We start from the raw sequence: 144,179 nt of genomic DNA on the forward strand, positions 1-144,179 counted from the left end.
GCTTTTGTCTGATTAGAATTCAGCGTGCGAAGAATGTCTTTAAGGACGAGTTTTCGTAAAAAATATCTTGAAATGAAAAGACTCTGAGAAATGCCAGGACCTTCATCCGAGGGAAACAAAGGTCGGAATTTGACGCAAAACAAGAAAAGTAACAAAGGCGAAAAAGTACAGAGTTCATCCTCTGTGACTGAAATGGACTCTAAAAAAATCAGAATAAAAATCAGAGGTGGTGAATGCGGCGAATGCAACAAGAGCGCTTTGGCGATATTTTCAGTCACTCGAAGCACAAGCACAGTCGGAAGTTGACAAGGTGCACCGCCTCTGGTTGCAAGATCTATTTCGCCTCAGATCAAAAGAGAAGCCAACACGAGCAGAGGGTCCATCAAGTTTGGAAGAAATTCCGCTGCCAGCATTGTTCTCACTCGACAGATCATGAGGGTAATTTGAAAATACATGTTCTACGGAGACATTCGGAGAAGAATTTCAAATGTGGAGAGCTGAACTGTGGCAGCATGTTTGCTTTTGAGGCAGATATGAAAATTCATGTAAACGAATACCACAAAATGGAAAAATGTCCCACATGCGGAAAAGAAATGACCGTTGGTTCACTTAGAAAGCACAACCTTTATAAAAGATGTCCTGCAGTGGCAGTGTGATGCGTTCATAATGACCCACAATTCAACTTTTTTCCAACATGTTCAGAAAGTAAATGAAGAAAATTTAGTTTTTTAGGTCAATCTCCAGAGACACGTGTGTACATGTTTTGACAAATATAGATTTCAATATGTTATTTCAATTTTGGTTAGCTAGAATCGCACTCGACTGTAGTAATAACATTAGCGTTTAGTTTTTTTCTGTAAATTGCTGAATAAGAGAAATGCCATGCTATACTTAGCTGTAGCAACAATGGTAGAAACCATTTTTGACGATTAAGGAGAAGTATTTTCATGTACAAATATAAAAAATGGAAGCGAAAATATCTTTCGAAATATTTTATTTTATTTATTCCCAAATGCAATCTAACAATCAAGGCAAATCGAAGAAAAGCTTTCTAATTCAAGAGGATGCACTGAGCTTGGGTGCAGATCTGATTTACAATTATAATTTAATTGCAATTTGAAGAACAAAATAACTTTCTTATTTTTGTATCTTTTTTGAGAATTTTATGGAAATAATACCTTAGCTAATTCGACTCTCCAAAATCAATTGGTGTGCTCAGAAACTTCGTTAAAGACGGTCTTTGCGTGGCTCCCGATTTTCCATTTCAATTCTAAAAAAATTCTAAAATCGGAAATTTATTAATTTATAAGCAGAATAAATATCTCAATTCAAGCTTAATAATTTGTAGATATATTTATTTGTAATTAAATAATTTGCTTCTGAAAACATTTATTTCCAGCATTTTAATTTTGTAAACACATTATAATATAAATTAGCGAAATGAATGTTTGAATTTCAGTGTAAAATATCAAAGTTAATTAAAAATTAATAATGAGAAGGGGTCCAGCAGGAATACAGAATTAAAAACGCAGGTCGGAAGAACATTGGAATACAAAATCAATAAATTTTCTTTTGTCTGGTCTCTAACATTTTGTGCTGAGATATATTTGAAATGAGGAAAAATTGTTCGACAGTTTGAAAAGCCATGAATTGTTCTCCTTTCGGTCGTTCCCCTCTCAGCCCTTCAGTTGGATTCCTTCCCTCGAGTGTTGCGCTTGACTTGGAACTTTCCATCCCTTATCAGAAATGCCTCGCGTAAAAGGAATCCCGAGAAAAGCGTTTGTTCCGCTTGCACAAGAAGAAAGCAGGTAATATAATTGCGATGGTTTCGAATGATTTTGAAATAAAAATAATTATACTTTTTCGCATTTCTGGGTCCTGGGATCAAGAGAGTGAACGAAACGATGATGCTCTGCTTGAACCAATCCAGGAATTGCAGCAAGATTCTGCAACTCAGAGAATTGGTGGCGAGAATGATGCCAATAATCCTGGACCTTCATCGCAGGCGAACAATGATTGGGATTCGATGGAAAACAACGATCGTCGAATGGAGGAATTCCAAGAGGTGGAATCAACGAGAAAATCTTCTGCTTCTCCCAAAACTGGATCAAAAGTCATTAAAAAAGGAGACTGTACAGGCAAATGCTGCGAATGCAACGAGGTGTATCTCGCTATTTCCCATCACTCCAGTTACAAGCACAATGGAAAGCTGGAAAAGTGCACCGCCTCTGATCGTGTTTGCAAAGATTATTTTGCCTCAGTTGAAAAGAGAATCGAGCACGAGCAGAGGGAGCATCAGGAACGAAAGGAATTCCAGTGCCAATTCTGCCATTACTCGGCAGAGCAGAATCGCAACTTGAAAAGACATGTTCTTATAATGCATTCGGAGAAGAAAATCAGATGTGGACAGCAGAAGTGTGGCAAGATGTTTGCTTCAAAGGCAGATTTGAAACGGCATGTCAAGATGTGTCACACAATGGAAAAATGTCCCAAATGCGGCAGAGACATGAGCCGCTATGCACTTGTTCAGCACAAACGGCGAATTGTTGAGTGTGCTTAATACTTTACGTGGACTGACTGAATGTTTAGTGACGCGGCTTGATGCTTGAATTTTAGCGTGTATTTTAAGATTAATTTTACTCGACTTCTAATTCAAAATTAAAATGAATTTTAGCTTTACAGACGCAATACAGTGTGAAAACAAATATCAAAATTCAAGCAGAGTTTTGTACAAAATAAACTCAAACCAAGTAGATAGAAAATTTAGCAAATAAAAGAGCTATTAACCAAGGTCAAAGTGAACTTTTATTTCTAAAGCAACAGACGTGTTTGAAAATAAATAAAAATTAAAAATTATGACTGATGTTCTCCCAACCCTTTTCAGACGGCGAATTATATACGTGTTAAATTCTACATGACAAAAATATTGGAAATCATTATAAAATGGCTTCGTGAAAGCGCATGGAATGTCTTGGTTCAGGTACCTGCTCATCTTTCCATTTTGTCCCTTTTCCAGCAATTTCTGCTGACGTCACATAAACGCAAGCGATGCCAGCGCCATTTGATTGAGAGTCCGATTCTCATAAACAAATGTGGCACTAAGTTCGTGCTGCGGAAAATTGTCTGACTAATTTTGAGGCCCATGAGCAGCAATGGAAATAGCTTCAAGATCAAGAAAATTGGTTAGCAATTCACTTTATGAAAATTCGGATGATATGACGAAGAATTTAAAAATTCCAGCAGTTTGGAATTTTACTGTGCGCGAATTTTCTAATGCTCTGCGTCCAAGTGAAGCCACAGCTCGTACGCATTCGGAAATATTTTGCCGCAATAGCCGCATTTGTATCCACCGTTATTTTGAGCGTCTGTGTCAGTTCGATTCAGTTCAAATTGCGGCTCTGAAATGTTGTTTTCGACATTCGATTTGTCGCTTTGATCTTCAACATTTTGAGCAGGATCCAAACCTAGATTGAAAGGAAATAAATTATTCTCTGGCTCTTCAAAGTGAGATTTGACTAACTTTGCTTGCTAAGCAGATTTTCTTCGCACTGGCTGATTAATTCTTCTTCGTTTGAACTGGAGGAAAGTCCCAGGCTCACCATATCCTCAAAATCCGACGAGAAATAATCTTCAGGATCAATCCTGATGTTCTCTGATTGGGACAGTTAAACAACGAAACTGAAATTAACTTTATTCCAAATACCTGGAGACTGGACACTCAAAGAGGAACTCTCCTCATCGCTGCTCGAGTTTTCAATCTTGTGCTCGACGTGTCTCGGCTGGTCCGAAATAACTGACTCCATTGTGTCCTCAGGCTGTCTAGTTCTGTTCAAAAAGTCTGTAAGAATTATAACAACTCTGGTCAATCGCAAAGACACCATCATCAAAAACTAAGGCAAAACGTTTTCTCTGGAATCCGGAATCGGGACTGAACCTTCTCTGAATGAATGGAGATGGAGAGGGACCCACTCTTCATATTTGTACTTTGGTCTTTCATTCATTTTTGTTTACAAATATTCAAATATAAATAAACATTGCATTTTGTTTAGCTTTTAAAATATTTACATGATACGTAAATGTTTGTGTTCTGAATTAAAAAAAACCAGTAAAAGTCATACAGATTTAGGAAATTAAATTAAATCATTTTTTACCTTTCATGAAATTATGGTTTCACCTTGAAAGTTTATGCAACCTGCAGTTCTCTCAAGCCGCACAGGTTGCCTACCTTTCACTTTTTGTGGAATTTGGTAGAATTTAATTTCTCTCTCGAGATACTCTGTACCTGAAGTTGATAATTCGGTGAATCTTAATTGAGTGTCTGAGTACATAAATAGGAGAACTCAGAAAGTCTTCAGCATGCAGAAGATGCGGTTTTTAACCATCCGCGGACACGCAAGCCAAATTTATGCAATTTTTGAGTGTCGCGAGGGTTGTCAGAGAAAAACTGAAGGAGCTGAGAGCGATGTGCGGCCGGAACGTGAAAAATTATTCATAGCATTTCAAACTCTTCCACAATTATCCCTCATTTAAAACATTCCTTTCACAAACATTTCTTTTGTATGTATATTTTGTTGCGCATGCGTCGGTGCCAACTCGATTTAAAATAATTTGATATTATTTGCCCACATCGAATAATTTGTACTCTGAAAAAAATGGGACAATTATTTGTCTCTTTCAGGCTAATTAAAAAATTGATCACAAACAAAATCATACTAGATGAACATTGGCAACAACGCAAAGCACGATTTTCATCGTTTAATGCGTTTGCGCAACTGCCCCATGCACAAACCCTCAATCTATCACTGCCATTGCTGCCAAATCGGCTCAAAGCTAGATCGAAAGGGTAGCGTCGCATCCAATAAGAATAACCCACTCGATTAGCTGATTGGTCGCTGGCGTTCTCGTGGCACTTTTTGATTGGTTCAGATCAAAAAACCTCCTTGAATTTACAAACCTCCTAGCACATGCTCCACAACTTAAGATTGGTTGTTCTCAGTCTGTAATTTATTTTAATTCAACTATATTGTTTTAATCCTTATTTCCTTTTGCATTTTACATCTAAACTCTTATTTACGTTTGTCCAGAGCCCATAAGAGAATTTCTGAAAAGCACCAAATTGCGACATTAACTGCACCACACTCAAAATTAATTAATCTTGAAATTTTCGAGGGGCATCCAAGGAGCTTTTGAGTTGGCAGAACTGCAATTTCGTCGTTAATCGCGCTTGCGCAACTGCGGAAGCTTTATCGCGTATCCAACGAATCATATGACTTTCAGCATTGAACACTCTCGGAGGAAAACACACGTTACCCGGTTTCATAATTAGAGCAAAAGCCAAAAACATCATGGACCAGCAAGGTAATAATTTAGAAATGTGATTTTATTGATTCGCACTTTAAAAAATAATTTGAAATTACAGGGGACAATAATCCGCAGCAGTTCCCTAATCAAAACTATCAGTTGCAGTCAGATGATCAAATTTACGGCAATTACCAACTCTGGGAGTGCGATGAGAGTGAGAACGAAATATTTAGAATCTTCTGGAATTTTCTAGAAATATCAGACAATAGAAACTCGCAATCATTCGAAAACATCAAAGAAAATTTGAACTTCAGCTATCAAAACATCAATTTTCAGCTTAGAATTTTGCTTTGAATAATGTTTAATCTTCCTTTAATTGTTAAATATTAATAATCATTTTTTTAAATTTGACTGTTCTCGGCCAAATTAAATAACGCGTTTCGAGATCAGAATAATTGTCAAGCAAACAATCCTGAACAATATCTTTCTCATTTGCAGCAATGAACCAACAGAATCAGGTTGAAGAATGGCAGCCTCAACAAAACCTTGGAGACGGATATCAGCATTATCATGACGCTCATCAAGTTTCCAATATGCCTTACGATAATTATGTACAGTCTTATTATCCAGGTAAATCATTCCGTTTGTTTTAATCTTTATTAAAATTTGCATATTCTAAAAATTGAATCAAATGTTCCAATTAAGAGAACGGTGCAAGCTGTTATAAGATCAAACTGTTTTTAATGTTAAAATTATTCATTTTTTCAGATTTTACTAAACAGACCAACGACTTCGCGGGTCCTTTTCCCGCCGGAACTGAGCAGTGGTCGAACTCACAGCCTAACGCTCAAAATTACCAGGAAACACCAGAAAACGAAGGTTCTTTTACAGAAAATTTTGATTTAAATCCCAAAATTATTACTTTAATTAATTGTTGTTGCAATAATTTTCTTTTAAGTGGAATATTTAATATTACCAGCGGGGGCCAGATTCGCGCATTCATACTATATTTTTTCAGGTGCAACAAGCATGAATTATTTCCTGCCAACTCAGTACCTTCCGAGCCATCAAGGTGCCCTTCACCAGCCACTCCAGCATGTCCACAATGATTATGCATCAGCGCCATCAGCCTCTCCTCTTTCGGTCTCCCAAGTTTCGGCTGAACCGCGTGCAATGAATGGTATGGATATACTTTTTGCTAATCGCAATATTTGAAAAATTAGAGGAATTAATTGCAGCATTAAAAAATTATTTCTCGAGTCCAGCAAGCCAACCTGTGCAAACTTCCGGGTTTGCAGCCACCAATCAGGATCAGGGATCAGCATTGCAGCCCCAACTAATGCACACAGCTTCAAATCCTAATATATTTAACGCCGATAATTCATTTTTAAATCCAGGTAAACCATTTCAATGTATAACCATTTTTTATATAAATAAAAATTTCCTCACATTTTCCTAGCAAATGAAAATTGCTACTGGATTACCACAGGTAACTTGATCAATAGGCCACAAATGTATTAAAATTGAATTCTTTTTACACCAGCAAATGCTGCTCAATCTTGCGGCGTCGCCGGGCAACCCAATATGTTTCCAATTGCTGGCCAGTTATTGTCGAACACTCCGCACTCTGCACAAAATTACGTAGCACCACCACAAGGCCAAGGTTCTCTTGATAAAATTTGTTTGTTAATCATAGAATTTTCTATATCACTAATTACACTCGTATAATTTTGTTCATATTATATTAATCAACTCATTAAAGTTTATCAAAATGAATGGCAATTAATTTTATTATTCAATTCCAGGCGTCGGAAGTTTTCGTGTCGAACAAAGCCAGTTTCCAGTTTCCAGCCAAATTGCCAATCCGCAGTCACTCCAGAATGTTCAGTACTACGCTCCAGTGCAGCAACCATACCAGATCTTCCAAAACGTGTCAGAAATGGATGTCAATCACGGTATATTTAAATATATTTTCATTCCCTAGACCTTTATTTAAATTTAAAGTTAAATTTCCATTCGTAAAGACAATTAGTTGTGCTTCTTATTGTACGAAATCTTAAAATAGATAATAAATGTTTAATTAAAATAGTTTCAAACGTCGTGCCTGAGGAGCGTGAACAAAATGAAGTTCCTCTGCAAGAACCTGTGCAGGAATCTGAATCTCAGCAGAGCTCGGATTCCGGGATGACTGATGCTGAGAAAAATCCGCTTCCAGGACCTTCATCAGAGGGGAGCAAAGGTCGGAATTTGAAGAGAAAAAATGACCGCACCAAGAAGGAAACCCATGGATCTATACCAAAGAAAAAATCTACTTCTACAAAGACAGACTCGGACAAAATCAAATATACGAGTTCCGTGAGTGGTAATTGCGGCGAATGCCCCGAAAGGGACTATCATTGTGATATTTACTATCACTTTGATGTGAATCACAAAGGACTACATCGGAAAAAGTGCACTGCATCTGGTTGCAAGATCCATTTCGGCTCACATCAAAAGAGAAAAGATCACGAGACAAACGACCCACATGTTAGGAAGAAATTCCGCTGCAGACAATGTTCTCACTCGACAGGTCAAAAGTCTGATTTGAGAAATCATGTTCTAGCGAGACATTCGGAGAAGACTGTCAAATGTGAAGATCTGAAATGTAGCAGCATGTTTGCTTCAGAGGCAGCTATGAAACGCCATGTCAACGACTTCCACAAAATGGAAAAATGTCTCAAATGCGGACAAGAAATGACCGTAGCTGGACTAAGGAAGCACAACTTTTATGGAAGATGTCCTGGAGCGGCAAGAGCGATGCGTTTATAAAGACCCACAATTCAACTTCATTCCAAGATATTTGGAAAGTCAATGAAGAAAATTTAGTTTTTAGATCAATATCCAGAGATACGTGTGTTCTTTTTTGTATTGACAAATTTTGCATTTCAATATGTTTATTTCATTTTGGTTAGCTAGAATCTCACATGACTCTAGTAGTAACATTAGCGTGTAGTGTAGCATTTAATTTTGGTTCGTAAAATGCTGCGTAGAAAAATCCAAACAGAATGAGACTGTAGAAAAAATATTACAAGCCATTTTTTCGACTTGGGGGAGATATAGATAAATTCATGTCGGAAGTTGAATAAAAAATAGTTTGTGCTACAGATGGAAAAAAGAATTTATTCTGATTACCGCTACCTAATTGTCAGACGATGCAAGAGCTGTTGTGCAGATTAGTTAAAAACATTTTATCAGAATTTTATTAATGCATTTTTATTATTTGTTGATCTATTTGAGATAATAATATTGTTTTAACCCTAAATCTTGAACTGCGCATCACTTATCCGATTAAAAAAAATTGGAAGGTCATGGTAAGAGACCTGCGCGGTTGCGGTTTTGGAAAAAAATACCGCAAACCGCACTCCAAAACCGCGGTTATGGAGTTCTTTTCCAGTTGCGGTGCGGTATTGGTGCGGTTGCGGTTTTATTTTTGCGGTTTTGGTCATCCAAAAATAACCGCAATACCTACGATACGACCCCTTCCCTGGCCGATGACTGACAATGAGTCATATCACGAGTTCATGTTCACCTATTTTGAAAAGTCGGAACTTTCCGAACAAATTCTGAAAATTTTAAAAAAATTCCACAACTTTTTTAAACATGCTCCAATTTTAGAAAACCTTTATGACGAGTCTAAAAATATGCAAATTTATTGTTTTTGGATACAAACATTCGAATTTATCGGGTTTTCCAGGCGGACACTTGGGATATTGCATTCAACCCGATAACGGCGTTCACGAATGTTTTTACTTTTCATGAGATGTTGATGAAGATCCCCAGCAAAATTTTAGTCACCTGCTTGAACAATTTTTCTCGAATTTTTCTTTTTTCTATAAGTTAAGTGAACATTTCAGTAATTTACCAGAAAATTTGATGGTGCTGGAAAATCTATTTCCACTTATATAAGATTGAAAATTTCATCAGCTTTCACAGAATCTGTTCTTATTTTTTCTTTGGACCCAATGTAGAGGTTCCGAGCTGCAAAGCCAAACTTAGACCCCTTATGAAATGGACAATTTTGGTATAATTTTCAAAGACCAAAATTTTTCAGGATTAACTTACCATTTTCTAGCCTTATATAGAATTTCAAATTTTTATGAACAAGATTATTTGTTCCCCACAGTTTCCCCTCGAGCTGAACTTCCCGACACAGTTTTCAAATTTTCACCGATTTTCATGAAAAATCATTTTTTTCCGATTGGTTTTTAACACCATTGGCTTCGCCGGAAATTTTCACCCAGATTCCATATATATGGTCTATCGCACCACGTTTGCTGAGAAAATTTGAAAAAGCCTTAATTTTGGCTGAATTTGGATTCTCTTTCCCCACATCCAAAGTGTATGCCACGGTAGGAATTTTTCGAATCGGGCTCCGGGGCCCCGAGCTAGAGCCCCGGAAACAGTGAATTGAATAAACAATAATAAATATTAATATAATATTATATAAAGTCCAGTCCACGATTATGATATATATTTTTTTAATATGTATATACAGTATAATTTAAATATACAACCAAAATGAACCGCATTTATCTCAAATCTGAGCCTAAATTTCGAGGAATCAATTTGTATTTCGACCGCTATACGTTATTTATTAGGTACAAAAAAATTTAAAAAAAAAGGAAAAATACCATAACCATATTTCACTCAAAAAAACGGAATTTTTTTATTAGTATATTTTCGTTGCGGTTTTTGCGGTATTATTGCGGTTAACCGCAACCGCGGTTATGTCATTGGAGTTGCGGTTTTGGTGCGGTTGTGGTTAATATTTTGATGGTATTGGTAACAACGGTTGTTAAAAAATAAAACCGCGCAGGTCTCTATGGTAGACTCGGAGTTGAGGGAAGTCTTATTTCTAAAATTCGATCTTACAAAAATAGCAATATTTTAATTTTTAATTCAACACGCCACATCAGTTTAAAAGACTTAAAACCACACACTTACATTTCTGCTTAAATTTATATTACAAATGAAGTTTTGTTACTTGCAAATTGCAAAGTCCCTTTTTCTCCAGATACAAATTCCCGTTTAACAAATTACGCGTGTCTATTCTCCCCACAAACTCTTTCCCTTAAAGCTGATTGTGTTTTGCTTGCTCGACCTTATTCCCTCTTTATACGTATTTATTCACGCCTAGCTTACAGGTTTTTATAAATTTAAAGCCAAAATTACATTTCCAAGCAGGAAATCCGAATAAATCTGAGGGTATTCCATGGAACTGATGGAACATCCCTGATCTCGTCTAGTAAATGTGAAAAAAATCACACAAATGGCACACATAATAAGCCCAGTCAGCGAGCATTGAAATGACGTCATTAAATATTTTTTTCTAAAAATCCATCTAGCGCCCACTCAATTATAACTAATTAATTTAACAAGCGAGATTAAAACCGTGGCGGGAAATTTTTATCCATACTCTGTTCAATTTTTTAAATGCCAATGTATATAAAAGGATTGTCATGATTTTGGATAATACGGTTCTTTCAATTTTTTAATTAAACCAACATTTCAAACGATCGTCGGAAGTCAGAACCGAAAAACCAGCTGAAAATTTAATTCATTTCGCAAAAATAGGATTCGGATGAATTTCGGCGGGAAATAAACGAGTTTAAATTATAATCGGGAAGGATCGTGGTAAAAAGTGAAAGGGATATTCCACAAATTGCAGCTTTTGTATAAATATGGCAATGATTTATGAATGTGGCAATATTCAATGGAATTGACCAGTTGCATAAACCTTTAATTATTGAAGCCGCCAACAGATGGCGCAACCACACAACCACAGCCTTTTTTAAAAATTTTGTTTTAAGCGGTTTTAAGGCATTTCCGCTGCGATTTCAGACTCAATCTAGCTATTTTGCTTTTTTTAATTAATTTTCTAATTTTTGACGTGCTGGAAACCAAAATCGGTTCAGCCATTCGCCGTAGAAACGTTGGAAAATATTATTTTATTTCAAAAAATAGTTTTTCACGATTCTACGGCGATTGCCTGAACCAATTTTGGTTTTCAGCACGTCAAAAAATAGCAAATTAATTGAAGAATGCAAAATAGCAAGATTGAGTCTGAAATCGCAGCGGAAGTACCTTAAAATCGAAAGTCTACGGTGGCGCCATCTGTTGGCGGCTTCGAACACTTAGGGTTTATGCAACTTGTGAATTGGAAAGAAAAATATTCGCATTTCGTAAAAAAGTCAACAAAAATAGAGTGTACAAATTTAAAATGCAAAAGGCCATCAAAATGAAATCAAGATTAGAATAAAATAAAATTGAAACAAAACGGATAGAAACAAATATCCCCTAAGTTCCGGAAAACTGGCTAGGAGGTTTGTTAGTTCAAGGAGGTTTTTGATCTGAACCAATCAAAAAGTGCCACGAGATCGCTGGCCACCAATCAGAGAAGCAAGTGGATTCTTAATGGCTGTCTCACGTACTTTGTGTGGAATGATTAACTGTCTAACAAACCAAGATAAATTGAACTGGTTTAAAAAAATATCGGAAAGTTATTTATAATAAATAAAATACTGGAACATTTCAAGGATCGTGAGAGTAAAATTTATTTGATTCAATCCAATTAGATCTGGAATTGTTCAAGGTATGTTTTTAGTTCATTTTCCCCATGCGGGACATAGTGCCAGGCTAAACGGCCAAGGTTATCGCGAACCTTCGGGTTGGCGCCGTTCTCGACGAGCCACTGGCAAAACTCGACGGTGGAAAACTGTGCTGCGGTGTGAAGAGTTGTCCTGCCGCCGAAACACAATCCCTTGATCAACTCCGGGTTCCTTTCGTGCAAGAGCTTGGCTGCGTCGAGTTTGTTTCTTGTGGCGCAAAAGTGCATCAGGTTCGATTGGTCGATGTACAAGTTTATGTTGGCGTCGAGGTTTAGCAAATAGTACGCAACTTTCAGGTTTTCACATTCGAGGGCAACGTGCAGCGGCGACAAGCAAAATTTGTTCCGTTCGTTGAGTGCAATTCCAAAATCATGGAAAAATTTAGTCAGCGCTACTCCGTGAGTAAAATTCAGTGCGGCGAAGTGAAGGACGTTATTTTCCGCGTCTCCGCTCAGGGTAGAAACACTGGCACCCTGACTGACCAACCAACGGCACATTTCCTTGTCTGCAAACTCTGCTGCAATGTGAAGAACGGTCCTTCCCCCACTTTGGCATACCATTTTGATTAACTCTTCGTCCTTTTCGTGAATGAATTTGGCACTTTCCAAGTAATTGTGCCTCACGCAGTAGTGGAGAAAGTTCAGACTGTTTGACTTCACCCTTAAATTGGCTCCAAGCTTGACCATATCCGAAGCAACCTTCAGATTTCCAGCCCTCAAAGCGTAGTGGAGGGGAGTGAGGTCTTCCTTATCTCGTTTTTCAAGGCTGAAGCCCAGGGTTTTGAAGAAGTTGGTCAGCTCTTCCTCACTTCCATATTTCACATTAAGCCCAACGCGGTGCAGGGCGCTGGACCTTTTCTCGTGGCACAAAGCCGTGACGTCGGCGCCCTTCTCGACCAACCATTTACACATGGACAAATCCGCATTCTCAGCCGCAACGTGAATCACTTTTCTGCCCGTGGAGTCGCGTTCTTGGATCTGCTTGTCGCTCCGTTTGTGCACGAGTTGGGCACTGCTGAGCATGTTCTTCTCAACGCAGAGGTGCAGCACATTCTTTCCGTTCACCTTCAAATCGACGTTGGCGCCGGACTTCAACAGATTCTCAGCCGCATCGATTCTTCCCGAGAGCAGAGCCATCTGGAGAGGCGTCTCTTCTGACTCGTTCTTTGCCGCTTCGAAGGCGTCCGCGTCACTTTCCAACTCCTTGAGGCAGCTTTCCGGGTCGTCGCTCTTGGCCGCCAGCATCAGTGGAGTCGCGACTTCATTTCTCATCTTGCTTAAGATACGCTGGGCTTCAAGTGGCTCCATATTTCTTCTAAAAAAGGAATTTAAATCAAGATACTTGTCATTCACAAATTTAAATAAAATATGTTTCAATATTTAACAAAGTTTAGGAAATGCACTAAGATTCTCACGCTAAAGATTCAGAAAACCACGGAGTGCTCAATAATAAATAATTCGCGTTTGGATACCATCTTGAAATTGACCGTTTGTTAATTAAATTTAAATCGCACCTGTTTTTGGCCCCCTGATGATTAAACATAATGATACAAATAAAAATGGATGGACTGTGGTGAAAACTAATTTGCATTTTATGCTGCACCTTTAGGCGTAAATTTAGGAATAAAAGGCTAAAAACTAAATTTTACTCACAAGATTCAGGATTTAGGACAGTCTCCGTTGGCTTTGTGACGTAAATTAAGCTAAAAAAAAGTCCTAGCTTTATTTAAGGGAAACATGCTAAGTGGTTTTTGTTCTGAACCAATCAAAAGGTGCCACGAGAGCGCTGCCGGCCAATGAGAAAAGAGATGAGCGGCTCCCTGATTGGCTTACTAATCAGCTCCAAGCCAGATCGAAAGGGAACGAAGCAGCCAATAAAAGAGAGCCACTCGATTTGCTGATTGGTCGCCGGTGCTCTCGTGGCGCCTTTTGATAGGTTCAGATCAAAAAACTTCCTTGAATTTACAAACCTCCTAGCTCATGCTCAACAACTTAAGATTTGTTGTTCTCAGATTGTAGTTTTATTTTATTCAACTATAATGTTTTAATCCTTATTTCGTTTTGCATTTTATTTCTACACTCTTCTCTACGAGCCCATAAGAGAATTTCTTAAAAACACCAAATTGTGACAGTAACTGCACCGCACTCAAAATTAATTTATTCTTGAAATTTTCGAGGGGCATCCAAGGAGCTTTTGAGTTGGCAGCACTGCAATTTCGTCGTTATTCGCGCTTGCGCAACTGCAGAAACTCTATCGCGTATCCAACGAATCATATGACTTTCAGCATTGAACACTCTCGGAGGAAAACACACGTTACCCGGTTACATAATTAGAGCAAAAGCCCAAAACATCATGGACCAGCGAGGTAATAATTTAGAAATGTGATTTTATTGTTTTGCAGTTTTAAAATTAATTTGAAATTACAGGGGACAATAATCCGCAGCAGTTCCCTGATCAAAACTATCAGTTGCAGTCAGATGATCAAATTTACGGCAATTACCAACTCTGGGAGTGCGATGAGAGTGAGAACAAAATATTTAGAATATCATGGAATTTTCTAGAAATGACAGATCAAATAAAGTTATATAGCAATCATTCGAAAACACCAAACAAAAGTTGAACTAGGTCTATGAAAATATCAAATTTCAGCTTATAATTTTGCTTTGAATAATTTTTAATCTTCCTTTAATTGTTAAATATTAATAATCATTTTTTTTATTTTGACTTCGTTCTCGGTCAAATTAAATAAAGCTTTTCGAGATCAGAAAAAGTGTCCAGTAAGCATATACCTGAGCAACCTTTCATATTTTGCAGCATTTAGCCAGCAGGGTCAGGTTGAAGAACGGCAGCCTCGACAAAACCTTGGAGACGTATACCAGTATTATCATGACGCTCATCAAAGTTCCCAATATGCCTTACGATAATTCTGTGCAGTCATATTATCAAGGTAAATCATTCCGTTTGTTTTAATCTTTATCAAAATTTGCATATTCTAAAAATTGAACCAAATGTTCGAATAAGAGAACGGCGCAAGCTGTTGTTAGATCAATCTGTTTTAAATGTTAAAATTAATTCGTTTCTTCAGATTTTACTGAACAGACCAACGACTTCGCAGGTCTTTTTCCCGCCGGAACTGAGCAGTCGTCGAACTCACAGTCTAACGCTCATAATTACCTGGAAACACCAGCAGACCAAGGTTCGTTTACAGAAAATTTTGATTTAAATCCCTAAATTATTACTTTAATTAAATTTTTTTGCAATAATTTACTTTTTTGTGGAATATTTAATACTACCAGCGGGAGCCAGATTCGTGCGACGCGCAGATATGGCGTCCGGTGGAGAGTATGGGCCGAAAAAAAGGGTCACGTGAAAATGCGCGAACAGAACCAAGTTTTAGTCAATATTGTGACGCATAATTTGCATTACGTACCAATTGGGTTTTTATCGTAAAAACAAACTCTTTTGACACTCGTACGGCAGTCTAAAGAGAGCTTTTCGTTTCCAAAATTCTGACGCCATCTTGGATCTGCGCATTGCGAACCAATTTTATCGCACATGTGACCTGCGCTGAATATTAATAGACCAGTAATGCCTCTTTCGCACATTCATACTATATTTTTTCAGGTGCAACAAGCATGAATTATTTCCTGCCAACTCAGTCCCTTCCGAGCCATCAAGGTGCCCCTCACCAGCCACTCCAGCATGTCCACAATGATTATGCATCAGCGCCATCAGCCTCTCCTCATTCGGTCTCCCAAGTTTCGGCAGAACCGCGTGCAATGAATGGTATGGATAAACTTTTTGCTAATCGCAATATTTGAAAAATTAGATGAACTAATTGCAGCATTAAAAAATTATTTCTTGAGTCCAGCAAGCCAACCTGTGCCAACTTCCGGGTTTGCAGCCACCAATCAGGATCAGGGATCAGCATTGCAGCCCCAATCAATCCTCACAGCTGCAAATCCTAGTATATTTAACGCCGATAACTCATTTTTAAATCCAGGTAAACGCTTTAAATGTATAAAAATTCATTTTTATAAATACAAATTTCCTCAAATTTTTCCTAGCAAATGAAAATGGCTACTGGTTTACCACAGGTAACTTGATCAATAGGCCACAAATGTATTAAAATTGAATTCTTTTTACACCAGCAAATGCTGCTCAATCTTACGGCGTCGCCGGGCAACCCAATATGTTTCCAATTGCTGGCCAGTTGTCGAACACTCCGCACTCTGCACAAAATTACGTAGCACCACCACAAGGCCAAGGTTCTCTTGATAAAATTTGTTTGTTAATTAGAGGATTTTTTATATCACTAATTACACTCGTATACTTTTGTTCATATTATATTAATCAACTCATAAAAGTTTATCAAAATGAATGGCAATTAATTTTATTATTCAATTCCAGGTGTCGGAAGTATGCATGTCCAACAAAGCCAGTTCCTTCCAGTTTCCAGCCAACTTGCCAATCCGCAGCCTGCTCAGTACGACGCTCCAGCGCAGCAACCATACAAGATCTTCCAAAACGTGTCAGAAATGGATGCCAATCACGGTATATTTAAATATTTTCATTCCCTAGACTTTTGTTTAAATTAAAAGTTTAATTTCCATTCGCAAAGAAGAGTTTTGCTTCTTATTGTACGAAATATTTGAATCTTAAAATAGATAATTTATGTTTAATTAAAATAGCTTCAAATGTCGTGCCTGAGGAGCGTCAACAAAATGAAGTTGCTTTGCAAGAACCTTCCCAGGAATCTGAATCTCAGCAGATCTCGGAACCCGGGATGACTGGTGCTGAGAAAAATCCTCTTCCAGGACCTTCATCAGAGGAAAGCAAAGGTCGGAATTTGAAGAGAAAAAACGACCGCGCCAAGAAGGAAACCCAGGGAGCCAAACATAAGAAAAAATCTACTTCTACAGAGTCGGACTCGGACAAAATCAAATATAAGAGTTCCGCGAGTGGTAACTGCGGCGAATGCCCCAAGAGGGACTATCATGCTAATATTTACATTCACTTTGATGAGAATCACAAAGAACTACAGCGGCAAAAGTGCACTGCACCTGGTTGCAAGATTCATTTCGGCTCAGACCAAAAGAGAAAAGATCACGAGACAAACGAACAACATGTTTGGAAGATTTTCCACTGCCCACATTGTTCTCAGTGGACAGGTCAAAAGTCTGATTTGAAAACACATATTCTAGTGAGACATTCGGAGAAGACAGTCAAATGTGAAGAGCTGAACTGTAGCAGAATGTTTGCTTTTGATGCAGATATGAAACAGCATTATTTCAAAGACCACCACAAAATGGTAAAATGTCCCACATGCGGAAAAGAAATGACCGTATCTGGATTTATAAAGCACAACTTTGATGGAAGATGTCCTGGAGCGGCTGAGTGATGACTTTATAATGACCAACAATTCGACTTTATTCCAAGATATTTGGAAAGTAAAAGAGGAAAATTTAGTTTTTTAGATCAATCTCTATAGAGACACGTGTGTACATGTTTTTTGTCTTGACAAATATAGATTTCTATATGTTCATTTCATTTTGGTTAGCTGGAATCGCACTCGACTGTAGCAATAACATTAGCGTGTAGTGTAGCTTTTAATTTTAGTTCGTAAATTGCTGAGTAGAAAAATCGAAAACAGAAGAAAAGAAAACTTAGGAGAGTTATAGATACATTCATGTCGGAAGTTGAATAAAAAATATATGTGCTACAGTTGGAAAAAAGAATAATGTATTCTTATTACCGCTACCTAATTGTCAGACGATGCAAGAGGTTTTTTGCAGATTAGTTTTAACAACTTTCTATCTGAATTTTAGGAATGTTTTTTATTATTTGTTGATCTAATTGAGAAGTAATATTGCTTTAACTCTAAAGCTTGAACTGTGCATAACTTATCCGATTAACAAAAAATTAGAAAGTCATGGTAAACGCGGAATTGAAGGGTCGTCTTTTTCCTAAAATTTTAAAATTCTTTCTAACGAGAAAACGATTTTTTTAATCATAATCCTAAAATCTATAGTAAATATTTAGAGCCGCACTCTCAAATTTCTACTTCAATATATTACAAATGAAGTTCTATGTTACTTGCAAGGCCCCTTTTTCTCCAGATAAAAATTCCCGTTTTAATAACTACGCGTGTCTTCTCCTCGCAAATGCTTTCCCTTAAATAAGCTGATTGTCGTTTTGCTTGCTCAACCTTTTATCCTCTTTTATAGTTATTTACGCATCACTTCATGGTTTTTATAAATTTAGAGCCAAAATTAAATTGACAAGCACGGGAATCCGAAAAAATCTGAGGATATTCCATGGACCGCCCATTATCTTGTGTGCTAAATGGGAAATAAATCGCACAATTTGCACAGATGATCAGCCCAGTCAGCGAGCATGCAAATGACGTCTTTAATTATTTTTCTATAAAGCCGTGGACCGTCCACTCGATATAATTAATTAATTTAACCAGCCATATTTTCTTTAGTTGTACAAAGATACATTTTGTTGCATTTTTGCTTAGTCAATGTAGATATATTTATAATTTTAAAATAATCCTTAAAGGAAGTTCATGTTGTCCAGCAGCAGTTCAAATAGGTCCTACTTTAAAACGCATCAGGTCCATGCACGCCTTCGCGTCCTCTGCGCTGTCGTGTCCGTGGCCACTTCCTGCAAATTGGAAAATTAATATAATTACAAACGTGCCAACTTTTTCATTACCGTGATTTCGGATTTTCCGTCCCATTACATAATCAGCCAGCCACCGCAACGAGTGCCTGCTGTTCTTGTTTTGGTGCGGAAACACGATGGCGGTGTCCACTAACTGGTCATGGTGAAGCTGAAAGTTAGTTGAGTTAATTATAGGAACAGAATATATGAAAAATACGGATCTATTTCACGTGGCGGAGGACTACGCGGACGTTCTGGTTGTCATAAACCACCGCCGGCCAATCTGAACGTCAGCGATCATCCACCGCATCAAATAGATCGTTTTTAGACGCTTTCTTACAGCGGCAAATCCAATTAAAGCATAATGAAATTATTAGGTGGGCACGTCCTTTTTTCGATTCTTTTGATTGGCCACTTGGTAATTTAAAAATCTTTAAACCCAGATTGAGGTTACGCAGAAGGTGTCAGTTCAATGTTTTTCAACATCTCAGTAGTATAAATATGGCGTCCAAAGGGAAATTGTTGAATTTTATGAAATAAAACTATCTCGTTTTTGACGCGTCTGTTTTGCCTGATGAATCAAAACAGCGATCACAACCCGGTGAAAAAAGCGGAAACATCTTACCTTGAGGGCCTTCAAGTCGTGGTCGATGCTGTGTCCAATCAAAATGGAGTCCTTCTTGATAAACCTCAACAAATCCTCCTGCACTTCTTTCAAAGTCTTCGTTGGACCTTTCTCGAGCAAATCTCTGGTGATTCCGCTGAACTGCGTGACGTAGTCAAGGATCTTGGTTTCAGGCTTGACCAGAGCATCGTAAACAACGACCCGATTCTCGTCCACGATGGACACGCGGGCGCATTCGAAACCGTTCTTGGTGATGCACATTTCGCAGTCGAGGGCGAAAACCGCCCGATTTGATCCGCAGCCGTCTGCGGTCGACACGTACTCGCTCTTGTCGTCAAAAAGCGGATCTTCCGAGACGTGGTACTCGTGCTTCGAGCAGCCGGGGCTTGCGTCTTTGCTCCAGGAGCAGCACAGGTAGTAACAATCAAAAGTGCATGTAACAAGCTTGCCAGGATGGAATCTACACAAATTTCCCGGGTCCAGCGGCTTGGGATCTCCGTTTGCGTCCAATTCCAATGCGTAGAATTGTTCGCATCGCTCGCAGAGACGCTTGTCTTTCGGCACGTTGATGGAATTGCGTTTGCCACAAGATGAGGCGGATAGTCTGTCCACTGTCTCTTTGTCCTGGACATATTCTTGGAGCTTGCTGTACATTGTTTCTGGAACAGGGAATTTTTCTGCGTTTCATACGAGAAAAATTGTTGGAAATTCCCTTGCTTATTATTTAAATTAAATTATTTCAATTACCTTTTGCTGCAGAATCGCTTTGGTTTTTAATGTAGCAGGCCATGCCTTTTTAAAAATTGTGTTACGACTTGAAGAGAAGAGCGAAAAATATTTTTAAATCATAAATGTAATAAATTATTATGAAAAAGGTCTGGCTCTTTGAATGGCTCACGAACAACTGATTTATTTCACAGTCTGCCACTTTGCGTGCTCAACATACACGGAATACCACAAACAAATTTCTCTGATAACTTTTGAAATGCTTGGATTTCCAGCGCTCGCAATCACATGTGCCAAAAACTCACCGTCGAATTTTTAATGATGATTGATTTTTGCGGCACCGCATACGTTTTTGCGAAGAACTCAATTTAGTTTGTGCGACATATGCGGTGTTTTAATTTTCCAATAATTCAACGTGTTCATAGATTTCAAGTAACGATGTCTCAAACTAATCATCTTGACAAGCCATGCAAACCCCCATATCAACACTGACGACCTTTATCAGGATATCTTGACCTGAGATCCTGTCCTCAGATTGTCATATCTTTCTGTTACTAAATTGATTTATGCGCAGCGTCTGTATGTACATAAGATATTTAATGAACTGCAAGCGGTGATGATTAAATCGCAGACGTAAAAGCTTTTAATTCTCTTATTATTTAACATGATTTTCTTTAAATTATTCAAACAAAAATGTTTAATACCTTTATTTTATTGGTTTATTTGTTTTACAGGCCAACAACCATTGTCAAACTCTATATTTATTTGAAATTTTTTTCCTCGTACAAACTCTAGGGACGGGAGTATATTATCCATACAAATTACGATTTATTTTACGAAATGTTACACACAAAAGTAACACTAGTCAGAAGTAGCGTATTAATATATGTGTCCAAGTATGAACTAAAATCTAGAAACTGTTATACTTCAAGTCAATCACTCTGCTACCGTTCCACGACATCTTCCAAACCGTTTGTACTCATACATTGAAGCAAGACTCATTTCTCTACCACAAGTGAGACATTTTGCCATTTTGTGACACATCTTGGTATGATCTCTCAAATCTGCCTCTGAAGCAAACATCTTGCCACACTTCTGCTGTCCGCATTTGATTTCCTTCTCCGAATGCTTCAGTCGAACGTGTCTTTTCAAGTTACTCTTCCACTCTGTCGAGTAATTGCACATTTGGCAGCAGAGTTTCTTTCGTTCCGAATGCTCCTTTTGCTCGTGCTCGGTTCTCTTTTGAACTGAGGCGAAATATTCTTTGCAATCACGAGAGGCGGTGCACTTTTCCATCTTTCCATTGTGCTTTTTCTTGGAGTGACAGGAAATTTGGAGATATATCTTGTTGCATTCGCCGCATTTGCCTCTAAAGTCTCGCTTTTTAATGCCGTTTGATCCAGTTTTAGAAGGAGCAGAAGTTTTTCTCTCTTCTTCCGCCTCTTGGATTTCCTCCTTTCCACGATCTTTGTTTTCCTTCCAATCCAAGTCTTTATTTTCTCCTGATGATGGTCCTGGCGTGGGATCTTGCTCACTGTTCATAGTTTCAGTGCATGGAATTTGGAATATTTCCTCCAGATCCAAGAATTGGTTAATTTCCTGGAAGAGTTCATTTTGTTCAATCTCCTCGAACATCAGCAATCCATCGTCCGTTTCGGTCACAGAGCTAGGTCCAATTATATAATTAGCAAATGTTTCCAATGTTAAAAAAAATAAATAAAAAATTATTCGCGCACCCATCTTTTTCTAGTGGAATAGGATCAAGCACGCTGCTTGTTAAATCAACTTCCGCGCACGGAATTTCGATTCCTTGCTCGTATTCCAGGAACTCAATCATTTCCTGCGAGAGAAATCCATTTTGATCTTCTTCTTCTTGATCAAACACTTCTGTTCCGGCCTCAGGGCTACAAATAAAATAGAAAATTAACCAAATTCAAAATTTATGCATACAAACTAGCAATTTCTTACTTGTTTTCTTCTAGTGGAACCGGAAAGAGGTATTGGCCAGGCGTTTCTTTTTCGAGAGACATATCAGCAGAAAGGATTCGATCTCCAAACTAACGCAAACTCGAACAATCAAGAGATGGGAATAAAGCGTATTCAACCGAAGAAATGGAATGTGAAATATTTACGACGTGTTTGATTTTAATACGTTGAAAAATAAATAAGAATTTACTATTCTCTAGAAAGAATTCCCGAGAGATATTTAAAAAATTTAGTATCATTCATGGGGAAATAGATGAAATTACATCCATATTATCTACACAAACTCTTTCCCTTACAATTAATTTTTCATTTTGCTAATCTCACGAGCTTCTCCGCCTATTTGACAAGGTCACGGGTGTGGGAAAGACAAAAGAATCAAAAGCGAATGCAGAAGAGGCAAATATAGGCAACCTACGCAACTCATAACTTCTGCCAGCCTGCATATTCTTCCGCTAATTAAATTAAATTTGAGTCAGAAAAAAGGCAAATAATAATTGTTAGAGAATGTAAAAGGGCATGATAAGGAAATCTGCGAGTAATTTAAGGCAGGTGTAAAATTAATAATTTTTTTAAATTTATATTCGCTCTTCTATTGAAGAAGTTTTTTCTCGGAGGCTGCGGCTGAAGATCAAATTAAAAAAAATGTTCCAAAAGAACTATCATTCATTTAGATAGAGATGAAATAAATTTTCCATGCCTTTAAGTTGAATTGGATATAATTAATTTTGAAATTTAATTTAACCCGGAGAAAATATAATCACAATCAGAATTGATCAACACCTCAATTAAATATTTGTAAGATTAAGCATGCATTTGATTATTGATAAAGCAATGGGATCCTGGTTGCGATCTGTGTTTGGTTCCCGCCGGTCAGAAGTAAAGATGGCGTCGGAATAATGAACGCTTTCAAGGTGCTTAAATTAAATTTCTTATAGTTATTTCAATGTACGCCTATTTTGAAGCTGCGCAGTAAACTTGTGCGCATCTTAAGCATGCGCAGTATGTTCAGATCGCTTCTTCATCTCACAGGGAGGCTGAAACTCACCACTGCGCATGCGTGACACAAATTAAAAACTTCTGCGCAGTCGAAATTCCCACCGGGGGCCCGGGTTGCTATTTGTGTTGGTTTCCCGCCAGTCAGGAGTCAATATGGCGTCGAAATAATAGACGCAAATCAGGAGACAGTCAAGCAGCTAATCAGAAGCGTCAAAAAGGGGCGTGCCGACCTAATAATTTCATTCCCGCGTATTTTAATAAATTTCCATTGGTCTGGTGTGCCATCTAACGGTCGATTCGCCAATTACCGGGCCGGTTACTAAAGAAATGACAACAAGCTAGAAGCTAACGGTATTTTCTTGATATAATTTCGAAGCCAATTTTATTTTACGTTTGAAACTTTCCCGCCATAATCTATCACACTCCGGATCTGCGCGTCGCGTGAATCTGACCCCGGTGTCCTAACATTAAAAGACCCTTTTGGTGTTCATCATATAATTAAATTTAACTAAACAGTTTTCCTTTGTAAATACATTTATTGTATTTGTGCTGTAGTAAATTTACAAATCTAGATGATATCACCCCTCCCATTACTTTAGCAGCAGCAGAACAAGATGCTGATGATGAGGCTGATCACCAAAATAACTAGAAGGGCGATTACGACCCACAGATAATAAGTCGACAATTCTGGATGCGAGAATTCACGAATTTCCTTGACAAGTTCTTCGTCGACGATTGGCTGGAACATATCGTCCATTTTCTCGAGAGTGACGACGCTGCGGTCGGCCATTTTCATGGAAGTGGAGCACAGCTGGCTGAGGGTTGTGGCATTAATGGAATTTCCCGCATCAGCAGTTCCATCGGCGTGGATTACGACGACCAAGGGTGTGGTGCTGTCGATTTCTTCGGCCAACGCGAATCCCTTGACCAGCGTCACGCCTTGCTTCAAAGTGCCCCAATTAATGTTTTTCGCGGTTGCTTCCCACGTTTTCTCGAGCCACATTGTGTCTGATTTGTGTATATGGAAATATTTATAACTGCCGATGAGGTCGATGCTCAGGTTCATCGGAATTTGAAAATTCCAGTTTGCGTTTGCTGACGCGAGACTTGCGCATTTTTCGTCAAAGGGATCGGATGAATTGGTACTGCCAACAAACTTATTGCTTTTCAGCGAGATCGAAAGCAAGGTGATGATCCAAAAGTGCCGCATTTTTCTAAAAAAATGTTTATGTTATTATTATTATGTCTTATATATTTTTTCAATACAATTTCTAAAGGTTAAAATGACAATGGTGTTTTCAGCTTTTAATATTTTTCCAATAGTCTAATAATCTGTAAATTTTAAATCTAAATCGTTCCTGCTTCCTGGTTTTGTAAAAAACCTCTTTAATTTTCTGAACAAGAACAGTTAAGAATGTCAGGAGTAATGTTCAGACCCGCAGGCGCACTTAAATTAATTCTGTGGATGATTAAAATCTTAAACACTTGATTAAGCCCAAATCAAGAGATTCGCTCTATGTATTCATTATATAAGCTTCCAAGTTAGAAGATTTTTAGGAAAACTATACATAAATAAACATGCCAAATACATACCTGCTTTCTTATAAATTTGATTGCTAGCGTCCTGGTTTCTGAGTTGGCTCGTAGCTTTTAGTTGTCTGTTTGTTCTTTCAACTTTATTATCATTTTGGTGACCGACACGATGATTCATCACTTTCATAATATTAAAAGTAAAAACAGCTCTTGTTATTTTGTCGTGGGTTTGATGACGCAATAAGGATTGCGTGATTATATCCTGGCTATTAAAGACCGTCTTTGACGAAGTTTCTGAGCACACCAATCGATTCTTGAGGTCAAATTAGGTCAATTGGATGTTTTTTCCGTTAAAAAAGTGCAGCGCTACGTGCGAACTTTTTTCCCGCCAAAATAATATGATTGCGAGAAATGCGCATGCGTCAGAGCTTGAAAAATAAGTACAGGCGGTTTCTCTGCAAGTGCTCAAACCAGCTTTGACGCATGCGCACTTTTCGCAGCATATTGTTTTGGCGGGAAAAAAAGTTCCAACGTTGCACTGCACTTTTTGGTCAGAAAAAATGATGTGCTCAGACTCTTCGTCAAAGAAGGTCTTTAAAAACAATTTATATGTCACAATTTTGACCAAAACTTGGTTCACGTGACCGTTTTTTCGCGCCATACTCCACAGGACGCCATATTTGTGCGTTGCACAAATCTGGCCCCCGCTGGAGTTAGGGGAAAATACATATATTCGAAAGACACAATAATCTCTGTTACGAAAAGTTCTTGTTATTAATGAACAAAATCAATTATTTATCAGAAGTAATTTCCAAACTGAAAGTTATAAACAAAGTATAACCGCACATAACATAAGTAGTTATTATTTTCTGTAGGGAGTAAATACTACTCCAAAACGAACCAAAAAGAAACTAACTGTGTGAATTAGCTTTTGAAACTTTTATCTTCATAGGTATAGGTGTGCCTGAAGCCTTTTAATTAAGTAATATTTTAGTTTTGTTTATTTCTCAGGAAAAATGAGTCACATTTGGGTCATCATCTTGTTTTTGATCGCGTTGAGCAGCAAAATCAATGCCAGGAGTGTGCAATTCGCGTCAGTCGACCCCTTCGACGAAAAGTGTGCCAGTCTGGCGTCAACTAACTACAACTGGAACTTCCAGATTCCAGGGAACTCGAGTTACTTGCCAAGCGACTATGACAGGATCGAGTCCGATGTAGTCAAAGAAGAAGACGCAGAGTGGCTCAAGGAAACGTGGGAAGCGACCAAGAGCAACGCCAGTTGGGGCACTTTGCAACCGGGAATAACGCTTTTCAAGGGATTCGCCCTCTCGACGGAGAGTGACTACTCCTGGGTCCTCTTGATGCAGGAAGACGGCGATGTTCGGTCAATCCGACTTCCAGATACCCCTCTGACGGAGCTCTGCTCCATGTCCATGGAAATGGCGGACAAGTGCATCGTCAGTCTCGATTCGTTCGACGCCATGTTCAAGCCAATCGACCAAATTCTTGCCCAAGAAATTCGAGCACGTGCCTGGGATGGTTATTCTCTGTTCTTGAGAGTTTCATTATGGATGGGCGTAGCCATCGCCATTAGTCTGATAATCTTTATCGTCGGCTGCATCTTTTGCTACCGCTTCAGATAGAGGCAATCCTCATATGTGATATGTCAGCAAAATTTATAGAAGAGACTCCTCAATTAACTCTGTAAAGAACAAATGTTATTAAATAAATACTTTTTTACTTTCCTTAATGTTAACTAATTACACATAAATTAATAATTCATTTGAAATATTGAACTTCAAAACACTGAGATGATCATCATAATTGGAGAAAACATTTAGCTTAAGTGAACCAATTAAATATTCGCTGTTCGCATATATATTCCTAAACTGCATTAATCTTACTCAAACTAAATTGGCACGAAATCAATTCACTTTTGTGGAAAAAGTGCTTGAACAAAATTGAGAAACTAAAGTACGATTATTTAATAAAAATCAACGCAGTATAATCATGCATAGGTGAGCGTGGCTAACCAATTGATTTCGCGTCATAATTAAAACTTTTGAAAATTTAAATATGTCTTTTAAGTGATAATTTAATTGATGACGAAAGTTAAAGATTCGCCTTAATCCCTAATGCAAGCCAAGCGTCCCGAAAAAAGGGGAAGAATTTTCCCGCTATAGCTCACTCTAAGGAAAACAAATAAAAACTACCCTCGCAATCCAATCATCTGCTAGGCTTGCCAATGTGAAAATTATCGCAAGGATTTATCATAATTGTTAAGGTAAGAAATCGTGTTGGGACTAAAAATCTGCTAAATATAATTTAATTTCCACGAACAAAACACTTGGAAAATTCATATTTGAAACTAAAAACAACTGGACCTGGAAGCTCATCAGCGCCTAATTGTGTATTGTAAAGAGCAATATATTAACTAAAAGTGTTATTATCCTATAGCTATCGAAGTCGAAGAGTCGTGCGAGTGTTCTCTGCTTTGTCTTCAAATATCTCGAGTCCAACCAAGGTGAGCTTGTACTATTTAAATTAGGTAAAATTAACTCTTCTCTACTTAAGAGTCTAACACCCTGACTACGTCCTGCAGGCCCTGATATCTCATAATTAATAGTTTTAAAACAGCAAGGTTGTGTTAACGAATTCCATTTGATCTAAAAATAACGTCATCCACGTAGCGATATTGATATTTTAATTTGATTCGTTAATGTTATACATATGCAAAAGTAGCGAAGAGGTAGTCACCGCACTTTGTGGAGGTGTCAGGAGAATAAAGACGGAGCAGTGTACATTTAGTACAGAGAGTGATAGAATAAAGAATTAATTGATCTCCCAAGTGCAACTATTTATTAGCCATGCGTTCGGCTTAGCTAGTGAAAATTATACAGATACTTAGGTAATTCATTACTGAACAGTTATATAATAAAAGTTACTTTTTCGGAACAATATAATCTATTAATCATTATGTTCTCATGAAAATGACTTTTTAATATCTCTGTTTTTATAAATAACATTAGACAATGTTTGTGTCGTGACACACAACCAAAATTAAGAACGAATTTTGATATTAATATAATTTTTTTGAAAGAAATGCAAATATTTTTGTGGGGGTGAAATAATATATGGGCTAAAATCAGTATAGATATTATTAGTTCTACAAGATTGCAAAATTCTTATACGTTGTCTCGTAAAATACAAGGATTTATATAAAATAAGGAAAAGGAAAACGGAATGGAAATTAAAATTATTCATTTATCATAGTTATATTCTTTAGGGGCGAAGAGTGCGAGAGTCCACTTCAAAGATCACAAAACGACGGCAAATCGAAATTCATCATTTTGTGCTAAAACAAGAAGCAGGAAAATATCTACTGAAATTATAAAAATTTATGCTGTAACATATAAACTGACCCAGTTTTCTAACGAAAATTTCATTCATATTACCAGATGAGTGGTAACGACCAAGAAAATTGAGCAGAGAGATAACTTTGGTTTGGATACCTTGTGTCACATCATCGAGTTTTTAACGAATGACAATGCGTTGCGGTAACGCATTACGTCGTAAAATGATGAGAAAAAGAGTGCCAGCAGTGAGCAGGCAACACAATGGTCTTATTTCCTTGCAAAATTCGGCAATCAACACAATTGTCAAAAATATTGGAGGCTACAGAGACCTCATTAAGAAGAAAATTTGTATTATAAAAGCATTTATTATTTGAGCTTTTGGTATTATTAATTTGTATTTTTAGCTCCTCCAATGCGCAAAATTGTGTTTGATAAAGCAATGGAAAGGAAAAAAGAAATTGAAGAAGACCAACTCTGGGCTGCCCTTCCCTATCTTGACCAGCACAGGACGACTAAACGTTTCTCAACCAAGGATTTTGCTAGCGTTTTCTACTTGAAGGGAAAAAAAGGAAAGATTTCTAAGGGTCGTGTATCGATGGAAGAGGTAAAAGTCATACCTATGTTGCTAAAATCTAATTTTATATATAACTTTTCTGTTTTAGTTCCTCCAATACCTGGTTGAATTTGTTCCAAACCTGCGAGTGCTCAAAATTCATGACCCAAAGAGGTCATACCCATACCCATACTTCGAAAGGAAAATGTTCAAAAAAATACGGCTACAACCGATCGCCACTGATCTGCTCTTGAAAATGGAAAATTTAACGAAAGTCAGCATAACCAATGTTTACATCAATTTTTCTGGATTTGTGCGTGTCTGTAGAGAAAGCAGAAAGTTGCAGTCAATTGAGGCATGGCACATTTTGATCGACATTGAACCAATAAATTCCATGAAGGATATTCTGGAGACGCTCGGTTCCAAGTTTGACCATCAAGAGTATGACGAATGGAGATTTCCAAGAAAAATGCAAATAATTTTGAAGAAGACAAACGCTATTAAACCATATGGAGAAGCAACTAAAGTCACTCTTTCGAATGACTTCCTTGACCTAGTCCCGCCAGGTTTGACAAAACTAGAAGTAATCAATTTTTTGGCCAGTTGTGGAACTGTATTAATTATAATTGTTTTATTATTATAGATTGCCGCCCAGAGACCTATAGACATACTGAGCGTGAGAAATCGTTTGCTGCGAAATCTGCGTAGAGTAGGAGGAACCTTAAATATGCTTATCCTCAAAAATATTAGGCCAGAATTGAGTATCACGTTGCAACAGATATTTGAACACTGCCACGAGTTGGAAACCCTTCATATAATCGACTCCTGTATGAGACATGGTGGACCGATAGCTTCTTTTGGCAAATTGAAGAATTTTAAGTGGACTGGCCCGTAAAATTATATTTAAAAACAAATAAATTCTTAACTAAACTGGATTATTTTAGTTACACTGCAAATGGTGGCACCGTAAGACTGGACAAAATATTTTCCGCGCCACTTCTTGAATACGTTCATCTCGCCACCTTCAAATTGGATCTGGGTTACAAAGAGTCACTTTTTAACTGGATTAGAAATCATAGGATTTTGACCAAATTCAATTCCATAATGCTTGTGCGTTACAACGATCGCAAACGAGTTTATTCCTATCGAAGAGAATGGCGTGAATTGGCTCGTAAACTACGCTCGATAGGCGTTTCAGTATCCTTATCAACACAGTTTAGATATCCAATTTGAAGATTTCAATTAATTTGATTCGAAAATAAAATAGTTGAAATAATTAGTTGTCTTTATTTCACTTTTTGAAATGTATAGAGATATTTGCATAAAAGTTGTGAAGTGTATAGTTTAGTGTTTCAGAATTTTCCGAGAATAAAATGAAAACTAATGCGTAAAAATGGCTCCATTCGGGGCTTAATCAAGAAATCAGCAGAGAGCGACACAGCAGTGGATTTTGGCACGTCAGGGAGCAGCCTCAGTTCTGCTTTCTGCTTAATTCGATTGAATGGAAGTCAAAAATAGAAACTTTAAGGTTTGAGGTGGAGGGTAAACACCCCGAAACCCTTCAGTTGGTTAGGGAAGGTGAAGATGAGTTCATCTTCATAATCGGTACATGAAAACCTTCAGAGCGGCATTTTTGCAATGGTGGTCGCAATTTTTAAAATAAAACTGGCGGCTGCGCTGGCTCAAAATTTGAGTAAAAGCGGCTCGCTCAGACCTCTACCTGCTAGGGATGCCACATGTGACAATTGACGCAATAGCTTTTCATTTTCACTAAAGCTAGGGTTGTGTTGGGCAAAAATATCTGCGAAATGTAATTCAATTACCCTGATTTAACAGTAAAATGCCCGCATCAAGAACAAAACACTCGGGAAATTCATAATTTAAAGAAAAATCAGCTGGCAACCCTAGCTCCCATGCTCACAAGCGCCACCATGCTGAACAAGCCGTAACTAGAAGGTGTATTTGTTTACATCTCCTCTCGCTTTCGAAGAGTCGTGTGTGTGTTCGATACCCTGTCATCAAATTGTCCGAATTCGACAAAATTAAAGGTGAGACTGTCAATTTAACTTGGTAAAATTAACTCAATTAAGCCTCAGTGATTAATATAAACGAGTATCCGGGTTCCTGTGGCGTCAAATATCGGCAGATGGAATCAAAATCTTCGCAATTCTAAACACCACGTGCTTTTGCATACGAGATAAAATACAAATAGTCCGCACAGCCCCAGACTTTTATTTTCCCATGTTAAAATTTTCGTTAGCGGCTCTTTGTTTGAATTAATGCAGCCATCTGGGCCTAAATTGGTAAATGAAGGCGCTAGTGTTAATCGAAATCATGAGCGCAGGAGTTAAAACAAGCCATAAATTCAAGTCCGAAAAGAGTCCCTTTTTGCCTGACCAGAAAGATTCAAGGTGAGCAGTCACGTGACTCAATCCCTCCATCTCATTGGCTAAGAGTCTCTTGTCTCGTTGCTAACTCCTTTCCATACTCCCGTGCCTGCTCTTGGCCAATGAAGAGGCGGGATTGAGTCACGTGACTGCTCAGCTTCACTGCTCTCTCGCTGGGTGTGTGCTGATGTCTCTACTGTCGCCTGTTGCAGCTGTTGTGTTAACATATGTCATTATTTGTTGTTATTTTTTACAAACAGCTGATTACGCCTGTGTTTGGCGAATCAACCATTACTGAATATTTCCACGCTTAGGCACGCAGGGAACACAAATTAAAGAGGAGAGCAGTGCTGGCCGTTGGCGTGCTCTCATTTTCATTCGACAGCTCCTTTCTCTTTTATTATAAATATTTTTATTTAATTGGCTATCGCAAATTTTGATATTTGTAAATTTTTTGAATACACCGAATTCCATATCAAAACTTGAATTTTTGTTTTGTGTTTTCGGTTGAAATGATCGTGTACAATTAAAAGGCATTTAATGAATTCGAGTGATTTTTTTTAGAAATTAACCTCTCCAGCAAAACTTTATGTCAAAAATGCAATTTTTGGTGTCGAGGACACGTAATTAAATTACAAACTGAAATTGGTACGGTATACACGACAAGAAGCTTAACTAAGAGAATATTTATCATAAAATTACCTTTAGTGAAATTGCATTCCAATTGCAAGTAAACTACTACTTAATGGGCTAAAAACGAGGAATTTTACAAAGAAATCAGAAGCAGAGGGGCTTGGCACGTCAGAGAACCGCCCCCATTCTGCTTGGCTCGTTGTAAAAGTCAAAAGGATGCTGTTAATCTGCGGCACCCTGGAAACTGCAAACAAAGGAATCTGATAGGTGGCAGTGTTTGAAGTAAAATAATTTTATTGTGTTTAGTAAGAAGTAAAGTTATAAATTTACCCGCCCCATCTATCGGGAAAACCATTAATGAAAACCACCCAGGCAATCACATCATCTGCTAGGGATGCCAGATGTGACAGTTCGCAAAAAAAATATTATCATTAAGGTTAGAATCGTGTTGGTCCCGAAAACCTGATTAATATAATTGAATTCCTGGAGTTTGAAAGAAGAATGCCTGTTTCCGGAATAAAATGCATAGAAAACGCCAACTCTACATACCAATCAGTTGGCAACCATAGCTCCAATGCTCGCCAGCGCCACCGAGTCGTAACTAGAAGGTTTGTTTGTTTACATCTCCTCTCGCTCTCGAAAGAGTCGTGTGTGTGCGTTCGCTGCCCTGTCTTCAAATTACCCGAATTCGACAAAATTCAAGGTAAGATTGTAGTTTAACTTGATAAAATTAATTCAGCGAAGCCTTAGAGATTAATATAAACGAGTATCCGGGTTCCTGTGGCGTCAAATATCGGCAGATGGAATCAAAATCTTCGCGATTCTAAACACCACGTGCTCTTGCCAACGAAATAAATACTAAAATTTTGATTATTCTGGTTAATTTACGACTTCAATCGCGGTTTGCCTTTGTTCTTTAAACAATATAATAGAAAAATAACGTAAATCTCGAGAGCCAAATGCAAAAATTAGCACGGAACACAGAAATATTTGAGAAAAATCTGAGTACGCACCGCCCCAGACATTTATTTTCCCTTGTTAAAATTTTCGTTAGCGGCTCTTTGTTTGAATTAATGGAGCAATCTGGACCTAAATTGGTAAATAAAGGCGCTAGTGTTAAGTTGAAATCATGAGCGCAGGAGTTAAAACAAGCCATAAATTCACGTCCAAAAAGTGTCCCTTTATGCCTGACCAGAAAGATTGAAGCTAAGCAGTCACGTGATTCAATCCCTCAATCTCATTGGCTAAGAGTCTCTTGTCTCATTGCTAACTCCTTTCCATACTCCCGTGCCTGCTCTTGGCTAATGAGAAGGCGGGATTGAGTCACGTGACTGATCAGCTACACTTCTCTCTCGCTGGCTATGTGCAGATGTCTCCACAGTCGCCTGCTCCAGCTGTTGTGACAACATGCTTTTAGTTGTTATTTTCATACAAACAGCTGATTACGCCTGTAGCCTGTATTTGGCGAATCAACCATTACTAAATATTACACGTTTAAAGTACGTAGGCAACTAAAACTAGAGAGGAGAGCAGTGCAATTTTTTTCGATAAAATAAGCATAAATTGTTGGATGGAATTCAATATTTTTGTGAGGAAACATCATGCCTTAAAATCAGTGTTAGGTTCTTGAAGATTTACCTTAACAAACATTTGTTATACAATTCCTATAAAATAAGAAGCACTAAATAGATATTGAGATTTTGTCATTACGGGTAAAATTTGAATGACAGTTCAAATAGTTCAAAAAAGGTAGCACAACGAATTTGAGAGAAGCAAAAATCATATAACTATAACAAAAATTTAGGTTTATTTATTCATTGAATCTACTGAAATTGGAAGTTAATCAAAATGCAATTTAATATTCCAGATGAGCGGTAACGACTCCCTGAGATTCATCCCTGCTTTTCTTTCCTTTGAAGAGTCAGCAATCGACGCAATCGTCAAAAATATTGGAAGCTACACAGACCTAATTCAGAATAAAATTCGTATTAAAAATTAATTTATTGTTTGAGAGTTATTCTAATAATTATCAAATTTTAGTTCCTCCCGTGCGCAAACTAGTGTTTGATAGAGCAATGGAAAGGATAAAAGATATTGGAGAAGACCAAGTCTGGGCTGCACTTCCCTATCTTGACCAGCACAGGACGACTGAAAGTTTCTCAACCAGAGATTTTGCAAGCATTTTCACCTTGAAGGGGAAAACAGGAGAGATATCTGAGGGTCGTGTATCGATGGAAGAGGCAAAATTCATAGCTACGGTGCAAAAATTCAATTTTAAATATTACTTTTATGATTTAGTTCCTCGAATACCTGGTTGAATTTGTTCCAAACCTGCAACAGCTCGAAATTGATGACCCAAGGGCGCCGGAGGAAAGGGACATTTACACAAAAATACAACTGCAACCACTCGCTACTGACCTGCTCTTGAAAATGGAAAATTTAACTCAACTCTACATCAACGGTGTCCACATCCAATTTTTGGGATTTTTGAGCATGTGTAGAGAAGGTCGAAATTTGCAGTATATTCAGGCGAAGAATATTTTGGTCGATATACCAATATGTTCCATGAAAAAGGTTCTGGAGACGCTCGATCCCAAGTTTGATCACCAAGAGTATACTGCATGGAAATTTCCTCGCGAAATTTGGATAACCTTGAACAGGACTATCACACCTTATCGAAAAGCTCGTGTCATTCTTTCGAATGACTTCCTTGATCTGGTCCCGTCAACTTTGACAGAACTACACGTAATTATTATTTTGTCCACCTGTAGACCTTTTTTTCATTCCCGTGTTTTATTTTTATAGATTTCCTCCTGGAAACCTGCAGACATACAGAGCGAAAGAGACTGTTTTCTGCGCAACCTGTGCAGAGTAGGGGGATCTTTGAAACTTCTTTTCCTCGAAATAGCGCCAGAAATGAATATCACGTTCAAACAGATCTTTGAACACTGCCGTGAATTGGAATCCCTTCACATACAAAACTCCTATGTGAATCATGATGAACCGATCGCTTCTTTTGGCAAATTGACACATTTTAGGTGGTATGACCGGTAAGATATATATTTTTAAACAAAGGAATATGGAACTGATTTTATTATTTGATTTACAGAGATTCGGTTGGCACCGCTCATCTTGACAGAATTTTTCTTGCGCCGCTTCTTGTACACATTGATATCTTTTCCTCAAAATTAGATTTGGGTGACAGCGAGTCACTTTTAAAGCAGATAAGAAATCGTACGATATTGACCGAATTGACTTACATTCGGATTCATTATTTCGCCCATCAAGTACAAGGCAAATTCAATGTAGAAGAATTGCACGAATTGGGTGATGAACTGCAATCTAGTGGCGTTGAAACAGTTGAGATACAGGAATAAGGTTCAGTTCAACTTAAAAACAGTAATGGCTAAATGGTTATACTACGTAGTACTGTATGCATAATAAACAGATAAGCTTCACTCGATTAATTTGGAATTATGAATAACAGGTAAAAAAGAAGAATGAAATAAATGTATTATTGTGTATTGTTCAGCTTATCACTTGGCCTATGGGTATGGTCCCAGAAGGCCTTTTGCTCTGTCGTGGCCATCTTTTTGCCTTCCATTACGGATACGGACATATTTTCCCTGGAGAGGTGTGAACAGCTTCTTGGACAAGCCGAGCCATTAAAGCTGATCTGCATTTCTCTGTCATTGGGAAGTATGTATATTTGTAATTCACCTTTAAATATTGAATATAATTTGGAAATAAATTAAAATTGAAAAAATATTCAAGATGATACACATTTGCTTATTTTATTATTTGAACTCCATACATTTAAATGAGTTTTATGATTTCCATAATCGATTAAAATAGTTGGTTTAAATTTTACTTAAAATTTTAACTGCTATGATTTTTTGCTTAAAAAAAATTAGTTTTGTTTAATAATTTACGAATAAAATGGGAAAATTACACTACGACATATGAGGATAATTAAATAAAATTATGTCAAGAGATTATACTATTCATTTTGCTAAATAATTGAATTTTCCCACGTTACGTTTACAATGTATCTTGAAGCACATAGATTAATTATATGCATAATGAGATTAAAAAGAGTTCAGCATCAGAGACCACGGGGGTGTGAAACTATTAACGTCATCACTCTGCCGTTCCAAAGTTTCATTTAGGGTGGTAAAAAGCAGTAAACAACTTGCCGCCAGAATTGAAGGACTGCACGGTGGAAAATAATTCCCAAAGCTCTGCAAAGGCTACCTGTGGCGAGTGCATTACGATAATAATTAGCGTGTGATTAACAATGTGATTTGTGGCTCAATGCGGTGCGAGATAACTTTTGTTTTCAAGCGTTTTTGCAGTTTTCTGCTAGCAATTGTTTGCCCATTCTTGCCATGTCTTAATTTGACGTATTTAAATTTTGTAGTAAGAATAAACAATAATTATAATAACACCGATTTTAAATTTCTCGCAGAGATTACCCTGTAACATTCTTTAACAATTTTGATTTGCCTTTGTTCTAATTCGAATTTAACATAGGCGATCGGTGGATTTCAATACACCTCAAGTGGCAGTGGCCAATATCGTGGAAAAAACCGGAAAAAACCATATATATATATATATATATATATATATATATATATATACACACTCACAGAAAAAAATTTTCACTATGAGTATCAAAATGCGGCTCTCAAATTGATAATGCAACTTTGAGTCTCACAGTGAGTATTAAAGGCGTCCGGACGCTTCTCGTACTCACTGTGATGACCAAACACTCGTTCTCAGTTGATAATGAAGCGAGCGAGCATTTTGGTCATCACAGTGAGTACGAGAAGCCGCCGACCGCTTTTGATACTCACTGTGATGACCAAATCGCTCGCTCGCTTCAGTATCAACTATATATATATATATATGTATATAGCAAACAAAGGGAAATTTGGACAGGAAAATTGAAATTTAGGAATTTTTCCTTCCTGCCTCCTTTGGACACCTCAAGTGACCCTTGACCCACTTACATGCACCGATCGCCTATGGAATTTAATATTATTAGTCAAAGTATGCAGCTGGCTAGCACTCAAGGATTAGTGGCGCAGGTTGCCAATCTGAAACTTCTGGGGGCGTTTGTGCATCTATTGTCTTTCCCACACCCCGTGACCATATCAAAAGGGCGGAGAAGCAGGCTACATTTAGCAAAATGACAACCAAATCTAAGGGAATGAAGCGTTGGTGAGGAGAAGATAGATGTATTTTGTACAACGGGAACTGTCGTTTTTCAGAAATGAGAACCATTTAAAATAAAATGACTTGAACTTTTGATTACTCCTCGGTGTATTTTCATCCAGGCAAAAGTGAAAGTTTATATTAATTAATTCATTTATGGAAATTGCTAACTTTTTTCATCTTTTTCCCCATGAATGCTAAAATGTTTTTTAAATAACTCTACAATTCTTTCTTGAGAACGAATAAGAGAATAGTGAAGAGTTCTTATTATTTATTTGCAATTTGAAAAAAATGAAAAATGTCGTAAATATATCGCATTCCATTTCTTTGGTTGAATACGCTTTATTCCCATCTCTAGATTATTCGAGTTTGTCGCCTTACACGCAAAGAAGCTATGCATTTAATTTCTTTTAACATAGAGAGAAATATTTGAGTTGCAACATTTATAGGATTTGAACAGGAGTTAAAAGGAAGGCGCCTCATTGTTGCCTCATTGTCTTAAATTAAATTCCAATAAAAATAACCTAAATAATAACAGGTAAGTTGAATCTTGCTGAGATATAATAGACGTCTGAGAGTGAGATACAAAGAAACGATGCTGGCTGTTTTTTGCCTACTGCCAAGATTCGTTGATGGCATATAGGAATATATCTGCAATTCCCTGGAATATGATTTTCTTTGTGTAGTGACGTCAGGTGTGCTGATTTCCAAAAGTTGTGACACACTATAGTTTAAGGAGTAAATTAATGGTTATTTCCATAAAATTTCTCAAAAAAGATACAGCAATAAGAAAATTACACTCTTCAAATTGTAATTAAATTATAATTCTAAATCTGATTTGCACCCAAGCTCTCAAGTGCATCCTCTTGAATTAGGTAGTTTTTCTTCGATTTGCCTTGATTGTTAGATTGCATTTGGGAATAAATAAAATAAAATATTTCGAAAGATATTTTCGCTTGCATTTTTTATATTTGTACATGAAAATACTTCTCCTTAATCGTCAAAAATGGTTTGTACCATTGTTGCTACAGCTATAAGTATAGCATGGCATTTATCTTATTCAGCAATTTACAGAAAAAACTACACGCTAATTTTATTACTGAACCAAAATTGAAATGAACATATGAAATCTATATTTGTTATTACAAAAAACATGTGCACATGTGTCTCTATATAGAGATTGACCTAAAAACTAAATTTTCTTCATTTACTTTCCGAACATGTTGGAATAAAGTTGAATTGTGGGTTATTATGAAGTCATCACTCTGCCGCTCCACGACATCTTCCATAAAAGTTGTGCTGTTTAAGTCCAGCTACGGTCATTTCTTTACCACATGTGAGACATTTTTCAGTTTTGTGGTGGTCTTTGACATGAATTTTCATAAGTGCCTCTGAAGAAACATTCTGCTACATTTCAGGTCTTCACATTTGACAGTCTTCTTCGTATGTCTCCGTAGAACATGTGAATTCAAATGATCGTCTTTTTCTGTCGAGTAAGAACAATGTTCGCAGTGGATTTTCTTCGAAAGATGTGGGTCGTTTTTCTCGTGATCTTTTCTCCTTTGATCTGAGCCGAAATGGATCTTGCAACCAATGACAGTGCACTTTTTCCGCTGTAGTCCAATGTGATTCACATTAAAGTGACGGTAAATATTACCATGATAGTCCCTCTCGGGGCATTCGCCGCAATTACCAGGACAATAAGATTTTTTCTTTGGATTGGCTCCCTGGGTTTCCTTGGCGCGGTCGTCGCTCCTCTTCAAATTCCGACCTTTGCTTCTCTCTGATGAAGGTCCTGGAATAGGATTTTCCTCAGCAGAAGTTTTTACTAATTCAGAGCTCTGCTGGGATCCAGATTCCTCGGCAGTTTCCTGCGGAGTATCTTCATTGTGTTCACGCTCTCCTTGCCCCAATCCAACTGTTTCTTCATCTGCAGACGAGCTGATTAAATAAAACGAAGAAATTTAATTCCGTTTCTGATAAAAGTTATATAAATTCTGTACCTGCTGTTTTCCGGTGAATTTTGAATAATTCTTCGCTTCGGCTGCCCTTTAACGCGTGGCATGACAGCGGCAGTGAAAATTTGAAGGATCCACAACTCAAGCGATCCAGTCGAGTAAAGGAGAAGAACTGATAAAAGGAGAAGAGTGGCAGCAACGAGAATAATTCTTGGTATTTCCCACCAATTTCTTTTTATTTCAAGAATATTTTACGAAAATTCGTCAATTCTGACATTCTCTCCGCACGCTGAATTCCAATCAGACAAAAGCGGTCGATATTCGAACAATCCTTTTCTTTAATGACGCTGAATTACACGGCGAGTCTATTTAACTCTGGTTTTTGGAGTACAATAAATTGGAGCTGAGATGTTAACTTTTTAAATGCAAAATGCGATTTGTGACACAGCTCACTTTTTTCGGGGCCATATATTGGCCGCAGTTTGCGCCGATTCGGTGAGGCACACGTTTTACTGTATGTGATTTTCCAAAACTTTTGAAATTTTTTGGACTCACATTTTTTAAAAATCAAAATTGTCAATTACTTTTGCCTTGCACATCTCCGATTCTCCAGTCTAGGACAAAACATCGGCACTTTTCATTGACCGCGGTTCTACGATGTCCCGCTTTTAAGGACACCATAATGGATTTTTTTAGATGACGTTGAGACTTTTTTTATTTAAAACAATGGCAGTAAAAAACTTATCACTAAAAGTTCTTCATTTTATTTGGAATATTTATTTGCCGACGGGCCCTCCGTCCCTACACGCCCTCGGATCTTAAGTCTCATGCTGGCGCCTCTCCGTCTAGAGTTGAGACGCCTTTTTGCTCTGCTTCTTTTTCATTTTTCGTGAATCAACCAGCCCGTTGGCTCGCATTGTTAAGGCACTCTCAGGAGTGTCAAAGCAATGAGAGGTATTTGAGAAGTTCGGAGATCTAATACTGGCTTCCCAAATCAGAGATGGCAAAAGGTGGTTAGTTTAGTGACTCGAAATGCTCAAATTGCTCAACGGGCTTCTTTGCACCTTTCCAGCATGCGTGATTGGGCTTCACGGGACGAATGTCTAGCGTTTCAATACAGTCCTCGGTGCGGAGGCAAGTGGCCCTTGAGTGGGCTGGGTCCCTGTGCGGCCTGTAGCGCCCATGTTATCCGTTCGATCGCGGTGTTATTGGCACTCGGAATTCAGCATTCGTGCTAGAGTGCAGTGCGCGCCCTTCCCGGTCCTCCGGTCTTTGGACACCCTGCCAAAAATCTTCATTAGCAAATATTACCAATGATATTTGAATCATACGCTTCATTGGAGTTAATATTAATAAATGATGAATGAAAAATGATAGCAACACAATAATGCAGCAACATTAAAAAATATTAAAAACAAATATAAATACTATTATTTTCTTAATCTTGTTTTAATATTACACCAATGTTAATCCAATGATATCAGTGCGCATGCGTGAATGCGTGCGCATCCACGAGTCGCACACTCTGCCACTGTCCGCTGTCCGCCAACACCGCATCAAGAAACAAACACACCGAACGGATATTATAACGGCTACGCGGAATTTTCATGTTGTTCTTCGTTCTGCGAGTCGTTCGTCGCCTTCTGAGTTTAAAATACACCCATGTAAGGACCCTTGAAGTTATCAACACACAGCAGATATTACAGGTAAAGAGAATTATTCGTTTTTTACTTTTGTTTTCATTCCAATTCGCGGTTACAAATTTTTACTGTTGCACGCAGTGAGAAAACGAGCCATAACTTTGATAAATCATCGAATTTTGATGCAATTTTTCGTTGACAGGCCGGGCGAGGATGGCTTTGACCCTGTGGAGCAGACCATGAACGAGCTGAAGAGGGACATTGAGCGGCTGCGCAAGAAGATGGCGAAGATCGTCAGCTTTGAGCCGGGCCGCTTTTCACGTCGCCGCCCAAGGACATCCACGACCCACGCCCGTTTATCTTGTGGACTTTTTCCCGCTTTTTCCCTTTATGTTTGCTGCCCTAATCGTCTTTTCTGATCAAGAACTACCCTAGCTTCCACGAAAGGGCCCCACATACCGCCACACCACACATTACTATATATATGATGGAACTCTTAATTAATTTTATGTCCTTGTCATGCATCCTTGCAGAATTGCATTTGTTTTCACCGGTATTTTTCTCTCCACTTATTTATTTTTAAATATTTTAGCAACACAACTTTTACCAATTTCTTGCGCATGAAATGAACTGTTGTTATTTCCTCCTAGGAATTAATATATAAAATTAGAGTTCGGATTAGTCAAAATTTTCATGCAGATATTTCCTGTTGAATTTTCATTTGTTGCCTCAATTTCTCAATAGATTTATCTCGGGCAATGTTTCTAGTCACATGAGCAATTAATTAGAAAAATATTGAAAACTTAAGAGCAAACATGGCCTGCAAGAAACTTGTAAAAATGGAAAAATAGGTTGTTACCACTTAATTGCATAATTTTAATTTGGATGTTTTGGAACCTTTTGTCCTTGACTTTAAAAAAATATTAATGACTTATGAGCACTGGCACGAAAAAGGGCGGCCAGAAATTAATGAGGGACGTGATTCATGTGCTAATGGCCTGAACTTTATATTATACAGAGCCGCCATTATTGTTTCCCATTTTTGTCAATGTCAATGCGACCCGTCGGGCCGAACGATTCGACAAAGTCAAAAGTGGCACACTAATTAAAATTAATTTTGCATTTAAAATTTTTCAAAATTCGTTAATAACAAAGCTAGAACTGACAATATTATTATTAGAATGCAAAATTAATTTTAATTAGTGTGCCACTTTTGACTTTGTCGAATCGTTCGGCCCGATGGGTCGCATTGACACTTACAAAAATGGGAAACAATAATGACGGCTCTGTATAAAATAAAGTTCAGGCCATTAGAACATGACACACGTCCCTCATCAATTTCTGACCGCCCTTTTTCGTGCCAGTGTTGCTCTGGCTCGCCGGGACGACCATTCGACAAAGTGGTCAACATGTTGCATTATCTAGTGCTGACTATATATAAGTATTTCCCAACTTAAACCCAACTTTGTCTCAATACCTGCTGCACGCTGAATGTATACACAAGCAACTGAATGCTGTGACTATGTAATACATAAGCCCAACAACTGCTTATATATTGTAAATAATTTTTTATAAGTTAAATTACTCTTGTGACTCAGGTTGTACAAAAATATGTCTTGATATAATAAATAAAATTTTAAAAATCAATGAAACTTATGTTTCTAATTAAAAAACCCTAAATTACCAAAATTCTACGGAAATTAGGAGATCATTTGATTTTCATTGGAAATTAATAATAACGCAATGATAGCGGTCAATATTTGTGGCCAATATTAGCACAATGTTAAAAAGCGTCACATTTTCACATTGATGCAATATTAAATACCAATATTAAAACAATAATGATCATTGGGAAATAATAATGGCCTAATATTAAAACAATGAAGATTTTTGGCAGGGCAGGGATAAAAAAAGGCAAAAAAAAGTTGAAAAATCCGAAACAGATGCATTCTTAATGTGTCAAAATGATCGGTGGCCATGGAAAAATCTCTAAAAGTTGCTCTGGGACCGATCTCAAGGTGGGTTGAATTATTAGACAATTAAATCCGTGCGTTGCACCCTCTGCTTTCTTGGCCGAGAGGTAAATTTGCGTGAATTCACTCAGAAAAATATGGTTCTGAAAATGAAATAACCACGAAAAATAGAAAAAGTTGCTTTTACTTTTTCTTGACTTTTCAACTTAATAAATAGTGTATCACCTGGCTTAAGAGCGATTACAGAGGCGGATCTTGTGACCATTCGAGGCCATCATTTTGCTTTCCATTAGGAAACATTTTCATCTGATAAGGGGCGACAACTTGTATTTTCAGCTTTTTCGAAAGGCAGAGCCTAAAAGCTGACCGGCGCCTAAACTATCAAATCCTCTGATATTTGGGCGCTTTTCGATTTTCGATGCTTCGATTGAATTGAATTAGGATTTAATAAAACTGCTTCAAAATATACGTTGCAGGCTGTGCACTAGCTAGTTTTATTTATTTAATTGAATACATGAAATGAGAGATATGATTTTCCTTCTTAAGCAATAGAAAGTTTAAATAAATTTCGGAGAGTCGGCACATTTTTTCCAAAAAGTTACTATTTTGGGTTAGTACCTGAAAAATCGAATTAATTAAATTCCCGCATCGGAAATCGATTTTCTCTCTTCAGTTGGTCCAATTAATTATCTTAGACACGTTTCCGTCGAGAAAATCGTGTAAACTAGTTCCCGCGATTTTTAATTTTGACCCTGAGTACCAGTAATTTACAAAATAAAATGGAAAAATTAGACAGCGCTGATGTAAAACCTGCAATCAAGTGAAATTCTGTCCATTCACAAATTAAAAGGGATTTATCCAATAATATTTTGAAGTATGAAGATCACGAACGCGTGCGCGTGTTTTGAGTTTGAACTTTTTTTTAATATATACTAGAAATTTGAAATTTTTCCACATTTGTTTTTGAAAAATCATTAATAATGAGTTTGCAGCGGAAAACTGCGCACGCGTTTAACCAATTAAGTCATCATTCTGCTACCGTTCCAGGACTTGTTCCATTCCGGTTGTGATAATTCATTGCATGTCGATTCATTTCTTTGCCGCAAGTAGGACATTTTTCCATTTTGTGATACAAAACATGACATGAACTTTTAAAATATTCTAAGAAGCAAACATCTCGTCACAATTCTTCTGAGCGCTTTTGATTTTTTTTTTCAAAATATGTATCTGGCGAACATGTATTCTCAATTGATACTCTTTATCTGTCGAGTGAAAACAATGTCGGCAGCGGAATTTCTTCCAAACGTGTTGCTCCCTCTGAATGTGTTCGCTTCTCTTTTGATCTGAAGAGAAATACATCTGGCAACCAGTGGCGGTGCACTTTTTCAACTCTCCATTTGGCGTATGTGTCTGACAATGGCTGGATAGTAATCGTCGCTCTCGCATTCGCCACATTTACCACGGGTTGTTCTTCCTTTGCTTTTTTAAGAGTTGTAATATCACTCAAAGTGGATTTTTTGGCTCCCTAGTTCCCTATTTTGCGTGGTCGTTGTTTCTCTGGGATGAAGGTCCTGGAATAGGATTTTTCTATCCGCACGCCTGAAATCAAATCAGACGAAAGTAGTTGATATTCGAACAATCTTCTACCTTTTCTAAATATTTTAAATTTCTAATATTTTGCAATTTAATGCGAATGTTTTCACGGCAGTGGTAGCAAAAGTTGGAGGTTCTCCAAATACTCAAGGAAGTATTAGATCAATTTTTTCCAATAAAAAGAATTCATATTTTATTCTTTCAATGAATTAACTGAAAACTTACACATTTTGCTTTTGTAAAAATATTTATTAGTTCAATGTTCAAGTTTGGTGAATAAACATATTTTCTATCGGCGGGAGCACTTGCTTTCCACTATATATAACCGTAAACCAAATAACCCTTGAATTAATTGGGTGTTAATTTTCCCGTTGGTTGTAAAAAAATGTTTAAATTGCATTTGTCGCTGTGAGAAAGCAAACAAAAAAAAACGATCTATTTTATGCGGTTGACGATCGGTCGATCGCTGACGTTCAGATTGGCTGGCGGTGGTTTATGACAACCAGAACGTCCGCGTAGTCCTCCGCCACGTGAAATAGATCCGTATTTTTCATATATTCTGTTCCTAATTAACTCAACTAACTTTCAGCTTCACCATGACCAGTTAGTGGACACCGCCATCGTGTTTCCGCACAAAAACAAGAACAGCAGGCACTCGTTGCGGTGGCTGGCTGATAATGTAATGGGACGGAAAATCCGAAATCACGGTAATGAAAAAGTTGGCCCGTTTTTAATTATATTAATTTTGAAATTTACATAGGAAGTGGCCACGGACACGACAGCGCAGAGGACGTGAAGGCGTGCATGGACCTGATGCGTTTTAAAGTAGGACCATTTTGAACTGCTGCTGCTGCTAGACAACGTATTAACTTCCATTCAGGATAATTTTAAAATTATACAGATATCTACATTGACTAGGCAAAAATGCAATAATGTATTTTTGTACAACTAAATAAAATATGGCTGGTTAATTCAATTCAATTCAAATTTTTATTTATTCATTAAGTCGGAATATTTACAATAACTTTTGAATAGTTGTCAAGATCAAATTAAAAAAAATACATCATAACATATACGATATACACATTTACAAACACAAGTCTTTCCAGTCACACGTCAAATACTCATTAAAGTCATAAAAATTGTAATTACGCAGTATTTTTTTCACCACTTTCACGAATAGTTTATAATCTGTGATATCTTTCACTTCCTGCGGGAGATGATTGTATATTCTTGGAATGCTAACTGTTGGGCTTTGCTTTTAAATTAATTCATTATAATGAGTGGACGCTTCACGGCTTTTTTGAAAAAAATTAATGACGTCATTTTCATGCTCGCCGACTGGGCTGATCATCTGTGCAAATTGTGCGATTTATTTCAAATTTAGCACACAAGATAAATGGCGGTCCGTGGAATATCCTCAGATTTTTTCAGATTCCCGTGCTTGTCAAAGTAATTTTTGCTTTAAATTTATAAAAACCAAGTGTGATACGTAAACACCTATAAAAAGGAATAAGGTTGAGCAAGCAAAACAACAATCAGCTTATTTAAGGGAAATCATTTGCGAGGAGAAGACACGCGTAATTTTTAAAAAGGGAATTTGTATCTGGAGAAAAAGGGGCGTAGCAAGTAACATAGAACTTCATTTGTAATATATTGAAGTAGAAATGTGGGTGTGCGGCTCTAAATTTTTACGATAGATTTTAGGATTAGAAATAAAACAATCACTATTTTTGCGTAAGAAAGAATTTTAAAATTTTAGAAAAAAAGACTATCCGTCAATTCCACGTCTACCATGACTTTCAAATTTTTGTTAATCAGATAAATGATGCAAAGTTCAAGCTTTAGGGTTAAAGCAATATATAACTTTTTAATTGGATAAACAAATAAGAAAAAAAACATTCCTAAAATTCAGATTGAAAGTTTTTAAAACTAATCTGCACAAAAGCTCTTGCATCGTCTGACAATTAGGTAGCGGCAATAAGAATAAATTCTTTTTTCCAACTGTAGCACATACTATTTTTTATTCAACTTCCGACATGAATTTATCTATAACTCTCCTAAATTTTCTTTTCTTCTGTTTTGATTTTTCTACTCAGCAATTTACGAACTAAAATTAAAAGCTACACTACACATTGCTAGAGTCATGTGAGATTCTAGCACTAAAATTGAAATGAACACATTGAAATCTATATTTGTCAATACAAAAACCATGCACACACGTGTCTCCATATAGAGATTGATCTAAAAACTAAATTTTCGTCTTTTACTTTCCAAATTACTTGGAATATAGAGGTGAAATGTGGGTTATTATAAAGTCATCACTCTGCCGCTCCAGGACATCTTCCAAGCCGGTTGTGCCTTCTAAGTTTACTCACGGTCGTTTCTTCTCCACATTCGGGACATTTTTCCATTTTGTGGTAGTCGTTGACATGAATCTTCATAAGTGCCTCTGAAGCAAACATGCTGCCACAGTTCAGCTCTTCACATTTGACAGTCTTCTTCGTATGTCTCCGTAGAACATGTGAATTCAAATGTAACTCGTTTTCTGTCGAGTAAGAACATTGTCCGCATTGCAATTTCTTCCAATTATGTGGGTCGTTTTTCTCGTGATCTTTTCTCTTTTGATCTGAGCCGAAATGGATCTTGCAACCAGAGGCAGTGCACTTTTTCTGTTTTAGTTCATTGTGCTTCCTAGCAAAGTGATTGTAAATATTACCATGATAGTCCCTCTCGGGGCATTCGCCGCAATTACCACTATTCACTTGATTTTTTATTTTATCTGAGTCCGTCTCAGTAGAAATAGATTTTTTCTTTGGTTTGGCTCCCTGGGTTTCCTTCTTGGCGCGGTCGTTTTTTCTCTTCAAATTCCGAACTTTGTTTGTCTCTGATGAAGGTCCTGGAAGAGGATTTTTCTCAGCATCAGTCATCCCGGGTTCTGAGATTTGCTGAGATTCAGATTCCTGGACAGGTTCTTGCAGAGCAACTACATTTTGTTGACGCTCCTCAGGCACGACATTTGAAGCTATTTTAATTAAACATAAATCTATTTTAAGATTAAAATATTTTGTACAATAAGAAGCAAAACTCTTCTTTACGAATGGAAATTAAACTTTTAATTTAAATAAAAGTCTAGGGAATCAAAATATTTCAATATACCGTGATTGGCATCCATTTCTGACACGTTTTGGAAGATCTGGAATGGTTGCTGCGCTGGAGCGTAGTACTGAACATTCTGGGCTGACTGCGGATTGGCAAGTTGGCTGGAATCTGGAAGAAACTGGCTTTGTTGGACATGCAAACTTCCGACGCCTGGAATGAAAGATTAAAATTAATTGCCATCAATTTCGATAAACTTTTATGAGTTGATTAATATAGTATGAACATAGTTATACGAGTGAAATTATTGATATAAAAATTTATATAAGTTACATACAAATTTATCAAGATAACTGTTGTGACACTCTTTGGCCTGTTACTGACCTTAGAGGCGCCATGACCAGGCGCCAATGCCCACAGTCAAGAGCACCGTATATTTTACAGAATTGGCATTTATTTTGGAAGCGTAAGACGAGCACTGTTTAAGGTTAACGTGATTTTCGCGCCCTCAGTGCACGATTTGTCTGAGCCAACCACTGGCTGACGCGTACAACTGGCAGCCAAATGCACCCTCCCCCGAGTTATCGGAGAGGCTGCATTTGGGCTTCCTCTGAGATGGTTTTCCGACCTCTGCCTAGCAACACCTAGCGTACAGCCACAGTAATAATTAAGTAAGCATTTTGTCAAAGTCTCGTCTGCGTTTTAATAGTTAACGTAACGGTAAATATGGCCAATATCGCGATTGAAAGCCTTTTTGTAATTGTTAGAGTCACTTACGTTCCAATAAAACCACATCACAAATCATTGTTAGACAGCAGTTAAATGGTGGTGTATAATTTCTACTTTTCCATTTGATAAAATACAGAGAATCCAAAGATAATAACGTAATCAATATAAAGGAGATTAACTTATCAATCAGTTAGCAATTTTCATAGTTTTTGCTAATTTTGGAGAAACTGGACTATTTATTTGAGATTAGAAGTTGCTGAGAATATTTAGTCGCGCGCTCTTGCCAGGCCAGCAAGACGCAGGTATTTTATTCTAAGGATTTCGGACTGCTCACAAGCAGTGAGGCAATTAATATTTCTAAAGTCTCATAATTATTCCAACTCGCTGCCGTGCATGAGCAGCCGAGTTGGCAATAATTATGACCGATTGTTGGCATTATTAATCAGCCTAGTTGAATAATATAGTTCAGTGGATCACAGTTTAAGGAGAGTGAGTTTAGTGTTAGAAGCATAATTAAAGAGAGCAAATATAATAATAAGCGAGGCAGAATTAGTAATATTGAGGAGAGGCTTTTGAGAATGGCTTTTGGCCCAGCAGCAGATAGAGTGTCAAATTGAGAGGCATCGGCGCGGCGGCGGAGGCGGAGGCGCAGGTCTGCTCGGCATGTCGGACAGCCCTCCCGGCTCTGCATGGACCGTAAGTTACAGGGAACAGCCAGGCATAACATTTTTCGTGGTGTTACAGAGAGAAAGGTTACCACAATAACCTTCGCCGTGTGATGGTGCTACATAATTCATAATTTTGAGCCGATATCTGCGCGTCGCACGAATCTGTGCCCCGCTGGTAATATTAAATATTCCACATAAAAAACTTTTTGCAAAATAAAACTAATTAAATTAAATCTTTTGGGATTTAAATCAAAATTTTCAATGAAAGAACCTTGGTGTTCTGGTGTTTCCTGGCAATTTTGAGCGTTGGGCTGTGAGTTCGACCACTGCTCAGTTTTGGCGGGAAAAGGACCCGCGAAGTCGTTGGTCTGTTCAGTAAAATCTGAAGAAACGAATTAATTGTAACATTTTAAACAGTTTTGATCTAACAACAGCTTGCGCCGTTCTCTTATTCGAACATTTGATTCAATTTTTAGAATATGAAAATTTTGATACAGATTAAAACAAATGGAATGATTTACCTGGATAATATGACTGTACATAATTATCGTAAGGCATATTGGGAACTTGATGAGCGTCATGATAATGCTGATATCCGTCTCCAAGGTTTTGTTGAGGCTGCCATTCTTCAACCTGACCCTGCTGGTTCATTCCTGAAAAATATGAAAGGTATTAGCTCAGGTATATGCTAACTGGACACTTTTTCTGATCTCGAAAAGCTTTATTTAATTTGACCGAGAACGAAGTCCATTTAAAAAAAAGATTATTATTATTTAGCAGTTAAAGGAAATTTTTAAATTATTCAAAGCTTAACGATTATAGCTACTGAAATTTGATATTTTCAGAGACGGAGTTCAACTTTTCTTTGGTGTTTCCGAGTGATTGCGAGTTTCTATTGTCTGATATTTCTAGAAAATTCCAGAAGATTCTAAATATTTCGTTCTCACTCTCATCGTACTCCCAGAGTTGGTAATTGCCGTAAATTTGATCATATGACTGCAACTGATAGTTTTGATCAGGGAACTGCTGCGGATTATGGTCCCCTGTAATTTCAAATTATTATTAAAACTGCAAATCAATAAAATCACATTTCTAAAGTATTACCTTGCTGGTCCATGATGTTTTTGGCTTTTGCTCTAATTATGAAACCGGGTAACGTGTGTTTTCCTCCGAGAGTGTTCAATGCTGAAAGTGATATGAAAAAGTTAGATACGCGATAGAGTTTCTGCAGTTGCGCAAGCGCGAATAACGACGAAATTGCAGTGCTGCCAACTCAAAAGCTCCTTCGATGCCACTCGAAAATTTCAAGAAGAAATTAATTTTGAGTGTGGTGCAGTTAATGTCACAATTTGGTGTTTTGTAAGAAATTCTCTTACCGGCTTTGGACACACTTAAATAAGAGTTGAGATATAAAATGCAATAGGAAATAAGGATTAAAACATTACAGTTGAATAAAATAAAACTACAGACTGAGAACAACAAATCTTTAGTTGTTGAGCATGAGCTAGGAGGTTTGTAAATTCAAGGAGGTTTTTTGATCTGAACCAATCAAAAGGCGCCACGAGAGCACCGACGACCAATCAGCAAATCGAAAGGCTCTCTTTTATTGGCTGCATCGCTACCCTTTCGATCTAGCTTTGATCTGATTAGTAAGCCAATCAGGGAGCCGCTCATCTCTTTTTTCATTGGTCGCTAGCGTTCTCGTGGCACTTTTTGATTGGTTCAGTTCAAACTCCTCCTTGAACTAACAAACCTCCTAGCCAGTTTTCCGGAACTTTGGGGATTTTTGTTCCTATCCGTTTTGTTAAATTTTATTTTATTCTAATTTTGATTTCATCTTGATATCCTTTTGCATTTTAAATTTGCGTACACTGTATTTTTGTTTACTTTTTTACGAAATGCGAATCTTTTTCTTACCAATTCCATTGAATATTGCCACATTCATAAATCATTGCCGTATTGATCCAAAAGCAGCAATTGGTTGATTTGACGTGGAATATCCTTTCAATTTTTACCAATTATCTACCCAATTAATATTTAAACTCGTTTATTTCCCGTCGAAATTCAATCGAATCCTACTTTTGCGAAATAAATTTATTTTTCAGCTGTTTTTTCGGTTCTGCCGATCGTTTGAAATTTTAGTTTAATAAAAAATTGAAAGAACCGTATTATCCAAAACCATGTCAATCCTTTTTATATTCAGTGGAATTTAAACAATTGAACAAAGTTAGGATAAAAACTTTCCCACCACTTTTTTTAATCTCGCTGAAGCGTTTCATGCTCCCATTCCGCGCGGAAAATTGTTGAAATTACATCGATACACCAAGTTAACTTCTTTTGATTCGGGTGTAATGTTTCGCATTCAGGTCTACAAACAGAATGGCATAAAAATTGCAAGGAGAAAAGCGCTTTACAAATCGTGGCATTGAGAAAAGTGATCTCTCAGCAAACCCTTATTTTGCGGAGCTAGTCAGAAACATCTTGTATAATTAATTCTGAAAACTGGGCACCATTCGTAACCCTTTGTTGTTGCGAGAAAGAAGAAACTAAAATAATATCAGAGAATTTCCCAAATACTTAAATTCCTCTTATTGAAATCCATAATTATTGGCGACTTTTAATGAGCAGATACTCTATGCATTTGCTCCATGCTCATTTCCTTCGTTTCCATTGTCGTTGATTCTCTTCAAATTCCGATTCTTGTTCATCTGTGATGAAGGTCCAGGCTTCGGGTCTTCCTCACCGCCAATTCTCTCAGTTCCAGAAGCCTCCTGGCTTTGAATTATTTGTTTCCAGGACCGAGAGCTGCCAAAATTGAAATTAGCTCCGTTTCATACCGAAACCACATGGGCTTTTACCTGCCTTTGTGTTGCGGACACGGATCAATTGCTCCACTTGGGGTTCCTTCTATCCTGAATTGCGCGTCTACCGAGACTTTCAAATTTTTTGTTACTCAGATATAAGTGATGCGCAGTTCAAGCTTTAGGGTTAAAGCAATAATATTATCTCGATTAGATCAACAAATAATAAAAATAAATTCCTAAAAATTTAGATTGAAAGTTGTTAAAACTAATCTGCACAAAAGCTCTTGCATCGTCTGACAATTAGGTAGCAGTAATCAAAATAAATTCTTTTTTCCAACTGTAGCACATACTATTTTTTATTCAACTTCCGACATGAATTTATCTATATCTCTCCCAAGTCGAAAAAAATTGGATTGTACAATTTTTTCTACAGTCTCATTCTGTTTGGATTTTTCTTCAAAAGCAATTTACGAACTGAAATTAAAAGCTACAATACACGCTAATGTAATTACTCGAGAGTCGTGTGTGATTCTAGCGAATCAAAATTGAAGTGATCATATTCAAATGCATGATTTGTCAATACAAAAAACTTGTACACACGTGTCTCTATAGAGATTGACCTAAAAAACTAAATTTTCTTCATTGACTTTCCAAATTACTTGGAATATAGAGGTGAATTGTGGGTCTTTATGAACGCATCACTCTGCCGCTCCACGACATCTTCCATAAAGGTTGTGCTGTCTAAGTGAACCAACGGTCATTTCTTTACCGCAAGTGGGACATTTTTCCCTTTTGTGGTGGTCGTTGACATGCTGTTTCATAACTGCCTCTGAAGCAAACATGCTGCTACATTTCAGCTCTTCACATTTGACAGTCTTCTCCGAATGTCTCCGTAGAACATGCCTTTTCAAATTTCTCTCTCTTTCTGTCGAGTGAGAACATTGTCCGCAGCGGAATTTCTTCAAAAGATGTGGGTCGTTTTTCTCGTGATCTCTTCTATTTTGCTCTGAGCCGAAATGGATCTTGCAACCAGGTGCAGTGCACTTTTTCTTTTTTAGTCCTATGTGATCCATCTTAAAGTGATGGTAAATATCAACATGATATTCCATCTTGGGGCATTCGCCGCAAATACCACTCTTGTCTTCTTTTTTGCTTTCGTCCGAGTCCGACACTGTAGAAGTAGATTTTTTCTTTTGTTTTGCTCCGTGGGTGTTCTTGGTGCGGTCGTTGCTCCTCTTCAAATTCCGACCTTTGCTTCCCTCTGATGAAGGTCCTGGAATAGGATTTTCCTCAGCAGAAGTTTTTACTAATCCAGAGCTCTGCTGGGATCCAGATTCCTCGGCAGTTTCCTGCGGAGTATCTTCATTGTGTTCACGCTCTCCTTGCCCCAATCCAACTGTTTCTTCATCTTCAGACGAGCTGATTAAATAAAACAATTAAAATTAATTCCGTTACTGATAAAAGTATGTAAATTCTGTACCTGCTGTTTTCCGGTGAATTTTGAATAATTATTCTTATTGGCTGCCCTTTAACGCGTGGCATGACAGCGGCAGTGAAAATTTGAAGCATCCACAACTCAAGCGATCCAGACGAGAAAGGGAGAAGAACTGATAAAAGGAGAAGAGTGGCAGCAACGAGAATAATTCTGGGTATTTCCCACCAGGATCTTTTCATTTCAAGATTTTATTCACGAAAATTCGTCGATTCTGACATTCTCTCCGCACGCTGGATTCCAATCAGACAAAAGCAGTTGATATTCGAACGATCTTCTCCTTTTTCCAAATTTTTGGAATTACTCAGTTGTTATATTCGTCGATTGAAGCATTTAATATATTTCTGTTAGTTTGAGAAGCGGCAATCGCGCTGGTGCCAGTCGTTCTCGCGTCGCCTCCCACCTTTTGAAGAAAATCAATAAGTCTGTGCGTAAGAGAAGTTTGCTTCAAGTTAATTCGCTGCAAGTCGGGGTTGAGAAAATGTCATTTTCTGAATGCAGCGCAAGGACATTTTCTCACCCCTGACTTGCAGTGTTGTAGAGATAGCATTTTTGTCGGTAAGGAAACGAATTTGTTTTATTATATGCTCTGATATACATATGGTGTTCAATTAGAGTAAATATCACGTACGTCATCAGGATCAAATTAAACTGACATTTTAAAGACGAAAGTAAACGCGATCAAAGTACATTAGTCCAAACTTTAGTACAGTAAGACAAACAGAGATTTTTGGCTTGCTCGCGAACTGCAAAATTAGAAAAGAATAGAAGATATTTCGCAGCCAATCAATATTTCCTCACCGCGCGGACCGCAGACACGTGTGCTTGCTGGTTTAGCTGCAAATACTATGTATCTATACTCTTAAGACTTAAAATCTAAGAGTAAATATAAAAGGAGTCTCAAACTCACCACGTATTTAAATTCAATTCTAAATATAAGTAAAATTCAAAATTAGAAGAATCATCTAAGAAAATTAAATACTTCGTTAATGCCTGTAAAACAATCGTTTTATCCTTAAAAATCGATTAAAAAAACAATTACTAACTTTAAAAATAAAACACATTTACGTGTTTATTTTCAAATCTATCGGAAGAGTGACATATAAAATAAAATTTAGTGTATCTATCACTTTAATCTTTACACCAAAAATTTTAATAGACTCTAAATTATGGTTAACACCGTCTTGCTATGCATACAAAGAATATGCATCACTTGATTTATTTTGAGCGTGGGCAAAATCAAGTGTGTATTTTCATATAACTAATACATTAATATAGCAGAAAAATAATTAGCTGACTGCAGAGGAGTTACCAAATTGAGGAATGGTGAATGGTTGGGACATTTGGCTTGCATCCGCGGATGGTTAAAAACCGCATCTTCTGCATGCTGAAGACATTCTAAATTCTCATATTCATGTACTCAAACACGCAATTAAAATTCACCGAAACTTGGTTACACGATTTTCTAGATGAAAATGTTTTTCAAATATAGTTAATTTTACCAAGTGTCCAAATGCGCGGCTTTAGAGGGCTGCACGATACATACTTTTAAAGTTAAACCGCATAATTTAATGAAAGAAAAAATTATTTCATTTCCTTTCCTAAATCCATTTGACTTTTAATGAATTTATTTTAATTTGGGAAACAATATTTGCGAATCAGATAAATAATTTTAAAAGCAAACAAACACAATGGTTATTTGCTTGCATATTTGTAAACAAAAATGAATGACAGACCAAAGTACAAATACGAAGAGTGGTTCCCTCTCCATCTCCATTCATTCTCGATTCCAGATTCCAAAGAAAACGTTTTGCCTTAGTTTTTGACGATGGTGTCTTTGCGATTGACCAGAGTGGTTAAACTTATTAAAGACTTTTTGAACACAACTAGACAGCCTGAGGACACAATGGAGTCAGTTATTTCGGACCAGCCGAGACACATCGAGCACAAGATTGAAAACTCGAGCAGCGATGAGGAGAGTTTCTCTTTGAGTGTCCATTTTCCAGGTATTTGGAATAAAGTTAATTTCAGTTTCGTTGTTTAACTGTCCCAATCAGAGAGCATCAGGATTGATCCTGAAGATTATTTCTCGTCGGATTTTGAGGATATGACGAGCCTGGGACTTTCCTCCAGTTCAAACGAAGAAGAATTAATCGGCCAGTGCGAAGAAAATCTGCTTCGCAAGCAAAGTTAGTCAAATCTCGCTTTGAACAGCCAGAGAAGAATTTATTTCCTTTAATTCTAGGTTTGGATCCTGCTCAAAATGTTGAATAGATCAAAGCGACAAATCGAATGTCGAAAACAAAATTTCAGAGACGCAATTTGAACTGAATCGAACTGACACTCAAGATAACGGTGGATTGAAATGCGGTTATTGCGGCAAAATATTTCCGAATGCAAATTTTGCACCTATAATTTTTCTGAAAGTTCAGCGCTGAATTGAATCTTGAGCCTGCATTCCTGGTCTGCTATTTCTACTTCCGAGTTGGTCGCTCTCATTCCCAGGTTTATTTACAATTATTTCCGCGTTTGGATGACTCACTTCTGTTTGTCGAGGCGGCTTTTGGAGCCATAAAAAGTAAAATAAAAATAAATCCGAAACTATTTCTTGCCCCCTCCGAAAAGTTGTTCGAAAATCAATGTGGTGAACTCATTATCTTCAGCCTGAGTTTATTCGTCAAACAGCCAATCCGAGAGCCAGTCCATTTTCTTGGATTTGTCATCAGACTAAAAACCTCCAAATTATCGGCTTTCTTACGTTACCACCAGTTTTCAGAACGTCGTTTTGATTTATTATAGGATTTATTCGACTGTCAAACCTAAAAAATCATTTGGCAATCACAAAATATATTTCCTAATAATTATGGCGTTTCTTAAATAAGCCAGATATAACTTAATTTGAAATCAAAATCCAAGAATTTCGATAAAGAAAAAAATAATTTAAACGCCGAGAGAAGAGACAAGTTGGCTGCGAGGCATTAGAGCGCTGCACGCTGCATATACTCTTATAGCATATTGAGTTGAAAAATATGTTTTGCCTGTATTTATGAAGACAAATTCTTTGAACGAATTTTTCCATATGTAGCACACGCTATTTTTTATTCAAATTGTTCAATAAAAGTATCTACAACGGTACCTAATGCTAGAAAATGGTTTGAAATATTTTTTCTGCAGTTTTCTTATGTCAGGATTTTTCTTAATCAGCAATTTACGAACTAAAATTAAAAGCTACACTACACGCTAATGTTATTACTAGAGTCATGTGCAATTTTAGGGAATCAAAATTGAAGTGGTCATATTCAAATGCATGATTTGTCAATACAAAAAAACTTGTACACTCGTGTCGCTACAGATTGATCTAAAAAACTAAATTTTCTTCTTTTACTTTCCAAATATCTTCGAATAAAGTTGAATTGTTGGTCATTATAAAGTCATCACACTGCCGCTCCAGGACATCTTCCATAAAAGTTGTGCTGTTTAAGTGAACCAACGGTCATTTCTTTGCCGCATGTGGGACATTTTTCCATTTTGTGGTGGTCGTTGACATGCTGTTTCATATCTGCATCAAAAGCAAACATTCTGCTACAGTTCAGATCTTCACATTTGACAGTCTTCTCCCAATGTCTCCGTAGAACATGCTTTTTCAAATTTCTCTCTCTTTCTGTCGAGTGAGAACAATGTCCGCAGCGGAATTTCTTCCTAACATGTGGGTCGTTTGCCTCGTGATCTTTTCTCTTTTGGTCTGAGCCGAAATAAATCTTGCAACCAGATGCAGTGCACTTTTTCCGCTGTAGTCCATTGTGATTCTCATTAAAGTGATGGTAAATATTACCATGATAGTCCCTCTCGGGGCATTCGCCGCAATTACCACTCGTGGCACTCGTATATTTGATTTTGTCCGAGTCTGTCTTTGTAGAAGTGGATTTTTTCTTTGGATTAGCTCCGTGGGTTTCCTTGGCGCGGTCGTTGCTCCTCTTCAAATTCCGACCTTTGCTTCTCTCTGATGAAGGTCCTGGAAGAGGATTTTTCTCAGCACCAGTTTTCCCGGATTCCGAGCTCTGCTGTGGTCCAGATTCCTGGACAGTTTCTAGCAGAGGAACTTCATTTTGTTGACACTCCTCAAGCACGACATTTGAAACTATTTTAACTAAGCATAAATTATCTATTTTAAAATTTCGTACAATAGGATGCATAACTCTTCTTTGCGAATGGAAATTAAACTTTAAATTAAAATAAATGTTAAGAGAATGAAAATATTTCAATATACCGTGATTGGCAGCCGTTTCTGACACGTTTTGGAAGATCTGGTATGGTTGCTGCGCTGGAGCGTAGTGCTGAACAGGCTGCGGATTGGCAAGTTGGCTGGAAACTGGAAGGAACTGGCTTTGTTGGACATGCAAACTTCCGACGCCTGGAATTAAATAATAAAATTAATTGCAATACATTTCGGTAAACATTTATGAGTTGAATTATATAATATGAACAAAATGATACGAGTGTATTTAGTGATATAAAATCATACAAATTTTATCAAGAGAACCTTGGCCGTGTGGTGGTGCTACGTAATTTTGAGCAGAGTGCGGAGAGTTCGACAACTGGCCAGCTACTGGAACCAAATTGGGTATCCCGGCGACGCCGTAAGATTGTGCAGCTTTTGCTGGTGTGTAAAAAGAATTCAATTTTAATACATTTGTGGCCTATTGATCATAAGTTACCTGTGGTAATCCAGTAGCTATTCTCATTTGCTAGGAAAATGTGCGGAAATTTGTATTTATAAAAATGAATTTCTATACATTTAAATCGTTTACCTGGATTTAAAAATGAATAATCGGCGTTAAATATATAAGGATTTGAAGCAGTGTGCATTGGTTGGGGCTGCAATGCTGATCCCTGATCCTGATTGGTGGCTGCAAACCCGGAAGTTTGCACAGGTTGGCTTGCTGGACTCAAGAAATAATTTTTTAATGCTGCTGCTATTTCATCTAATTTCTTAAATATAGGGTATAACAAAAAGTATATCCGTACCATTCATGGCAAGCGGTTCAGCCGAAACTTGGGAGACCGAAAGAGGAGAGGCTGATAGCGCTGATGCATAATCATTGTGGACATGCCGGAGTGGCTGGTGAGGGGCACCTTGATGGCTCGGAAGGTACTGAGTTGGCAGGAAATAATTTATGCTTGTTGCACCTTCAAAAATATAGTATGAATTTGCGAAAGAGGCGTTACTGGTCTATTAATATTCAGTGGTAGTCAGATGAACGATAAAATTGGTTCACAATGCGCAGATCCACGATGGCGTCTGAATGTGAGAAGCAAAATAAGCTCTCTTTAGAATGCCAAACGAGTGCAAGAGCTTGTTTTTACGATCTAAAAGACAAAATTAGTACAAAAGTAATGCAAATTATACGACACAATATTGACTAAAACTTGGTTCTGTTCACGCTTTTTCACGTGACCCTTTTTTTCGCCCCATACTCTCCACTGGACGCCATATCTGCGCGTCGCACGAATCTGGGCCCCGCTGGTAATATTAAATATTCCACTTATAAAAGATAATTATTGAAAAAAAAAATAATTAAAGTAATAATTTTGGAATTTAAATCAAAATTTTCTGTTAAAGAACCTTGGTCTGCTGGTTTTTCCAGGTAATTATGAGCGTTAGGATGTGAGTTCAACGACTGCTCAGTTCCGGCGGGAAATGGACCCGCGAAGTCGTTGGTCTGTTCAGTAAAATCTGAAGAATCGAATTAATTTTAACATTTAAAACAGTTTGATCTAACAACAGCGTGCGCCGTTCTCTTATTGGAACATTTGGTTCAATTTTTAGAATTTGCAAATTTTGATAAAGATTAAAACAAACTGAATGATTTACCTGGATAATATGACTGTACATAATTATCGTAAGGCATATTGGGAACTTGATGAGCGTCATGATAATGCTGATATCCGTCTCCAAGGTTTTGTTGAGGCTGCCATTCTTCAACCTGACCCTGCTGGCTAATTGCTGCAAATGAGAAAGATATTGTTCAGGTTTGTTTGCTTGGCACTTATTCTGATCTCGAAAATCTTTATTTAATTTGGCCGAAAACAAAGTCAAATTAAAAAAATGATGATAATTATTTAACAATTAAAGGGAGATTTAACATTATTCAAAGCAAAATTCTAAGCTGAAAATTGATATTTTTATAGCTGAAGTTCAACTTTTCTTTGGTGTTTTCGAATGATTGCGAGTTTATTCGGTCTGACATTTCTAGAAAATTCTAAATCTTTTGTTCTCACTCTCATCGTACTCCCAGAGTTGGTACTTGCCGCCAATTTGATCATCTGACTGCAACTGATAGTTTTGATCAGGGAACTGCTGCGGATTATTGTCCCCTGTAATTTCAAATTAATTTTAAAACTGCGAATCAATAAAACCACATTTCTAAATTATTACCTCGCTGGTCCATGATGTTTTTGGCTTTTGCTCTAATTATGAAACCGGGTAACGTGTGTTTTCCTCCGAGAGTGTTCAACGCTGAAAGTGATATGATTCGATGGATACGGGATAGAGCTTCCGCAGTTGCGCAATCGCAAATAACGACGAAATTGCAGTGCTGCCAACTTAAAAGCTCCCTCGATGCCACTTGAAAATTTCAAGAACAAATTAATTTTGAGTGCGGTGCAGTTAAATGTCACAATTTGGTGTTTTTAAGAAATTCTCTCTGGATGAACGTAGATAGGAGTGTAGAAATAAAATGGAAAAGGAAATAAGGATTAAAACAATATAGGTCAATAATATAAAATTACAGACTGAGAACAACAAATCTTAAGTTGTGGAGCATGAGCTAGGAGGTTTGTAAATTCAAGGAGGTTTTTTGATCTGAACCAATCAAAAAGGTGCCACGAGAGAACCGGCGTCCAATCAGGAAATCGAGTGGTTCTCTTTTATTGGCTGCGTCGCTACCCTTTCGATCTAGCTTTGAGCTGATTTGGCAGCAATGGCAGTGATAGATTGAGGGTTGGGAATGGGGCAGTTGCGCAAACGCATTAAACGATGAAAATCGTGCTTTGCGTTGTTGCCAATGTTCATCTAGTATGATTTTGTTTGTGATCAATTTTTTAATTAGCCTGAAAGAGACAAATAATTGTCCCATTTTTTTCAGAGTACAAATTATTCGATGTGGGCAAATAATATCAAATTATTTTAAATCGAGTTGGCACCGACGCATGCGCAACAAAATATACATACAAAAGAAATGTTTGTGAAAGGAATGTTTTAAATGAGGGATAATTGTGGAAGAGTTTGAAATGCTATGAATTATTTTTCACGTTCCGGCCGCACATCGCTCCCAGCTCCTTCAGTTTTTCTCTGACAACCCTCGCGACACTCAAAAATTGCATAAATTTGGCTTGCGTGTCCGCGGATGGTTAAAAACCGCATCTTTTGCATGCTGGAGACAGTCTGAGTTCTCATATTCATGTACTCAGACACTCAATTCAAATTCACCGAATTATCAAATTCAGGTACAGAGAATCTCGAGAGAGAAATTAAATTCTACCAAACGCCAGATGAAGTGAAAGGTTGGCAACCTGTGCGGCTTGAGAGAACTGCAGGTTGCATAAACTTTCAAGGTGAAACCACAATTTCATGAAAGTTAAAAAATGACTTAATTTAATTTCCTAAATCTGTATGACTTTTACTGGTTTATTTTAATTCAGATCACAAACATTTACGTATCATGTAAATATTTTAAAAGCTAAACAAAATGCAATGTTTATTTATATTTGAATATTTGTAAACAAAAATGAATGAAAGACCAAAGTACGAATATGAAGGGTGGGTCCCTCCCGCATTCATTGAGTTTCCAGCTGAACGGCCAAGAAGGTTCAGTTCCGATTCAAGAGAACTTTTTGTTTTTGACGATGGCATCTTTGCGATTTACCAAAGTGGTTAAAATTCTTACAGACTTTTTTGAACACAACTAGACAGCCAGAGGACACAATGGAGTCAGTTATTTCAGACCAGCCGAGACACATCGAGCACAAGATTGAAAACTCGAGCAGCGATGAGGAGAGTTCCTCTTTGATTGTCCAGTCCCCAGGTATTTGGAATAAAGTTAATTTCAGTTTCGTTGTTTAACTGTCCCAATCAGAGAGCATCAGGATTGATCCTGAAGATTATTTCTCGTCGGATTTTGAGGATATGGCGAGCCTGCGACTTTCCTCCAGTTCAAACGAAGGGGAATTAATCAGCCAGTGCGAAGAAAATCTGCTTCGCAAGCAAAGTTAGTCAAATCTCGCTTTGAAGAGCCAGAGAAGAATTTATTTCCTTTCATTCTAGGTTTGGATCCTGCTCAAAAGGTTGAAGATCAAACAGACAAATTGAATGTCGAAAACAACATTTCAGAGCCGCAATTTGAACTGAATCGAACTGACACTCAAGATAACGGTGGATTCAAATGCGACTATTGCGGCAAAATATTTCCGAATTTTTATGAGCTGTGGTTTCACTTGGACAAAGAGCATATTTAGCAGATTCGCGCACATAAAATTTCCAAACTGCTGGAATTTATAAATTCTTCGTCATATTTTCAGAATTTTCATAAAGTGAATTGCTAACCAATTTTCTTGAGCTTCGATCTAATTCCATTGCTGCTTTATGGGCCACAAAAATATTTTTAAAAATTTAAACAAACATTTGAGCCATACAAATTTTGCACCTATAATTTTTCTGAAAGTTGAGCGCTGAATTGAATCTTGAGCCTGCATTCCTGGTCTGCCATTTTTGCTTCCGAGTTGGTCGCTCTCATACCCCGATTTAGTTACAATTATTTCCACGTTTGAATGACTCACTTCTGTTTGTCGAGGAGGCTTGAAGCCTTAAAAAGTAAAATAAAAATAAATACGAAACTATTTCTTGCCCCCTCCGAATTGTTGTTCGAAAATTATGTGTGGTAAACTCATTATTTTAAGCCATAGTTTATTTGTCAAACAGCCAATCCCTTTCCTTAGATTTGTCATCAGATTAAAAACCTTCAAATTATCGGCTTTCTTATGTGACTTCCAATTTTCATAACGTCATTTTGATTTCTTATAGGATTTATTCGACTGTCAAACCTAAACAATCGTTTGGCAAATAATTATGGTGTTTCTTAAATAAGCCAGATAAAACTTAATTTGAAATCAAAATCCAAGAATTTCGATAAAGAATAGAAATCCTTTTAAACACCTAGAGGAGTGTTAAGTTGGCAACCTGCGAGGCGTTATAGAGCGCTGCACGTTGCATATACTCTTTTAGCATTCAGTTGAAAAATAGGCGTCAGACAATTTTCCGCAGCACGAACTTTGTGCCAGATTTCGTTTATGAGAATCGGACTCTCAATCAAATGGCGCTGGCATCGCTTGTGTTTATGTGACGTCATCAGAAATTGCTGGGCAAGGGAACAAAAGGGAAAGATGAACTGGTACCTGAACCAAAAGACATTCCATGCGCGTTCACGAAGTGATTTCCAATATTTTTAACCTGTGGGAACTAGCAAGTATATAATTCGCCATCTGAAAAGGATTGGGAGAACATCAGTCATAATTTTTCATTTTTATTAATTTTCAAACACGTCTGTTGCTATAGAAATAAAAGTTCACTTTGACCTTGGTTAATAATTGCTATTTTATTTGCTAAATTTTCTATCTACTTGGTTTGAGTTTATTTTGTACAAAACTCTACTGGAAATTTGATATTTGTTTTCACACTACATTGCTTCTGTAAAGCTAAAATTCATCTTAATTTTGATTTACAAGTCGAGTAAAATTAATCTTAAAATTCACGCTAAAATTTAAGCATCAAGCCGCGTCACTAAACATTCAGTCAGTCCACGTAAATTATTAAGCACACTCAACAATTCGCCGTTTGTGCTGAACAAGTGCATAGCGGCTCATGTCTCTACCGCATTTGGGACATTTTTCCACTGTGTGATACATCTTGACATGCCGTTTCAAATCTGCCTCTGAAGCAAACATCTTGCCACACTTCTGCTGTCCGCATTTGATGTTCTTCTCCGAATGCATAGTAAGAACATGTCTTTTCAAGTCTGTCTTCAGCCCTGCAGAGTAATGGCAGAATTGGCACTGGAATTCCTTTCGTTCCAGATGCTCCTGTTGCTCGTGCTCGACTCTCTTTTGAGCAGAGGCGAAATATTCCTTGCAAACACGATCAGTGGCGGTGCACTTTTCCAGCTTTCCATTGTGCTTATCTCTGGAGTGATGGGAAATAGCGAGATACACCTTGTTGCATTCGCAGCATTTGCCTCTTTTGTATTGATTTTTAATGCCATTTGAGCCAGTTTTAGAAGGAGCAGAAGATTTTCTCTGTGATTCCAGCTCTTGGAAATCCGCCATTCGACGATCGCTGTTTTCCTTCAAATCCGGACCATTCTTCGCCTGTGATGAAGGTCCAGGAGTGGGATAATCCTCGTCACCAATTCTCTGAGTTCCAGAATCCTGGATTAAATGTTCGTTTCGTTCACTCTCTTCATTCCAGGACTCAGAACTGCGAAAAGTTATAATTAATTTCATTGCAAGCCAAAACCATCGCAATTAATACCTGCTTTCTTCATCAGGAAGCACAAAAGCTTTTCTTGGGATTCCTTTTACGCGAGGCATTTCATACAAGGGACGGAAATTTCCAAGTCAAGCGCAACACTCGAGGGAAGGAATCCAACTGAAGGGCTGAGAGGGGAACTACCGAAAGGAGAACAATTCATGGCTTTTCAAACTCTCGAACAATTTTTCCTCATTTCAAATATATCTCAGCACAAAATGTGAGAAACCAGACAAAAGAAAATTTATAGATTTTGTATTCCAATATTCTTCTGACCTGCGTTTTTAATTCTGTATTCCTGCTGGACCCCTTCTCATTATTAATTTTTAATTAACTTTGATATTTTACACTGAAATTCAAACATTCATTTCGCTAAATTATATTATAATGTGTTTACAAAATTAAAATGCTGGAAATAAATGTTTTCAGAAGCAAATTATTTAATTACAAATAAATATATCTACAAATTAATAAGCTTGAATTGAGATATTTATTCTGCTTATAAATTAATATATTTCCGATTTTAGAATTTTTTTAGAATTGAAATGGAAAATCGGGAGACACGCAAAGACCGTCTTTAACGAAGTTTCTGAGCACACCAATTGATTTTGGAGAGTCGAATTAGCTAAGGTATTATTTCGATAAAATTCTAAAAAAGATACAAAAATAAGAAAGTTATTACATTCTTCAAATTGTAATTGAATTATAATTCTAAATCTGATCTGCACCCAAGCTCAGTGCATCCTCTTGAATTAGAAAGCTTTTCTTCGATTTGCCTTGATTGTTAGATTGCATTTGGGAATAAATAAAATAAAATAAATATTTCGAAAGATATTTTCGCTTGCATTTTTTATATTTGTACATGAAAATAATTCTTCTTAATCGTCAAAAATGGTTTCTACCATTGTTGCTACAGCTAAGTATAGCATGGCATTTTTCTTATTCAGCAATTTACAGAAAAAAACTAAACGCTAATGTTATTACTACAGTCGAGTGCGATTCTAGCTAACCAAAATTGAAATGAACATATTAAAATCTATATTTGATAAAACATGTACACACGTGTCTCTAGAGATTGACCTAAAAACTAAATTTTCTTCATTTAATTTCCAAATACTATCTTGGAATAAAGTTGAATTGTGGGTTATTATAAAGTCATCACTCTGCCACTCCAGGACATGTTCATTCAAATTACCCTCATAATCTGTCGAGTAAGAACAATGTTGGCAGCGGAATTTCTTCCAAACTTGATGGACCATCTGCTCGTGTTGGCTTCTCTTTTGATCTGAGGCGAAATAGATCTTGCAACCAGAGGCGGTGCACCTTTTCAACTTCCGACTGTACTTGTGCTTCGAGTGACCGATAATATCGCCAAAGCGCTTGTTGCATTCGCCGCATTCACCACCTTTGTCTTTTATTCTGATTTTTTTAGAGTCCATTTCAGTCACAGAGGATGAACTCTGTACTTTTTTGCCTTCGTTTCTTTTCTTGTTTTGCTTCAAATTCCGACCTTTTTTTCCCTCGGATGAAGGTCCTGGAAGAGGATTTTTCTCAGCAGAAGTTTTTACAAATTCAGAGCTTTGCTTGGATCCAGATTCCTGGACATTTTCACGCGGAGCAACTACATTTTGTTCACGCTCTTTTTGCCCCAATCCAAATGTTTCTTCGTCTTCAGACGAGCTGATTAAAAAAAAACAAACAAAATTAATTCCGTTTCAGATGAAGCATTTAATTATGTACCTGCTTTTTTCCGGTGAATTTTGAATAATTGCTCTCCTCGGCTTCGCTTTTACGCGTACCATTACGCAGCAGGATTGAAAAATTTGCAGGATCCACAACTCAAGCGGTCCCCAGATGAGAAAGGAGACGAACTGATAAAAGGAGTTGAGTGCCTGGAACGAGAATTATTCCTGGCATTTCTCAGAGTCTTTTCATTTCAAGATATTTTGTACGAAAACTCGTCCTTAAAGACATTCTTCGCACGCTAAACTCGAATCAGACAAAAGCGGTCGATATATTCGAAAAATCTTCTGCCTTTTCCAAATATTTGAAATTTCTATTATTATTGAACATTATTATATTTTTGTTAAGAAGTTCAGCAAGTAAAGTTTCCCTTAAATATTCAAACTGTAGTGCCAGATCGTGATTTTTCAATAAGAAATTTCGAAATTGTTACTATCGCTGTTTCAATCTATAGAATTTAATAACTAATTTGGGACATATTATAATGAGCTAACACTTTCGGTTCCTGTAAAATATTTTATTTTTTATTTCTTACTTAATCCTTTTTTTAATTAAATGCTAATTCAATAAATATTGTTACAGTTTTTTCTTTACTACGATGCGTTGATAAAATTTTGGTGCATTTTTATCCTGGCATTTTTAATTACAAATTTAATTTTATTAAACTCAACTTACACGTAATTGATACAAATTTGTTATTGATCCTCGTATTTTTACCCGTATTTATATACCTTTAAAATATATCTCTGAAAATTTTTCCAGTGGCAGCCTGATAAGATTATAATAAGCGATAATAAGTGTTTTCATACATATTGCTCTACCAGATTTTTCAACAAATTAAATAGAAAATATCGTGAATATTTAGCATTCCAGACACGAATATATTCCTTTTCTTCAATCGGACTCTTTCTCCGTCTCTTGATTGTTCAAGTTTATATTAAGTTTCGAGATTGCAGTCTTTCTGCTGAAATGTCTCACGAAAAAGAAACGTCTGGCTAAGCGTTTTCTCCAGTTCCACTATAGGAAACAAAATTATACTATTAAATTTGAAATTTCGTAATTTTCTATTCGAATGTAGCCCTAAAGCCGTAGAAGTAGGATTTGGGATTTGGGCAAGAAGGGCGAGATCAAAATGAAGTTCTCTGGCAGGTCACATTATGGAATTTCTTGAATTTGAGCACGGTCTCATAATTCCATGCGCGGATAAAGATTTGACAAAAAGTGAACGTTGCGGTGGCTGTCGGAAAATGTAATGAGACGGAAAATCCGAAATCACGGTAATGAAAAAGTTGGCACGTTTGTAATTATATTAATTTTCCACTATGCAGGAAGTGGCCACGGACACGACAGCGCAGAGGACGCGAAGGCGTGCATGGACCTGATGCGTTTTAAAGTAGGACCTTTTTGAACTGCCGCTGCTAGACAACATATTAACTTCCATTAAGGACTATTTTAAAATTTTATTTTTCTACATCGACTAAGAAAAAATGCAACAATGTATTTCTGTACAACAAAATAAAATATGGCTGGTTAAATTAATTCATTATAATGAGTGGACGCTTCACGGCTTTTTAGAAAAATAATTAATGACGTCATTTGCATGCTCGCTGACTGGGCTGATCATCTGTGCCAATTGTGCGATTTAATTCACATTTAGCAAACAAAATAAATGGCGGTCCGTGGAATATCCTCAGATTTTTTCGGATTATTCCCCTGCTTGTAAATGTAATTTTGGCTCTAAATTTATAAAAACCAAGTGTGATACGTAAATACCAATAAAAGGGAGAAGGTTGAGCAAGCAAAACAACAATCAGCTTGAAGGGAAAGCGTTTGAAGGTAGAAGACACGCGTAATTTGTAAAACGGGAATTTGTATCTAGAAAAAAGGGGCTTTGCAAGAAAAAAACTTCATTTGTAATATATTTAAGCAGGAATTTGGGTGTGCGGCTCTAGATTTTTACTATAGATTTTAGAATTAAAAAAAAATCGTATTTTTCGTCAGGAGAAGTTTAAAATTTTAGGAAAAAGACGACCCTTCAATTCCGCGTCTCTACCATGACTTTCAAATTTTTGTTAATCGGATAAGTTATGCACAGTTCAAGCTTTAGAGTTAAAGCAATATTACTTCTCAATTAGATCAACAAATAACAAAAATACATTCCTTAAATTCAGATTGAAAGTTTTTATTCTAAAACTAATCTTCACAAAAGCTCTTGCGTTGGCTGACAATTACGAAGTGTTTTGATTCTATTAATATAATAAATTCTTCCAATAGATTTTTTCCAAATGTGTGTGATTTGTGTTGTTTGCTTATTTACAAATTCCTACAAGAACTTATCTATTATCATTATAATCGTACAAATTGATTTGAACATTTTTTTTCTACGGTTTTCTTCTGTTTTGATTTCTCTAATCAGCAATTTACGAACTGAAAATAAAAGCTACACTACACGCTAATGTTATAAGTACAGTCGAGTGCGATTCCAGCTAACGAAAATGAAATGAACATATTGAAATGCAAAATTTGTCAATACAAAGAAAAAGAACACGTATCTCTGGAGATTGACCTAAAAAACTAAAATTTCTTCATTGACTTTCCAAATATCTCTGAATAAAGTTGAATTGTGGGTCTTTATGAACGCATCACTCTGCCGCTCCACGACATTTTCCATAAAAGTTGTGCTGTCTAAGTGAACCAATGGTCATTTCTTTACCGCATTTGGGACATTTTTCCCTTTTGTGGTGGTCGTTGACATGCTTTTTCATATCTGCCTCAAAAGCAAACATGCTGCTACATTTCAGATCTTCACATTTGACAGTCTTCTTCGTATGTATCCGTAGAACATGTATTTTCAAATCATTCTTTTGACCTGTCGAGTGCGAACATTGTCCGCAGCGGAATTTCTTCAAAAGATGTGGGTCGTTTGTCTCGTGATCTTTTCTCCTTTGATCTGAGCCGAAATGGATCTTGCAACCAGGTGCAGTGCACTTTTGCCGCTGTAGTTCTTTGTGATTCTCATTAAAGTGATAGTAAATATTACCATGAGAGTCCCTCTCGGGGCATTCGCCGCAAATACCACTCGCGGAACTCCTATATTTGATTATGTCCGAGTCCGACTCTGTAGAAGTAGATTTTTTCTTTTGTTTGGCTCCGTTGGTTTCCTCGGCGCGGTCGTTGCTCCTCTTCAAATTCCGACCTTTGCTTCCCTCTGATGAGGGTCCTGGAATAGGATTTTTCTCAGCAGAAGTTTGTACTAATTCAGAGCTCTGCTGGGATCCAGATTCCTCGGCAGTTTCCTGCGGAGTAACTTCATTGTGTTCACGCTCTCCTTGCCCCAATCCAACTGTTTCTTCATCTTCAGACGAGCTGATTAAATAAAACAATTCAAATTAATTCCGTTTCTGATAAAAGTTATATAAATTCTGTACCTGCTGTTTTCCGGTGAATTTTGAATAATTCTTCGTTTCGGCTGCCCTTTAACGCGTGGCATGACAGCGGCAGTGAAAATTTGAAGGATCCACAACTCAAGCGATCCAGACGAGTAAAGGAGAAGAACTGATAAAAGGAGAAGAGTGGCAGCAACGAGAATAATTCTTGGTATTTTCCATCAAGATCTGTTCATTTCAAGATTTTATTTACACAAATTCGTCAATTCTGACATTCTCCTCACGCTGAATTCCAATCAGACAAAAGCAGTTGATATTCGAACAATCTTCTCCTTTTCTTAAATGACGATGAATTTCACGGCGAGTCTAATAATCTCTGGTTTTTTGGAGTAGAACTAATTGGAGCTGAGATGTTAACTTTTTTAAATGCAAAATGCGATTTGTGACACAGCTCACTTTTTTCGGGGCCATATTGGCCGCAGTTAGCGCCGATTCTGTTGATGCCATCGGCGAGGCACACGTTCAACTGTATGTGATTTTCCAAAACTTTTCAAATTTTTTGGACTCACATTTTTTAAAAATCAAAATTTTCAATTACTTTTGCCTTTCACATCTCCAATTCTCCAGTCTAGGACAAAAACTCGAAAAAATTGGCTCCGCACGATTGACGCGAAATTTATCTGGGATCATTTTAAGTCAAAACACGATTTACTTTCGTGACTCTAATTTGCATGTGCTTAATAAATAGTTTTTATTAAAGGAGAATCCGCAGATTAGATATCAGAGATCTTCAGAGGAATTTAATTTTCCTGGAAATAATTAATGTCGTTCTAAATTTATTATAGTTTTTTATGTGAATAGTTGGTCCTATTAATTATCTTAGACACGTTTCCATCGAGAAAATCGTGTAAACTAGTTCCCTTCATTTTTAATTGCGACCCTGAGTACCTGAAATATCGAATTAATTATATTCCCGCATCTGAAATCGATTTTATTTGCTTCAGTTGGTCCAATCAATTATCTTAGACACGTTTCCGTCGAGAAAATCGTGTAAACTAGTTCCCTTGATTTTTAATTGCGACCCAGAGTACCAGTAATGTACAAAATAAAATGGATAAATCAGACAGCGCTGATGTAAAACCTACAATCAAGTGAAATTCTGTCCATTCACAAATTAAAAGGGATTTATCCAATAATATTTAGAAGTATGAAGATCACGAACGCGTGCGCGTGTTTTGAGTTTGAACTTTTTTTAATTTACTGGAAATTTGAAATTTTTCCACATTTGTTTTTGAAAAATCATTAATAATGAGTTAGCAGCAGAAAACTGCGCACGCGTTTCACCAATTAAGTCATCATTCTGTTACCGTTCCAGGACATGTTCCATTCTGGTTGTGATAATTCATTTCTTTTCCGCGAGTAGGACATTTTTCCATTTTGTGATACAAAACATGACATGAACTTTTAAAATATCCTCGCAGAAGCAAACATCTCGTCACAATTCTTCTGAGCGATTTTTATTTTTTTTCTCCAAATATGTATCTGGCGAACATGTCTTCTCAATTGATACTCTTTATCTGGCGAGTGAAAACAATGTCGGCAGCGGAATTTCTTCCAAACATGTTGCTCCCTCTGAATGTTCGTGCTTCTCTTTTGATCTGAAGTGAAATACATCTGGCAACCAGTGGCGGTGCACTTTTTCAACTCTCCATTTTGCGTAATTCTGTTGTGTCTGACAATGTCTGGATAGAAATCGTCGCTCTCGCATTCGCCGCATTTACCACGGGTTGTTCTTCCTTTGCTTTTTTAAGAGTCGCAGAATCACTCAAAGTGGATATTTTGTTTGGCTTCCTAGTGACCTACTTTGCGTGGTCGTTGTTTCTAGCGGATGAAGGTCCTGGAATAGGATTTTTCTCTCCGCACGCCTGAAATCAAATCAGACAAAAGTAGTTGATATTCGAACAATCTTCTACCTTTTCTAAATATTTTAAATTTCTAATATTTTGCAATTTAATGCGAATTTTTTTCACGGCGGTGGTAGCAAAAGTTAGAGATTCTCCAAATACTCAAGGAAGTATTAGATCAATTTTTTCCAATAAAAAGAATTGATATTTTATTCTTTCAATTAATTTACTGAAAACTTACACTTTTTGCTTTTGTAAAAATATTTATTTATTAGTTCAATGTTCAAGTTTGGTGAATAAACATTTTTTCTATCGGCGGGAGCACTTGTCTTGCTTTCCACTAAATAACCGCGTGGACCAAATAGCCCTTCAGTTAATTGAGTTATTTTTCCCGTTGACTGTAAAAAAATTGTTTAAATCACATTTCCCGCTGTGAGAAAGCGTCTATAAAAACGATCTATTTAAGCGGTGGACGATCGCTGACGTTCAGATTAGTTGGCGGTGTGGTTTATGACAACCAGAACGTCCGCGTAGTCCTCCGCCACGCAAAATAGATCAGGATATTTCTAAACATAATTATTCTGTTTCTATTTAACTCAACTAACTTTCAGCTTATTCACCACGACCAGTTAGTTGACACCGCCATCGTGTTTCCGCACAAAAACAAGAACAGCAGGCACTCGTTGCGGTGGCTGGCTGATTATGTAATGGGCCGGAAAATCCAAAATCACGGAAATGACAAAGTTAAAACGTTATTAATTATATTAATTTTCCAATTTGCAGGAAGTGGCCACGGACACGACAGCGCAGAGGACGTGAAGGCGTGCATGGACCTGATGCGTTTTAAAGTAGGACCATTTTGAACTGCTGCTGCTGCTAGACAACGTATTAACTTCCATTCAGGATAATTTTAAAATTTTACAAATATCTACATCGACTAGGCAAAAATGCAATAATGTATTTTTGTACAACTAAATAAAATATGGCTGGTTAAATTAATTCATTATAATGACGCTCACGGCGTTTCAGAAAAATAATTAATGACGTCATTTTCATGCTCGCTGACTGGGCTGATCATCTGTGCCAATTGTGCGATTTATTTCACATTTGGCTCCAAAAATAAAGGGCGGTCCATGGGAAATCTTCGTATTTTCCTGCATGTAAATGTAATTTTGGCTCTGAAATTTATAAAAACCATGAAAAGACACGTAAATACCAATAAAAAGGGAGAAGGTTGAGCAAGCAAAACGACAATCAGCTTGAAGGGAAAGCGTTTGAAGGTAGAAGACACACGTAATTTTTAAAATGGGAATTTGTATCTGGAGAAAAAAGGGCTTTGCAAGAAAAAAACTTCATTTGTAATATATTGAAGTAGAAATTTGGGTGTGCGGCTCTAAATAGATTTTAGAATTTAAAAAAATCGTTTTTTTTTTCGTTAGAAAGAATTTTAAAATTTTAGGAAAAAGACGACCCTTCAATTCCGCGTCTCTACCATGACTTTCTAATTTTTGTTAATCAGATAAATGATGCACAGTTCAAGCTTTAGGGTTGCAGCAATATTACTTCTCAATTAGATAAACAAATTATAAAAATACATTCCTGAAATTCAGATTGAAAGTTTTTATTTTAAAACTAATCTTCACAAAAGCACTTGCGTTGGCTGACAATTCGGAAGTGTTTTGATTCTATTAATAAAATAAATTCTTGCAATTGACTTTTCCAAATGTGTATGATTTGTGTTGTCTGCTTATTTACAAATTGCTACATGAACTTATCTATAACTTTCCTTAATCTTAAAAAATGGTTTTGAACAATTTTATCTACGGTTTTCTTCTGTTTTGATTTTTCTACTCAGCAATTTACGAACTAAAATTAAAAGCTACACTACCCGCTAATGTGATTGCTACAGTCGAGTGCGATTCCAGCTAACCAAAATTGAAATAAAAACATTGAAATCTATATTTGTCCATACAAAAAACATGTACACACGTGTCTCTATTGAGATTGACCTAAAAAACTAAAATTTCTTCATTTACTTTCCAAATATCTTGGAATAAAGTTGAATTGTGTGTCTTTATGAACGCATCACTCTGCCATTCCAGGACATCTTCCATAAAGGTTGTGCTTTCTAAGTGAACCAACGGTCTTTTCTTGTCCGCATTTGGGACATTTTTCTATTTTGTGGTATTCGTTGACATCATGAATTTTCATAAGTGCCTCTGAAGCAAACATGCTGCCACATTTCAGCTCTTCACATTTGACAGTCTTCTTCGTATGTCTCCGTAGAACATGTGAATTCAAATGTACCTCGTTTTCTGTCGAGTAAGAACAATGTTTGCAGCGGAATTTCTTCGAAATATGTGGGTCGTTTTTCTCGTGATCTCTTCTCTTTTGGTCTGAGCCGAAATGGATCTTGCAACCAGATGCAGTGCACTTTTTCTGTGTTAGTTCTTTGTGCTTCCTAGCAAAGTGATTGTAAATATTGTCATGATATTCCCTCTTGGGGCATTCGCCGCAATCACCACTCCTGTTTTGTTTTAATTTTTTGTCTGAGTCTGACTTTATAGAAGTAGATTTTTTCTTTGTTTTGGCTCCTTGGGTTTCCTTATTTGCGCGGTCGTTTTTTCTCTTCAAATTCCGAACTTTGTTTGTCTCTGATGAAGGTCCTGGAAGAGGATTTTTCTCAGCATCAGACATCCCGGGTTCCAAGCTCTGCTGTGGTCCAGATGCCTGGACAGTTTCTACAAGAGGAACTTCAATTTGTTCACGCTCCTCAGGCACGACGTTTGAAACTATTTTAATTAAACATAAATTATCTATTTTTAGATTCAAATATTTCGTACAATAAGAAGCAAAACTCTTCTTTGCGAATGAAAATTAAACTTATAATTTAAATAAAAGTCTAGGGAATAAAAATATTTAAATATACCGTGATTGGCATCCATTTCTGACACGTTTTGGAAGATCTGGTATGGTTGCTGCGCTGGATCGTAGTACTGAGTAGGCTGCAGATTGGCAAGTTGGCTGAGAACTGGATGAAACTGGCTTTGTTGGACACGCAAACTTCCGACGCCTGGAGTTAAATATTGGGATTCAATGCCAAAAATATTGATTTTTATAAGTTAATTAATATAATATTTGATCTTAAATTTTTGAAATAAATCTTTTTATCCTGGGGACCTTGGCCGTGTGGTGGTGCTACGTAATTTTGAGCAGAGTGCGGAGAGTTCAACAACTGGCCAGATACCGGAAGAAAATTTTGGGTTTCCCGGCGACGCCGTAAGATTGAGCAGCATTTGCTGGTTTAAAAAGAATTCTATATAAAAACGTTTTGGCCTATTGATCAAGTTACCTGAGGTAATCCAGTAGCCATTTTCATTTGCAACGAAAATGTGTGGAATTTTTTATTTATATAAATGAAAGGTTATACATTTAAAGCATTTACCTGGTTTTAAAAACGAATTATCGGCACTAGCCAAATTTATATTTCCAGCTGAGTGGATTGGTTGCGGCTGCAATGCTGATCCCTGATCCTGATTGGTGGCTGCAAACCCGGAAGTTTGCACAGGTTGGCTTGCTGGACTCAAGAAATAATTTTTTAATGCTGCAATTAATTCATCTAATTTCTCAAATATTGCGATTAGCAAAAAGTAAATCCATACCATTCATTGCACGCGGTTCTGCCGAAACTTGGAAGACCGAAAGAGGAGAGGCTGATGGCGCCGATGCATAATCATTGTGGACATGCCGGAGTGGCTGGTGAGGGGCACCTTGATGGCTCGGAAGGTACTGAGTTGGCAGGAAATAATTCATGCTTGTTGCACCTGAAAAAATATAGTATGAATTTGCGAAAGAGGCGTTACTGCGGTATATTATTATAACAATATTCAGTTTTAGTCAGATGTGCGATAAAATTGGTTCACACTGCGCAGATCCAGTGATCTCTTTAGATTGCCTTACGAATTTCAAGAGTTTGTTTTTACGATCCAAAAGACAAAATTAGTACAAAAGTAATGCAAATTATGTCACAATATTGACTAAAACTTTTGGTTCTCTTCGAGCTTTTTCATGTGACCTTTTTTCGCGCCATACTCTCCACCGGACGCCATATCTGCGACGCACAATTCTGGCCCCCGCTGGTAATATTAAATATTCCACATACAAGAAAATTTTGCAAAGAAAAATTTTCAATTAAAGTAAAAATTTTGTGATTTAAATCAAAATTTTCTGTAAAAGAACCTTGGTCTTCCGGTGTTTCCTGGCAATTTTGAGCGTTGGGCTGTGAGTTTGATAACTGCTCAGTTCTGGTGGGAAAAAGACCCGCGAAGTCGTTGGTCTGTTTAGTAAAATCTGAAGAAACGAATTAATTTAAAATTTAAACCAGTTTGATCTTATAACAGCTTGAGCCGTTTTCTTATTGGAACATTTGATTCAATTTTTAGAATATGCAAATTTTGATCAAAAGATTAAATCAAACGGAATGATTTACCTGGATAATATGACTGCACAGAATTATCGTAAGGCATATTGGGACCTTGATGAGCGTCATGATAATGCTGATATCCGTCTCCAAGGTTTTGTTGAGGCTGCCATTCTTCAACCTGACCCTGCTGGCTAATTGCTGCAAAATATGAAAGGTATTAGCTCAGTTATATGCTTACTGGACACTTTTTCTGATCTCGAAAAGCTTTATTTAATTTGACCGAGAACGAAGTAAAATTAAAAAAAAGATAAATATCATTTAAGAATTAAAGGAAGATTTTAAATTATTCAAAAAGCTTAATGATTAGCTGAAATTTGATATTTTCATAGACCGAGTTCATTTTTTGTTTGGTGTTTTCGAATGATTGCAATAACTTTATTTGATCTGTCATTTCTAGAAAATTCCATGATATTCTAAATATTTCGTTCTCACTCTCATCGTACTCCCAGAGTTGGTAATTGCCGCCAATTTGATCATCTGACTGCAACTGATAGTTTTGATCAGGGAACTGCTGCGGATTATTGTCCCCTGTAATTTCAAATTATTATTAAAACTGCGAATCAATAAAACCACATTTCTAAATTATTACCTCGCTGGTCCATGATGTTTTTGGCCTTTGCTCTAATTATGAAACCGGGTAACGTGTGTTTTCCTCCGAGAGTGTTCAATGCTGAAAGTCATATGATTCGTTGGATACGCGATAGAGCTTCCGCAGTTGCGCAAGCGCGAATAACGACGAAATTGCAGTGCTGCCAACTCAAAAGCTCCTTCGATAACCCTTGAAAATTACAAGAATTAATTAATTTTGAGAGCGGTGCAGTTCAATGTCACAATTTGGTGTTTTTAAGAAATTCTCTCTGGTTGAACGTAGATAGGAGTGTAGAGATAAAATGCAAACCAAATAAGGATTAAAATAATATTCAATAAAATAGAACTACAGACTGACGAGAACAACAATAATCTTAAGTTGTGGAGCATGAGCTAGGAGGTTTGTAAATTCAAGGAGGTTTTTTGATCTGAACTAATCAAAAAGTGCTACGAGAACGACAGCGACCAATCAGCAAATCGAGTGGGTTATTCTTATAGGCTGCGTCGCTACCCTTTGGATCTGGCTTTGAGCTGATTAGCCAGACAATCTGGGAGCCGCTCATCTCTTCTCTCATTGGCTGGCAGCGCTCTCGTGGAACTCTTTGAACGGTCCAGATCAAAAACCTCCTAGCAAGTTTTCCTGAACAAAGATAACGCGACTTTTCTTAGCTAAATTTACGTCACAAAGCCAACGGAGTAAAAAACAATCAAATGCAAGTTTTTGTCCAAATTCAATTGCGACAAGGAACGCTGCTGAAGAAACACGATTATAAAATCCAAGATGATAGTAGGAATTAATTCTGCTCGTGCATTTAAAAATAACCACGGCATACAGAAAAATGTTTTCACACAAAAGAATAACAAACCCAAGCCACGAAATTAGCGAGATTGATAAACAAATAGAGACGTGATGAGGAATATGTTAAACCAGATTCACAACTGCCGGATGGAAACGAATGAAATATATAGTTGTAGCACGTATTTATTTCGTGTATCTATAGCTCCATGAAAGATATGAGTTATGTCCTTATCTGTAAATTATTGGTAGAAATGATGTGTGCATAATAAACATTCACCAAGCATGATAATTCCTCTCTTATCATTCTAAGAAATAAATAAACCAAGGGACAACGAGGGCTTTCATTGTAATTTGGATAACCCTCGTCTTGCATTCATCAGTTTTTAATTGACACTAAATTTACTAAATGAAAATGAACGAAAAATTAATTAGACCAAGGGTAACTCGTTGGCATAGGGAAATCTGCGATTCCCTGGAATAATATGATTTCCTAATTTTATCTTTAATCGAAATAAATCGGTAAGGCACGTATAGAGTATATTAGTATAATTATACGGGAAAGAAATTGGTTTTAGATTGCTTTCTTCCAATACATATAAATAACAACATTTTTTTATGTGATTGATCCAAATTTTTTATTGATCCTCGTATTTTACCCGGGCGAATATTTTAACTCCAAATTTATAGCTTGAAATTCAATATATAGGTAATAGTAAAAGTCATTTCATTCATCTATGTCGTCCCCATGAATGCTTCACTTTAAAATATCTCTCGATTATTTTTTCATTGGCAGCCTGAAAAGATAATAATATAGGGGTGTTTACATATTGTGTTGTGGTTGAAGCCAAATTACATCTCAACAAGATAAACAAATAATAAAAATACATTCCTAAAATTCAGATTAAAAGTTTTTAAAACTAATCTGCACAAATGCTCTTGCATAATCTGATAATTAGGTAGCGTTTTGATAATATTATTAGAATAAAATCTTTCAATAGATTTACTTTCAAATGTAGCACATATGCTATTTTTATTCAAATTCCTACATGAATTTATCTACAACTTTCTTTAATCGTAAAAAAATGGTTTGAACAATTTTGTCTACGGTTTCCTTATGTCTGGATTTTTCTTAATCAGCAATTTACGAACTAAAATTAAAAGCTACACTACACGCTAATGTGATTGCTAAAGTCGATTGCGATTCCAGCTAACCAAAATTGAAATGAACACATTGAAATCTATATTTGTCAAGACAAATTACAAATACACACGTGTCTCTATAGAGATTGATCTAAAAAACTAAAATTTCTTCTTTTACTTTCCAAATATCTTGGAATAAAGTTGAATTGTTGGTCATTATAAAGTCATCACTGCCGCTCCAGGACATCTTCCATAAATGTTGTGCTGTCTAAGTACAGCTACGGTCATTTCTTTTCCGCATTTGGGACATTTTTCCCTTTTGTGGTATATAGGCAAGCACAAAATATATTTCCAAAGAATTATAGTGTTTCTTAAATAAGCCAGATATAACTTAATTTGAAATCAAAATCCAAGATTTTCGATAAAGAAAAAGAAATCCTTTTAAACGTTTAACTCTTAAAGTTGAAAAATAGGCGTCAGACAATTTTCCGCAGCACGAACTTTGTGCCAGATTTGTTTATGAGAATCGGACTCTCAATCAAATGGCGCTGGCATCGCTTGTGTTTATGTGACGTCAGCAGAAATTGCTGGGAAAGGGAAAAAGGGGAAAGATGAACAGGTACCTGAACCAAAAGACATTCCATGCGCGTTCACGAAGTGATTTCCAATATTTTTACCCTGTGGGAACTAACACGTATATAATTATCCGTCTGAAAAGGATTGGGAGAACATCAGTCATAATTTTTCATTTTTATTTATTTTCAAACACGTCTGTTGCTTAAGAAATAAAAGTTCACTTTGATCTTGGTTTAATTGCTCTTTTATTTGCTAAATTTTCTATCTACCTGGTAGGAGTTTATTTTGTACAAAACTCTACTGGAAATTTGATATTTGTTTTCACACTACATTTCTTCTGGAAAGCTAAAATTCATCTTAATTATGATTTACAAGTCGATTAAAATTAATCTTAAAATACACGCTAAAATTTAAGCATCAAGCCGCGTCATTAAACATTAAGTCAGTCCACGTAAAGTATTAAGCGCACTCACTATTTCGCCGTTTGTGCTGAACAAGTGCATAGCGGCTCATTTCTCTGCCGCATTTGGGACATTTTTCCATTGTGTGACACCACTTGACACGATGCCTCAAATCTGCCTCTGAAGCAAACATCTTGCCACAGTTCTGCTGTCCGCATTTGATGTTCTTCTCCGAGTGCATAATAAGAACATGTCTATTCAAGTCTGTCTTCAGCCCTGTCGAGTAATGGCAAAATTGGCAGCAGAATCGCTTTCGTTCCAGATGCTCCTGTTGCTCGTGCTCGATTCTTTTTTGAACTGAGGCGAAATATTTCTTGCAAGCACGAATGGCGGTGCACTTTTTTAACTCTCCATTGTGCTTGTTACTGGAGTGCTCTGAAATACGGAGATAAACCTTGTTGCATTCGCAGCATTTGCCTCTTTTGTCTTCTTTTTTAAAGTTATTTGAGCCAGTTTTGGTAGGAGCAGAAGATTTTCTCTGAAATTCCAGCTCTTGGAAATCCGCCATTCGACGATCGCTGTTTTCCTTCAAATCCGGACCATTCTTCGCCTTAGATGAAGGTCCAGGCGTGGGATAATCCTCGTCACCAATTCTCTGAGTTCCAGAATCCTGGATTAAATGTTCGTTTCGTTCACTCTCTTCATTCCAGGACTCAGAACTGCGAAAAATTATAATTAATTTCATTGCAGGCCAAAATCATCGCAATTAATACCTGCTTTCTTCATCAGGAAGCACAAAAGCTTTTCTTGGGATTCCTTTTACGCGAGGCATTTCATACAAGGGACGGAAATTTTTAAGTCAAGCGCAACACTCGAGAAAAGGAATCCAACTGAAGGGCTGAGAGGGGAACGACCGAAAGGAGATCAATTCTTGGCATTTCAAACCCTCAAACAATTTTTCCTCATTTCAAACATTTCTCCGCACAAAATGTAAGAAATCATATATATAAAAGGAAAAAGATAGATTTAGCAATTCAATATTTCTTTTGAGTTTTAGAATCCTGTGTATTCCTGCCAGACTCAATAAGCTCATTTTTCGTTTTAACAATAAAATTCTAACTAAAGTATGTATATATACATAAATTATAAATTGGTTCTCACTGCGCAGATGCATGATGGCGTCTGAACGTGGGAAAGAAAATGCTCGATCTCTTTGGATTGCCGTACGAGTGTCGAGAGTTTGTTTTTACGCTCCAAAAGACGCAATTAGTGCAAGTAATGCAAATTATACGTCAGGATATTGACCAAAACTTGCTTCTTTTCGCGCATTTTCACGTGACCGTTTTTCCAAGCCATACTCCACTGGACGCAATATCTGCGCGTCGCACGAATCTGGTCGCCGCTGCATAGACTGTTTTTTAACCATTCACTGTATCTAAAATGAGTCAAGCTGACAAGGAAAAAGCTGGTCAGCGACGTAGTGACGAGGTTAAACCTTGTCACGACAAGGATAAAACTTGTCAAAGTGCGATGACACGCACGGTTCAAACGTGTTTCAATGACAAGTTGTAACCATGTCAAAATATCCTGCTCAACATGACACGGTTAAAACACAACAGTTCTTGCATCGTCTGACAATTAGGTAGCGGTAATCAGAATAAATTCTTTTTTCCAACTGCAGCACATACTATTTTTTATTCAACTTAATTCCGACATGAATTTATCTATATCTCTCCCAAGTTGAAAAAAATGGATTGTACAATTTTTTCTACAGTCTCATTCTGTTTGGATTTTTCTTCAAAAGCAATTTACGAACTGAAATTAAAAGCTACAATACACGCTAATGTTACTACTAGAGTCATGTGCGATTCCAGCTAACCAAAATTGAAATAAACACATTGAAATTTTTCAAGACAAAAAACATGTACACACGTGTCTTTGGAGATTGACCTAAAAAACTAAATTTTCTTCTTTTACTTTCCAAATATCTTGGAATAAAGTTGAATTGTGTGTCTTTATGAACGCATAACTAGCTGCCGCTCCATGACACCTTCCATAAATGTTGTGATTACTAAGTCCATGCACGGTCATTTCTTTGCCGCATGTGAGACATTTTTACATTTTGTGACACTTGTTGAAATGCAATTTTAAATCTGGCTATGAAGCAAACAAGCTGCTACAGTTCAGCTCTTCACATTTGACAGTCTACTCCGAATGTTTGCGGCTTACATGTCCGGTCAAATTACCCATGCGATTTGTCGAGAAAGAACAATATGGGCAGCGGAATTTCTTCCAAACATGTGGGTCGTTTCTCTCGTGATCTATTCTCCTTTGATCTGAGCCGAAATGGATCTTGCAGCCAGATGCAGTGCACTTTTTCAGCTGTAGTCCATTGTGATTCACATTAAAGTGATTGTAAATATCATTATGATAGTCCCTTTCGGGGCATTCGCTCGCGGTCGTCTGTCAACAAACAGCAACAGACGAACAGACATTGTCTGTTCGTCTGTTGCTGTTTGTTGACAGACGACCGCGAGCGCGCGGACGCGCGAGCTGAGCGCAACAGAAAAAAGCCGTTGGACGACGCCACCGCGTAATTAATGTCAGTTTTCGGCCGCTAATTCACCACGAAGTCAACCAGCAATATTCCTAAGTCGGTGATGGCTGTGAAATTCGAATCATTTTCAACCATCCCAGCAAAGATGCCGCCAATAACAGGTAAAGACTTGAAATTTATTTTTGTTTTGTTCTCGCCGCTGCGGTTCTATATGCAATACAGTCTGTTACGCCGATTTGTTCTTTTGTAATTAATTATTTGGCCCGTTTCTTACAGATACGTGGCCACGGCTTGCTTGTGTACATACTCCAACTCATGCTCGCTGCGCTTGGTGTTTGGTCTTCAACTTTTGGGACTTAAGACGGCCCGGCATTATGTAAATTTTGATTGGATCACCAATTCGCAGCTTGGGTTCTAGACCTAGAAGGTACACCGACATTTAATTATTCATTTTGCATTGTTTTATATCCATATTTGTGATCCTTATGTCGACAGATGTCTGCTGGCATGCACTTGTGTTTGGTTAATCTGCTTGCGCGGTGCTGACACGGATTCCAGGTACCAGTTCAGACAACTACAATGAACTTATCCCACAGTTTCCAGGTATGTAGCTCAATTTATGGTGCAAAACCGAGTAGATATTTTAACAAATCGTTATTTTGTTGCAGCCCAAAGTCTGAGGATGGCTGTTTTGGCTCACATGGAATGGACGCGACCCCAGAGCTCGATGAGACGGATAGCAACATGTCTGTGACAGAACGTGGAACAGCTGGACTATTACTACGAGGAAGATCGAGTGGTTCCCTGAGTATCTAAATTAGGCGATTGTGCTAAATTTTGAATCTCACATTTAGTAATTGGTTTCAAGGCTGAAATCTATTGCCTAAACATACTTGTTTTCATTTAAATAATGTTGGTATTTAAATGAAATTAAAATTCAAACATTATTTTAATGAATACAAGTACATGTTCTGTAAATTAATATTTTATGGATGTAATGCTGCATTTTTTTAAAATCATGGTTCGTCAATTTTTATGACAAAATTTCAGGAAGATAAAAATTCTTTATTTTATGCTCCGATCGTCATTATACAAGTTTTAAATAATTGGTTATTTGCGAAAGCCTTTTTAGTTTGTAGCGTTTCTATTGCATACACATATTGTATTCAAATTAATAATGTTGGTTAATACAGTGAAATTAAAAGAACATTATTATAGTGAATGCAGGTGCGTGTTCAGTAAATTTATATTAAAAGATAATTTTTAAAGTAATGGTTCACTACATTTTCTTGACAAAATTTCTGGCAAGCTAAAAAAAAATTCAATTTCTAATACTCTATGATAGTCATGATGTAGGTTTTTTAATTCACCATTTACGAAAGGCTTTTTAGTGTACAAAGTCAGATGGTGCTACCGTATACTTTCAATCTTTGTTATTATACACTTGGTCTTACTACTGTGCTTTTCAGATTTAAAATGTTTTATTTTGATGTTCTAAAACCAAAATTAGTCCAGCCAATCTCCGTAGAAACGTGAGAATAATCATTTTGAAAAAATCTGATGTTTCTACGATGATTGGCTGGATTTATTTAAGTTTGCAGCACATCTAATCAAATCAATTTGAGTGTTTTGAAAGCAGAGTGGCAGGACCGTGTCTTTAATTTCGGTGAAAGTGAATTTAAATCAAAAAGTATCATTTAGCGCCATTTATAGGCAGCGTTCTTACACTAAGGGGCTTTCGAAACTGGTGAATTTTCCAAATTTGTAGCATTTTTAATCAATTTTCTTCACTTGTTACACGTCATATAGAAACAACTGTAAATTGATAAAAATTCTCTGTATTGATCGATTGTTACTGTGCATAAATATGTCATCTTTTTGTAAAATAGATAGTATAAGTAATAAATAAAAATTTTAAAATTCAAACGAATGAATTTTATTTGCGATATTATTACCCAAAAAAATGAAACACGATCCACGAAAAATCCCCAGTGATTCCACGTAGCCGTTCCACGGGGAATCTCCATAGATCATCCACGTGGATACCACGTATTTCGGGCGGACAATTTCTACGGGGAATCCACGTGGACCATCCACGTGGTTTCCACGTGGGATCCGTGGATCATCCACGTAGGATCCCCGTGGAGTCCACGTGGAATGGCCACTGGGGATGTATTTATACTCTTAAGACTTAAAATCTAAAAGTAAATATAAAAGGAGTCTCAAACTCACCACGTATTTAAATTCAATTCTAAATATAAGTAAAATTCAAAATTAGAAGAATTATCTATGAAAATTAAATACTTCGCTAATGCCTGTAAAACAATCGTTTCATGCTTAAAAATCGATTAAAAAAACAATTACTAACTTTTAAAATAAAACACATTTACGTGTTTATTTTCAAATCTATCGGAAGAGTGACACATAAAATAAAATTTAGTGTATCTATCACTTTAATCTTTACACCAAAAATTTTAATAGACTATAAATTATGATAACACCGTCTTGCTATACATACAAAGAATATGCATCACTTGATTTCTTTTGGGCGTGGGCAAAATCAAGTGTGTATTTTCATATAACTAATACATTAATATAGCAGAAGAGTAATTAGCTGACAGCAGAGGAGTTAACAAATTGAGGAATGGTGAATGGTTGGGACATTTGGCTTGCATCCGTGGATGGTTAAAAACCGCAACTTCTGCATGCTGAAGACATTCTGAGTTCTCATATTCATGTACTCAGACACTCAATTAAGATTCACCGAATTATCAACTTCAGGTACATATAGTATCTCGTGAGAGAAATTAAATTCTACCAAATGCCAAAAGAAGTGAAAGGATGGCAACCTGCGCGGCTTTAGAGCACTTCAGGTTGCATACTTTTAAAGTTAAACCTCATAATTTAATGAAAGAAAAAAAATTTTCATTTCCTTTCCTAAATCCATTTGACTTTTACTGAATTTATTTAATTTGGGAAACAATATTTGCGAATCAGATAAATATTTTTAAAAGTAAACAAACACAATGGTTATTTGCTTGCATATTTGTAAACAAAAATGAATGAAAGACCAAAGTACAAATATGAAAAGTGGGTCCCCCTCCATCTCCATTCATTCAGAGAAGGTTGAGTCCCGATTCCAGATTCCAGAGAAAACGTTTTGCCTTAGTTTTTGACGATGGTGTCTTTGCGATTGACCAGAGTGGTTAAACTTATTAAAGACTTTTTGAACACAACTAGACAGCCTGAGGACACAATGGAGTCAGTTATTTCGGACCAGCCGAGACACATCGAGCACAAGATTGAAAACTCGAGCAGCGATGAGGAGAGTTCCTCTTTGAGTGTCCAGTCTCCAGGTATTTGGAATAAAGTTAATTTCAGTTTCGTTGTTTAACTGTCCCAATCAGAGAGCATCAGGATTGATCCTGAAGATTATTTATCGTCGGATTTTGAGGATATGGCGAGCCTGCGACTTTCCTCCAGTTCGAACGAAGGGGAATTAATCAGCCAGTGCGAAGAAAATCTGCTTCGCAAGCAAAGTTAGTCAAATCTCGCTTTGAAGAGCCAGAGAAGAATTTATTTCCTTTCATTCTAGGTTTGGATCCTGCTCAAAAGGTTGAAGATCAAACAGACAAATCGAATGTCGAAAACAACATTTTAGAGCCGCAATTTGAACTGAATCGAACTGACACAGACGCTCAAGATAACGGTGGATACAAATGCGGCTATTGCGGCAAAATATTTCCGAATGCGTACGAGCTGTGGCTTCACTTGGACGCAGAGCATTAGAAGATTCGCGCACAAGAAAATTCCAAACTGCTGGAATTTTTAAATTCTTCGTTATATATTATCAGATTTTCATAAAGTGAATTGCTAAACAGTTTTCTTGCGTTTCAATCTATATCTCTTCCAGCTTTATGGGCTTTACAAATACTTTAATAATTAATAATTTACAGCCATAGAAATTTAGTACCTATAATTTTTCTGAAAATTCAGCTGAATTTAAAATCTTGAGCATTCATTCCTGCTCTACGATTTTTGCTTCCGAGTTGGTCGTTCTCATTCCCAGGTTTATTTACAAATATTTCCGCGTTTGAACGACTCACTTCTGTTGGTCGAGGCGGCTTGAAGCCATAAAAAGTAAAATAAAAAAATCCAAGAATTTCGATAAAGAAAAAGAAATCCTTTTAAACGCTTGGAGAAATTACAAGTTTGCAACTTGCGAGGCATTAGAGCGCTGCACGTTGCATACACTTTTATAGCACTGAGTTGAAAAATATATAGGCGTCAGACAATTTTCCGCAGCACGAACTTTGTGCCAGATTTGTTTATGAGAATCGGACTCTCAATCCGATGGCGCTGGCATCGCTTGTGTTTATGTGACGTCAGCAGAAATTGCTGGGCAAGGGAACAAAAGGGAAAGATGAACTGGTACCTGAACCAAAAGACATTCCATGCGCGTTCACGAAGTGATTTCCAATATTTTTACCCTGTGGGAACTAACACGTATATAATTATCCGTCTGAAAAGGATTGGGAGAACATCAGTCATATTTTTTCATTTTTATTATTTTTCAAACACGTCTGTTGCTTTAGAAATAAAAGCTCACTTTGATCTTGGTTAATAATTGCTCTTTTATTTGCTAAATTTTCTATCTACTTGGTTTTGAGTTTATTTTGTACAAAACTCCACTTGAAATTTGATAATTTATTTTCACACAAGTGCATAGCGGCTCATGTCTCTGCCGCATTTGGGACATTTTTCCAGTCTGTGACACATCTTGACATGCTGGTTCAAATCTGCCTTTGAAGCAAACATCTTGCCACATTTCTTCTGTCCACATCTGATCTTCTTCTCCGAATGCTTATATCGAACATGTCTTTTCAAGTTGCGATTCTGCTCTGCCGAGTAATGGCAGAATTGGCACTGGAATTCCTTTCGTTCCTGATGCTCCTGTTGCTCGTGCTCGATTCTCTTTTGAACAGAGGCGAAAAATTTCCTGCAACCATAGATGGTGCACTTTTCCAACTTTCCATTGTGTTTATCTCTGGAGTGGTCTGAAATACGGAGATAAACCTTGTTGCATTCGCAGCATTTGCCTCTTTTGTATTGATTTTTAATGCCATTTGAGCCAGTTTTAGAAGGAGCAGAAGATTTTCTCTGTGATTCCACCTCTTGGATTGCTCCATTTGATAATCGTTGTTTTCCATTGAATCCCAATCATTGTTCGCCTGCGATGAAGGTCCAGGATTATTGGCATCATTCTCGGCCCCCATTCTCTGAGTTGCAGAATCATGCTGGAATTCCTGGATTGGTTCAAGCAGAGCATCTTCGTTTCGTTCACTCTCTTGATTCCAGGACAGCCAATTTGATCTGACTGGTTTGTTTTCTTTCTAATTTAGTCTCTTTCTTCAAATATTTTTACAATTTACACCGACCTCAACAATTTTAATTGAAAAAAACGGATAATTTTACAAAATTTGGCTATCAATAATTTTCTAGAAATGAAAACTACAATTTCAATCCAAGAAAGTTATGTACGGTCTGTGAGCAGTGTCCCTGATTGTTCCAATAAGTCGAAAAGTCGTCAAGATTGGCGATCAGCTCGGGAAACGTCTTCTTCTTCTTCTTCTGAAGAATCGCCAACGCCGAAAAGAAAAGGGAAGAATAAGGATTTTAAACTTGCACACTCATCGACAATAAGTTCTGCTAAGATAAATTTAAATCTCAAAATTATTATGGTTCAATTGTATTTAGAACAGCTGCAAAAGTCGTGCCTGAACATTCGAATGGTTTTCGAAAAACCAAAAAAATTGCCCAGACCAGATTCCAGCCCAGCCATCGACTGGTTTTCCGTAGAAATGTTCAACGCTCAACTGAAATGCCACGCACAGAAGAAACCCAAACAGTTCCGCCTCCACAACAAGAAAATATTTAAAATTGAGATGGTTTCAGATAGAATTCATTTTAATTTTTTGGCAGTTCTGGAAAGAAATAAGTAAACAAAATGAAGATCCTCTGCCTGAACAAATCCAAGAGTTCCATGAAGATTCCGGAACCAAGAGAATTGTCGGTGAGGAAGACCCAAAACTTATTTAAGTGAATTCTTTCTCAAAAATTTTTGTCCATTGGCTTGAACATGGCGTCGAACGAATCGAGACTGACGATGCACTTGTCTGCTTTTTCCATGAGCTTGTTGAGAGGGGTGAGAAAAAGGTATCCAGACTGAACGACGCCCCGCCTTCTTCAATCAAAATGATGAAGGTTATTTCCTCCGATAGCGTTGAATAATTCATTGCGAATCCCTTGACCACCGGCAAAGTGCTCCAACTGACATTATAACCTTCGTCGTTTCCCATGTTTTCTTCATTATTATTATTATAGATGTTTATTCTCACTTAAATACAAATATACAAGTACATCAATACGACAAGTCAGAAGTAGAAAAAATGAAGTGAGAAAGGGCACCATTCCTGGCAAACAACAATACAATGCGTACGTTTTGTTTTTTAGTCAAGACACGTTTGTGAAAGAGCATGCATGAACCGTATGGGCAAGTGATTCGAGCTGATTGGAATTAGAAAATTCCAGTTGTTGGTTGACATGAAATAGGCACATTTTTTTATCGAATGTGTTCAAACTCTCGGCATTCTTGGTGCTCAACGCGATCACAAATTTATATATCTTTTAATATAGCCTTGATATAATCTTATTAGAACTGAAAATTAGTGATACACCAACCACACAAACAACTGTCCACGCATTTTTCTCCGATGAACTACAGGTATAAAACATATTCGTTGAGATGTCAGGGTAGGTGTAACTTGAAAGAATCTGTCGATCAATATTTCTGTAACACATAACTGCATTTATCGACTTGGTTCAGGGAGGCATACTACCCCGGCTTTGTTTTTTAACTTTGCCTTAAAACACTGTAAAATGCAATCCTTATGCCCAGCATTGCCGTTTTCTTTCAAGGATGCGTTGCCGTGTCGTAATCCGTCTCATGGTCTGATTACAATAATTTTCAAGTATCATTCAGTTAATCATCGAAAGGGAAAACAAAGATAGTTATTTAAAATTGATTTTTACTTATTTTTTAACATTACAATACATTTATTTCAATTTCATTCTTCGTACAGAACAGCGCCATTCGTTTTTCCTGTTATTTAAAATTTCAACTTAATCGAGTAAGCTTTCCTGTTTACGCCTTCACTAATATAACCCTTAATCATAACGATTTTCTAAGAACTGATCCTAATCCGGTATCTTAACCCTGACAACGCCACTTGAGCGTAGTACATCGCCCAGTTCCTGCAATTCTGCTACGTTGAAGTTGCCTCGTCCTTGATGGTCGTTATGAATAATCCTAAAGTATCTTAATTGGGTCAGTATCAAACGATTTCTTATCTGGTTTAAAAGTGACTCTTTGTCGCCCAGATCAAATTTTGAGGAAAATATATCAATGTATCCAAGAAGCGGCGCAAGAAAAATTCTGTCCAGACGTGGGGTTGTGCGAAGCGAACCCCTGAAAGTTAAATAAAAGAGTCAATTTGATATTTCTTTGTTTAAAAATATATATCTTACCAGTCATACCACAAAAAATTCTTCAATTTTCCAAAAGAAGCGATCGGTTCATCAAGACTCACAAAGGAGTCGTATATACGAAGGTTTTCCAATTCAGGGCAGTGTTCAAAGATATCATTGAACGTGATATTCAATTCTGGCCCTATATCGTCAAGGGAAAGACGTTTCAAAGATCCTCCTACTTTGCGCAGGTTGCGCAGAAAACAATCTCTTTCGCTCTGTATGTCTGCAGGTTCCTTAGCGCAAATCTAAAATAATAACACTCGAGAATGAATAACAGTTCCTCAGCTGGGCAAAAGATTCATTACGTGTAGTTCTGTCAAAGGTGATGGGATCTGGTCGAGGAAGTCAGCATTCGATAGAGTGACATTTGCTACTCGAAGAGGTGTAGTAACGTCTGTCCTTTTCAAAGTTAAGCCAATTTTTCTAGGAAAATTCTGTGCAGTATACTCTTGGTAATCAAACTTTGGGTAGAGCGTCTTCAGAATATTTTTCATGGAATGAATTGGTATATCGACCAAAATATTATTTGCCCGAATTGACCGCAAGTTTCGGCTTTCTCTACAGAAACGCACAAATCCCGAAAATTGGATGTGGACACCGTTAATGGAGAGTCGAGTCAAATTTTCCATTTTCAACAGCAGGTCGGTGGCAAGTGGCTCCAGCCGTACCATTTTGAACATTTTCTGTTCGATTAAAGGGTACGACCACCTTGGGTCCTGAATTTGAAGCTTTCGCAGGTTTGGAACAAATTCAACCAGGTATTGGAGGAACTAAAACATGAAAGTAATATTTCAATTTGGATTTTAGCAACATATCTCTGACTTTTACCTCTTCCATCGAAACATGACCCTTAGAAATCTCTCCTGTTTTCCCCTTCAAGCTGAAGATGCTAGCAAAATATCTGGTTGTGAATCTTTCTGTCATCCTGTGCTGGTCAAGATAGGGAAGAGCAGCCCAGACTTGGTCTTCTCCAATGTCTTTTTTCCTTTCCATCGCTAAATCGAACACTATTTTGCGCATGGGAGGAGCTAAAATTTGAAAAATAATAATATTAGCTTTATCCATAAATAAGAAATGATTTAATATAACAAATGTTCTTCTGAATTAGGTCTCTGTAGCCTGCAATATTTGTGACGATTGTGTTGATCGCCGACTCTTGCAGGGAAAGAAGAGCAGGGATGAATCTCGGGGAGTCATTCTCACTCATCTGGAAAAATAAATAGCAATTAGTTAGCCAGCTGATTGAATCAGACAATCCACGAATATATCAACCAATATTTTTGGTTTGCTTATAATTTTCGTTCCTTCCAAATTCTTTCTGCCCAATCATTTCCATACCGCAAACATAAAAATAGATATAATTATTGCGTTAAAGGAGCTGCTGGGTTCGTGAAAATTTTAGTAAGTTAAGCTTTTAGTCGTCTGAATCGAGCACGTTGTGATTACAGTCGTGAAGATTTTGATTGAATCGGCCGATATTTGACGCCCCGGGAACCCGTCTATACGTAAAATGTAATTTCTGAGGCCTCTCTTAGTTAATCTCATCAAGTATAATTCCAAACTCACCTTACATATTGTTGGAATCGAGAAATTAGAAAAGGAATTAGCGGACACGCACGCGACCCTCCGAAAGCGAGTAGAGATGTAAACAAATCCTCTAGTTACGACTCGGTGGCGCTGTTGAGCGTTGAGCGTGGGATTTATGGTTGCCAGCTGATTTTTCTTTAAATTATGAATTTTCCGAGTGTTTTGTCCTTGAAACGGGCAATTTGCTGTTAAATCCGAGGAATATGATTATTTTACGCATATTTAAATGCTCAACACGACCCTCACCTTAATAATTATAAAACACCTAATGGGTTGATTTGATTATGTGGGAACCCAAACAAATAATTCGATATTGCTTGGGTAGTTTTCATTTGTTTTCCTGACAGCTAAAGCTGTTAAATAAAAAATACATTCCTCCTCTCTTTACACAACAAATTTTACAATGAACACGGTGTTTTCATTGTTGTCAACCATTTTCATCAAGTTTTTAAAGTATCAAACACACATCCGCTCCACGGGATTGCGGTCCAGTATTAAGGCAGGCCAAGCCCGGGAAGTACCAGGAGTGCCGACAGGCGTAAAACAAAAGCAATAATTTGGTGGCGCTCAGCGTGCTAGAGAGGGTGTATCGAGGGTTTCCAGTTTAGGAGAGATTGAGTAAGAGACGAATTTTCGAAGAAAAACCAGCGGCGCAAACAGTCATGCCCAGCACTAACTTCCTTCGCGAGTTACTGATTTAGCACGTATATTCAAAAGTTTGGACTATACTTTGCAGTGTTGTTTGTTTATCAAATAAATTTTGGTGGTTTAAATATTTTGCTTCTTAAGGAGTCGCGTGGGCAGCCACCAGCTTCCGTGAATCTGGCTAAGCTGCACCAGCCACCCCAGCTGCTGGAAAAAATATTAAGTAATGCCACCCAATTTTTCCCTGGTGATTGCTAAACCGGCTAAGCCACTGAAATCTCGCGGCTGTGGCAGCTTTAAAAGGGTTGGCAGTTGCTGGCGTACGGCGCGGCTCAAGCCACTCGTTCCTGACATTGAATTTTGTCTAAAAACTGTTACGATGGTAATTTTGTTTCTGCGAATTATTTACTTATTTTTACTTCCCAGACAGTCAACAAATAAATGAAATGGGGGAGAGAAATGTGTTGAGTAAGCACAAAAGACGGCGAGGCAGTGATCGCTCGCTCAATCTTTAAATTTTAAAATTTAGGCACACCGTGGACTGAATTCTAACACTTAAATATTTTTAATTCAATTTCAATGTGAAATCACGAAATCACATAAGGATTTTTCATTGGAAAAAAGTTATCCATTGCCTCTGTTATCCATTGCTCTAAAACTGCTTGGAGGAGTTAAAAAATTTCATGGCCAGCTTAATTGACTATACTTAGCGGAAAAAGAGCTCAAATTAAATTTTTCAAAATGCAGCATACTCAAGTTTAGAAACAAGGGAAGAGGGAGGCTGAAGCAAACTGACAAATTAGTAGTGAGAAATGAGGTCGTCGATTTCGTCACCGAATTTACCTATTTAGGAGTAACGTTTCAGTCTTCCGGAATTTCTTTTTCTAAACATATTGAGAAAAAAGTGAGAGCTTCAATTCTAGCCACCTCCAAACTAAACTCTCTCCCCAGATCATCAGTCAGCACTGCTTTGAAACTTTTCAATCTTGCAATAGCTCCAATCGCAAGATACGGAATAGTGGCGATTTGGCCATTTTTAAATCTCAAAGACTTTAATAAATTAAAATCCTCCAAATCAAGATTCCTAAAAAGAGCTCTTTCCGTATCCAAATTAATGTAATCCAGGCTGGCATATAAATTAGCAGACACTGACTTCCTTGTAAAAGAATTGCAAACGAGATTTTCACTGCCGGATACTGATTCATTTAAAAAGTTCATGGCTAACCAGGATTTTAAAGCCTCCGAAATCGACCCGGGGTTTTTCGTCACCCCCGCCATGGTCAACCGAAATTGGAAGGGAGCCATGTTTATTAACAGACATATGTTCACGAGACACGCTTGTCACGGTTTTCACTATTTGATCTGTAATAAATTGACCTATCACTCCTGCGCGAGTGAGGACTGCGAGTGCAAATTCTGTGATATTAAACAAATTAACTTTTACCATTTTTTTGAATGTGTTAAGAACAATCTGACGTTGTGCCAAGCCGCCAAAGCAAAAACGAGCATTGATATGTGATTTAATTACTCTGTATTTTATGTCTGTTGTACACCTTTTGGTGTTTAATAAATATTTCATTCATTGCCTCTGTATATTTTTCAAAGGTACAATTAATTTAGAATATTGAAAAATGCAAAAATATAATTACGACAAAGTCTAGCGGCACGATCAAAATGTTTTTATTTCCTATAGTCTCTAAAGGTTAATTCCAATTCATAAGATTGAAACAACGAAATTCCCTTTTGCTTCTTAATTTTATTTTGCTTTCGTTTGCACAAGATTCACGCTTTCGGTGGGCGCTGCCTGCCGCTCGTCCTCAGGACGCTGCTGCTTCTGTGATCCAACCGCCGCTTCGTTATCCTTGATCCACGACGCAACCGCCTCCTCCTCGGAAATCCGCATCGCCAAACACTCAAATTTTTACTCTAGAATTGATTAATTAATTGTGACAAAAATTAAATTTGATTTTATTTGCTGAGCTATTATTTCATAAAAGTGAGTGAGCTACGAAGTGAATATTTTACAATTTAAGTCTAAAGTAGATCTCCAATAATAAAATTTTTGCGCTCTTATTATATACTATCTTGTTTTGGATCTTGAATAAAGAAATCACTTTTACCTTATAAAATATAAACAAAACTAAAATAATTAAATTGTTATACACTATGTACTTTGGCTTTACAATTTGGTTGGGAGGTTGTTGTATACCATTTACGGCTTATATGGTTTTTTCCGGTTTTTTCCACGATATTGGCCACTGCCACTTGAGGTGTATCCAATGAGCAATAGCAAGGGAATTCCCAATTACCGGCGTAATCAGCTGTTAGTAAGGAAATAACAACAAACGGCATGTTGACAAAAACAGCTGGAGAAGGCGACTGTAGAGACATCTGCACACACCCAACGAGAGAACAATGAAGCTGAGCAGTCACGTGACTCACTCCCGCCTTCTCATTGGCTAAGAAGAGTTTCTTGTCTCTTTGCTAACTCCTTTCCTTACTCCCGTGCCTGCTCTTGGCAAATCAGAGGACGGTTCATATTTTCCCGCTTTAGCTCAGGCAAACAGCTGTAAACAAACCTGGTGAACCGAATAACTGATAGGAATGCCACATGTACAATATTGTATAAATATTTTCATAATTATAGAGTTTTGGAGCTCAAAAATTGTGAATAATGAATGAATATAATTAAATTCCCCGGAATTAACACCAAAATACCCATTTCTAGTATTAAACAGTTAATAAATTCTGATTCTAAAGAAAAATCAGCTGGCAGCCCTAGCTCCCTTGCTCGCCAACGCCACCAAGACGAAACTAGAGAATTTGTTTACATCTGCTCTCGCTATCAGAGGCTCGTCTCTGCGTGTCCGCTGTTTTGATTTAAAATATCTCGATTGCAACAAAATTCAAGGTGAGTTTGGAATTAAACTTGATAAAATTAACTCAGAGAAGGCTCAGTAATTACTCTAAATGTGTAAAAGGGATCACGCAGCTTGAAATACCGGCCTATTTATTCTAATTCTTCACGAATGCAATCACAACGTGTTCGATTTAAACGACTGAAAGATAAAATTTACAGTATTTTGTGGGTGTAAACTGCAGTTTTCCTCCGTTAATTTAGCATTTCATAAGGAAACATCATTAGTGAAAGGACCAAAATGCAAAGTTGGATCAAAATCCATGAAATAATCAGAGTAAAAAGTAAGGGCAAATAATAGACCAAAAATATTTTTTATGGTCATATTATTCACAAAAATAGAACAAAATCGCTTCACAACCAAAGAATTCGTGAATTTCGAACAAAATAAAATTAGGAGTGTTTTAACGTTGTCGGATTCAATTAGTTTCGTTTGAACTATAGTTGCACATCATCAATTTGGTGAGAAAAAAATAACCAAACACTGCAGCTCATTTAACCCAATGATCCCATACATTTATTAATGTTAATATAAACAATTTTGAGCACAAATATTTATTTATTTATTTATTTCTCTGACACGGTATTCCACATCAAAATATTCATAAAAAGAGTGAAAAGGCACTTGAAAAAGTGATTAGGTTGCCAAAACGTCGGCAGTCAAGAGACAGTCGAGCCAAAGAAGGCTTATGCTGTCACACAAACTTCCTGAATCTGCTAACTAACCTAATGATATTTATTTTTCCAGATGAGTGGTAACAACTCCCTGAGATTCGTCCCTGATCTTCTTTCCCTGCAAGATTCGGCGATCAACACTATCGTAACAAATATTGGAGGGTATAGAGACCTAATTAAGAAGAAAATTTGTAATATAAAATCATATTCTTTGAGATTTTTGCTATAATTATAGTTATTTAATTTGTAGCACCTCCCATGCGCAAAATATTGTTTGATAGAGCAATGGAAAGGATGGAAGAAATTGGAGCAGACCAAGTTTGGGCTGCTCTTCCCTATCTTGACCAACAGAGGACGACTGAAAGATTCTCAACCGTAGATTTTGCTGGCATTTTCCGCTTGAAGAGGATAACAGGAGAGATTTCTGGGGGTCGCGTTTCGATTGAAGAGGTAAAAGTCAGAGCTGTGGTTCTAAATTCCAAATTTAAATATTACTTTTATATTTTAGTTCCTCCAATACCTGGTTGATTTTGTTCCAAACCTGCGAGAGCTCGATATTCATGACCCAAGGTGGTCATACCCTTTAATCGAAGAGAAAATGTTCAAAATGGTACGGCTGAAGCCGCTTGCCACCGACCTGATCTTGAAAATGGAAAATTTGAATGAACTCAGCATCGACGGTGTCTACATCAATTTTTCGGGATTTTTAAGAGTCATTAAAAAGTTCCAAAATATGCAGTCAATTCGAGCTTACAGAATTTTGGTCGATATACCAATTCATTCCGTGAAGAATATTCTGGAGACGCTCGACCCAAAGTTTGATGACCAACAGTATGCTGCATATAGATTTCCTGGTGAAATTTGCATAATTTTGAAGAGGACAAACGCTATCACACCATATCGACGAGCAGATGTCTCTCTTTCGAATGTTTTCCTCGATCTGGTCCCGTCACCGTTGACAGATCTAATCGTAATGAATCTTTTTGGCCAGTTGTAGAACTTTTAATTCATTCCCGCGTTTTATTTTTATAGATTTCCTCCTGGAAACCTGCAGACAAACAGAGCGAAAGAGACCGTTTTCTGCGCAACCTGCGCCGAGTAGGAGGATATTTGAAACGTCTTTCCCTGCATAGAACAAGACCAGAATTGAATATCACGTTCAAACAGATCTTTGAACACTGCCCTGAATTGGAAAACCTGGAGATACGCGACTCCTGTGTGAATCATGACGAACCGATCGCTTCTTTTGGAAAATTGAATCATTTTTCGTGGCATGGCCGGTAAGATATCTATTTTTAAACAAAGGAATATTAAACTGACTTCATTATTTGATTTACAGGAATTCGGTCTTACATCTTGACAGAATTTTTCTTGCGCCGCTTCTTAAACACATTCATATCAGTTTCCTCAAATTTGATCTGGGCGACAAAGAGTCACTTTTAAACCAGATAAGAAATCGTTCGATATTGACCGAATTGAGAGAGATTTGGTTTTATTTTGTCACCCTTCAAGATGAAGGCAACTTCAATGCAGAAGAATTGCACGAATTGTGTGATGTACTACGCTCAAGTGGCGTTGAAAATGTTCGTATACTGGACTAGTGTTCATTTCAACTAATGAACTGAAATTGCTAAATGGTTATATGCTTAGAGGCTACCAATTTTAGACGATTTTTTCGCTAAAATATTAGACTATTTTTAGACTTTCTATTAGCTACTTAGTCGCTTTAGACGATTTTTTGTCAAGACGGTTTTAGACTTATTTTTTATTGGTTCCTTCGCGTTTTTTTCTTGTATATTTCATACAAATTCATAGTTAACTTTTGTATTAAGTTGTATTTTTCAGACCCAATTTACAGATAAATTTAGAAAATACAAGAAAAAATACCCTAAATTGTCAAGTTTGGTGTCGTTTCAATGGGTTTTGACTCATCACAGTTCATATTTTGCTATACATATTTTCCACGGCATAAGAAATATTTGTTTTTTGAAAATTTTGCATGCTAAACTTAACTATTTATGCAGTCTTAGACGGTTTTAAGTGTGGTTCAAAAAGCTTTAAATTGAATGATCAATAATCATTTGATGGTCCCAATTTGATATGAAGCTTAGAAAAAAATAGTCAAACGTCTAAAATTGACATCTCTAGTTATGCTTTTGTATGCATAATCAGGGAAGTAAGACTCGATTAGGTTGAAATTATAAATAACAGGAAAAAACGAACGGTGCTGTTCTGTACAAAGAAAGACATTTAAATAAATTATTTGTAAAAATATGTAAAATTCTAATTTATAACTTTTGTTTTCCCTTGCGATAAATATAAATGAATAACACTCGAAAATTATTATTTTCAGACCATGGGGTGGATTAATTACGGCACAGCATCGCAACCTTGAAAGAAAATGGAGTAGCTTTTATCACTTATTTTTCAGTTCTTATAAAATTATATTAAGGCTGTATCAAGAGACTAACAATGATTTAAATTCAATTTTTTGTTAATTAAATACGGCGCTTAGAACACAAAGTAGTAAACGCAATTAATGGTAAATAAGGCGAAAGTGCACTCGTCTCATAGACAACTAATGATCTGTTATTGAAAATTTTGTATTATCATGAAAGAAATCCAGCGTAATTTTGTTATTACTTCAGAAGCGACAACCGCACTTTCGCACTAGGCTAAAAATAAATTCAGCGTATTATTTCTCAGTGCTCATCCAGTCGACGTCCAAATTGAAATCGCCAAGACAATTAAAGCGTCGTAATTGTACTGCTGCTCGGCGGCGAAGCAGCTCATCGTTTTGCTCCGGCGAAAAGTTTGGTGCTCTGTACACCAAGGCGATTAGGAAACGCAAATTCGAGACCGTCACCTCGGCCCAAACGGCTGCCTGCTGGTCTGCGGCCGCCAGTTCTGTACTTCCGCAGTCTGCAGAGATTACCTCACGGTGAAAAATATCAGGCGTCAACACCACGTCTCGTTAATAGCAATAACGTCAGAAGGATGGCACTCGAGGAGAGTAGCAATTTCAGCAGCTCTTTTCCTGTTTTTTAATGACCGAGCGTAAAAGCACAAAATCGCTGCGATTTTTTTATTATTTTGCTTGTCCTGAGACTTTCTAGCTCGAGTTGGACGCGCAGCGGCTCGGAAACACTCCAGAAGGAGTCGTTCGGCATTGGCAAGGACCAGCAGCTGTGAAATTATTCTTCTTCTTGCATTCAATAACCTCTTTCTCGCTCAATTTTTGTGAATTTGAGGATTGTGGTGTTTCATGGAATCCTCGTCACTTCTATATAACCAGCTCTCTAGAAATTCCACCGGTGATTGAGCTTACGTCAATGGAAAAAACTTAATTAGCTATTTTCTAATCAACTGGGCAGTATTCCGAGGGTCGCCTCCGCGCGACAAGGTCAGCGGGGGCGATAAAAAAGCTGCGACAGTGGGCTCGCCAGCCTAAAGAACCTGAAACAATGCCCAGAGGCAGGAATACAGCAGAGAGAGCACGATGCTAGCTTAACTCCTTCTTCAAATTCTTCCTTAACAATAAAAAAGAAAATAAAGATAAATATTTAACTCTAATATATATACTTTCCATTTAATTTAAGAAATTAAGTAGTTTGACTTATAATTTTTCATATTTATTAACAATAAAATACATTTATTACATTTTCATTCTTCGTACTGACCATCTCGCCATTCAATATTTCCTGTTATTTTTAATTTAATCTTAATCCAGTCAAAATTGCCTGGTTATGTCTATACATTAGCATAATCCGTTCGTCATTACGACAGCACTCGTCTATTCTGTATCCAAACTCTTTTAACGCCGCTCAAGTGTAGTACATCACCCAATTCGTGCAAATCTCTTACAGTGAGTTGATCTTGTTTTCGATAGGCGGAATGAAAAATCCAAATGTCTCTCAATTTGGTCAAGATCGAACGATTTCTTATCTGGTTGAAAAGTGACTCCTTATTGTCACCCAGAACCAATTTGGAGGCACGGATTTCAACATGTTCAAGTAGCGGCGCAGACAAAATTCTGTCAAGACGTGCGGGGCTAACCCTACCCCTGAAAGTTAAATAAAATAGTCAATTTGATATTCCTTTGTTTAAAAATATATATTTTACCGGTTATACCACTTAAAATGTCTCAATTTGCCAAAAGAAGCGAACGGTTCATCGTGACTCACAAAGGAGTTGTGTATACGAAGGGATTCCAATTCATGGCAGTGTTCAAAGATATCATTGAACTTGATATTCCATTCTGGCCCTACATCCTCAAAGCCAAGAACTTTCAAAGGTCCTCCTAGTCTGCGCAGGTTGTGGAGAAAAAGGTCTCTTTTGCTCTGTATGTCTGAAGGATCCCGGGGGGTAATCTAAAATAAATACACACGAGAATAAATAACAGTTCCACAGTTGGGCAAAAGATTAATTACGTGTAGTTCTTTCAAAGGTGATGGGATCTGGTCGAGGAAGTCATTCGATAGAGTTACATATGCTACTCGATATGATGTGATAGCGTTTCTCACCATCCTATCCAGAGTTATGCTGATTTCGCTACCAAATTCCCAATTTTCATACTTCTGGTGATCAAACTTGGGGTAGAGCGTCTCCAGAACATCCTTCATGGAATTTATTGGTTCAATGTCAACCAAAATATTCCTCGCCTGAATATACTGCAAGTTTCGGCTTTCTCTACAGACACGCATAAATCCCGAAAATTGAATGTGAACACCGTTGATGGAGAGTCGAGTTAAATTTTCCATTTTCAAGAGCAAGTCAGTGGCAAGTGGCTCCATCCGTACCTTTCCGAACATTTTCCTTTCCAGGATTGACATCCTTGGATCATGAATTTCGAGCTGTTGCAGGTTCGGAACAAATTCAACCAGGTATTGGAGGAACTAAAACGTAAAAGTTATATTTAAAATTAGATTTTAGCACCAAAGCTCTGACTTTTACCTCTTCCATCGATACACTTCCTTTAGAAATCTCTCCTATTTCCCCCTTCAAGCGGAAAAAGCTAGCAAAATCTTTGGTCGAAAAACGTTCAGTCGTCTTGTGCTGGTCAAGATAGGGAAGTGCAGCCCAGAGTTGGTCCTTTTCAATATCTTCTATCCTTTCCATTGCTTTATCAAACACAATTTTGCGCATTGGTGGAGCTAAAAGTGTTGAAATAATATTAGCAAAAACCTCTAATAGTAAATGATTATATGTTACAAATTGTCTTCTTAATTAGGTCTCTGTAGCCTCCAATATTTGTGACGATTGTGTTGATTGCCGAATCTTGCAGGGAAAGAAGAGCAGGGATGAATCTCGGGGAGTCGTTGCCACTCATCTGAAAAATAAATAGCATTAGGTCTTAGCAAGCTGATTGAATCAGATAATTAAAGAGAACATACACCAATATTTTTGGTTTGCTCATTATTTTCGCTCCTTCCAAATTCTTTGTGCCCAATCATTTCCATACCGCCAACATAAATAAATATGATCATTGGGTTAAAGGGGAGCGTCAGGGTCTGTGAAAATTTTAGTAAGTTTAGCTTTTAGTCTTCTGAATCGAGCACGGTGTGAGTGCAGTCGTGATGTTATTGATTGAATCGGCCGATATTTGACGCTCCGGGAACCCGTCTATACATTTAATGTAATTGCTGAGGCTTCTCTGAGTTCATTTCATCAAGTATAATTCCAAACTCACCTTAAATATTGTTGGAATCGAGAAATTAGAAATGGAAACAGCGGACACGCACGCGACCCTCCGATAGCGAGTAGAGATGTAAACAAATCCTCTAGTTACGACTCGGTGGCGCTGTTGAGCGTTGAGCTTTGGATTTATGGTTGCCAGCTGATTTTTCTTTAAATTGTGTATATCCAGAGTGTTTTGTCCTTGAAACGGGCAATTTACTGTTAAATCCGAGGAATTTGATTACATTACGCATATTTAAATGCCCAACGGGACCCTAGCCTTAATATTTATAAAACACCTTTTGCAATAATTTGAACATGTTGCAACCCGAGCCCCAAGCAAACGATCGGGTTTTTTTCATATGTTTTCCTGACAGCTAGAGCGGGTAAATTGAAAACCTTTCTTCTCCCTGTACACATAAAATTTTACAATGAACACGTTGTTTTCAGTGTTTTCAGCCATTTTCATGCGAGTTTTAAATTATCAAACACACAGCTGCTCCACAAGAGTGCGGCTCTATTCCGGTCCAGGTATTAAGGCAGGCCAAGCCCTGGAAGAACCACGAGTCCCGAAGACGTAAAACAAAAGCAACAATTATGTGCCACTCAGCGTGCTAGAGAGGGTATCGAGGTTGATCATTCGAGGAGAAAGGGAGCAAGAGACGAGTTTGGAAGTCGGACTAGCGGCGCAAGCAGTAGAGCCATCTCTCTTCCCTCTCGAATCACTGACTTAGCTCACATATTCAAATGTTGATTATACATTCCAGTGAAGGAAAAAATGTCTTTTGCCTCTTCAGGCCGTAAAGCTCCTTCAATGTCGCTTCTTTAAAACATTAAAGGCATCCGCGGAAGCATGCTAATTCCACGTCGAGAATATATGTTGCGAATTTTAAATCCAGATTTTACCCTGTTCCTAAAACTATAAAGCATTAATTATTATCGGAGAGGAAAACAAAGAATATTATTTAATTCATTTTTTAATTTTAAAATTAGATACAAAATTGAGTGTTTCAATTTGGAATTTTACCTATTTTAAACAATACAAAACATTTATTTCATTTTCATCCTGATCTTCGCCATTTGTTTCTTCCAGTTTTTTGTAAATTCGGTAAATTCAGCTAAATCGAGGAAAACTCGCTTGATTACACATACATTAGCATATCCCTTTAGTAGCATCAAGTTGAATCTGAACTGCATCCTATATCAGAACTGTTTCAACGCCCCTTAAGCGTAGTTCATCAGCCAATTCGTGCAAATCTTCCCTATTAAAGGTGCCTTGTCCTGCATGGGCGACATGCGAAATCCGAATGTGAACCAATTCGGTCAATATCGAACGATTTCTTATCTGGTTTAAAAGTGACTCTTTGTCGCCCAGATCTAACAAAAAGGAAACGATTTCAATTTGTTCAAGAAGCGGTGCGAGAAAAATTCTGTCAAGACGTAGGGTTGTGCCAACCGTAACCATACCCCTGAAAGTTAAATAAAAGAGTCAGTTTAATATTCCTTTGTTTAAAATTATATACCTTACCAGTCATACCACGCAAAGTTTTTCAATTTTCCAAAAGAAGCGATCGGTTCATCAAGACTCACACAGGAGTTGCGTATATACGAAGGGATTCCAATTCACGGCAGTGTTCAAAGATATGTCTGAACGTGATATTATATTCTGGCCCCATACGATCCAGGGTAAGACATTTCAAAGATCCTCCTACTCTGCGCAGGTTGCGCAGAAAACAATCTTTTTCGCTCTGTATGTCTTTAGGTTTCGAGGCGCAAATCTAAAATAATTATACAAGAGTGTGAATATCAGTTCCACAGCTGAGCAAAAGAATAATTACGTCTAGATATGTCAAAGGTGATGGGATCTGGTCAAGGAAGTCATTCCATAGAGTTACATATGCTACTCGATGTGGTGTGATAGCGTTTCTCCCCGACCTCTCCAGAGTTATTCTGATTTCGCTAGGAAATTCCCAATTTTCATACTTTTGGTGATCAAAGTTGGAGTAGAGCGTCTCCAGCACCTTCTTCATTGAACATATTGGTATATCGAACAAAATATTCCTCGCCTGAATTGACTGCAAGTTTCGGCTTTCTCTGCAGACACGCATAAAACCCGAAAGTTGGATGTGGACACCGTCGATGTAGAGTTGAGTTAAATTTTCCATATTCAAGAGCAGATCAGTGGCGAGTGGTTGCAGTTGTATTTTTGAGTAAATGTCCCTTTCCTCCGGCGCCCTTGGGTCCTCAATTTCGAGCTTTCGCAGGTTTGGAACAAACTCAACCAGGTGGTGGAGGAACTAAAACATAAAAGTTATATTTAAAATTAGATTTTAGCACCAAAGCTCTGACTTTTACCTCTTCCATCGAAACACGACCCTTAGAAATCTCTCCTGTTTCCCCCTTCAAGCGGAAAATGCTAGCAAAATCTCTGGTTGAGAAACTTTCAGTCGTCCTCTGCTGGTCAAGATAGGGAAGAGCAGCCCAAACTTCCTCTTCTCCAATGTCTTTTTTCCTTTCCATTGCTCTATCAAACACTAGTTTGCGCATGGGATGAGCTAAAATATGATAAATATTAGCATTAATCTCAAACAATAAAATATTTTATATTACAAATTTTCTTCTGAAGTAGGTCTCTGTAGCCTTCAATATTTGTGACGATTGTGTTGATCGCCGACTCTTGCAGGGAAAGAAGAGCAGGGATGAATCTCAGGGAGTCGTTGCCACTCATCTGGAAAAACAAATAGCATTTGGTTAGCCAGCTGATTGAATCAGACAATCCACGAATATATCAACCAATATTTTTGGTTTGCTCATTATTTTCGCTACTTTTAAATTCTTTGTGCCCAATCATTTCCATACCGCAAACATAAAAATAGATATAATTATTGGGTTAAAGGAGCTGCTGGGTTTGTGAAAATTTTAGTAAGATTAGCTTTTAGTCTTCTGAATCGAGCACGGTGTGGTTACGGTCGTGAAGATTTTGATTGAATCGGCCGATATTTGACGCCCCGGGAAACCGTCTATACGTTTAATGCAATTACTGAGGCTTCTCTGAGTTAATTTTATCAAGTTTAATTCCAAACTCACCTTGAATTTTGTTGCAATCGAGAAATTAGCGAACAAAACAGCGGACACGCAGACGAGCCTCCGATAGCGAGAGGAGATGTAAACAAATGCTTTAGTTATGACGCGGTGGCGCTGGTGAACGTGGGAGCTAGGGTTGCCAGCTGATTTTTCATTGGATTATGAATTTTCCGAGTGTTGTCTCCTTGAAACGGGCATTTTTCTATCAATCTGACGAATTAAATTATATTAATTATGTTTCCATGCCCAGCATGATGTTAACTTTAGAGAAAATGAAAAGCATTTGCGTCAACTGTCACATGTGGTATCCCTAGCAGGTGATGGGATAGCCTCGAAAGTTTTCATTTGTTTTTCCGAGAGCTAGGGCAGGACTTACTTTAATTACTGCTACCATTTATATTCCTTTGGTTGCAGTTTCCAGGGTGCCAGATTCTCAGCTGCCTTCTGATCTTTAAAAATGAGCGACGCAGAATTGGCGCGGCTCCCTAACTTGCTGAGCTCCTGCTGCGCACTTCTTTCTAATTCCTGTTTTTGTGCCCAAGCGCGGCGCGGCCATCTTTTCGTCTAGTCTTTCGCAGCTTTTATATTTATTTGTATTTGAGATCTACCAGTAAAGAGCGGAGGACACGGGAGAGCGCAAGCAGAGCTTCATGTATCACCCTGCGCACTTTTCAGTCCCATATTAACGCCGTGCTAAATTGCTCCACGCTGACGGCTGGAATCGGTCTAAAAAGGTCCTATAATCATAATCAGATGCAGGTGGTACCGATCGGAAACTTTAGAGTTAATGGACCACTTGAATTTTGTTGAAATCGACCAGAACAGCAGACACGCATACTTCCCTTTGATAGCGAGAGATTTCAACAAACAAGCCTTCTAGTAACGGCTTTTGATTGCACCAACGAGCATTAGAGATAGGCTTTCCTGCTGATTTTTCTTTAGATTAAGAATTTTCCGAGTGCTCTTTGCTTGAAACGGGCATATTAATGCAAATTCGGAGAGGGAATAAAAAAAGCTGATTCTTTAAAATATTTATTATCAATTCAAATTAATTCAAATAGTGATGTTGGATAAAGTATATGATAATTTTTACTAAAACACCGAACGAGCGTAGTTCACGAGCCACTTCGTGCAATTCTTCTTCATTGGGAACAAATTGTGAGCGATAGCCAACATACTTTATCTGAACGTGTGTCACTTCGGTCAAAATCTTACGATTTCTAATCCGGTTTAAAAGTGACTCTTTGTCACCCAGATCCAATTTGGAGGCAACGATGAAAATTTCACGAAGAAGTGGCGCAGAAAATAATGTGTCAAGTCTTACGGTGCCAACATTATCGCTGTAAATAAAAATATCCAGTTGAGAGAAAAAATTCATTTGTATTTCAATATTGATATAGTCGTAATTATCATGTTGGTATCTAACTTTATATATTGTCATGTTGGTCAAACCGTTTTTACAATAAACCAGATTACTTCCCAAGCCCAAGCTAACCGGGTGTCTTTCACTAACCCTCTATCACGCAAAGGTGGCCAAGGGCCGTGGACCGCCCCATGTAATGCCTACTCGACCACCAACGGCCCGCAGTCATATCAATTGGCGACGCGTAAGTTTCCAGCTCCATGCGGAGGGAATAATTGTTACTAAAACACCGGACGAGCGTAGTTCACGAACCACTTCACGCAATTCTTCTACATTGCGATCAAATGGACAGCCAACATACTTAATCTGAACGTGTGTCACTTCGGTCAAAATCTTACGATTTCTAATCCGGTTTACAAGTGACTCTTTGTCACCCAGATCCAATTTGGAGGCAACGATGAAAATTTCACGAAGAAGCGGCGCAGAAAATAATGTGTCAAGTCTAACGGTGCCATCATTATCGCTGTAAATATAAATATCCAGTTGAGCAAAAAATTCATTTTGTATTTCAATGTTATTTCTTACTAGTTTACCCATGTAAAATTCTTCAATTTTCCAAAAGATGCAATCTGGTCATCATGTCTCAAACAGGAGCTATCCACTCCAAGGATTTCCAACTCGTGGCAGTGTTCAAAGATATTTGGCAACGTGATATTCAATTCTGGCGCTATCCCATCGAGGAAAAGAGATTTCAAACTTCCTCCATCTCTTCTCAGGATGCGCAGCAAAAAGTTCCTCTCGCTCAGTATGTCTGCAGGTTTTTTAGCGTAAATCTGAAGTAATAAAAATATTGAATTAATTCAGATCCTCAATTTGCCAAAAAAATATAACTCTTAGTTGTGTGAAACCCGACGGGATTAGATCGAGGAAGTCATTCGAAAGAGTTAGTTCTGCTTCTCGATATGGTTGTTCACCGCTTGTCATCTTGAACGTTATTCCAATTTTTTCAGGAAATTTCCGAAAATCATAATCTCGCTGGTCAAACTTGGAATCGAGCGTCTCCAGAATGTTCTTGATGGAATTTAATGGTCGAATATCGACCAAAATATTCTTTGCCTGAATCGACTGCAAGTTTTGCCTCCCACTGTAAACGCTCAACAATCCCGAAAACTTGATTTTAACACCGTTGATGCTGAGATGAGTTAAATTTGCCATGTTCAAGAGCAAGTCAGTGGCGAGTGGCTCTAACTCAATTTTTTTGTACGCCCACTTCTTGGACCAGCTGGTCCTTGGGTCGTGAATTTTGAGCTCTCGCAGGTTTGGAACAAATTGAACCAGGTATTGGAGGAACTAAAAGGAAAGAGCAAAATTTTAAATTGGATTTTAGCTACGTCGCTCCAACTTTTACCTCTTCCATCGATATATTCAGACCCTCAGAAATCTCTCCTTTTTTCCCCTTCAAGCGGAAGATGCTAGCAAAATCTTCGGTTGAGAATCTTTCAGTCGTTCTGTGCTGGTCAAGATAGGGAAGTGCAGCCCAAACTTGGTCCTCTCCAATTTCTTTGATCCTTTTCATCGCTTCATCAAACAATATTTTGCGCATGGGAGGAGCTACAAATTTTAAAATAATAGCATATGCTCATCATAGGCGATCGGTGGATTTGGATACACCTCAAGTGGCAGTGGCCAATATCGTGGAAAAAACCGGAAAAAACCATATAAACCGTAAATGCTATACAACAACCTCCCGACCGAATTGTAAAGCAAAAGTACATAGATAACAGTTTAATTATTTCAGTTTTGTTTATATTTTATAAGGTAAAAGTAATTTCTTTATTCAAAATTCAAAACTTGATATTATATATCAAGTCAAAAAGATTTAAATAGTAAAGTATTCACTTTGTAACTCACTCACTCTAATAAAATAATTGCTCAGCAAACAAAATCAAATTTCCTCGTTGTCACAATTAATTATCAATTGGAGAGTAAAAGTGCGCATTTTAAACTCGACAACCACGACAATTTCCCTAACCAAAATTCCTTTTTCACCATATTTTTATAATATTAAATTCAGCATTTTGACAGATGTGGTTGTTTTGTTTATTCTCAATCAGCAATCATCTTTTCCAATCAATAATTGCACCAAAACAATTAAAAAATTGAAGTCGCTGTCACATTCGCGTGCTCTCCTACCACTTTTAAGTGACTTTGGCTACCACTTGCTGCTTATGGGATTTTACGTGTTAAATTTGGAGGTCGCTGATTGGTCCCAATTTCCCATTTGATTTAACCCGTGGATTCGTGTGGCACTAGCCTAGCACACGGGTCGCTAGTACGCATGCGCTCGTGTGCTTGCGCTCTAGAGCGAGCAGGCGGCAAGCCTGCAGACTGAAATATATAGCGACCGAAGGGAAATTTGGCCAGGAAAATGAAAATTTAGGAATTTTTCCTTCCTGCCTCCTTTGCACACCTCAAGTGACCCTTGACCCACTTACATGCACCGATCGCCTATGATGCTCATACAATCAATGGTTAAACAGTACCAATTTTCTTCTTAATAAGGTCTCTATAGCTTCCAATATTTTCGACGATTGTGTTGATCGCCGAATCTTGCAGGGAAAGAAGAGCAGGGATGAATCTCAGGGAGTCGTTACCATTCATCTGAAAAATAAAAAGCATAACTTATTGATAGGTTTTTATGATTCAGCACAATCAACAAATTAAAACAAATTTTTTATATGCTTTTGACTTCACTTTGTCAGAGATCTCGACGAGAGGATTCCAAATCATGTTTGAAAACAGGAAAACCCCATCTGATTGGTCAGTATCCAGATTTTTTAAATAAAATGTAACAAACATTACAATTTAATTATTTCATGCGTGCACACACTCTCGTTCATGATATATTTGAGAGAATTCTTGGAATATTATAATGAGTTCTGGCCCAACTTTGCCTTTTGGTCCTTTCGCTAATGTTGATTCCTTATAAAATATTTTATTCTCGGAGGAAAACAGCAGTTTACGCACCGTAAATACTATAAACAACTTTGGTTTTCATCCGTCTAAATCGACAACGCTATTGTGATTAGTACACACTCGTGATTGAATCGGCCGATATTGGACGCCACAGACGCCCGTCTCTACGTTTTAAGTAATTACTGAGGCTTCTCTGACTTAATTTCATCAAGTTTAATCCTAAATTCACCTTGAATTTAGTTGAAATCGAGCAATTTGATGATAACAGAACAGCAGACACGCACACGCCCGTCACGCCCCTCCGATAGTGAGAGGAGATGTAAACATTGTAAACAAACACACCTTCTAGTTACGGCTTGATGGCGCTGACGAGCATTGGAGATTGGGTTGCCAGCTGATTTTTCTTTAGATTATTAATTTTGCGATTGTTCTTTGCCTTAAACGGGCATTTTAATATCAAATCCAGAAAATGTAATTATATTTTGCAGATTATCAGTGCGGACACGATTTTAACCTTGGATTTATGAAACGCCTTTGCGATAATTTTTGCATGTGGCAACCCTAGCAGATGATTGGATTGCCAGTGTTTTCAATTTGTTTTTCTGAGAGCGAGAGTTGGAAATTTTAAAACAGTCCTCTCTAAACACAATAAAATTTACTTCTCTACCGCAGATTTCTGGTGGCAGTTTCCAGCGCTCTAAAATTACAGCAATTAACCTTTTGCGACCTCCGTAAAATTTAATTAAGTGCAGAAAGCAGACCGGGGACTGTTCCCTGACGTGCCAAACCACTGCTTTTACACTCTGCTAATTCCTGGTTAAGGTTCTTGTACATTATTAACTTTTAATTTTAGTCTCGGAAAAATGCAATAATAAACACCTCTCACAATACTTACGTCATTTATGCAAAAATCACTCATATTTCCAGATCTCTTATCTAATTTAGGATGCAAGTTTTCGGACGATTCATTTTCAGACCAGAAATTCAAACCAAAAGAAACTCTTTGACGAGCTAATTAATGGAATATTTGAAAGGGAATCAAAGGCAAATATTTATTTACAATTAAAGTAAATTGAAATTTTGATGTTGGTTAAAGGCTATATAATGTCAATGTTTACTGAAACGCCTAACAAGCGTAGTTCACGAGCCAGTTCGTGCAATCTTGCTTCTACATTGGGAACAACTGCTTGTTCGCGACCGACAATATACTTAATCTGAACGTGTGTCACTTCGGTCATAATCTTACGATTTCTAATCCGGTTTAAAAGTGAATCTTTGTCACCCAGATCAAATTTTGAGGCAACGATGAAAATTTGACGAAGAAGCGGCGCAGAAAATATTGTGTCAAGTTTTACGATGCTGCCATTTTCTCTGTAAATAAAATAATTCAGTTTGGTTAAAAATACATTTGATTACAAATATTATTTTACCGGTCTACCCATCCAAAAATCTTCAATTTGCCAAAAGATGCAATGTGGTCATCATGTCTCACACAGGAGCTATGCACTCCAAGGATTTCCAACTCATGGCAGTGTGCAAAGATATTTTGCAACGTGATATTCAATGCTGGCATTAAACGATGGAGGGTAAGAGATTTCAATGTTCCTCCTTCTCTTCTCAGGATTTGACGCATACAGATCCTCTTGCTCAGTATGTCTGTTGCATAAATCTGTAATTGTAAAAAAATATTGAATTAAGACAGATCCAACAGCAGGGCAAAAATATATTACTTCTCAAACCTGACTGGATTTGGTCTAGGAAGTCATTCGGAAGAGTGAGGATTGTTTCTCGATATGGTTGTTCATCGGTTGTCTTCCTGACAGTTATTCGATTTTTTTGAGGAAATTTCTTTAAATCATACTCTTTGCTGGTCAAACTTGGAATCGAGCGTCTTCAGAATGTTCTTGATAGATTTTAATGGTTGCATGTCGATCAAAATATGCTGTGCCTGAATCGCCTGCAAGTTTTGGCTCTCTCCACAGACACGCAAAAATCCCGAAAATATGATTCTAACCATTCTAACATCGTCCATGCTGAGATGAGTTAAATTTTCCATTTTCAAGAGCAACTCAGTGGCGAGTGGCTCTAGCTCAATTTTTTTGTGCATCATCTTCTCAACAAATGTTATCCTTGGGCCCAGAATTCCGAGCTGTTTCAGGTTTGGAACAAATTCAACCAGGTATTGGAGGAACTAAAACATAAAATTAATATTTAAAATTAGATTTTATAGCAACATAGCTCTGACTTTTACCTCTTCCATCGAAACACGACCCTTAGAAATCTCTCTTGTTTTCCCCTTCAAGCAGAAAATGCTAGCAAAATCTCCAGTTGAAAAACTTTCAGTCGTCCTGTGCTGGTCAAGATAGGGAAGAGCAGCCCAAACTTCCTCTTCTGCAATGTCTTTTTTCCTTTTCATTGCTATATCAAACACTAATTTGCGCATGGGAGGAGCTAAAATTTGAGAAATAATAATATTAGCATTAAACGTAAGTAAGAAATGATTTTATATTACAAATTTTCTTCTTAAATAGATCTTTGTAGCGTCCTATATTTGTGACGATTGTGTTGATCGCCAACACTTGTAGAGAAAAAAGAGCAGTGATGAATCTCAGGGAGTCGTTGCCACTCATCTGGAAAAAAATAGCAATTAGTTAGCCAGATGATTGAATCAGACAATCCACGAATATATAAACCAATATTTTTGGTTTGCTTATAATTTTCGCTACTTCCAAATTCTTTGTGCTCAATCGTTTCCATACCGCCAACATAAATTGATATGACCATTGGGTTAAAGGAGCTGCAGGGTATGTGAAAATTCTAGTAAGTTTAGCTTTCAGTCGTTTGAATCGAGCACGTTGTGGTTACGGTCGTGATGATTTTGATTGAATCGGTCGATATTTGACGCCCCGGGAACCCGTCTATACGTAAAATGTAATTGCTGAGGCTACTCAGAGTTGATTTCATCAAGTATAATTCCAAACTGACCTTAAATATTGTTTGAATCGAGAAATTAGAAGAGGAAACAGCGGACACGCACGCGACCCTCCGATAGCGAGTAGAGATGTAAATAAATCCTCTAGTTACGACTCGGTGACGCTGTTGAGCGTTGAGCGTGGGATATATGGTTGCCAGCTGAATTTTCATTAAATTATGAATTTCCCGAGTTTTTGTTCTTGATTCGTGGATTTTGCTGTTAAATCAGAGAATTATAATTATATTAAACAGATTTTCATGCCTACTCGACCCTAACCTTAATAGTTATCATAGTTATAAAACAAATTTGTGTTAATTTTGACATGTGGCATAATATCCCAAGCAGATCCTTGAATATTGCTTGTGTGGTTTTCATTTGTTTTCCTGACAGCGAGAGTGGGTAAATTGAAGACCTTTCTCTCTTTATACACAACAAATTTTATAATAAACACGGTGTTTTCATTGTTTTCAACCATTTTCATGCAAGTTTTAAATTAGCAAGCACACACAGCCACTCCACGGGATTGCGGCCTAGTACTAAAAAGCAGGTCAAGCTGGGGAAGCACCAGGAAACCCGAAGGCGTAAAACAAAAGCAACAATTTGGTGGCACTCAGCGTGTGCTAGAGAGGGTTGTCGAGGTTGATCTGATCAGTCGAGGAGAATGTGAGCAAGAGACGAGATTGGAAGTCGGACCACCGGCGCAAGCAGTAGAGCCATCTCTCTTCCCTCTTAAATCGCTGACTTAGCACGCATATTCAAATGTTGATTATACATTCCAGTGAAGGAAAACAATATCTTTTGGCTCTTCAGGCCGTAAAGCTCCTTCCAACTTCACTTCTTAAAAATATTATAGGCATCCGCAGGAGCATGCTAATTCCGCGTAGAGAATATTTGCTGCGAATTTTAGATCCAGATATCGCCCTGTTCCTCAAACTATAGATCATTAATTATCGAAAAGGAAAACAAAGATTGTTATTTAATTAATTTTTTAATCTTAAAATTAATACAAAATTGAGTGTTTTAATTTTGGATTCGACCTATTTTTAACAATGCAAAACATTCATTTCATTCCCATCCTGATCATCTCCTTTTGTTTTTTCAAGTTTTTTTTTTGTAAATTCCGTAAATTCCGCTAAATCGAGTCAAACTTGCGTGATAACACATACACTAGCACATCCCATTAGGAGTGGGTTTAAGTTTAATCTGAAATGTATCTTATATCTGCTTCAACGCCCCTGAAGCGTAGTTCATCAGCCAATTCGTCAAAATATTCCATCATAAAGGTGCTTCCTGTATGGGAGATTAGCAAAAGCTGAATGCGAACCAATTCGGTCAATATCGAACGATTTCTTATCTGGTTTAAAAGTGACTCTTTGTCGCCCAGATCTAACATTATGGAAACAATATCAATGCGTTCAAGAAGCGGCGCAAGAAAAATTCTGTCAAGACGTGGGGTTGTGCCAACCGAAACCCTACCCCTGAAAGTTAAATAAAAGAGTCAGTTTTTAATATTTCTTTGTTTAAAAATATATATCTTACCAGTCATACCACAAAATTTTTTTCAATTTTCCAAACGAAGCGATCGGTTCATCATGACTCACAAAGGAGTTGTATATACGAAGGGATTCCAATTCATGGCAGTGTTCAAAGATATCATTGAACGTGATACTCCATTCTGGTCCTACATCCTCTAAGCGAAAGCCTTTCAAAGGTCCTCCTAGTCTGCGCAAGTTGCGCAGAAAACAGTCTCTTTTGCACTGTATGTCTGAAGGATTTCGGGGGGTAATCTAAAATAATTACACACGAGATTAAATAAGACTTCCACAGTTGGGCAAAAGATTAATTACATTTAGATATGTCAAAGGTGATGGGATATGGTCGAGGAAGTCATTCGATAGAGTTGCACTTGCTTCTCGATATGGTGTGATAGAGTTTCTTCCCGTCCTCTCCAGAGTTAAGCCGATTTCTCTAGGAAAATCCCAATTTTCATACTTTTGGTGATCAAACTTGGGGTAGAGCGTCTCCAGAACATCCTTCATGGAATTTATTGGTTCAATGTCAACCAAAATATTCCTCGCCTCAATATACTGCAAGTTTCGGCTTTCTCTACAGACACGCATAAATCCCGAAAATTGGATGTGAACACCGTTGATGGTGAATCGAGTTAAATTTTCCATTTTCAAGAGCAAGTCAGTGGCAAGTGGCTCCAGCCGTACTTCTTCGAACATTGACATGAAGAAGTATATCGACCTTGGGTCTCGAATTTCGAGCTGTCGCAGGTTAGGAACAAAATCAATCAGGTATTGTAGGAACTAAAACAAAAAAGTTATAGTTAAAATTAGATTTTAGCAACATAGCTCTGACTTTTACCTCTTCCATCGAAACTCGACCCTTCGAAATCTCTCCTGCTGTACCCTTCAAGCGGAAAATGCTAGCAAAATCTCCAGTTGAAAAACTTTCAGTCGTCCTGTTCTGGCCAAGATAGGGAAGTGCAGCCCAGAGTTGGTCCTTTTCAATATCTTCTATCCTTTCCATTGCTTTATCAAACACAATTTTGCGCATGGGTGGAGCTAAAAGTGTTGAAATAATATTAGCAAAAACCTCAAATAGTAAATGATTTTATATTACAAATTTTCTTCTTAATTAGGTCTCTGTAGCCTCCAATATTTGTGACGATTGTGTTGATTGCCGACTCTTGCAGGGAAAGAAGAGCAGGGATGAATCCCTGGGTGTCATTACCACTCATCTGGAAAAATAAATAGCATTTGGTTAGCCAGCTGAATGAATCAGACAATTCAAGAATATATATACCAATATTTTTGGTTTGCTTATAATTTTCGTTCCTTCCAAATCCTTGTGCTCAATCATTTCCATACCGCAAACATAAAAATAGATATAATTATTGGGTTAAAGGAGCTGCTGGATTCGTGAAAATTTTAGTGAGTTTAGCTTTTAGTCGTCTGAATCGAGCACGTTGTGATTACAGTCGTGAAAATTTTGATTGAATCGGCCGATATTTGACGCCCCGGGAACCCGTCTATACGTTTAATGTAATTGCTGAGGCTTCTCTGAGCTAATTTTATCAAGTACAATTCCAAACTCACCTTAAATATTGTTGAAATCGAGAAATTAGAAAGGGAAACAGCGGACACGCACGCGACCCTCCGATAGCGAGTAGAGATGTAAACAAATCCTCTAGTTACGACTCGGTGGCGCTGTTGAGCGTTGAGCGTGGGATTTATGGTTGCCAGCTGATTTTTCTTTAAATTAAGAATTTTCCGAGTGTTTTGTCCTTGAAACGGGCAATTTGCTGTTAAAACCGTGGAATATGATTATTTTACGCATATTTAAATGCTCAACACGACCCTCACCTTAATAATTATAAAACACCTAATGGGTTGATTTGATCATGTGGGAACCCAAACAAATAATTCGATATTGCTTGGGTAGTTTTCATTTGTTTTCCTGACAGCTAAAGCTGGTAAATAAAAAATACATTCCTCCTCTCTTTACACAACAAATTTTACAATGAACACGGTGTTTTCATTGTTGTCAACCATTTTCATCCAGGTTTTAATGTATCAAACGCACATCCGCTCCTCGGGATTGCGGTCTAGTATTTATGGCAGGCCAAGCCCAGGAAGTACCAGGAGTTCAGACAGGCGACAGGCGTAAAACAAAAGCAATAATTTGGTGGCGCTCAGCATGCTAGAGAGGGTGTATCGAGTGTTTCCAGTCGAGGAGAGATTGAGTAAGAGACGAATTTTCGAAGAAAGTCCAGCGGCATAAGCAGTCCTGCCCAGCACTATTTTCCTTCTCGAGTTACTGATTAAGCACGTATATTCGAAAGTTTGGACTATAATTTGCAGTGTAGTTTATTTATCAAAATTATTTTGGTGGGTCAAATATTTTGCTTCTTAAGGAGTCGCGTGGGCAGCCACCAGCTTCCGTGAATCTGGCTAAGCTGCACCAGCCACCTCAGCTGCTGGAAAAAATATTAAGTAATGCCACCCAATTTTTCCCTGGTGATTGCTAAACCGGCTAAGCCACTGAAATCTCGCGGCTGTGGCAGCTTTAAAAGGGTTGGCAGTTGCTGGCGTACGGCGCGGCTCAAGCCACTCGTTCCTAACATTGAATTTTGTCTAAAAATTGTTACGATGGTAATTTTGTTTCTGCGAATTATTTACTTATTTATACTTCCCAAACAGTCAACAAATAAATGAAATGGGGGAGAGAAATGTGTTGAGTAAGCACAAAAGACGGCGAGGCAGTGATCGCTCGCTCAATCTTTAAATTTTAAAATTGAGGCTCACCGTGGACTGAATTCTAACACTTAAACATTTTTAATTCAATTTCAATGTGAACTCACAAATTCACATAAGGAGTTTTCATTGGAAAATAAGTTATCCATTGCCTCTGTATATTTTTCATGGGTAGAATTAATTTAGAAAATTGAAAAATTAAAAAATATAATTACGACAAAGTCTAGCGGAACGATCAAAATGTTTTTATTTGCTATAGTCTCTAAAGGTTAATTCCAATTCATACGATTGAAACGAAATTCCCTTTTGCTTCTTAATTTTATTTTGCTTTCGTTTGCACAAGATTCACGCTTTCGGTGGGCGCTGCCTGCCGCTCGTCCTCAGGACGCTGCTGCTTCTGTGATCCAACCGCCGCTTCGTTAGCCTTGATCCCCGACGCGTGCGCCTCCTCCTCGGAAATCCGCATCGCCTGCACGATCCGGCTCTTCTGGTAGTCGAGCAGGTGTGGCCTCTTACTTGATGACCACTTCCGGCCGGGACGGTGGCACCGGCGAAATCTGCTCGTCAGAAGTGCTGTTGTTCATTATGTCAACCTGAAATACATTGAAAAATCAGCATCAATTTACATGTAAAATATTAGTCGAGCCATTTTGGAATTTAAAATATTGACTTTCTTCATTTTTTGGTTTGCTTTTTAAAATTCTGGATCAGCCTGCTAGGATTCACCTTGTTTATAAAGACGTGTTTAAAATGTTGAGTCCAATAATAGCAACATTGCGTAGGCAGTATGTGCATTCTAGATTAATTAATTGTCTTACTGCTCACCATAAATAAATAAGACGCCAGATTGTTGAAATCTATGAGCAATAGCAAGGGAATTGGAATCCCAATTACCGGCGTAATCAGCTGTTAGTAAGGAAATAACAACAAACGGCATGTTGACAAAAACAGCTGGAGAAGGCGACTGTAGAGACATCTGCACACAGCCAGCGAGTGAACAGTGAAGCTGAGCAGTCACGTGACTCACTCCTGCCTTCTCATTGGCTAAGAAGAGTTTCTTGTCTCGTTGCTAACTCCTTTCCTTACTCCCGTGCCTGCTCTTGGCAAATCAGAGAACGGTTCATATTTTCCCGCTTTAGCTCAGGCAAACAGCTGTAAACAAACCCGGTGAACCGAATAACAGATAGGAATGCCACAAGCACAATATTTTATAAATATTTTTCATAATTATAGAGTTTTGGAGCTCAAAAATCGTGAATAATAAATTAATATAATTAAATTCCCCAGAATTAACAGCAAGATACCCATTTCTAGTATTAAACACTTAATAAATTCTGATTCTAATGAAAAATCAGCTGGCAGCCCTAGCTCCCTTGCTCGCCAACGCCACCAAGACGAAACTAGAGAATTTGTTTACATCTGCTCTCGCTATCAGAGGCTCGTCTCTGCGTGTCCGCTCTTTTGATTTAAAATATCTGGATTGCAACAAAATGCAAGGTGAGATTGGAATTAAACTTGATAAAATTAACTCAGAGAAGCCTCAGTAATTACTCTAAACGTGTAAAAGGGATCACGCAGCTTGAAATACCGGCCTATTTATTCTAATTCTTCACGAATGCAATCACAACGTGTTCGATTTAAACGACTGAAAGATAAAATTTACAGTATTTTGTGGGTGTAAACTGCAGTTTTCCTCCGTTAATTTTGCATTTCATAAGGAAACATCATTAGTGAAAGGACCAAAATGCAAAGTTGGATCAAAACCCATGAAATAATTAGAGTAAAAATTAAGGGCAAATAATAGACCAAAAAATATTTTTTATGGTCATATATTTCCCAAAAATAGAACAAAATCGCTTGACAACTAAAGAATTCATTAATTTCAAACAAAATAAAATTAGAAGTGTTTTGTAACACTGTCGGATTCAATTAGTTTCGTTTCAACTATAGTTGCACATCATCAATTTGGTGCGAAACAAATAACCAAACACTGCAGCTCATTTAACCCAATGATCCCATTTATTTATTAATGTTAATAAAAACATTTTTGAACACAAATATTTATTTCATTATTTTATTTCTCTGACACGGTATTCCACATCAAAATATTCATAAAAAGAGTGAAAAGGCACTTGAAAAAGCGATTAGGTTGCCAAAAAGTCGGCAGTCAAGAAACAGTCGAGCCAAAGAAAACCTATGCTGTCACAAACGCTTCCTGAATCTGCTAACTAACCAAAATGCAATCAATTATTCCAGATGAGTGGTAACGACTCCCCGAGATTGGTCCCTGCTCTTCTTTCCCTGCAAGAGTCGGCGATCAACGCAATCGTCACAAATATTGGAGGCTACAGAGACCTAATTCGGAGGAAAATTTGTAATATTAAATCATTTCTTTTGTAAGGATAAAGCTAATATTATTATTTCTCAAAATTTAGCTCCTCCCATGCGCAAACTAGTGTTTGAAATAGCAATGGAAAGGAGAAAAGAAATTGGAGAAGACCAAGTCTTGGCTGCACTTCCCTATCTTGACCAGCACAGGACGACTGAAAGATTCTCAACCGAAGATTTTTCAAGCATTTTCCGCTTGAAGGGGAGAAGAGGAATGATTTCTAAGGGTCGTGTTTCGATGGAAAAGGTAAAAGTCAGAGCTTTGGTGCTAAAATCCAATTTTAAATTTTTACTATATCTTTTAGTTTCTCCAATACCTGGTTGATTTTGTTCCAAACCTGCGAAAGCTTAAAATTCAGGACCCAAGGAGGTCATACCCTTTAATCGAACAGAAAATGTTCAAAATGGTACGGCTGAAGCCGCTTGCCACCGACCTGATCTTGAAAATGGAAAATTTGAATGAACTCAGCATCGACGGTGTCTACATCAAATTTTCGGGATTTTTAAGAGTCATTAAAAAGTTCCAAAATATGCAGTCAATTCGAGCTTACAGAATTTTGGTCGATATACCAATTAATTCCATGAAGAATATTCTGGAGACGCTCGACCCAAAGTTTGATCACCACCAGTATGCTGCATATAGATTTCCTGGTGAAATTTGCATAATTTTGAAGAGGACAAACGCTATCACACCTTATCGACGAGCGGATGTCTCTCTTTCGAATGACTTCCTCGATCTGGTCCCGTCACCGTTGACAGATTTAATCGTAATTAATCTTTTTGGCCAGTTGTAGAACTTTTAATTCATTCCCGCGTTTTATTTTTATAGATTTCCTCCTGGAAACCTGCAGACAAACAGAGTGAAAGAGACCGTTTTCTGCGCAACCTGCGCCGAGTAGGAGGATATTTGAAACGTCTTTCCCTGCATAGAACAAGACCAGCATTGAATATCACGTTCAAAGAGATCTTTGAACACTGCCCTGAATTGGAAAACCTGGAGATACGCGAATCCTTTGTGAATCATGACGAACCGATCGCTTCTTTTGGCAAATTGAAACATTTTTCGTGGTATGACTGGTAAGATATATATTTTTAAACAAAGGAATATTAAACTGACTTGATTATTTGATTTACAGGAATTCGGTCTTACATCTTGACAGAATTTTTCTTGCGCCGCTTCTTGAACACATTCATATCAGTTTCCTCAAATTTGATCTGGGCGACAAAGAGTCACTTTTAAACCAGATAAGAAATCGATCGATATTGACCGAATTGAGAGAGATTCGGATTCGTTATGTCGCCCTTCAAGATGAAGGCAACTTCATTGCAGGAGAATTGCACGAATTGGGTGATGTACTACGCTCAAGTGGCGTTGAAAATGTTCGTATACTGGACTAGTGTTCATTTCAACTAATGAACTGAAATTGCTAAATGGTTATATGCTTAGAGGCTACCAATTTTAGACGATTTTTTCGCTAAAATATTAGACTATTTTTAGACTTTCTATTAGCTACTTAGTCGCTTTAGACGATTTTTTGTCAAGACGGTTTTAGACTTATTTTTCATTGGTTCCTTCGCGTTTTTTTCTTGTATATTTCATACAAATTCATAGTTAACTTTTGTATTATGTTGTATTTTTCAGACCCAATTTACAGATAAATTTAGAAAATACAAGAAAAAATACCCTAAATTGTCAAGTTTGGTGTCGTTTCAATGGGGTTTCACTCGTCACAGTTCAAATTTTGTTATAAATATTTTCCACAGCATGAGAAATATTTGTTTTTGGAAAATTTTGCATTCTAAACTTAACTATTTAGGCGGTTTTAGACGGTTTTGAGTGTGGTTTAAATAGCTTTAAATTGCATGATCCATGCTCATTTGATGGTCCCAATATGATCTGAAGCTTAGAAAAAAAGCCAATCGTATAAAATTGACAGCCCTAGTAATGATATTGTATGCATATAATCAGGCAAGTTAGACTCGATTAGGTTGAAATTATAAATAACAGCAAAAAACGAACGGCGCTGTTCTGTACAAAGAATGACATTAAAATAAATTATTTGTAAAAAACATGTAAAATTCGAATTTAAATTTATAACTTTTTTTCCCTTGCGATAAATATAAATGAATAACACTCGAAAATTATCATTTTCAGACCATGGGGTGGATTAATTACGGCACAGCATCGCAACCTTGAAAGAAAATGGTGTAGGTTTTGTCACTTATTTTTCAGTTCTTATAAAATTATATTAAGGCTGTCTCAAGAGACTAACTATAGTTTAAATTCTTGGAGGAAAAATATCCCCTTTACCTAATTCTACCCACGGAAATCGATTGGTGGGCTCAGAAACTTCGTCAAAGACGGTCTTTAACAGTGACAACCTGTTGTGTTTGTTTTTGGTATCATGCGAAAATAATGGAAATTCAAGGTTCGTGCCACTCGGCCCTTGGGACCCCAAAAAGCAATCTGAATTTTCCGAAATGATATTTTGAAAATTTAAGTAAGCTGTGCATGCGTCCAGTCGTAATTTAGTGCACAGCTACGCGGCGACCAATCAGATGCGCAGGCTCTCTAGTCCCCCTAGCGTCCATCACTTTAAGGCTCCTTGCCCGTGCTGACGACCGCTCTCACGCTCTGGTGTTACAGTGTAAGGTAACGAGAGTAGAAACTAGCAGGCGACAATCGCAGCGAAGCTGATACTCTGCTTCTCCTTACCTTACACTGCATGCCCTACAAACCAATGAAATCCATCCTGGCAAACGAAATAGCGGCTAGGGGTGCCACATGCACAAATTAACGCAAAGAGTTTCCAGAATAATATAGTTTCGCAGCATGAAAATAGGAAAAATCTGCTCATTTTAGTGAAATTACCAAATTTTAAAAAGTAAAACGCCCGTTTCTTGCACACAACAATAGGAATATTGACATTAAAAGTACCAAGCAGCTGGCACCCCTAGCTCCCATGCTCGCCAGCGCCACCAAAGCATAACTAGAAGGTTTGTTTACATCTCTCGCTGTCAGAGGTTCGTGTGCGTGTTCCCCTGTCCTTTTCTACAAATTTCGACCAAATTTAAGGTGAGATTGTAATTAAACTTGATGAAATTAACCGAGTTAAGCCTCGGTGATTACTTTAAAGTAAATTGATTTCAACGAAAGTGAGCGGGACGAGCGGGTGACACTGACAAATGCACCTGTGGCCGGCGTTTTGGCCACATGTTTCTTTCCCAAGCAGCTGTGCATGACGGCCGGCCAATGAGACGGCTCGATGACGTCACTTGTTGTCTGGTGATGCTTGCCTCACCGACGCCGCTCACTCCTGTTGTAATCACTTTACTTAAATCGAGTAATCGTGTTCCTGTGGCGTCAAATATCAGCCGATTGAATCAAAATATTCACGCTTAAAAACATCATGTGCTCTTTCCAGACAGAGTAATGCACAAGTTTGTAAATACTGAAAAAAAATCTAGAAAAATGCACTGGCTGCGTAGTAAATGGAAACAGCCCTTAAAAAGAAATAGAATTACATTTATTAAAATTAAACCAAAAAGCATATTTATCAGTGTTGAGGTAACGTAATAAAATTGAAATTGTGATCCCATATCGTGACAATGCGATTTTCTTTGTTGATCAACCTTGATACTTACAAAGAGACATATTATCTTAAGTGATACCGACTTTTATTAACCTCAAATTAAAATTTTTTTCAGATGCTTGGTGGTAAAAGAAGAAAATCAAATTTGGAATTTCTTCTCCGTTCGCTGGGAAATATGGCCATAGACACAATCGTCGAAAACATTGGATGCTATAAAGAACTTATTACCAAGAAAATTTGTAATTTAATTTTTTAATAATTTGTGGGTATTCAAATAAAATTGATGTGATTTTAGCTCCTCCGATGCGCAAAGTGTTGTTTGACAAAGCAATGGAAAGGATCAAAGAGATTGGAGATGATCAAGTTTGGGCTGCTCTTCCGTACCTAGACCAACACAGGATGACGGAAAAATTTTCAACTGATATTTTCCCCAGCATTTTCCAATCGGAGAACTCAAAAGGGAAGCTTTGGAAAACTAAAGTTAAAATAGAGGAGGTAATGTTAAAGCTTTTGCTGCAAACAAGTATGAAAAATGATGTTTTCTGTGTTTCAGTTCCTTCAATTCATCGTCAAGTTTGTTCCAAATTTGCGAGAGCTTAACTTGGGGAGACCGTGTAATTATGGGGACGGTGGCAACAAAGTACGAACGCTACTGCTTAGTGGCATAAAACAGATCTGCCTAATGGAAAACTTGGTTGATATCAATTTTGACTCTAATTGCATCACAACATCTGGATTTTTCGCCATCTGCAAAGAATGCAAAAATTTGCAATCAATCAAAGCAAATCATATTTTGTGTGACATGGATCCCAAATCTATGAAGACGAGTCTGGAGGCGGTGAGCTCACAGTTTGACCACCACGAATTTGATGGGCAATGGTATCCTCAAGATATCAGTATTACTCTAAATAAAACGGATTCTGATGAGCATTATAGAAAGGCGATTGCCAAGCTATCGCAAGATTTTCTTGACTTGATTCTACCAAATTTGACGCACCTGGTCCTGGAGGTAATGATTTGCTATACTAGTAAGAAATTAAAACGCAATAATTTTTTATATTTTTGCAGATTGATGTTTCTTTTGAGGAAGAGAGCTATTTACAGTGCAAGAAACTCTACATTAAACACATCCTGACCAGATTTGGAGCAAATTTGAAATATCTTAAAATTCTTAATATGAGGGAGGAAGATGAAATATCGCTAAAATACATCTTGGAGCACTGCAGCAGCTTGGAAAGCCTTCGTTTGTCTAGTTCGGATGTGGCAGACGAGGACGAAGAGATTACATCTTTTGGCCAGCTTAAAGATTTTAAGTGGTCGTACGGCAGGTGAGGTTTGATATTTTTTGTTGCGGGATTTTTGGAATATAATTCAATTTTACATTTCAGTGGGTGGAAAGGCGTCAGTCTAAATGAAATTCTTTCTGCACCTTTACTTGAAAAACTTGACATCGATGCCTTCGAATTCGTCTATTGTGACAAAGAGAATCTTCTTGAACGGATAAGGAATCGAGAGATTTTGACCAACTTTCGAGAATGTAAAATCCATGGTTTCCCCCACTTCGATGATGATTTATCGACTCTGTACAGATTAAAACGTGTAATCGAATCGGTTTGCCCACTTGAAAATGACGTCACGTTAAGCGTTAGGAGTTACTAGTTTTTGTGTCCTATCCTTAATAGTGGTCACTAAAAAGGACCATTGCCAGCATGTATGTTTTGGACAGCTTCAAAATGTAATAAAATGTGTAATTATATCGTTTAATTCTGTTATTTGTATTTTAAAGTTAATTAAACTGTTAAAATTGATAATTTAGTTAAATAATAGGCAATTTTCGTTTAAAAATGGTCGCATCAGAAGAAAAGACCGAAAGTCCTCTACAAATGGTGCTTTAGTATGTTCAGGAGGGTGCTAGCTACCATCAGCCTTTTCAAATAAAATGTCTAAAAATAGGTATCAGCACTGCTAAGGTGAGAAAAATTAGAAATTTCATTTTTTAGTTCTATTTGAACAGAAAAAATTCTGCTGAAGTCAATAAAAAAGAAACCCTATTTTTTTTGATTCTTTACTTGAAGCTGAAGACCATTTCAATCGATTATGATTTAAGAAAAGCATATTCAGCTGACGGATGCAGAGGGGTTTCGATCGGAAGAATCGTCCATTGTTCGATATGTGGATTAGGCGTTACTGGTCTATTAATATTCAGTGGTAGTCAGATGTGCGATAAAATTTGTTCACAATGCGCAGATCCATAATGTGGATCAGAATAGGGGGAATTCTGATCAGAATGTGGGAAACGAAAAGATCTCTTTGGATTGCCTCACGAATTTCAAGAGTTTGTTTTGACAATCCAAAAGACAAAATATTAAGAACAAAAGTAATGCAAATTATGTCACAATTTTGACCAAAACTTTTGGTTCTCTTCGCGAATTTTCGCGTGTCCTTTTTCGGTCCATACTCCACCGGACGCCATATCAGCGCGTCGCACGAATCTGGCCCCCGCTAGTAATATTAAATATTCCACATAAAAGAAAATTTTGCAAAGAAAAATTTTTAATTTAAGTAAAAATTTTGGGATTTAAATCAAATTTTCTGTAAAAGAACCTTGGTCTTCTGGTGTTTCCAGTTCATTTTTAGCGTTAAGATGTGAGTTCGATGACTGCTCAGTTCCGGCGGGAAAAAGACCCGCGAGAGGTCGTTGGTCTGTTCAGTAAAATCTGAAGAAACGAATTAATTTTAAAATTTAAAACAGTTTGATCTTATAACAGCTTGCGCCGTTCTCTTATTGGAATATTTGATTCAATTTTTAGAAAATGCAAATTTTGATAAAGATTAAAACAAACGGAATGATTTACCTGGATAATATGACTGCACATAATTATCGTAAGGCATATTGGGAACTTGATGAGCGTCATGATAATGCTGATATCCGTCTCCAAGGTTTTGTTGAGGCTGCCATTCTTCAACCTGACCCTGCTGGTTAATTGCTGGAAATGAGAAAGCTATTGTTCAGGATTGTTTGCTTGGCACCTATTCTGATCTCGAAACGCGTTATTTAATTTGGCCGAGAACACAGTTAAATTTAAAAAAATATTATTAATATTTAACAATTAATGGAAAATTCTACATTATTCAAAGCTTCACGGTTAGCTGAAATTTAATATTCTAATAGATGGAGTTCAACTTTTCTTTGGTGTTTTCGAACGATTGCGAGTTACTATTGTCTGACATTTCTAGAAAATTCCAAAAGATTCTAAATATTTTGTTCTCACTCCCATCGTACTCCCAGCGTTGGTAATTGCCGCCAATTTGATCATCTGATGGCAGCTGATAGTTTTGATTAGGGAACTGCTGCGGATTATTGTCCCCTGTAATTTCAAATTATTATTAAAACTGAAAATCAATAAAATCACATTTCTAAATTATTACCTTGCTGGTCCATGATGGTTTTGGCTTTTGATCTAATAATGAAACCGGGTAACGTGTGTTTTCCTCCGAGAGTGTTCAATGCTGAAAGTCATATGATTCGTTGGATACGCGATAGAGTTTCCGCAGTTGCGCAAGCGCGAATAACGACGAAATTGCAGTGCTGCCAACTCAAAAGCTCCTTCGATGCCCCTCGAAAATTACAAGAACAAATTAATTTTGAGTGCGGTTCAGTTAAATGTCACAATTTAGTGTTCTTAAGAAATTCTCTTATGGGCTCTGGACAAACGTAAATAAGAGTTTAGAAATAAAATGCAAAAGGAAATAAGGATTAAAACAATATAGTCCAATAAAATAAAACTACAGACTGAGAACAACAAATCTTAAGTTGTGGAGCATGAGCTAGGAGGTTTGTAAATTCAAGGAGGTTTTTTGATCTGAACCAATCAAAAAGTGCCACGAGAGCAACGTCAAAACCAATCAGGAAATCGAGTGGCTCTCTTTTATTGGCTGCGTCGCTACCCTTTCGATCTAGCTTTGAGCTGATTTGGCAGCAATGGCAGTGATAGATTGAGGGTTGGGCATGGGGCAGTTGCGCAAACGCATTAAACGATGAAAATCGTGCTTTGCGTTGTTGCCAATGTTCATCTAGTACGATTTTGTTTGTGATCAATTTTTTTAATTAGCCTGAAAGAGACAAATAATTAACACATTTTTCAGAATATACAAATTATTCGATGTGGGCAAATAATATCAAATTTTATTTTAAATGGAGTTGGCAACGACGCATGCGCAACAAAATATACACATAAAGCGTTTTTGTCGCCGCTGCATAGACAAAAAGAAAGAAGATGCGGTTGCATTTGGGTCTGAAAAATCGCAACATAACACCCCGTGCTTCTGCGTGACTCAATTTTGTGGAGATAAATGAAAACACTACAGCAAATGTAGCGCCCTAGAGACAGTCACCAAGGAATTTGCAGAACCAGTGGTTTTAGTAACAAAAATTGTTTATACGGAGAGGAAAAGGTTTTGAATTTACCCGCTCTAATTTACAGGTAAACAAATTCAAACTTCGCAGCTGATCATATCTTCTGCTGGGGTTGCCACATGTGAGAATTAACGCAAATTTGATTCAAAATAAATAAGGTTAGGATCGTGTTGGGCCCAAAATCCTGCTCCAATTGATTAAATTCCCCGAATTGGACAGTAATTTGCCCGTTTCTAGAACAGCACACCCAGTAAATTGTTATTCCACAGTAAATGCAGCTGGAATCCCTACCTCCCATGCTCGCCAGCGCCACAAAGCCATTACTTGAAGGTTTGTTTACATCTCCTCTCGCTATCGGAGGTTCGTGCTCGTGAGAACTGTTTTGCTTTCAAATTTCTCGATTCCAACCAAATTTAAGGTGAGTTAGGAATAATACTAGATAAAATAACCTCAAAGAAGCATCGGTAATTATTTTAAATGATTAGCAGGGTTCCTGTTGCGTCAAATATCGGCCGAAAGAACACAAATATTCAACAATTTTTTAACTGCGCGATCGATTAGACGTTTGAAAATTGAAATTTGAAGCTTTTTTGGAACTCTAACTGGAGTATTTCATTGTTAGTTAAGTATTAGATAAAAAACAACTTTCTAGGACTGAATGAGAGACAAATGGAAACCTGAACAGTAAATTAACTGAGGATAGATTGTAGGAAGAAATAAGAAAAATCAACTCGTTCAATTCATTTTTTTATTTTTAAATTCCCCAAACAAATTTGCTTCGAAAATAAAGAGTCCTTATTGAATTTTCTGAATTTATTGAATTTACGGACTAAGTATGTGATTTTGTTTCGTCCAATTTACGGAATCATTTAAACTGTATCGGTTTTCTAAACAAAATCCCATTTATTTTTCCAGATGAGTAGTAGGAACGAAGAAATTGACCTGAAGTGGTTCTTCCTTTCTCTTCTTTCCCTGCAAGAGTCGACGATCAACACAATCCTAAAAAATATCGCAGGCTACAAAGACCTTTTGAAGAAAAAAATTTGTACTACAAAATCATCAAATATTTTAACTTTATTTAATATTTAACTTATTCTAGCTCCTCCCATGCGCAAACTTTTGTTTGACAAAGCAATGGAAAGGAAGGAAGAAATTGGAGAAGACCAAGTCTGGGCTGCTCTTCCATACCTTGACCAGCACAAGACGACTGAACGTTTTTCAACCGACGATTTTGCTAGCATTTTTCGCTTGGAGAGCAAATCTGGAGGTTTTTCTGAAGCTTCCGTTTCAATGGAAGAGGTAAAAATTAGAGCCGTGTTGCAGAAACTTAATTAAAAATATTGCTTTTGCTTTTAGTTCCTCCAATACCTGGTTGAATTTGTTCCGAACTTGCAACAGCTCGAGATTAAGGACCCAAGGACAGAATCGAGCACGAAGTTGTACAAAATAATACGGCTACAGCCACTTGCCACTGACCTGCTCTTGAAGATGAAAAATTTAACGGAAGTCAGGATACATGATGTTTCCATCAAATTTACGGAATTTGTGCGTGTCTGCAGAGAAAGCCATTACTTGCTGTCTATTGTAGCAAATAATATTGTGGTCGACACAGAACCAACTAATTCCATGAAGAACATTCTGGAGACCCTCGGCTCCAAGTTTGACTTCCAAGAGTATGATGAATGGAAATTTCCTAGAAAAATTCGAATAACTTTGAAGAAGACATTCGATGCTACACCTCATCGAGAAGCACAGGTCACTCTTTTGAATGACTTCCTTGACCTGATCCCGTTAGGTTTGACGAAACTGCGAGTAAGATATTTTCCCCAACTTTTTGCACAGTTTTTCAAAATAATACTAAATTACAGATTTGTGCCAGGAAAACAATCGACTTCGAAAGCGAGAGACACTGTTTGCTTCGCAACCTGCGCAGAGTAGGAGGAACTCTGAGAACTCTTCTCCTCGAATTCTTACGGCCCGATTTGGAAATCACGTTCAAACATATTTTTGAAAACTGCCAAGATTTGGAAACACTTGATTTATATGACTCCTGTCTGAGTCTTGAAGATCCGATAGCTTCTTTTGGTAAATTGAAAAGCTTCACCTTGACAAACTGGTAAAAAACATAATTTGAATTTCAATAATTTATAACTAACTCTATTTTTGATTTCAGGATTGGTGAAGAAGATGAACGGTACAGCTCAGTACAACTTGGCATAATTTTTTCCGCCCCTCTTCTGCAAGAAATACATATCCGTACTTCCTGTATATTGGATCTTGGTGACTTAGGGTCACTTTTGAACTGGATTAGAAATCGAAAGATTTTGACCAAATTGACTAAGATGAAGCTCTGTTATTGCGTTCATCGCAAATACCCACGTTCCAAAGAAGAAGAATTCCAGGAGTTGGCTCGTGAACTCCGCTCTTTAGGTTGCAATGTACGTATGTCAATCGTGAGACCACTATTAACGGGCAGACCAAACACCTTACTGTAAATAGACTAAAGGGAAATGCTTTTGTAGGCATACACAAGCAATTTTTATTTGATTTATTTTAAAATTCTATCATTATAGGATAAAAAACAGCAATGTTCTTTACGAAGAATGAAATTGTATGAAACTATTGTAAAACTCATATTAAATCAAAGAGATACTCAATTTCAATATATCGAATTGGAAAAATAAAAAAACATCGTTTTCTTTCTTTAATTTTAAAAAAATTTGAAGAAGTTAAAAGTTCTGCAGACAAATTATTGAGGTTATCATCTTTCATAGAACGTCTCCGCTAATTCAAATTTATAATTCCGTGGGTGGGTGCAGGGTGCGGGTGAAACAAGATCCACCCGTGCAGGGCTCTAGTGTTGCTCCCAGAAAAGATTCAACCAGAAGCCGAGAACTGGCTTACCCTGATTTCCATAGGGCTTTCAAGTTTAGTCGTGCACTCGAATCACCGCCACTGCCAGAAGGGCACGTGCAAGGGATGGGATTACGTTGCGGCAGCATATTCGGGTTTGAAAGCTCGCCACGTCACACCCCGTGCTTCTGCGTGACTCAATTTTGTGGTGATAAACGAAAGCTACAGCAAATCTAGCGCCCTGGAGACTATCACCAAGGAATTCGCGGTAGCAGTGGATATATTTACTCTAAGTTGTTTACATGGAGAAGAAGGTGGTTTGAATTTACCCGCTCTAACTCACTGGTAAACAAATGGAAACATCCCAGCTGATCCCACCTTCTGCTGGGGTTGCCACATGTGAGAATTAACGCAAGGATGTTTCATAATCAATAAGGTTAGGATCGTGTTGGGCCCGAAATCCTTCTCAAAATGATTAAATTCTCTTAATTGGACAGTAAAATGCCCGTTTTTAGAACAGAACACCCGGAAAATTATTATTCCAAAGTAAATGCAGCTGGCATCCCTAGCTCCCATGCTCGCCAGCGCCACCAAGACGTAAGTAGAGGATTTGTTTACATCTCTCGCTATCGGAGGTTCGTGCTTGTGACAACTGTTTTGCTTTCAAATTTCTCGATTCCAACAAAATTTAAGGTGAGTTAGGAATAATACTAGATAAAATAACCTCAAATAACCATCGGTAATTATTTTAAATGATTAGCAGGGTTCTGGTTGCGTCAAATATCAACCGAATGAATACAAATATTCAACAATTTTTTTAACTGCGCGCTCAATTAGACGTTTGAAAGCCTAAATTTGAAGCTTTCTCGGAACTTTATCTGGAGTATTTCATTGTTAGTTAAATATTAGATAAAAAAACAACATTCTAGGACTGAATGAAAGACAAAGGGAAGCCAGAACAGTAAATTTACTGAGGATAGATTGTAAGAAGGAAAAAAAATCGACTCGTTCAATTCGTTTTTTTTATAAATTCCCCAAACAAATTTGCTTCGAAACTAAAGATTCCTTATTGAATTTTCCGAATTTATTGAATTTATGGACTAAGTATGTGATTTTGTTTCGTCGAATTTACGGAATCATATAAACTCTATCGTTTTTGTAAACAAAATCCCATTTATTTTTCCAGATGAGTAGTAGGAACGAAGAAAGTAACATGGAGGGGTTCGTCCCATCTCTTCTTTCCCTGCAAGAGCTGGCGATCAACACAATCGTCAAAAATATTGCAAGCTACAGAGACCTTATTAAGAAGAAGATAGGTAACGTTTAATCATTTTTTATTTGAGCTTCCCATAATGATTAACAAATTCTAGCTCCTCCCATGCGCAAAATTTTGTTTGACGAAGCAATGGAAAGGAAAAAGGAAATTGGAGAAGAGCAAGTTTGGGCTGCTCTTCCATACCTTGACCAGCACAAGACGACTGAACGCTTTTCAACAAAAGATTTTGCTAGCATTTTTCGCTTGGAGAGAAAATCTGGAGGTTTTACTGAAGCTTGCGTTTCAATGGAAGAGGTAAAAATAGAGCCGTGTTGTCTAAACATAATTAACAATAATTCTTTTGGTTTTAGTTCCTCCAATACCTGGTTGAATTTGTTCCGAACTCGCAACAGCTCGAGATTAAGGACCCAAGGAGGGCATACCCATATTCCGAAGGGAAAATGTTCAAAGAAATACAGCTACAGCCAATAGCCATTGACCTGCTCTTGAAGATGGAAAATTTAACGGAAGTCAGCATTAACGGAGTTGACATCAAATTTACGGATTTTGTGCGAGTCTGCCGACAAAGTCAACACTTGAGGTCGATTGAAGCACATGGAATTTTGGTCGACACGGAACCAACTAATTCAATGAAGAACAATCTGGAGATGCTCATCTCCAAATTTGACTACCAAGAGTACAGTGAATGGCAATTTCCAAGAAAAATTCAAATGACTTTGAAGAAGACAGACGATGTTACACCTCATCGAGAAGCACAGGTCACTCTTTCGAATGACTTCCTTGACCTGATCCCGTCAGGCTTGACGAAATTGCAAGTAATATATTTTTTTCCAGCTGGTACTGCAGTTTTTCAAAATAATACTAAATTACAGATTTGTGCCAGGAAAACAATCGACTTCCAAAGCGAGAGAAAATGTTTGCTGCGCAACCTGCGCAGAGTAGGAGGAACTCTAAAATATCTTCTCCTCCAAGACTTAAAGCCAGAATTGAAGATCGGGTTCAAACATATCTTTGAACACTGCCATGATTTGGAAACTCTTAAAATACACAACTCTCATGTGAGTCTTGATGATCCGATTGCTTCTTTTGGTAAATTGAAAAGCTTCACCTTGACAAACTGGTAAAAAAACATATTTTGAATTTAAATAATTCATAACTAACTCTATTTTTGATTTCAGGATTGGTGAAGAAGATGAACGGTACAGCCCAGTACAACTTGGCATAATTTTTTCCGCCCCTCTTCTGCAAGAAATACATATCCGTACTTCCTATATATTGGATCTTGGTGACTTAGGGTCACTTTTGAACCGGATTAGAAATCGAATATTTTTGACCAAATTGACAAAGATGAAGCTCTGTTATTGCGTTTATGGCGCATACCCACGTTTCAAAGAAGAAGAATTCCAGGAGTTGGCTCGTGAACTGCGCTCTTTAGGTTGCAATGTACGTGTAACAATCGTTAGACCCCTATCATCGGGCAGACCCATATCATCATTCAGACCAATGTCATCGTTCAGACCAATATCATCGTTCAGACCCCTAGTCTTTAGGTAAATAGACTAAAGGGCTATACTTTTGTAGGCATACACAGGCAATTTTGATTTGATTTAGTTTAAAATTCTATCATTAGGTTAAAACACGAATGGCAATGTTCATTAAGAAGAATGAAATTGAAATAAAAGTATTGTAACTTTTAGTAAAACTACTTTTAATTCAAGAAATTACTCATTTTCAATTTATTTAATTCGAATAATAAAAAACATTGTTTCTTTTATTTAATTTAAAAGATGAAATAAAAACGTTAAACGTTATACAGACAAATTATCGAAGTTATCTGCTCCCATTGAACCTCTCCTCTGATTAAAATTTATAATTCCTTGGGTGGGTGCGATCGAATCAAAATCCACCCGTGCAGGGCTCTAGTGCTTCTCCCGGAAATGCGTCACCCAGAAGCCAGGCACCGGCTTACCCTGAGTGCAATATAGGGCTTTCAAGTTTAGTCGTGCACTCGAATCACCGCCACTGCCAGAAGGGCAAGTGCAAGGGATGGGATTATGTTGCGGCCGCTTTCGGATATGAAAGCTCGCCACGCCACATCCCGTACTTCTGCGTGACACAATTTTGTGGATATAAACGAAAGCTACCTGGAGAAAGTCACCAAGGAATTCGCGGTAGCAGTGGTTATAGTAACACGAATTGTTTGCATGGAGAAGCAGGGTTTTGAATTTACCCGCTCTTACTCACAGGAAAACAAATGGAAACTTCCCAGCTGATCCCATCTTCTGCTGGGGTTGCCACATGTGAGAATTCTCAAAAAGGTTTTACAAAATCAATAAGGTTAGGATCGTGTTGGGCCCGAAATACTTCTCAAAATGATTAAATTCTCTTAATTGGACAGGTTTCTTGGTGAAAAAGAATGGGACTGCATCTTACGACTTGGCAGAATTTTAACTGCTCCTCTTCTGGATGACATTTTTATCTGCACATCTGCCAAAATAGATCTGGGGGACAAAGACTTGCTTTTTAGCCGGATTAGGAATCGAAAGATTTTGACCAAATTGACTAAGTCGCAGATTTGTTATAACCCAAAATTGAATGATGAAGAATTACACGAGTTGGCTCGTGAACTGCGCTCTGTAGGATGTTATGTAAATGTATCAGTAGTTCGACAAGAAACATCAAACAGACTCTTAACCTTACCGTAAATAAAATAATAGGCTATGCTTGTGTAGGTTATACACACAATTTTAATTTGATTTAGTTGAAAATACTATGATAAGGATAATACGAATGACAATGTTTATTCTGAAGAAATTTTGAAGAAATTAAATTCAATAATTGTTATTTTTAGTTAAAAATGTATTTCATCCAAAGAGAATATCCCAATTTCAGCTTATTGAACGGAACATGTATATTTGAATTTAATTTTTACCTTTGTTTATATTTTCTATAAAAACAAATTTATGTATAGCGACTGACGTGACATCTAGCGAGCATTTTCGGAGTGAAGTCTGTGTAATAAAGATGGAGTGTGGGTAGCACTAAATGCTTGTTTATCAGTTCAATATTAACCTCTTTGTCCACCTAATGCTCATGATATATTGACTGGAAATCTGATATCATTTCGGAGAGGCATCCCTATCAGTAGAAGTAAACGCAATTAACGCGCCATCTCATTTCGCGACGAAGATTCACGGATTTTTTGCTTGCAAGCACAACCACGAACATATTTTCTAGAATTTCCACCATGGCCGACGCAGCAGTTGAAACTGAGCAGTGGTCAGGCTTTTCATCGGGCTTCATGGACCGTCCCAAGATGCAGTCTTACGACCCAGAGAAGGAAGAAGGTGACCACGCCTTCCTGGACCACACGAAAAGACTGGCGGCTTACTATCACTACAAAGAGTAGCGCAAGATTGTCTACAGGGACAAATTCTTCCGCAGACAGCAGCAGTAGGAACAGTCATCGTCCGAACTCTTAACGGACCTCGTCGAGCTGAGCAGCAAATCGTGGTTCAGCTCAAACGAGATGCCGAAGATTATCTCGTGGTTCGAAAACTCGGAACTGCGAAAGATTAAGCTGTTGGCTGAATAGGACAACAAATCAAGTACGTGGCAAACTTATACTCTAGACGAAGCGGAAGCTTGGGACAAAGGTTTGTTCAAGCCGGCAGCAAATGTAGTTTTGAAGGTCGTACCTTTCAGGAAGAATAACAAATGGATGAAGAAGAACAAGCGAAACACCGACAGCGATGAGATTAAAAAGGAACAGACAGATGGACAGGGTATGGACGAGCCCCGCTTTCAGGTTAATTAAACGTTTTATTGCAGCAGGATTCCAACAGAGAAATATTTTATGCTCTACGGTTCACAGAAGCCGAATTATTATGAATTTTTTAATGTGGTAAAAGTCTTATTTGCTACGGATCCCTGACGTGCCAAACAACAGTTGGTGAGTTCCAGCTGATTCCTTTAAATTGTTTTAGGCCTAAGTGCGGCCATCTTTTCAACTTCTCAGATGGGTGTAGCTTTCATTTATTTACGGGAAATCCTGAAACGTTGAAGATTTATTATTCCAGAACTCAGAAACACAATCAAGGATGACTTCATTTTGTGCAAATTAATAGAAAATATTTAATTATCAATTATTTTTTATTGCATCGCATGAACCGGTCTAGAGTTTCGGTTTTCTTATAAAGTTACGCCGGTCGGCACTCCTAGAGCTGTCCGGAATCAGCTTGCCTTTCGCGACCGCTGGCCGCACTCTCCTGGGGAGGCAGCGTATTTGCTAACTTCAGATTTGTTTACATCTCGTTATCGCGATCGCAGGCTCGTCCACTTGTCCGCAGTTTTCCTTTCAAATTTTGCGATTCCATCAAAATTTAAGGTCAGTTATGAACACTCCTAGAAAAAAATACCTCAAGGAACCCTTGCTTAGTACTTTAAATGGGTATCCGGGTTCCTGTGGCCTCAAATATCGGCCGATTAAATCAAAATATTCACGACTTTTAAGCCACGCCGTTCGAAAGCAGACATTTTTTGCCTTTTCATGTCTTTTTCACTATGTACCTTTGACATTCCATTAAAAACAACATATTCTAACGATGAAAAATGGGCAAACTGAGACCAAAATAAATATTTTGAGCATAAATAATACAAAAAAAATTATATGTTTTTATAGTTCTCAAGTATCCTTAACTATTTCGCTTCAAAACTAAAGAGTTCGACCGTAACAAATTCTCCAAATCTAAAGAAAACGGGAAATTTAAAAAAATGGTTTAAATTCGTATAGCTTGCTTATTTATTTAAACACGCTAAATTTTCTATTCTATATGCCATTTTTTTCCAGATGGATCGTAATGATGCAAAAATTAAAGAAGTGAGGTTCATCCCTTCTCTTCTTTCCCTGCAAGAATCGACGATCAACACTATCGTCAAAAATATTGAAGGCTACACCAGAGACCTCTTTAAGAAAAAAATTTGTACTGCAAATTCACAATAAATTCATGTTCAAACAGGAATCATTTGAAATTAAGTCACTTTTCCTTTTTTAACCTTCATCTGTTAATGAAAAATGCCGTTTCTTCTAATTTTAAGAGTATACCCTTAAGGTAAAATAAGTTTAATCATTTTATTAAGCAATAAAATTACATCCATTTCACGTACATCTGTTTTATGCACTATGTATGTGTTTGCTAGATGATAGCAATCAAAATTAAAAAATAGTGAGAGCCTTTATTGGTGCCTCTAATAATAATCAATACCATCAAACAACTCTCTCCACGCCACCACGCGAGTATAGATATCAGGCACTGGAGAATTTGTTTCGACTTCGTGTAACAATTCCTCTACATCTGCCAAGTCAGGATCCAGGTTTTCCCTGTTTTCAATTATGAATGTTTGAATTTTGGTGCAAATCTCGCGATTTCTTATCCGGCTGAACAGAGCCTCTTTGTCACCCATATCGAATTTGTTGGCAATGATATGAATATATCGAAGAAGTGGCGCAGACAGAATGCTCTTTAGTGGAAATGTGTATCTCCAATCTCTGTAAATAAGAAGAAAATATGAAATACGGTGCAATAAATCGGTTAAAAATATATTACAAGTTGTGGCAGCTTAATTCTTTCAGTTTTCCAAAGGATTTTATCGGCTCGTCATCATCATCAACATGCCCTTGAAATGAGAAAGACTCCAAGTTTTCGCAGTGTTCAAAAATTTGTTTGAACGTAAAAATCAGCGTTCGGTAGCCTGGTGAGCCCAACAAGACCAGTTTTTTCAAATTGTGTCCCACTTTGCTCAGGATAGGCTGCCATTTCATTATAGTGGTCCCAATGTATATTTTATTAGATGTGTTCTGAAAAAAAATATATATTTTTCAATTGTTCGGCAGAGGTATAAAAATTGCATACCTCCAGATGCGTTATCTGTGGAATCAAGTCAAGGAATACCAAATCAGGAGTATGACGCTTTTTGAGATACACTTGCCGGCAGTGTTCAGCAGCGTCCGTTTTCTTGAAAACAATGCCAAATTTCCGTGGGAAATTCCAATTAGTGTACTCTTGGTAGTCGAATGCCGAATCGAAAGTCTTTAGGGACTTCTTCATCGATTTTTTCTTTCCGTCCAGCCAAATTGTATCTGCCTCGATTTCCTGCAGATTTTTGCTCGCCCAGCAGATTTTCGCAAATCCCGAAAATGAGATTTTAACGGTCATCATCCAGACATGCGTTAAGTTCATTTGGCAGATCAGATCAGTGGCGCTTTTCTCGAGCCGCAACCTTAGGAAATCGGCCAAGCTCCGTGGCTGTTTTTGCGAAGTTGTTGTAGGTTTGGCGCAAATTGCTCAAGGTACTGCAGAACCTGAGAAAAAGCAATCAAGTGTCAATTTTCTAGTTATTTCCTTTTCTCATAAAGTTTTTACCTCTTCAATTGGGACTTCAAAATGCATGTCTGCAGACCTTCCAGGTCTCAACTTTGATTTTAGAAGGCAACCTACATCTTCAGTTGATACATATTCAGCTGTTTTGTGTGGCTCGAGATAAGGAAATGCTGTCCAAATTTGTTCCGCTTCTTTCTCCCACTTCTTATTCATCATTTCTTCACCCAACCTCTTCCGCCAAGGTGGAGCTATGTGCAAATAAAGGAATTAGTTCACAGTTCTCTCTCAGATAAAAACTTTTTCTTACAAATTTTCGCCTTGAGGAGCTCCTTGTAGCGACCAATGTTCTTCACAATAGTGTTAAAAGCCATATCTTGCAAAGAAATCATCTTCCCTTGTTGATGATATCTTTCGGACTCACCTGAAAATAGACAGATATTTTATTATTATTATTATTATTATTTATTCTTACACTTTGTCACAAGTCATATACAAATATAAATCATGTGAGAAACGGTGAAAAGCAGACAAAGCCGAAATGAGACCAGACCAGTAATCATAATTATATTAGAATAATTATTAATATTTGCCCTACGCAGAAACGGAAAATGAAATTACATTTTTTGTTTTGAAAAACAATTAAAAACGGCCGCCGATAGGTTTTCAGGTCAAGGTACCCTGAAAAAGGTCGTTTGGGTAGGTCAAGTTGAAAGGCTCATCGAGACGACCTAGTGAATCCCTGAATTCGACAAAAATTCTCTATCACGAGCTTGTTTTTTGCATTTGGCTCTCGGATTTACGTTATTTGTCTATTATATTGTTTAAAGGACAAAGAAAAACTGCGATTTAAGTCGTTAATTAACCGGAATAACAAAAATTTTAGTATTTTATCTCGTTGGCAAGAGCGCGTGGTGTTTAGAATCGCGAAGATTTTGATTTAATCTGCCAATAATTGACGCCACAGGAACCCGGATACTCGTTTATATTAATCTCTAAGGCTTCGCTGAATTAATTTTATCAAGTTAAACTACAATCTCACCTTGAATTTTGTCGAAATCGGGTAATTTAAAGACAGAGCAGCGAACACACACACACGACTCTTTCGAGAGCGAGAGGAGATGTAAACAAACCTTCTAGTTACGACTCGGTGGCGCTGGCGAGCATTGGAGCTATGGTTGCCAACTGATTGGTATGTAGGTTTTTAGTTTTCTCAGCATTTTATTCCGGAAACTGTCATTTCTCTTTCAAATCCCAAGAATTAAATTATATTAACCAGGTTTCCGGGCCCAGCACGATCCTAACCTTAATGATAATAAATTTTTTTTTATTAATTGTCACGTCTGGCATCCCTAGCAGATGAAGTGATTGCCTGGGTATTTTCCATTGGTTTTCCCGACAGCGAGTGCGGGGAAATTAAAACCATTCTTCTCTCAAAACTCAATAATGTTATTTTATTTCAGACACTGCCACCAATAATCAGATTCCTTTGGTTGCGGTTTCCAGGGTGCCAGATTAAAAGTATCCTTTTGACCTTTGCAAATGAGCCACGCAGAATGGGGGCGGCTCCCTGACGTGGCGAGCCTCTGCTTTGACTTCATTCTAATTCCTCATTTTGAGCCCGAGTCGTGGTTGACAATATGACCAACTGCTGTCGAATTATATAAAAAAAATGGCGTGCATGCCAGCCGGCAGTGCGTGGCCAATGAGATGGTGGGATTGAGTCACGTGATTGCTTTAACTGCGAGTGCGCTTCAATGCTCTAACTGCTGGGTATGCGCAGAGGAGCACATCCCTTCCATACTCCCTCCTAACAGTGCGTGCCTGCTCTGTGCCAAATATTTTAGATTTATTTCAAGTCAATTTTTTTGCTCTTTTTATCCCTGTCTGAGGACCGGGAAGAGCGCGCACTGCACTGGCACGAATGCTGAAACCCGGGTCCCAATAACACCGCGAACGGATAACATGGGCGCACCAGGCCGCACAGGGACCCAGACCACTGAAGGGCCACTTGCCTCCGCACCGAGGACTGCATTGAAACGCTAGACATTTGTCCCGTGAAGCCAAATCACGCATGCTGGAAAGGTGCAAACCAGCAAGTAGCGAGTTAAGCAGCCCGTTGAGCAATTTGAGCAATTCGAGTCACTAAACTAACCACTTTTTGCCATCTCTGACATTGGGTAGCCAGTATTAGAACTCCCAACTGCTCAAATACCTCACATTGCTTTGACACTCCTTAACAATGCGAGCCAACGGGCTGATTTTATGTTTATTGAATTTTTTATATCACTGTTTTTATAATTCCATTTTGCTATAATGATTTCTCGCTGCGAAAGCAAAATGGCCAATTATGCCCCACGATATTTGACACGCTAATGTGGGCGTTATGTTCAACAAAGCAGTGGAGAGTGTTCCTTTGTGTCCTTCTGTCTGGAGGGAAAAGAAGGAAACCTACTTGCATTTTCCAGGAATATCACTACATTTGCAATAGTATGGGTGTAATTAAAACCTATTTAATGCGTATATGGTTTAAATTTATGATATATTTAAAAAAATGCCTATTTTATCACATGTATTAATCTTCCGACTTTTGAAATTTTGTTTTCATGCTCTGGATGCTATTCAGCCATCTTTTAATTACAATAGCAGCAATTTGTAAATTACAAAATTAAACATGCACGCAGCAAGCCTATAAAGCAAGCTGCAAAAACTCGATCTTTTTAGAAACTTGCCAGGGAGCGCTTTTTTGAATAAAAATTTTGTTTACCTTTTAATAACCCAACTTTATTTATACAATTTTACAAGACCGGGAGTCACCAGGAGTGCAACCAGGAAATTGAGAACCGGGAAAAGACCGGAAGCGAGTGTTCACCATATCTCACGAGGCAGGGTAAAAAAGGGAATGAATATGCGGCGCAAGGCAAAAAAAGTGGATCTCCCGATTAACGCTCTAATCTGACCACTTAAAACACCAATTGAGCGTAGTAAATCATCCAATTCGTGCAAATCTCTTACACTCAAGTTTTCTTGTACTTGGAGGACGACATATTGAATCCGGATGTAAGTCAATTCGGTCAATATCGTACGATTTCTTATCTGCTTTAAAAGTGACTCGGTGTCGCCCAAATCTAAGATTGAGGAATCGATTACAATGTATTCAAGAAGCGGCGCAGACAAAATTCTGTCAAGATGTAAGGTGCCAATTAAATACCTGTCAATCAAATAATCAAGTCAGTTTAAAATTCCTTTGTTTAAAAACATTAATCTTACCGGTCATACCACGTAAAATGTTTCAATTTGCCAAAAGAAGCGATCGGTTCATCATGACTCACACAGGAGTTGTTTATGCAAAGGGATTCCAATTCAGGGCAGTGTTTAAAGATCAGTTTGAGCGTGATATTCAACTCTGGTCCTATACTATGCAGGGAAAGACGTTTCAAAGATCCTCCTACTCTGCTCAGGTTGCGGAGAAAACAGTCTCTTTCGCTCTGTATGTATGCAGATTTCTGGGAGTAAATCTATAAAAATAAAACACGGGGATGAGTAAAAGTTCTACAGCTGGGAAAAATAATAATTACGTGTAGTTCTGTCCAAGGTGACGGGATCTCGTCAAGGAAGTCATTCGAAAGAGTGACACTTGCTTCTCGATGAGGTTTAATAGCGTCTGTCCTCTTCAAAGTTATGCTAATCTCGCTGGGAAAATACCATGATGCATAATCTTGGTGATCAAACTTGGGGTAGAGCGTCTCCAGAACCTTCTTCACTGAAAATATTGGTATATCTACCAAAATATTGTTAGCCTCAATCAAATGCAAGTTTCGGCTTTCTCTACAGACACGCAAAAATCCCGAAAATTGGATATGGACACCGTTAAGGAAAAGTTGAGTTAAATTTTCCATTTTCAAGAGCAAGTCAGTAGCAAGTGGCTGTAGCCGTACCATTTCGAACATATCCCATTCGATGGAAGGGTACGACCACCTTGGGTCCTGAATTTCAAGCTCTCGCAGGTTCGGTACAAACTCAACCAGGTATTGGAGGAACTAAAACATAAAAGTAATATTTGATTTTTGATTTTAGCACCACAGCTCTGACTCTTACCTCTTCCATCGAAACATGACCCTTAGATATCTCTCCTGTTTTCCCCTTCAAGCGGAAAAAGCTAGCAAAATCTTCGGTTGAGAAACTTTCAGTCGTCCTGTGCTGGTCAAGATAGGGAAGAGCAGCCCAAACTTCCTCTTCTCCAATGTCTTTTTTCCTTTTCATTGCTATATCAAACACTAATTTGCGCATGGGAGGAGCTAAAATTTGAGAAATAATAATATTAGCTTTATCCATGAATAAGAAATGATTTAATATAACAAATTTTCTTCTTAATTAGGTCTCCATAGCCTGCAATATTTGTGAGGATTGTGTTGATCGCTGACTCTTGCAAGGAAAGAAGAGCAGGGATGAATCCCTGGGTGTCATTACCACTCATCTGGAAAAATAAATAGCAATTAGTTAGCCAGCTGATTGAATCAGACAATTCACGAATACATAAACCAATATTTTTGGTTTGCTCATAATTTTCGCTCCTTCCAAATTCTTTGTTCTCAATCATTTCCATACCGCCAACATAAATAGATATGACCATTGGGTTAAAGGAGCTTCAGGGTTTGTGTAAATTTTAGTAAGTTTAGCTTTTAGTCGTCTGAATCGAGCACGGTGTGAGTGCAGTCGTGATGATTTTGATTGAATCGGCCGATATTTGATGCCCCGGGAACCGTCTATACGTTTAATGAAAATGCTGAGGCTTCTCTGAAGTTAATCTCATCAAGTATAAATAATTCTATACTTACCGTGCCTTTTCTTGGAATCGAGAAATTAGAAAAGAAAACAGCAGACACGCACACGACCCTCCGATAGCGCGAGGAGATGTAAACAAATCCTCTAGTTATGGCTTGGTGGCGCTGCTGAACGTGGGAGCTAGGTTTGCGTCGTTTGCGAGCTGATTTTTCTTTAAATTATATTAATTTCCGAGTGTTCTGCACTTTAAACTCGCATTTTTATTGTCATATCCGGGAAATTTTATCTATATATGAAGCACATATTGTCGTGCCTAGCATGATCCTAACCTTTACGATTATGACTCAAATTTTCGGCAGTCATCACATGTGGCAACCCAAGCAGAAGATTTTGATTGCTTGGGTAGCTTTCATTTGTTTTCCTGAGATCTGGAGCGGGTAAATTGAATAGCTTCCTTCACTCTAAACAGAACACTACTTTGAACACGGCATTTTCATTGTTTTCATCTGAGTTTGAAGTTAGCAAACACGCACTGCCACCCCATGGGAGTGTGGCCGCAGTGGTCAATTTAGCCTGGGAAGCACAACCTTCCGGCGTAACACATTAAGCATTATTAATTATAAAACTCACAACCTTTGCCGAAATTGTGCGTGTAACAGATAAGGGGAATTTTTGAAATTAGGGAAAATTTTGGGTGACTTTGTGTGAATTGCAACTTATTCAGGAGTGATCTAGCTGATTAATTATTCAAGAATTTGCCTTTTATCTAGAATTACGTTGCAACCTTCGCGTACCCAGGCATTAATTCGGGCCGCAGGACAGAACTTCCCAGTAGTTAATAGCCTCGTAACGCGTGGAAAAATAACTCTCAAGTGTTCCGAGGGTTATTTGGTCCACGGTTATATAGTGGCAAGCGGGGGTTTCGCCTTACGGAAATCATGGCTGAGAGTATTTTTCACTTCACTTTTACAAGAGACTAAAATATATCCTCTATTGAAAATATTATTGATTCAAAAGACATTGAGTACTTTCGAGAATAAATAATATGTTCTGTTCATTAATGAGATTACTCTCTTGTTGGTACCATTTGAAACACCACGATTTTTTTCGTGTTCCGACTGTTCACATTTGCTTCAAGTTGGATGCAGCTTTAAATAAATAAAATCGGGAATTTGCGAATTATTCTAAATTATTCTGAGTTATTTTGTGACATATTTTGAAATTCTCTGCTACTGGTGCGGCTTCGACGTTTGAAACTGACGGCCCGCATATTTTTCCAACCGTGCAAAGCTTCCTGTTGCGGGGGCTCCATCGGAAAATTTATAATATTGAAATATTCAAACAGAGTTTCCCACGCACACATATATTTGCTCGGCTCTCGTCCTGATTTCGTTATAAACAGGAAATGCGTCAGCAAGGCAGTCCTATGTGAAATTACTGGCAGTCATTTTATCAGAGAGTGACCGACTCGAAAGCAATAATGAAGTTGTTGTGCTGTTGGATTATTTTAATATTTCTAACCGAAGTTGGAGAAGCTGCGAATCATCGGGCAAGTACAGTTGTTTTCTAGGAACACTCTTGGTTTTTTTTCAAACTATTTCTTTTGTTTTATTCCTAAGTTCAATAGAAGGGTTGAAAAATTCAGCAACAGATGTGAAATAAATAAAATAACAACATTTTCACAGAGAACCAAACTAAAATCTGTGAAGATAAGTCGTTTAAAAGGAAATTCCGGTAGATTTTCCTTCAACATTTTTAAGAGAATATTAAAAATTGCAAAATTAAACAAAAGCTCCAATCCGAATTCTTTTTTCTGATGTACGATGGCGGAGGAAACATATAATCATCAGGTGTTGCGGGCTGAAAAAATGCCGACCGAAAAACGTGACGAGCAGAACAAGAAACACCAAAACTTCAACTGTTGCGTGACACGAAATGCAAGAAAAGTCCTGATTGAAACTAAATGTCGTTTTATTAAGGAGGAAGAAAGATTTCTGCTGGACACAACGGTCTTCCAATCAGAGACCGAAACTAATACAGATTCTTTCAGTCCAGAAAGCCACTCTTCTGACAGTGGTATCGGGGATAGTAGCACTGCTGAAGGAACCGAGCCGAGTGTTGCTGAATCTACGACGCCAATTAGCGAAACTGTTATATTTTCTAAAACTCCTCTGATTGATAGCACGATAGGAGAATTTCTTATCACCGCATCGCCACCACCGTCCACGACAATGAAAGCTGATCCTGAGACATCAACAGTTTCAGTCTGTTTTAATTAAAATAAAACTTGAAAATGAAATTAATTAATTTTTCAGCCTTCACAGAGCATGTTCACGGAATTTCAAAACTATCTTATGGTATAATATACAGAGCGCAAAAAGGTAATCACATTAACAGAGTAATTTCTTTGACAGAATCCAACAGCAATACCAGCTCAATGTAAGTGTCGGAAATTTAACAATTAAAACTACCAACTATGTACGTTTTAGCGGATGGTTCAATTCAAATTTCAAGCCAGTGCAACAACAGAAAATACTACGTTTCGAACGCAACTGTGGGGATGTATAAATCTTTCTAGCAGGTGTTAATTAATTACCCATGCAGGCGACAAGAAATGAAGCAGCTTTGCGGTGTAAGGCTTTGAACATGACGCTCTTGACCGTGAGCTCCATCGAGGAAATGAACTGTCTAGCCAACTTTAAAGGTTTAAGTATATTTTAAACGAAAAGAGGAACTATAAAATTTAAGCAGGCACCACATTCTGGACAAGTGGGGCGAAATTAGACTCGGAAAAAAACTACGTGTGGCTTTCGACGGGCTACAACCTTTCATCCAAACTGATTTCTTCCGAGAAGTTTTGGCTTTCTGCCAACCCGACTTCTATTTTGGATGAGCGTTGTCTGGCTTTGGTCAACTATAACTCCTCTAAAAGAGGGATGGTGCATAGAAACTGCACTGATGCACTGCACTACGTTTGCCAGTACCAAGTCGAATGTCCACGCATGTGCTACAAAAATGTAGTATTACTCTCTATTTAAATCGATGGTCGATTAAATTGTCTGACATAAATTTAGGCCCCTCTATTCGACTCATCAGGAGGGTTAATAAGTAAGATAAGCAAATTTAAAATAGGATAAATACACTTCCTGTATGATCAGATAAGACCTCCTACGGATTTTGGATCAACATAGGAAACTACTCCTATCTTTTGGGAAACAAACCGGTTTAGCTAACAAAATGTGTTTAAAGACTGTCTTTGACGAAGATTCTGAGCACATCAATTGATTCTTGAGGGTTGAATTAGGTAAAGTGGATCATTTTTTCCAGCCAAAATGTCCCAGCGCGATGTTTTAACGTTTTTTCCCGCCAAAACAATAAGAATGCGAGAAGTGCGCATACTTCGGAGCTAGTTTGAGCACTTACTTTTTTGTCAGATCCAGCCAGCTCATCTGACGCATGCGCACTTCTCGCATTCATATTTTTTGGCGGGGAAAAAAGATCGCAGGTTGTGTTGCACTTTTTGGTCGGATAAATATCCAATTTTCCTAAATTCGACCCTCAGGAATCGATTGGTGGGCTCAGAAACTGCGTCAAAGACGGTCTTTAAAGAATTTTACAGTTAAATAACTATTCTTGTGTATGCCAGATGACCTGGTTGGAAAGCAACCTGCAATGCTGCGCTTTGGGAATGGAAGCTCTAACTATTGACAACGTTGCAGAACAACTAGGACTAACGAATTCTACTCTCGGAAAAAACCAAAGTTTATTTTTTTTTGTCTGAGACATGAAATATTTTAATTTCTTATTTTCTTGAGGTGATTGGAAGGCAAATTTCAACTTCTGGACCGCCGGTACGTGGCAGGGGGCAGTTGTGGGTCAGTGGTCTTGGTGCAAGCCCAACGGGCCCACGCTTTTCGATCCGAACTTGAAATGGGAGCACGGCCAACCAGACAATAATGGCGGCAACGAAAGCTGCGCTCATTTCCGCTTCGTTTTCAAT

At 37.5% G+C, this 144,179-nt stretch overlaps 4 protein-coding genes and 1 long non-coding RNA gene across 5 annotated transcripts; 2 read left to right on the forward strand and 3 right to left on the reverse strand.

The window, feature by feature from the left end:
- Positions 1-11,911: 11,911 nt before the first annotated feature.
- LOC135943079 (putative ankyrin repeat protein RF_0381) lies at positions 11,912-13,219 on the reverse strand. Its single transcript, XM_065489480.1, has one exon. It carries the CDS (start codon positions 13,217-13,219, stop codon positions 11,912-11,914), a length of 1,308 nt encoding a protein of 435 aa, XP_065345552.1.
- A 1,081-nt stretch (positions 13,220-14,300) lies between these two features.
- On the forward strand, positions 14,301-17,349 carry LOC135943085 (zinc finger and SCAN domain-containing protein 12-like). The gene is made up of 5 exons (XM_065489495.1): positions 14,301-14,313; positions 14,375-14,470; positions 15,034-15,144; positions 16,359-16,502; positions 16,640-17,349. The coding sequence occupies exons 1-5, from the start codon at positions 14,301-14,303 to the stop codon at positions 17,347-17,349; spliced, it is 1,074 nt and encodes a 357-aa protein (XP_065345567.1).
- A 1,188-nt stretch (positions 17,350-18,537) lies between these two features.
- LOC135943096 (exonuclease GOR-like) lies at positions 18,538-21,998 on the reverse strand. The gene is made up of 6 exons (XM_065489505.1): positions 21,937-21,998; positions 21,705-21,872; positions 21,057-21,634; positions 19,243-19,901; positions 18,669-18,786; positions 18,538-18,617 (listed from the first exon to the last, which is right to left on the reverse strand). Exons 1-6 carry the CDS (start codon positions 21,996-21,998, stop codon positions 18,538-18,540), a joined length of 1,665 nt encoding a protein of 554 aa, XP_065345577.1.
- A 40,451-nt stretch (positions 21,999-62,449) lies between these two features.
- Positions 62,450-75,282, reverse strand: LOC135943105 (zinc finger protein 436-like). Its single transcript, XM_065489517.1, has 9 exons — positions 75,270-75,282; positions 75,113-75,208; positions 74,687-74,818; positions 73,127-73,270; positions 72,841-72,989; positions 70,157-70,218; positions 67,948-68,273; positions 64,488-64,698; positions 62,450-63,113 (listed from the first exon to the last, which is right to left on the reverse strand). Exons 1-9 carry the CDS (start codon positions 75,280-75,282, stop codon positions 62,450-62,452), a joined length of 1,797 nt encoding a protein of 598 aa, XP_065345589.1.
- Positions 75,283-80,721: 5,439 nt separating this feature from the next.
- On the forward strand, positions 80,722-81,464 carry LOC135939335 (uncharacterized). The gene is made up of 4 exons (XR_010574736.1): positions 80,722-80,902; positions 81,018-81,168; positions 81,237-81,344; positions 81,410-81,464. It is a non-coding gene; the product is annotated as an uncharacterized LOC135939335 (long non-coding RNA).
- The last annotated feature ends 62,715 nt before the right edge of the window (positions 81,465-144,179 follow it).

This window comes from Cloeon dipterum, chromosome 1 (assembly GCF_949628265.1).
Source record: "Cloeon dipterum chromosome 1, ieCloDipt1.1, whole genome shotgun sequence".
Taxonomy (NCBI): Eukaryota; Metazoa; Arthropoda; class Insecta; order Ephemeroptera; family Baetidae; genus Cloeon; species Cloeon dipterum.

What these genes read in the sequence shown, in the direction of transcription:
- LOC135943085 (XM_065489495.1), top strand. An exon ending in ACTCTGGGAGTGCGATGAGA is followed by an intron (nt 14,471 to 15,033) that starts GTGAGAACAAAA and finishes TCGTTTCTTCAG; the next exon opens with ATTTTACTGAACAGACCAAC. An exon ending in AGAAATGGATGCCAATCACG is followed by an intron (nt 16,503 to 16,639) that starts GTATATTTAAAT and finishes TAATTAAAATAG; the next exon opens with CTTCAAATGTCGTGCCTGAG.
- LOC135943079 (XM_065489480.1), bottom strand. Translation starts at nt 13,219, where the DNA reads ATGAGAAATGAAGTCGCGACTCCACTGATGCTGGCGGCCAAGAGCGAC.
- LOC135943096 (XM_065489505.1), bottom strand. Translation starts at nt 21,998, where the DNA reads ATGTCTCTCGAAAAAGAAACGCCTGGCCAATACCTCTTTCCGGTTCCA. An exon ending in GTTCCACTAGAAGAAAACAA is followed by an intron (nt 21,873 to 21,936) that starts GTAAGAAATTGC and finishes TTTTATTTGTAG; the next exon opens with CCCTGAGGCCGGAACAGAAG. An exon ending in ATTCCACTAGAAAAAGATGG is followed by an intron (nt 21,635 to 21,704) that starts GTGCGCGAATAA and finishes AATTGGACCTAG; the next exon opens with CTCTGTGACCGAAACGGACG.
- LOC135943105 (XM_065489517.1), bottom strand. An exon ending in CTTCATCAGAGACAAACAAA is followed by an intron (nt 70,219 to 72,840) that starts GTTCGGAATTTG and finishes ATTTGATTTCAG; the next exon opens with GCGTGCGGAGAGAAAAATCC. An exon ending in CCCCGAGAGGGACTCTCATG is followed by an intron (nt 64,699 to 67,947) that starts GTAATATTTACT and finishes ATCCTCTTCCAG; the next exon opens with GACCTTCATCCGAGGGAAAA.